Genomic DNA, 144179 nt, shown 5'->3' on the forward strand with positions numbered 1-144179 from the left:
CCGGCTGGTTATGCTGTGTTTGAGGCAGCCTAGGACACTGTTTGCTCTTTTGGCTGCCAGGGCACACTGCTGACTCCTATTGAGCCTGCATAAATTTTATAAATTTATAAAATTCATAAGATTTGCTTCATTGAGTCACGAAGTTGCGTAAAACATTAAAGTCAGGAACACTACAAACAAACTTCGTTTCCTGTGCTACAGACACACAGAAGATAAAACTCAAGTTTCCCTTAATACAACAGCAAATCATAATCTGCAAAAAGCCTCCTGTAATTTCTGGATATAATTTTCAGATATAGAAATGCCTCAGATAGCATCTTAAGCCAAAAGAAAAATAAAGGAAATTATACTGAAAGCATTGGTTTATTGTGTGGTGCTTTTCAGGTTTTCCTAGCTCACAACCACCCCCAATTCAAAATAAGAGCTCATTTATCTTTCACACTTCAAGGCATTCTGTAAACACTTCCCCTAGCCGCCTGCATATCTTTACAGTTCTCCACTTTCAGAGAAGCTGTCGAAAATACTGCAGACGCCGATGATACATATTGCAAAAATTTCTAGAAGCCCATTTGCTTTTCCATCTTCTTAAATCCTCAAAATTTTTGCAGCAACTCCAAATAAAAGGCAAACCTCCCTTTTGCTCAGATGTCTGTGACAAAGCAAGCTGGTTCTTCAAGTATGAAAGGTAGCTCCAGCACTGTCCAGACTTGTCTAGAATCAAATACTACTTTGCTTACTTCACAGTACAAGCACAAATTTCTGAATATCCTTGCCTACCACACCTTTCCTGACCAGCCTGCGATAGTACTCATACACCTTTTGTAACCATGTTTTCCAGGGCTTTGGAAAAGTAAGTTTCCTCCACCAAGCGTTTGACTGGAGTGGAGTCACAGTAGTGACAAGTATGTCACTGTTCACCTTTACACAGCTTGGAGAACCCACCTCCTCTGCATTGGCAACTTTTCTCAGTAGACATCTTCCTCTTCAGACTGGAAATCACTAGTTTTGCTCTTCTGACTGGTAGCAGAGAGTGATGAGCATCTGGAGGGTGAAGCCTCTTTGTTCAGGGAGCAATCCTGTCCATGCTGTGCCACGCCGGCTGCTGGGAACACTGCTTGCGCCGCAAGGAGCGTGACCATCTAGCTCTTATAGTCCATCACTGTTCCTCCTCTTTCTCACACCATCTTCACCGCTCTGCTGACTGAAGCCACATGGTGGTCAATTAGAAGCAATATTCCCAAATAAATGGTCCACAAAGGAAACTACCTTGTTTCAGACCTGTTTCAGTCAACTGTAGTTGACTACTGCTCAGGCATCAGAAACGCTGTGCAATTTGCAAGTCCACCTGCCTTATTATAGTTTCCAGAGTTGATGCCAATGCCTTGTTTGTTGGTACTCAGCACCATACCCTGCAGTTGTCCTCAGCAGAAGAGTCTGTTGATCTGTCCTCTTGTTCCCACACCTGCAATTCCCAGTAGGTGTTTGGAAAAATGACTCACAGATTTGTAAAAGGTCAGTGAGCCGGGAATACTGTAATTTAAGCAGCGACCTGTGGTGTATAAAATAGTTAACATAGAAAACACGTTAGGCTGGAATAATGAAAAGCCTGAATGCACTGAGGTAAGTAACATTAAACTTGAATCACTACATGTCAAGTAAAGAGACAAGACTGATGTACCATTGTGTACATATTGCCTCAGCGTGAAAGCTATGCCTCTTGCTAGATTCTGACTGGTCGCATGGCCAGCATCCCAAATTAAGAACCTCTGTTGTTATTTTCCACTTCTACACTGGAAGCGGTAGTATAATGACCAGCACGAAAGACTCCATGCAACTCTGCTAGCCACGCCAAAACATATGAAGTCATTGAAATGGGAAGACCAAAGAAAGAATAAAACTCATCTACGCCAAGCCATTAAAACCTGCTATGAATTGAATGTGAGATAATTTAACCCCTTTCATATTAATTTTTAAGGAGAGGTATCTCAAAAAAGGCATTCTCATTTAGAAGACCAACACACAATATGTGATATAAAAATAATAAAACACAGAGCATTAGCATGTGAAAGAAACATGTTGCAATTATGTCAAGTACTGCTTTTTATATTTTATTAACAAGCAAGCATCCCTGGAACTGGGTCTATATGAAAAAATACTTCATTAACCAATCAGAATACAAGGGCGTTATATAAATTTATTTTATGCAACATTGATTAGTTTTGAAAATTCCCATGTTTTAATTTCACCTTTATTAAAAAAATCACTAAAAGGACACAACCCACAAAAATACAATCTGTATCTGCTCTATATTTACAGATAACTGGTCACTATTAAGGCACAGATTTAAAACTAACATTTTTATGTAGCAAGTCAAATATTTGTGCATAATATAACACTACCAATACGGTACACTGTACTGTCATATTCCCTTTGTGGAACCAAAATAAGTGAGAAATTTTTTTCTTCCAGTGTGTTTTTGTGTGTGTTTGTGTGTGAAGCCCTATTAAAAACGAATGTTGTTAATGGGAAATTCTTCACTGTGGTGTAGATGATACAAGTACTGCTCAGCAAAAGACCACATCAACTTAATACTGCAATAAAATCAGTTTCTGAGTATAGTACTGTCTAGATAGATAGTATGTACTTAAAGACTAAAAATCTAGGAGTGTAAAGGATTTTTGATGCACTTAAATTTAAGCAAAATAAGCAAGAAGGGGTTGCAGAAAATTCTGTACAAAGTGTGCTGAATATTTATTTCATTAAAAATACTTTATAAAATGAACATGACTCAATACAATTTGGTTTGCAAACACTGGTCTTGCAAATGCAAACATTTAAATGACAGCTCATCTGTAGGCACACAAGTAGTCCGTGTGAATGAAACTATTTACATGCTTAGAAGTAAGGACAAGTGTAAATAGTTTTAGAATTAGAAGTTGTGGCTTCCACGAGGGTTTCCATGAGGTTGCTCTTGCCCGTGTAACACAAATACCTCAGATACGTGGATACTGACTTTTGGCATTTGAGCGCAGTAGCTTTGATGTGAACAACTGCGTGCGTACAAGATGCAGTTTTGGCCGTTCAGATCTCTAGTACAATTTCAGAACCAGAGGAGGCTAACTGCTACTTCATCGACAGGGGAAGTCACCCAGCTATACACCATTAAGTAGATATGGCTGACATGAGAACTGAGCAGTTATTTTTTGCTAACCGCAACGAGACTTTACATTATTGCTTGATCATCTATGCCCTCAAGTAACAGTTTTTTAAATTCCCTTTGTGTGTGCAAATTTCTCTATACATAATTTTGTATTCTCACCTTAAAAGAATTATCCACGGAAAGTGTCAAAACTATTTCTCACCCATCTTTGCATAAAAACCAACTACTGTAAATGTTATTCTAATGCCTTCTGTTAAGAGCACTTGACAGTGGTTTATGTCCATCTCAAAAGGCTTGTACACTGAAGATAAATAATACATTACAGTAGAGGTAATTCACAATATTTCTTAGGGGAATGCTTCTCAACAAATTAATGCTTGGAAACTTCATATTGCATTGCAGAAAGAGGCACTTTATGAATTCCTTCATTGTATCAGAACCCTTCATTAACCCATAACAAGACATCTGTAAAGACAGAGGAATAACACAGCCAAATTATTTGGACTTTCACAGTATAAGAATGCAATAGTTAGCTCTAGCCACTTATAATATGGACTCTTTCTGTTGAACTTAACTTGTTTCAGAAATAGTTCATCTCCAGAGTTTTAAACACTTCTGCAGCTGACAACTACAAATCTAGATTGAACAAAACAGATGCTATTACACCTATTTTATGTAGGTCACCTAATTGCTGCATGCATAGTCGTGTAAGTAATATGCGTCATTTATTAAATGGCAACAGTGCTGTCTTGTCAAATTAGATTAGTTGTCTGCTTAATCAAACTGACAGCCCAGAGCTCTAGTTTGATGAATGCCTTTCATTCTCTACCATAAATCTGCAGTAGATCAGTTTAATCTGTTACGTATTGTAGGTGTATAGAACCTAAAAATAAAAGTCTGATATAAATAAGTGTCCTTTAGTGGCAGGGTACTAAAAATAGCCCTTTGCTTTGAGACAACCATTAAAAACAGTTCTAGCATAACAGGCAGCAGTTAAATATGATGACTGCAAAGGGTTAATATTGCAAGGTCCATTTTGGTCTTTCATTGCATCTGTTACAGTGAGTATTACTGCAAGCAGCATTAGACTGCTTATAAGAGCGTAATAGGACTGGTCCACTACCAAGTGGCTTGATTTTGGAACAATTTCTTCAGATCACTACTGGGGAGTCAGAGAGAGGGAAAAATCTGCATAAGAACCAGTTTCTAGTACCATTATAGTGAGATGTGACTTAATGCAGGAACACCTGAAAATAATTTGATTAGTGCCAATATAAAAATTGATATGGAACTGAAAGAGAGAAATAAATTTCCACAGGACAAGAAATCAGAACATGTAAAGTGCAGAAAGACCTCAATAATTATTTTAAGCAGTACCAGAAAAATCCATCTTGATAAAACCAAAATCTATGCTCTCTGGCATCCCAGCTCTTCATTCTTCCTTCATTCAACAAAGTAAAAATTCAGTGCATACATTATAGTTATAGGTAATAAAATACTAAACAAAGAACCCTATATTATTATTATTGCAAATTCTGTCAGATCTACACGAGTAAAACATAACCCACATTTGGTGTTTTGAAAGACAACAGACAATATGTGTTTTCTCTTTTTTTTGGCACAGTATTGTGCAGACAAAATGCTTTGGTCCTTGACACCCAAACTCCCAAAGTGCAGAGGGTGGTGTGCAGTGAAGGCTGTCCACAGGATTGCCATGTCCATCTTTAGAGCTGACTTTCTGAGCCACAACTTACTGCTACCAGCGACCGCTGACACTAGCAATGTCCGAATGATACTGACGCGGCAGTCTTCCACTAGCTCCACCTTCCAGGAACGAGGCACGTATGTTTGATGGGTCAAAGAGCTTTCTTCGGTTTTTATTCAGTTCTATAAAGGTGAAAAAATCCCTCTCATCAGAAATGAAGTTTAATACTCTGATCTACACCAAAAGCAAAACTTCTATTTAGGCAAACAATATTTTAGACAAAACAGTATGAACTGAAAACATCTGTGAGGTACCTGTTCAATTTAACAGTTCAACACGGTAGTAAAAAATTCATGATCTGGATGAGGGGATCGAGAGCACGCTCAGTAAGTTTGCGGATGACACCAAGTTGGGCAGGAGTGTTGATCTGCCTGAGGGTAGGAAGGCCCTGCAGAGGGATCTGGACAGGCTGGATCGATGGGCCGAGGCCAGTTGTATGAAGTTAACAAGGCCAAGTGCCAGGTCCTGCACCTTGGTCACACCAACCCCATGCAACGCTACAGGCTTGGGGAAGAGTGGCTGGAAAGTGCCCGGCAGAGAAGGAGCTGCGGGTGCTGGTCAACAGCCGGCTGGGCATGAGCCAGCAGTGCCCAGGTGGCCAAGGAGGCCACCAGCGTCCTGGATTGTATCAGCAACAGCGTGGCCAGCAGGAGCAGGGCAGGGATGGGGCCCCTGTGCTGGGCACTGGTGAGGCCACACCTTGAATATTGTGTGCAGTTTTGGGCCCCTCAGTACAAGAGGGACATTGCCCTTCTCTGGACATGCTCCAGCACCTCAAAGCTGGTGGAGGGTCTGGGGTACAAGTCTTATGAGGAGAGGTTGAAGGAACTGGGGGTGTTTAGCCTGGAGAAGAGGAGGCTGAGGCGGGACCTTATTGCTCTCTACAACTACCTGAAAGGAGGCTGTAGCGAGGTGGGTGTCAGTCTCTTCTCCCAAGTTACTAGTGATAGAATGAGAGGAAATGGTCTCAAGCTGCGTTAGGGGAGGTTTAGATTGGATATTAGGAAAAATTTCTTTACTGTCAGAGCGGTCAGGCATTGGCACAGGCTGCCCAGAGAGGTGGTGGAGTCACCATCCCTGGAGGAATTTAAAAGACGTGTAGATGTGGCCCTTCAGGGCATGATTTAGGAGATATGGTAGTGTTGGGTTGATGGTTGGACTTGATGATCTTAGACGTCTTTTCCAACCTTAATGATTCCATGATTCTAAGAGTTCCAGGTTAAGACTCAGAGGCTGCTTGGGATGCAGGCATCTATTTGGTACAATTCTTAATTGGCACTGATACAGTGTGGAGTAGATAACACTTTGCAATATTGGTTTAGATCAAGTAGACATAGCTGAAACACTGTAAAAATATTCAGTTATAGGTTGCAATCTTCCTCAAGGTACAAGCACACAGAATGTACAGCTGCGGCACAACCATGCAATGTAAACTGAGATGACAGAAAAGCTTATTAGCAACCTGATAATTTCTCAGTGCACAATTCTTTATTTTAACCACCACACAGAAGCAATATTTTAATAAGGACTTTTAGAAAAAAACAGATGGTCACCTCTCATTCAAACATGCACACTATGCTCGTATTAGCAAATGCTCATCCAAAATGGTTTTCCTTTCCCCACTTTTCTATTCTTGTAAGCAAACTCCATGATAGATACAAATCACTGAAATATTACACAGATTTTCATGACTGCTTTTGAACTAAGTACATTGCATTTTAACCCTCTTTTTAAATTAATAGAGAGCATTCACTAATAGCATCTGCAGGAGAGATGCAACTGGGAGATAAATGATCTGGTGTTACAATGAAGCATCTGAAGAAAACTATTCCTCTGATAGATTCATTGGCTAGACAATGTAATACAAAATCTCATGCTATTTATTACATTCGGAAAAAATCTAGTTTGGCATTATATACGACAACACATGGTAAGAAATTATACTTGGCCTTCATCTTTCTGCACGTAGGGTACAAAACAACCTTTTAATTAAATGTGGGTCGGAAAAATTCCAAATAAGAGTTATATGTTTCTTTTCAAACTTGTACAGTTTGCCGAAAAAACTGGCTTTGGGAAAAAAACCAAACCAGAGCAAACCCCAAACAAAAAACTAAACCAAAACCAAAGTCCCCGCAAAACCAGGCAGTTTTTCCCAGTAGGATGATTGCTCTGCTAATCAGTGAAGTGGAGGACAAGGAGGATAACTGGCCTGAAAGTGCCGGTTCTGACAGGTATGTAATGTCGTTCAAAGTCTGTAATCCCAGAGTTTCTAGGACCCACAGTTTTGGGGCATAAAACAAAGTTCTCAATTTGCTGTGAAACAAACCTTCAACCAAGCTCCAATTTTACAAGAGGACACAGGACTATGCAACTGAAATCTTATTTGGTAATGTGAAAGCTCTATAAAGCCTGTTGTTAAGTACCTTCTGATGAGAGGCAAGCCAATACAACCTCTGTGAACTAGATTTTTACTTTTCAGTCTTTCCAAGATCCTTTGTCAACTATAAACACACGACTCAAGCAAGCAGAATACGAACAGTACTTTAAAAATCGACAAATGATAACCTGTGTTATTTACCTGAGATTGCAAGCAGCATTTTTCTTCTGGCACCAAAAGTGGTAATTCCTAACTCCTTCAAATCTTGATCAGTAAGAGTAAGGAATGTCTGCAGATCAATCTAGAGTAAAAAGAAATAGGAAAATTAGGCAAAACAAGCCTCTCCCCAGAAGTATTAGCAACAAATGTGGTTCAGAAGAGCTTCACAGTTTTTGTTTCCTTACTGCATTTTACGGTTACTCTGCCAACCTATTCTTTGCATGTAAACAGCAATCATTACTTTCCAATGGCTTCTTCACACAGTTGCTCAACTTGCTACTCTGCATTTCTGACAGAAAAACTAAAAAGTGAGCAGTTTTAGGAAAATCACACAAGATCTATCTTATTTATTTGTGAGATATTGAGTATTTACCAGAATTGCTACAAGGTACTTGGGAATAGCCAGGTATATATGTCTGTAGATATGGTAGGGGCTTCTGTCTATAGTAGGTTAGCAGAGGACGATTGCCCAACTGCTGGTGACACATCTGAGTTAAACCACTGAGTATTTCACAGCATTCCAAAGTGTGTGCAACAATGTATGCCTGTGGGTTTTTTGCTGCCAATACAATTTGCAGAAACGTAATGGAAAATTCTTTAGTTTTCACTCTGGCCAATTCTGCTTGGTTCATCTCACACCTAATCAGTGACTCGAGGTAAGAAAAACCAGAACAAAAACCCACCTGTCAAACAAAAGTCATCCTTAGTGTTAGAAACCAACACAGCCATCTCCCCTTTTTAGAAGAATGACTAATATAATAGGAAAGGATTAATGACTGGATAACATGGGTATTATGGAACATGCAGGGGAGTACAGAGGAGAAACCTGAGGAAGTGTACACAGAATTGAGGCACAGCTGGATTTATTCGTTCAGATTGAGGATTGACCTTGCCACTTCCACACTGGTTGCAAACAAAGCCGTGCTGGTGTCTACCCCACGCCAGTGCTTTGTGATCCAAAAAGAGCTCATTAGCTCAGGTGCAGCCAGTTCCTAAGCACTTTTGTGCAGTACTGCCCAGGAATAAAATCCCCCCACTGAACTTAAGCAGCATGATTAGAGAGAGACAAGAAATGCTGGCCAGAAACATGAGATCCAGCTGCCCCGGGGCTGAGACAGTGGCAATACATTTCAGCAGACTCAGGACAATTCTGTGAGTGCCTGTACATGAGTGACTTAGTGCATGGGAGAAGGTACAAATTTGCCTCACGTCTATCCTTGGAATAGTGTAGTATGCACTTCAGCGTGCCCCTGGTGTGCACAGTTTTTTCTCATGGACACAAATCTGAAGCTAAATATTGGCACACCAGAGCAACCCGTGCGACCTGAATGGAAGGTCCTCTTGGAATTTGTTCTTCATCAACACGTGCACAGTTCTCTTAATGCCATGGCAATCTGTGCAAAAAAAACCCCACTTTCTGTGGTCTAGTAGGAGAAAACATGCAAGTGCAAATCTGAGACCATCAGCTGGTGCAGACCTCACTGTTGATAAGGATACATATAATATATAGGCCCAGAACACAAGAAGATCCAAATTTAACTGTGGTCCTTGACACAACCCACACGGACATCCGTTTTGCTCCCTAGTACCCCCAATTCCAGCAGTGTGACTCACAGAACTTCCCTCATACAACTACAGCCCTTCCAGGACAAGCTCCGGGGCTCTACGTCTAAGCCTAGCAGCTGGGCTCACTGTACCATCGTGACACAGTTAAATCTGTCACCAGAATAAGCTATCTGGCAGATAACCAAGTTGACTCTACTTATATAGTATCCCGTGGATATGAAATACTACCATGTGAACTAAACTGAGATTAGTTGGTGTGGAGGTGGAAAGCTCAAAGATGACTGACCATATCCCCCTGCTGGGAGTAGATCAAAGGAAGCCAACTGGCACACAGGAGAAGAGGCGTGGGACAAATGTATGTGACCCCAGCATCTGCCGAGATGTTACTACTGAATGCAGACTGGATTTCTATAACCTATATATGAAGTTGACTGAAAGCTATTAAATTCTAGTTTGCATCCTAGTTTACAAGTGGGATCGAAGGTCTAAAATTCCTTGAATGGAAAAAGCCCCAAACGAAAAAAAATAACCTAGTTTAATTATTTGTTAAGTATAAATCAAACATGCAAGACAAAATACTAGTCGTGCCCAGGCTGGAAATTGCAAGGTGTATGATACAGGTCTGAAAGAACAGCTCATGAAAATCCTGTCACATAATGAGAGTTCTTAGTGGCTTTGGTCAAGACACAGAACAACTACTGCTGGAAAACATGCTACAAACACAAAGGTGTCTTTCAAAGGAATACGAACCTCTTGCTGTTGGAATACATCTGTGTATTTGCCCAAACCAAGTTTGCTGAACAGCTCGGGCAGATCCGATCCCTTGAACAAACTGTTCAGGTTACAGCCATTGCTTCCTGTCAGCGAGGAAATGCAGTCCATGTAATTACTGCTACTGAGATAGTGTTCGGCTGAAAGGGAAGAAGTGCATTTTTCAGTCACATCACAGAAGTGTACAATTTTCTGTCATATCATTGTATTAAATTAGATAATTAAATTAACAAACTATTTAAATCTTTATTCAGAAAAAAAAGCCTCTCAGTGGTCTAAGACAATGAACAGCATAAAGCAAGTTTTTTGTTAATTAAGTTCGAGTGTTTGCTTTCTATAGAAAGAATAAAGTCACATTATGTGACCTGTCACATAGATACAGGTCAGGAACTTGTACAAGGGGAAGACCTGCAAGACCCTGTTGTTGTTCTTCCTCTAAAGCCCCCTCCTTTCTCCAGTGGATATTTTGGAAGACACGGTTGCGCACAAATGTGACCAGCCGTTTTTGGTCTGGGTGGGGAGAGCGCCATGCTGGAGCAATTCCTGGTAAAGGAACTACCTGGGTAGCCACAAGATTTGTCTCTTCTTTCAGTACAATACAGAGAAAAATATAAAGGCAATAGGTTTATAAGAGACCAAAACTGGAAATACACTCCCCGTACATTTTTGAATTACTAAAAGGTATATCTTTAAAAGAAGTGTCCAGGCTAAGAAAAAAGCCAAGAGAACTGATTTAGCAGTGCAGTCCCTTTCCTCTGTGTGTGCGTACTGATAGTATGTAATCATTTAGTTCATAATTATGTTTCCTCATGCTGTGTCAGAAAAGGATAGCTCCCAGGGAGTGCATCAGGCTTTTCTGTATATGAGGCCATTGTGAGTGCTCCCTCCCTTGGTACAGACAGAGGAAATAACAACAGTGAAGGCACAGACAGCTTACAGGACATAAAGGATAATTTTACTCACCTGGGAAAGTAAGATTGCCCCAGAGACTTATGCTACGCCTCTACTACAGAATGCCAACGGGATGTGAAAACGAGTGTTTTTCACAACTGGCTATGCTACATTTCTTATTTTCTGGGCACAGACTAGTTAGAAGCATTAGGGATTGGATTTACAGAATTTGGAGAACTTCTCTCAACCTCAGCTCCGTTTTGGAAAAGAGTTTTAAAACACAGTAAACCATTCAATGTTGAAAATGTGAACATTAAGTTTGACACATGAAGCAACAGCTAAGCTGATTTTTTTTTAGACTTTAACAAGTGGTGCCTCAATTTCTTCAATATCAGAGTAAGATAACTCTAAAAACTCCCAAACAGAAATTCACGATCGTACATTCAGGGCAGATGATGCAAGGTCACATATTGAAAATTGACTCTTAAGAAATACTTCTCACTAGTGCAGTCAGGAAGCATTATCTTAAAAACAAAGAAGAAATGCATCACTACTATGCAATTGTATCAACGATGACTTACATTTTAGTACTCTGGCACCTATACATTAAGGTAAACACATCTGTCCAGCAAACGAATTTTTCATCCCTCCTCCACACACTTCTTCCTCTGGGAAATCTACAGCTGCTATAGAACAGCGTTTGCCCCACCGCCAGTGTACTCATGTTTCTAATTTTCTTTGAATACATATGTAAATACATTTTAAATCCGTGTTTATTTTGATTAATCTAGAGCTTCCATTTTTGTCCAACTAACTTGGAAACAACAATAGCGTGATTTCAAAGACAAATTTTACATCGCTTTTGCTCTGTGAGTACTTCGAATATGGTGTGCAGCCATTCACAACTGAACTAGCATGCTTTTAAAAATCATAAATAATTACAACTACACCAACCACAAACATTTTCTCTAACTGAAGCTATCTTTTCTTAGAATGTCCAACTTTTATCTGTGTACTTTGCAATTAATCTGGGATTGAGGTTTTATTCGCCTTTATAAGAAATATGCAACAAAAAAAATTAAGAACAGCCACAGTAGTTATTTCCCCATAATGCAGTTAGTTAGTATGGACCAGTATTCTCTACCTCCATTTTTTACTCTTTCAGAAAGGCATATATTAAGTTACTAAAAATAAAAGAAATTAAATTTCGAAGAGTTCAATGGAAGTAAAATTTTAATTTGTAAGTTGCAAACATTGTTTAAAAAGTAATTACAAAATTTACAGCCTGTATCTAGAGAAACCAGTGCTAGGTCATACCAAACATAAGGAGAGTCTTATTTTAATCACCATAAAGAGAATCATGCTTTAAATTTCAAGATCAGCACAGATTATGACTTCTCAAACAGCAAGCAAATAGCTCAATAAAGACCTGGCTGCCGTTGGTGCATAGACAACAGACTAGAACGACAGCAGTCTAGAAATAAGCTTTTACATAAGCTTTTTCAGTACACCTTGAAAAGCCCCTTCCAAGACAGCAAAGAGCTTTCAGCAAGACCGTCTTGCATTTTAAAAATTTCCTTAAGAGTTTTCCTTTTGGACCATTATTTACATATCATGTTACACAATCTTGCATATGCTTTCACTTTTCAATTTGTAAAATAAGCTTACTTTACAGGTGGCAGTAATTTAAATCCCTAGTGATGTCAGGAAACATTAAAATAAATATTCATAGATATCAATATAATTTTTTAAAATCAGATCTTAAGAAGTTATTAACCTGATTTATTTTGTTTCCGTTTGGGGCTGCCAATTGAGGACACAAATTCATTATGAGCTGTGGGTCCAAGCCCATTACGGTCTCTCCAGTTATCAGATTCACTGCCACTCCCCAGGTGCTCCCGACTGTTGGACCGTGAGAGAGACATCGATGAACCCTGCAAATAAAAAAAAAAAGAAAACTTGGGCAGAAACCAGAAGTTTCACTGTGACGTATATGTTTTCTCTGAAGCAGCTCAATTAAAAAAAAAGCAGCCTTTAGTGCTTGCAAACATTCTTCTGGCAGTTGATCAATAGTCAAATAATTGCAAACCGGACACAAAAACACATTGCAGTTTACAGATTTTCAGCAAAAGTTATTTAAAGACCATGCTTCAAAATGAATTGCTAAGTATTTCCAAGTTTGTTTCCAAAATGTTCCATGGTATCAAATTCCCACACATTCTAGACAAAACAGTCTACCGACTATATCCCTTCACAGGGAAGGGAACGTAACAGAACATCTGTCTGAAGATAAGTGGATCAAGTACGCAATACTTGACAACAATACAGTATAAAACAATTCTGCAACGGTATGTTAATTTGCAGAGTTTTTTAAAAACAGATTTTCACATTCCTGTAAAGTGCTAATTATCAACTTCCATCACTGTGGGGCAGAACGTTCCAGAATAAGGCAACAGTATTCCCTGAAAACAGCAGTTAACTATGGAATTGGATGGGGATGTACCCCCAAAAAAGATGAACATTATTGATACCAAACACTTACATGAACTAAAAATTGTGGAATCAAATGAATAGTTTAATTCTATACAGGTACATCAAATTCCAATTGAAGAGCATAACCTAGGGGGCAGCAATCTTTACTATTCAGGAAAATTGATACTACTGAAAAAGAGAGGCAAAAGCTCCTTATCATTGGCGAAATTAGGAAGATGAGCTATGGTTAGTGTAACTCAATAAATGAAGGAAAGTGGGAACTGACTTTAAGTCTTACAGAAAAGCAAGAAGAGACAGGGCCTCTACATTATGTTAGAACATAGTGCTGACTAAGAGTTGTGAGGTAAAAAAGACGTCATCCAATGTTTCTGGAAAACTGAAGGCACAGTAAAATGTCACAGTGAAGACGAAATACGTTTAGTGAGCTTATTTTACAAATTAACTTCCCAGACATTAGACTAATACCACTACTACGTCTGTTCAAAGACCTCAGCATATAACTAACGTGCATGCGTATGGAGGGTACTGCCTCTAATACCAATGATGTTGAAGACTGCTAAATAGAAGAAGGATACAAGGAATCCAAGTTTTATAGCTCCTCCACATGTTTCCACAATAGCTTATATGAAACAATGGAAACAGGAGTCCTAACACACTTTCACTTCACTGGAAAGAGCCAAGCCTGTGGCGTGCACGTGGGCAGTCTCTGAGTGACTAAGATACAGTGTGCTTGGTTAGAATGACATGCTCGCTTAGACTTTTAGCAGCGCATCATGGTTTGGGGGGAAACCCCAGCTCAACCAGTATAGAAAAGCATGTAAAAAAAAGATTCACAGATTTTGGTTGTAGCTTTTTCTTTCGCCCTAGTTACTACTGCAAGATCATTGCATCTATCCAAACCTATTAAAGGTAGTTGAATGACAAAAAGTTCACATCAAGTTGGGAACACCAAGGCACATTTTTATCATGGCTAAATATTTCTTTTGTATTAAAAGATAGGTATATATCCTAGAGAAAAGCTGTATGAAGTCCCAGTCCTGAAGAAACATACCATTTACATCTTACATAAGTAGAACAGAAATAAAGAAGGTGTCTCTGTGGAAGTTGGGAAGGATTACAGCAGGGAAACACACTAAAACAACTTCAGAATGCCTTTGAAAAGAAAGGAACATAAATTCCCTGCAAGATTCCCATGGTGGGACTCCAAAGAGACTTGCTGGACCCTGTGGCTGCCTCCTCCCAAGGAAATCTCTGGGCCCAGTGAATAATGCAAATAGAGCAAGCTTTTCAAGTTCTACGGCTTCATCAACAGAAGGTAAGAGGAGCTGCAGCCATTTCTTGTTCTAACACTCTGCTTCACCATGCAGCAGTTCACATCTTAGAGTTTATCTGTTATATAGACATGTGTTACAAAATTTCTACCACTGGTCTACAACTGTTGAGACATTTGGTCCCATAAGTTGTTTTAAGCTTCTTTAAAGAAATATATTTTCAGGAGCAGACTTCTATAAAGCTAGAGTATAATTTATAAAGCGGATATAATTTTGTGTGTTGGGCTGAATACATTCCAGATGCCTTAATATTTACATAAGAAACATTTTTCACAATAACAAAATATTTAGAACTCTAAGAAAGCTAAACTCTTATGTGCAAGACTTCTTTTTACAAAAGTTAGACATTTCTCAAGAGAAACAATTGCATCGTTCACTAGAAAGTGTCCACTAAAGTAAAGGTTGTGTTTTTTAATACCTCATACGTAGTTGTCATAGATGGCTTGTACGATACATGATTCGCTCTTCTTAGTTCCTTAATAGTTTCTGCAGGCATAGATTTAGAGAACCCCAAACCACTCCACGTATTTGTTGGAGTTCTCACTTCTGTTACAACTGGCTTCTTTAACATAGCTGAAAAAATACAGAGAGAAATTAGTCCATCTCAACCTTAGTAAAAGGTACCGAGAGGATAACCCTGAAGCCATGTACCCTAATAGACTTCAACCCACCTGCTACACAGCTTGAATCCTACCCTGCCTTAAGGCAAATTACTCTGTCAGAAGATTGCAACCCTATGGGTTTTAACTAGGAAGCCCAAAGAGTCATATCTGTTTCAGAAAGGTTTCTGATTTTCTTTTTGTTTGGGGATATTTGGGTTGCTTTTAAACAGGGCCAAAAACATGGTTAAGTCCCTTATCAATTTTGTAACTTAATTTATCCCTAAAGTAAGGAGCAACTTTGCCAATGACAAACATCTTAAAGTTTAATTTGCATCCCAACAAAACCAAGTATTACAGCTGTGAGGTCTCTGAAAACAACATGGATCATTTGCATATGGATATACTCACACAGAATATCCCATCTGCAAGTTGTTTATATTGTATTTTACACTATGTTGGTATTAAGAAATTTTTGGAACATGAAAACTAATATACAAATGTTTCACTATAAGCTTTACATTTGATTAAAAATCCAATTACAAAACTAAAGCTTCAGACAACTCTTTCAGCTGTATACTAAAAAGCTTTTCAGAAGTCACTGTTTATCCACATACCTTTGGTCGCTAGTAGCTTCTTCTGTTCATAGTCAAAGGCCTAAAAATTAAACATATGCGGAAGATAGTTTAATTGCCATTCTAACTAAATGTCATTCCAGTACTCAGCTCTGTCAAATCAAAGGTTTTGAAAGTGGCCAGTGAATACACCTAGAGGAAACCTGAAGTGCAGCACAATAATTTGACAAGTAGTCCAGTTCGAGCATTGTTTGCTTAAAGCATTCATTCAAACATACATAAAGATTTTAAGTAACACTCTGATATCCATTTGAGTGAGGTTGCAGCAGTATTTACAAACTGTTTAGGCAGAATTTAAAATTCTGTTTAAAATAAGACATTTTTCAAGCATTGTTCCTCTTCCTTAATCAACTGTTCTTAGCATTTAAAACATTCCTCAACAGTACCAAAATGATACATATTATCTTAGACAGCAAATCTAGGCACCACAGTTACTTTTAATAACCTTCAGGTTGAGTTATTCTCCATTCACTCATCTGAAAGGAAGAGAACCTAAGTTTTGAGAGACCTAAAAAAACCCAACAACTTGTATTTGCACTACCTATGACCATGCAAGATTGAAGTTTAAATAACCCTGCTTAAATAAGTTACACTTCTTTGAGTTACAGATTAGCAAATCTAAACATACACATAGAACTGCAAAAATGCAGTATTTAGCTGGAAGCGTTAAATTCGCAACTTGAAATAACTAGAGCTTTGATAAGGGAAAGGGTTGCAAAATACTAACATGAATCTCGTTCCACTGCTCCATGCAGTGTAGTTATGCACACACTGGTAGATCCATACTGAAAACTGCTCTGTTACTACGGCTTGACAGTCGAAGGGAGCTTGGCAATAACATGGAAGCAGTTTATAGTAGAGTAGTCGGCTATAGTTAACCAAGTAGGAACAGTACAAGAAAAAAAGGAGTATATGCACAGATCCATATTTGTAAAGCAAAACCAGTGTAGTTACACTCCAGTAGATCCCCCAATATATAAACCTGAAGCTATAGAAAAAAATTGCGTTGACACTGCTTATGAAAACTTGTGAAGTGTCTCATCTATATAATTCCCTTTTCTGAAAGCAATGATATAAGTTGGGTTTTGTTTTTGTTTTTTTTTTTTTTGTTTTTTTTTTTTTTTACACTCAATACACACAAATGATGCTTGTGTAGACTAATATAGCCATAAAATTTATTCGTTACTTAAATTTTTCTTATTCAACAGAGGCATAAGGGATTTGTTTGTCTTCAAGACTTTTAGTTGACAACCCACTCTTCAGTTGAAAGAGTTAAGGACTTCGCTGGGACATGCTTTTACTGAAATGGTAGTGGCAGGACAGCCTGCTGCTCAACAGTCACCTTCGCATTCTGAGCTAATTTCACTTTGCAGCGATCAAGTTTTGCACTAGATTTGGGTTTATTCAGGGAAACATACCTGCATATTTACGTACGATGGCTGCGGAGCTAGACGTGCTCTTTCAGAGTTCTGCTGGGCGGCTGCTGCTCGCTCTGCTGCCCGTTCACTTCCAGGAGCCTTTTTATCAGCCATGGGACTTTCAGAAGCACTTAACTCTGCATCTGAGAGCAGCCTCTCTGCAGTACTGCGGGAGCAAAGTCAGTATTAACTCCAGTCGTCTTTTTCACAAGCAATGAATATTCAATGCAATTGTGGTAACAGCTTTATCCTGAGAAGTTTGGCAGTAAAATTCAAGAAACACCAGTACACGAACATCTCCCTGCTCTTAGCAATATTTCTGAAATCTTATAGTTCCTTTACCTGTTTCTGTCAATGAAATAAAGCATCTTTTGCTGCTTCCTATATTACCAAATATGAGGCATAGTTTACATGTTCAGATCCGAACAGTCTGGTATCTGGAATTATCACATGCCATCCCTACAGTGTCACTTCATATCCTTCAGCCTTGCTCAGGCCAGCAGCTCAGCAGTTCTAACAGATTGACAGTAATAGGATAAAGAGAGAGGCATAACAGGGACTAAGTTCACATGGGTCCTACTTGCTTTTAAAGATTCAGTAATTGCAGTCCTACATGCCAAAGCGCCTCTTAATGTAATCTTTTCTTTTAAATATCAGCCACATTTTATGCCTACTCTAGAAGAGAATAAACTCCTACTTCAAAGCAAAGTGACCTTGATTCAGATGCTGTAGATTACCCAGAAAAATGCCCTAAGGACCCTGTGAGCACTACATGCTCAACAGAAAGAGCAAGAAATACAAACAACTGAGTGACACACAACTGAGTCTGGTTAGCAGGAATCCTTGGATTTCTGAACTATGAGAGCAGAATTAATGAAGTACATATTATAGCTTTAACAGTGTAAACACAATCAGGTAAGAGAATATGCATCTCAAGGGTGATGATGAACAGTTCCCAAAAGGAATAATTAAAACACTAAAGTACATCAGACCAAACATTGCATTAAGCACAAAATTTGTGTTGCCAAGACACATTATGACTCAAAAAAGGCCTTTCCTACTCCTGGCTCATTAAAAAAAAAAGAACCAAACAACAACAACAAAAAAATCATTGAGACAAGTGTTTGAGAACATGGTTGAGAATATAGTTTTTCTAAGAAGAAAACAGCCTCAAGTACACACAAAAGGTAAAAGGCTGTCGATTAGGAATTGTTCTCAAAGCAATCAACAAAAAAGGAAAGTGCAAAAATGTATCCTTTAGAAATAGGTAATCAAAGTTACTCTGAAAAAATCTCCACCCTTCTGAGGGAAAGGTGTTGATTTTTTTCAAACCAAAAGAAAAATACTTAGGAAGTGCAAAATGCATTCCAAGTTCGCAGTTACCAAACTGGGAGGTATTAGTGCCCAACGTGATTAAAAATTAAGCCCAATTAAATCAGCTCTTTGAGTATCTTATGACTCAACCACCCCTCCTACCTATAAAACCATGTGAAGTATGTTTGCATGGCAAAAGTTCCATTAATCTGCATTTGCAAGTTTAACTTACTGTAAATGAGAGTTTTTGGTGCCTTGCAGTAATTCAACTGTTTGTCTCTTAGAACAGGCCTGTTTGGAAGAGCTCATCATCTGCTTCAGATCACTGGTATTTGCTGAATGGGATGGGCTTCTTGGCATGCCCACTTCTACAAAAGCATCATTGCAACCTGCAAGACCAAAGAGAACAGTTGAACAAAAACCCTCTTGTGTTCTGGTGAACTTACTGAAGGAATGACAACTATAGAACAAAATCTGCTCTTCCTCCCTACAGATTTATTCTAGTCTTCAGGGATAACAACTTGGTCAAGGTTAGTGGTCAGAAAAGTAAGTTCAAATGCACAAAGATGTTAGCTTCTACATACATAGACTCATTAAATATGTTCTTCTTTAAAAAGTTTAAGTAATATTAGCTAATATTAAATTCATAAAATTGTTTTTATATCCAGTTTTAACAAACCTTGCCAGATGCTCAGACAACTTTTGCTGCAATAAAAGTTCCCCACTTAATGTTCAAACAGACTGTGTTTTCACAAATATTTGTCACTTAATTTGAATAAAAGATCCATTGCCCAAGTAGGCATTTCAAATGACCACAACCCTTAACAAAAGGGCATCTCCTTGTTGATCAGGGAAACAAGGACTTTACATATATTTCCTCAAGTTTGAGGTGGAACTTCCCTCCCTCCAAGAATGACGGGAACAGTTCATTGGTTCCTTTAACACCCCAAGGGCAGCATAACTGAAATGTTGTTGTAAAACATGCAAATAAATTTTGTTTGCCAGGGTCATCTAGGTTTGACCTCCACATAGTTTACTGCAATTACTTTCTCAAAGGTGTTAATTACTTTTTTTCATTAAAAAGCAAAAATACAACATATTTTAAAGCAGCAGAGACTGTTTTAAGCAATGAAGTTAAGGTGCTGTAAAGCATACTAAAATTTTCCTATGTTATTTCCCTCTGCTCTTTGGGCTTGTAACATTTTATTTATTCCCTTTTATGTTGACTTAAGGTGTTTCTATCAACAGTACAGCTCAGATACTGCAACTCCTATTTACTTTGACAACAAATCTGGGAGATCCAGCAGTATTTTCCTTCAACACGTCTACAAAACCAATGGACAGGCAGTATGTTTACATTTTGGTTTCACGAAACTTAACATAGACTGGACAAACACTAGCAGACAAAAGAATGAAATATTAAAAATTTACCTTCTGCACTATTTGACTTGGCAGCTACTTGTTCTGAGGCACCATGAGTACTTGTTTGCCTTACCGGATCACTGTGGTTCGTGCTCAACACACTTTCTCCTAGCGATGTGGCAGACAGTGAAGCATACTTGATATTTGAGGTCTGAAATGATTGTCAAAAATCACTAAAGTGATTGTTACGCTTAAGGAAATATCGAAAGAATTTCCCTTTACTATCTATGCAAGGGAACATGAAATTCATTCCTGATATGGAAAATTCAAGCGTATTGTTCTCCATTTTCAATCTTTAAGTCATATTTTGAAAACAACACTGTTCTATTTCTAAACTTAGTAGCTTTAAGCATGTACTAGTGTAGCTAGTTTTCTCTTTCAGCTCTTCTTAGTAGAGGTTTATTACAAACAGATCTGGTTCGGCAGAGGTATCAACACTTACCTTTACATGACCATTTAAAGAAGGTGAGCCTTTTTTACTCTCTGACTGCATGCCGTTCACGTGGACTTCAACAGGAGTCAAGCCTGGTGGTGGAGACGGAGTGTTCTGACTGTAACTAGGTACTCCAGACAACAGAATACTCGTTAAAGTTGCTTGGGCAGTAGATGGTATCATTAGGTGTGGAATAGCAGAAAAACCTGTAAAAAAATTCAGTCACGTTCTGACAGTTTCTCTTTTAACTTTCTCAAGTACTATAGTGCTTTATATAAATCTCTGTGTGGCTTTGATAGATCACTAAAGTTTCCGTTAGAATTGCATGCCAAAGCCGTAATGTTGTATCTAATCATTACTTTGTAGGTTAATATAGATTCCTATATAAAACTGATCAAAATGTTGCATGTGACAGCGTATTATTTAATTATAACTTTCAATATGGATATTTATTAATCTGTGTTATAATAAACTTCAGAATTATTAAGGCTCTAAAGAATGAATGATTCTGGACTTTTAAATTCTCATTTTAACAGCTTACTGTTGCACAATTAGTTTAATTTACATTTAACTTCCACCAACCTGTGGCATTCGTGTTCGCAAGAGATGTTGCCCATAACGTGGGACTAGGTGTGCCTGAACTTGGACTCTGTAAGGGACTTACAGAGCTATTAAGGGCATTCAACAGAGAGTTTGGAGCAGTTGAGGTGTTGACTGACAGGGCTGTTGGACCTAAAAGGCCTGCAAAAAATTATAGAAGTGAATATTTAGCTAAGACATACGGAAACACATTTTTAACAAAAGTACCAATTAAAACCAAACAAAACTGTACTGAACTGCACCAGCAAATGTTTTACAAACAAGTTTTAACATTAAACCTGTGTTAATTCTGTGCAGAGAACACATTAAGAACAAGCTTTCTTAAACTGTGAATCATATATCCAAGAAGAATTGTAGCATCTCCTGTGTCCTTCTGCTGGACTCTGCTGGCAGAACAAAGAGCCTACACTGGCTGCTTCTCAGCCTCACCATTCCTTTGTACCCTTTCATTGCTTCTGTCAGTTTGTTTCAAAGAAGCCTCACTTGGAGAACATGGAAGCAACTGCACTTCACAACTTTACTTTCATTTCAGACAAGAACCTTTTTCCCAGAAGCTCATATGAATGAACCACTACTTCCACACTAAGAATTATTCAATTCTTTTTCACATCTAAGGTACTGACTGCAAATCATCCCCCAAATGCATTGCTTATTCCCAAAGCGTTCCCTCAGACCAGCTGGTCATCTAAGAGCATTCACAAGGCAGTTCAGCACAACCCCAGAGTGCAGGCATGACAAGAACGGTAACAAAAGCAGCATGAAACACCACAGTCAAATGGCACAAACACTTGCCCCCACGTGGCCCCCAGGAAAGCATCTGACATGAACTACGCAGCACTCCTGGGTGGCAGGTCACAAGGGAGTGCGGAGGTTACACGAGAGCTCCGAATTTCAAGAACCAGTGTCAAGATTTGTCACTAAATTCTTCTGGGACCACTTGATTTTCTATACATTTCTGATAATGGGGTATCTATAGAGCTTGAAAGTAAAATAGTAATTCTAGTCTGGACTATGCACTTCTATAAAGTTACATTAAGAGAGAAACCTTACACATTTCTGTTCTAAATTTCATATTGATAAGTAGGGGCTAAACTAGTAGCACATGCATCCCTCAATTACAGTGGGATACACCCAGAAATAAGGTGTGGTGTTAATTATGTTAACTTCCGCGGTACTGTTGACAGGCTTAAGTACCAACCTACATTCAGGCCTGAGACATCACAATATTATCAAAGCAGAAATTTCTTTTGAAAGAGATTCTTCTGAAAGTTGTAAAAGCAACATCCTACTTGACTTGCATTTCCCTCCCTTTCACTTTTAGCTGAGTGGTTTGCGAGCTTCCGGAGGATTTTTCTACAGAGGTGAGTCACACAGCTGATTACGAAAGCCTTGGCGGAAGTTTTACAACAACAAGCCCTTGAAAGGGCAGATGCTTTTGGAATTCTCTAATGCTTTAACACAATTTCTTATGCAAAACACAATTCTGGTCCTTTTTTTCTAGTACAAGTGAATTAAGTTTCAAACAAATATATATCTATAAAAAAATTAAGATATACATAGAATAGAATGCATACCAAGCCCAGTGAGTCCCAGTCCTGCTGAGGACAAGATATCCAAACCAGGACAAGACAGACCAACAGGGCACGAGACAGCAGAGGGATTCGATGCTATGGTAACTCCACTACTTTCAAGTCCTAAGAGACATTTCCGTGCCTCATACATATTTAAGGCATTTCGTTCAACACTTTTTACAATCACAGACTGTAGGAAAAGAAAACAAAACACAACAAAAAAGGAAAACCAATGAGTAACACAACTATGTAACATAGATCCGTAACACACAACTCTTAATACTCCCTCATGGCTATCGGTAACACAGCAGTGTGAGACAGCATGAGATAATGTCCATCAGCAACTACTCCAATTCAGTGGCCTTGATGGTAAGTTTAGGGATTTTGTATGCTCTTAAAGAGTATGATAAAGTCCTTTCTGCCTAAGAAAAGCTATTATTATTGTACCTTGGTGCTATTTGGTGTATCAAATCTTAAGTGTTCCAAGATCTAGAGAAGTGAACCAATAATGAAAAAATCTTATCTTCTCTTTTATCAGAGGTCTAAACATCAAAGTGGACAAAAAAGTTGCTCATAATAAATTCAGCTATTAAATTCTCAGCTGTTTGAGAATGAAGTAACACGTGCCTGGAAAATTAAATTACAAAACCCATTATTTGTTTCTTGTACATTCTCTACAAGATGTTTCTTTGTACTGATTTTATATATCCCTACCCAGAGAAGCTTGCATATTGACACAACGGGATGGTCATTTAATATTTTGTAATTATTGTCTGTTATGGCATTCCATACAGCAGTGCAGATCACTGAAAGTCTCTTATCTATACTTGTCCGAATATTTTACAATTAATATCTCCCATTAGAGGTATTTTATAATTGTTTCTTGTGGTTCTTTTCAACATCTTGTGTAGAACACAGTCTGACTTTTCTCATAGTCACATTATTTAGGGTTTTTTGAGTTTTTTTTTTTTATTAATTCTGATTGCTAAAGAACACTGCAGTTCTGTGGGGGAGCTGCAATTTAAGACTAATTTCTTCAAAAACAAGAGCAGTTTAGTCAGATACAACTTATCTCCTCATAGTTTTTCTTTTATCAGTGTCTTCCATGCAAATACTATTCTCTGTATTGTCAAATACTTAATGAAAAATTCAAATTACCATAAAGGAGAGCTTTTGTAACCTTGAAATTGGTATTTCAAACACAAAATATATGCGCCTTTTGTAAGTTTATGATCCATTAAGTTAGGGAGGAGGAGCAGACATGGCAACTCATCAGCTCTGAAAAGTTGTCCTGAAAGCCTAAAAAGAATATATTAGCTTTTCACCAACCTTGCTTGGTTGCTTTGGCTTCGGCTTAATGCTTATGAAGACATCTAACTGCTCCATTAGCTGTGTTATAAACTGTGGTTCTACGTCAATTTCTTCCTTCATATCAAACATGAGCACAAGAGGAAGGCAACCCTGATAAGACACAAAAATTCATTAAACTTATAACCTACCCTTTTCCCATGAAAATTTTAGCAATAAACTGAAGTATCGAGATTGTAACACATGTACGTCGTGATACGGTTAGTTCAGAAAAAATAGCAGGGATGAAATTAAGTAAACCCATTTCCTTTGTATGCAAGAATACAGGTGTATATTTCTACCCTGGGATTCTGAACAAGCAGTTTGGTGGAATAAGGGCAAAACAATTTGTTGAATATTTGGCATTCCAATCAGCACATATGCACCCAGCGTTAGCTATTTATACAGACCCAGAAGTGTCCAGAGGATTCAAATTCAGAAACCACTATGTACCTATTAAATCAGAACAAAACATAGTCAGGAACTGACTGTAGGACTCTCACGTACCCAGATGGTTCACTTTAAACTATGTTTGAGATAAGGAAACACATTTCTGAAAAAAATTCTCTGTAAGTCACCATTGTCTAAGTCTTGACTTTTATCTTCCTCTTCCCCTGTCCTAGATCAGGTAGGTAAGTATTCTCCAGTGATATGGATGACATCTCTGAAACACCTGAAAAACTAAAGCTTTACGTAAAAAAAAAAAGCACCCATAAATAGAAGCCCAGACCGCTAAAATAACACAGGATATCTAGAAATTATTCAATTGCTACTTACAAAATAATAAAAATAGAGGGTAGAAAGTGAAAAGCAAATCCTATTCTTTGTGAACGTAGATTCACAATAAAGTAAACATAGTATCTTGCATATCAGGAAAAAAGCCACGCTTAATGAAAAGCGGCAAATGGGTATACTTATTCTTCAGACCACTAGTTGAATTTCATTTTATATTTAAGTAGCACTTCTCAACAGTACTACTTATAGCTGCACAGTACTTCCCAAACTTCAAGTAATTTAAGTTAAGGAAAACTAAAGCAAGGCATCTTAACTATTTTGACTTGAGGAAGACTGACAAACACCGCTTAACTCCACAAAAGGAACTTGTCTGAAAAGAACAATTATGAATGAAGTCTATCTGAAAACATTAAAATCAATAATCAAGGATTTTAAGGTAACGAACTCCTAAGAGCATTTCATACTTGATTGTTCCAAATGTTTTTGTAAAAAAGTTAGAGAGTAATATCAGAAGGGCTCCCCGAAAGCCTGCTGAATGAACATGCAGCTAAAGGTTAACAGGAAAACCGGAAACTCCAAAGTTGAAATGTCAGGTTTTCTAAGCATATTGAAAGGCTCTTTTTTTACACTACTGTTTTGTTATTGTATGTTTAGAGCGCATGCGTGATGATGGTAAGGAAGGAACAGGACCCAATAATGTTCTTTGACAGGGAGTGAGTGAACAAAACTCAAGTTGTCAATGTCTTCTGCAATTAAATACAGTACAGTCCTCATTACTATATGCAAAACTAAGAAAAAGTGTCAGTATTTTTCAGTGATGATCAAAACAGATGAAACCACAGGGTTGGAATGAGGGGAAGACATAGAACAGTAACATTGTAAAACAAGACTCCAAACCCCTCTGGCTTAGATAAACGTTTAATTCTAAGTCACTAGGTATTCTCTCTTCCTTTTACAATTTGCCCTCATCACTACTACGAGTATTTTCTTAACCACCATGTTGAATATATTCCTGCAAGCAATATGCTGATTAGAAACTGAGACTTGCAATGCTTGTCAGAGATAAGGGACATTCACAATTTGTATGCCACACAATTCATAGCCTTCTCAATGAAATTAGTTAATATTTGATATTTAAGTTTCCATTTAGACATACTGCTAAGCAATTTTTAAAGATCGCACCAATACATTACATACGTCCTACTGTAAGGCATCTGTGGACTGCATTGCATTTTCTGTTGATATTGTAAACTCTGCCTCAAATTTAGTCTCTTACAAGAATTACAGATCACAACAGTTCAGTAGTTCAGAAAAATATTATGGTATTTCTTTTCTTGGTATTGATGTTCAGATGCTTCTAGATAGTTATTCCTAGGAGCTCTAGAGAGATCAAGTCACTATTTTTAAAATCACCTCTCCAATTCCACAGGCACTTGTGCTGCCTAGCTGTGAAACAACATCAGCTGTTATTCTGACTGAATCAGAGGAACTGGCAGGAGGCAATAACAACAGTGACCATGGCGAAGAGGCCATCATGCACTCACACCTTGCAGGAAATCGCTCCACAGCACAGAAACATCATTCCACTGAACAATGCCCAAGAAAACAAGTCAAGTGAAATTTACTTCAGAAGAAGCTGAGAACACCTGCAGCTATTTATCTGTTCATAGGTATCGGCATGGCTGGCATACTTAAATGTTTTTTTCTGAAGCTGAAAACACTGGTTTTATTAGGTTAGGAAGCAGAGATAAGTTTTATCTGGTTAGTTACTTCCCTCAACTTTCCATATTTTTATTGTTTAAAAATATATATTCCTTCTTACCAAAATTTGCTTTTAAAACCTGTTTTACCTACAAAACGGGAAACAACAATTCCAGGATTTATAACGCCTGTGAGTTGAAACAGACCAAGTCTCCTGTTCAGTACAGTCCTTAAAGGGCGATACAGCAGATGTGATTTGGGATACTAAATTGTACTGATGTTTGGAATTATTAAATCAAACATCATTATTTTAAAAAATTACCCTTGCATTAATCTAAGTTTTGAGAGTAAAGGTGTACTTTGATGTTTGTATGATGGCTTGTTTGCATTTCCTTCTAATTCATGAACCTCCAGAAAAGTACTACTTAAACCTCAGGGAAACACATAAAATAAGGCTCTCTCTTAGTATTTACAGACAACAGTAGCCTAAAATGTAATAATCACAAATATAATGTATAAACAAAAAGGCACCATGTTTATGTTTTCCACTACACAGCACGGCACAGTGCAGCGTAAGAGATGTTGACTTCTGGAAATTAATGGTATAATGGTTTATCCTGATACCAGCTTTGAATTGGGATTTGGATCCAATCCTGCCATGTGTTGTTCGTAAATATCCACATATATATCCACGTACAAACATTATTTTGTATACCCTAAAGGCTCCTGTGAAGGTTAAAGACCAATAGAAGCTGTAAAAATAATAATAATATTCATCACCAGAGCTATATTTATAAAAGGCTTTATAGTACTGAGGTTATGGTACTAGAAAGAATGTAAGACTGCAGAATGAGTAAGTACTTCAAGGAAACTGGGGAGCCATAGGAAAACTTGCTGACATAGGAACTGTGAAATTCCTGCCACTTCCTCCCAAAAGAGACCTACTTACCTGAAAAACATGGAAAAGGCAGGTTGGCAAAACAAAACAAACAACCCACCACCCAACAACAACAAAACCCTCCAAAAGCCTGACTTCTACGCAGAAGCATATTGTTATCATATATTTAAACTGCTTATGTTGCATTTACATTGCCAAGGTCATTTTTCAAATCATGATACCAGAGATTAGAAATGTTTTAGAACACACACACTCACAAAACACTGACAGAATGGGAGCACCCAGCTGAATGAGCTTTTCGCAATGTGAGTAGTAATCCTTCCTCTCTAAGGCTAATTTACATTTGACCAACAAATACATGCAGAATGAGCATATATTCTATAATCTGGCATTCTTTTTTCCAAGCAAGTTTCACTGACAGTATTTACCATGAGATATTGCCTGGCAAGACAGACAGACTCAATTGTGCCCTGGAGGTAGACAGTGGATTTCTTCTGTGGGTTACTAGGGTCAGGGAAGTGGATCTGTGCACCAGTCCTCTGCATTATATGTTTGATGTTACTGCCATTTCGACCCATCATAAAGAGATGATGCTGCGCTGCAATGTCTAGTTGAGTGCTCACAGGGATTGCAGAGGCCAGGCTCCCAGCTAGGTGTTCTAAAAGCATCGCTGTTCCTTCCTGCAACGGGAACGCAACAAACCAGTGAAACAGTGCTCACAGGCATACAAAACGATGTTTCCTTACTTGTCATGCATTCCACATTCAAGACAAAGAAAATTGTTTTGCTTAAAAAAACCAATTGATGTTAAAAGGTAATAGATAGACTATATTCTACCTACTATTCCCATTTTATGATCAAATGCAGTGTTTAATTGCCATTGTAAATGGCAGTAAGACTATGTCAAAGGGTTTTGTCCCTACAGACCTTCGGTGCCCATGTATAGCAATTAAGAAAATTGACAGAGATTTATTTGGGTAGGTATACCTGCAAAATCTGTCCTTCAGTTTTTGCCTAAGATGTTCTTACTGGCTTGAGACACACCCGTCTGTGACCATATCACTATGTGTCACTGCCAGTTGCTAACAAGGAAGCTTTTTTAATTTTATTAAGATAAATAGGCTCGCAGCAGTTCTTTTACTTGACTGTCAGATTCACATCTCCCAGTTCTGGTTTTGCAAGACCAGTTTTACTGACTGTTAGGGCAACTTTCAAGGTTATATGTTTGAGTGCATGTTGAGAGATCAAAGCACAAAGAAATCATGTGGGTGGTTTTTTGTGGTTGGGTTTTTTGGTTGTTGTTTTTGTTTGTGTGGGGTTTTTTTGTGTTTGTGTTTTGGTTTTTTTGTTTTTGGTTTTTTTTGGGGGGGGAGGCGGAAGAGGCGGTTTGTTGGGTTTTTTAATTAAAAGATAGGTAAGATTAGCACATACTCCAGAATTGCTGGAAACCCGAACAGGTGTGCAAGAGGTGAAAAACATTAAAAGCTTAGCACAAACAATGCTAAATCCTAAACTTAAAACTATTTTCTACATGTTTTCACACCTCACCATACAAGTTTAAAAAAAACCCCAAACCCTCAGGCTTCGAAAGTGATTATACAGTAACAACATGTACTGATAAGGCAGGAAAACATTAATGTAGTTCTTAAGTGTCTAAATTACTATATTTATGACATGCAGAAACCTACTTAAGATGACACATTACCTTCACAGCACTAGTGTTATTTTGTGACCCTCTGACAATGACTGTAGCACCATACATTCGAGAGCGTTGTTTAAAGGAAACCGAAATATTATACGTCTGGGATATATGCTGAATTGTGGGAGAATTAGGATCTGGGATTGGTTGGAGAATTCCAGCAATAGGCAATTCAAACATGAGTACCAATGGAAGCAGCTCCTACAACAATAAAGAGTAAATATTGAAAACCAAAACTGTACTCACTAAAACTACAACAATTTCATTGCTGAATCATGTGTTGGTCAGTGGTGATTAAAGTGACATAATACATCACCTGCCCAGCGTTCACTGATAAAAATATTGTCATAACCTGAGTTGGAAAAAGGCACTGATTTTTCCAGGGACACAGGAGTGTTTTGTTTTGTGTGGGATGGCCTCCACAGGCCATCTGTGGAGGGTAAGTTATCACGCAATTTTAGACACACTGTAGGATGCTTCACATCTTGCTTATACTGTAGACTCCGTGTTCAAGATCCACCTTGGGCTTGTTAAAAATTCAGCCAGAATGTGAATCACTTTTTATAATACCCTTTGCATTTTCCTCATATGGATATTCACATTGTTCCTATATTTCTGCTGTCGTAAGACAGAGCCAGACAACCCTAGGGTTCTCAAAACCATAGTTTTTTTCCCTTTCAGGTGTTTTCAAGGGAACACTACACCAAAATAGACTATTACCCGAATTCTAACTCTTGCAGACTCCACTCCAGCTGGCTGTCCGGCAATAGACACCTGGAAGAACAATATACAAAACATAGCATCACATTTTCAAATGAGGCATTGAAAAAGTTATTCATACTTGTGCCTCAAAAAAAAAAATCACTTATTTCACACCTGGTGACATCTTAAGTGTTCTCTAAACAGTATCTGAAAACTAAAACCTGTTAAAAAAACAATCTATGGATATTATAGCATCTTAGGTTACATAGGCTTAAGCGACTAGAGAAATGATACAACAAACAATACAGCTGTTTGGATCAAATAATGGAATGACTACTGTACACATGTTCTCAACGCTAAGATTCAGCAACAGTAGGTCTTGAACATTTTGGAATTACTGTATTGTGCATCCTAGTGACTGCTGAGCAAAAGAGGGAATTCTAAATACAGTGATGAAAAACTTGAAAGTAAACGTTCCAGTAATATTAGCACTACAAAAGATGTACAATTCAGGTTCAATGACCTATTCCAATAAAGCTGAACTCTTACAGTAGGACGTTCATTTTTGCTAGATATCCACCAAGTTTATTTTTCAACTAAGTTATACCATAAACCAAAAGCACCGAGAAATTAATCTGTGTGCTAAATAAGTGAGGTGTTGAACAGGAAAAATTTACAAAAGCAGTGTTTTTCATACCGCTTCTCTACCATTCACACGAAGTTGTTGACTTTTGTATGCTCAAAATAATTTTAGTTTAAAAAAATTGAAATTATTCATGAGCCATCACTAATTGTTTCCATCTGTTCCTAAAGATTTTCTCACTTAAGAAGTTCCATGCTTTCCACAGAGTGTAAATACCAAAAATTTATTTCCCTGAACATGAACTCATCCATCCCCAAAAAACCCAAACTGATGAAAGAAGTTTAGAAATGTTTTATAGTCTCAGGAATTACAGTATAAATGGATTGAAATATTAAACAATACTTACTTGGTTGCTTTTCTCTGCTTGATTATTCCTATTTGAGTCTGGAAAATGGATATGGCATCCTGTCTCCTCCATCACCTTTTTAATATTATTGCCACCTTTACCTATCACATGAGAATGTTCTGTATGTGAAACATCCATCTTCAAGGTTACCCGATTGCTCTGGAAATCAAGCACCCATGATTAGATCAGTTCACAGCAGAACCTGAGTATTTGCGAGTAACATAACCTCAAGAATGACATTCAAAATTGTAGTTCCAAAGTATTTTTGCAGAGGCTTAACTTCTACTTGAGTAAGAGGCTTTTAATGTGGGTCATAGTCAGACCCTGAGCCATTCGCATTTTCTTTCCAATGAGGAAATAACATGGAAATAAATACCCCAAAGGTACATCTTCAAAAATGTCTAAGGCTTTTAAAACATGCCCAAGCTTTTATCAACTGTGACTTAAATGTCCTTTTACAAGCCATTCTAATTTATTTTAATTTTGTGTTCTTTCAATTGCAGTCATGCATCCGTCTGACCCAAAAGGGTCGTATGATGAAGACTTCGGCAAATCAGAAAACCATGGGACCTATTTTTTTCCTCCTTTAACAAACATACCAAGTTTTTCTGGTACATCAGTTTTTAAAATATACCAACAGTGCCTACAGCTGTTCTTATAAGCTATATTGTTAACAGTCCATAATAATGTTGTTAACAGTTGTTTAAAAACCTGCACCTATCACTGGAGCGTTCCTTTTGGCATCAAAAAGCTGGCGTATAACTATGCAGACACCATATACTGTGCCCCAAAAGACTTGCTATTGGATGAAAAGACAATCTGATGAACACACAAGACCCCTGGCCAAAATCTAGATGTTTTAGAAATTCTGGTCCTAATGTTTCAGAGTATAAGAATGCAGTAAGGGTTAAAAATAGAACTGCATAAGCAGTCCTAAAATTGAATTTCAAACTAAAAGAGAATGTTAGGTTTGCTGAAGAGGCCGTATAGCATACCGTTTGCAGTTAAGCTGTATTTCAGATTTTAAAATAAAAAACAACCCAATGAACAAGCTACGTATGCTTTTACATACATAGTTTGGAAATATTATTTCTAAATAGGAAATACTATTTCTATGTAGTTCAGATCTGGAAAAAGTGCTTTAAGCAAGTATTTTCTTGTTGCATGTTTAAATGTGTATACACCAAATACCAGCCTCCAGGAGGTATGTATTGGATGCTTTGCTTTGGAGCATCTATAAATACCTTCTGTTTAAATAAAGTCATTTAGAGAGATCAATGTCACCACAAAATTAGGGGTTAAGGTGTCATTCTAAATAAGTTGTTTCTTACTTTTGTGTCCAAGACAGACATGATTTTCTCTTTTGCTTCTTTAACATTTTCCTTTTTTCCAGAAACTTTAATATGGGGATCTATAAAAGAAATAAAGACTTTAAGAAAAATATAGTGAAATACCTATTACAAAAATATTTCCTCACTGCTTAAATAAATTTGAATCCATTCTTTATAGTTCTGCAACAAACTGTACCACCAACCTTTGTGATTCAGCTAAAAACCAAATGTGTCACCTCGTCCCTTCAACCCCACAGTTAGGATTACCAGAAGAGTTTATTGAACATCATAAGCATCTTAAAATACATAGAAATCAAACGCTGACCATACATCACAGTGTTAAAAACATCGTCAGCAGTACAATTACATGGCTACACCGTCATTTCTTCTCAAACGGATCTTAAGAGGACATCTAGAAGTTTTTCTGACAGCCTTCCTCAAGCATAACACAATGTCAAAAAAAAACTCACTAAACTCAAACCCACCCTCATCATCACTCTTAATTAGTCTCTAGAAGTTTCCTTTGCAGTTTTAACCTATCAATAAAGGTGCCTTCACCAGAAGTTTTCTGATTGAAGTTATCAAATTTAAATGACAATTAATCAAATCTTTGAAGTATACAAATGAAGACTTGCTACTAAGCCATATACCCAGGAGGAACACCAGCTGATGGCAGTTTTTGCCCAGTGAGATTCTACAACACTCTTGAGTTGACATTATAATTTTCAGACCATTTTTGTTAAACAGCAGAAGGTGTTGTGCTGAGCTCTCAGGTACAGTTCTGCATCCTGGAAAACGCACCTGGTCACAAAGTACAGAACTGACTTTGGAACTGAATTAAGTACCAATTACTCAAGAAAGTGTGAAAATTACACATTAGATAGTTTAGCAGCACCATCTGGTGTCCAGAAGCATAAAGTGCCACAATGCAAAATTACTGTCAAAACATTAAATATAGGTTCAATTAAAACAAAAAATCCCCAACTACCACCCAAATTTCTAAGTATTACTAACAAGGATATAATTTTGCAGGTGATGCCTATTTCTCTTTCCCCAGTTCTTGAATCCTCTGCCTTTTTGCAGCATTAACAGTGCTGCTTTTCCTCTGATGGGATGAACTATTCTTGAAAAAAATTGTAAACCCTCTCTGGCTAATGAATTTATCTAATTTATTACGCTAGACAGAGACATACAGCTTAGGGTACATAAAAGTAAATATATTCTCAAGGGCAGAAGACAACATAGCCACGACACATCTGCCTTTCCCATCATCTCAGTGATGGAAATCACTTCAGTATTAAAGAAATGCCAAATAATACGACTTCAGACTGTAAACCTGTTGTATTCAATTGAAAATTGAAACTGCTTAAGCCATGCCTGGATACTCATTTCATTCCAAGAATAAAAAAACGTCTAGTCTTTACCACTGGGAAGTTCTGAGCACATTCAGCTGGGGATACAGAAATGCTGAAGGAACACAGGATTCACTGCCAAGTTTCATGAAAGTCAAGAAAAATGCAGCATTGACTTCTGAGAAACGGATATATTTCATTTTTAAAAATGGAAAAATCATAGTCGCAAAAACACGGTATGTGCATAGATTTACAGAAGCTCCAAAAATCTGCTGCTTCAGCCTTTTCACAATGAAGCGAAGTGGGGAAAAAACACCCCAAAACCAAAAAACAAAACCCAACAAAATAGTCTTAAGGGCAATTTTTCTTTTCTTTTTTAAGTTGACAGTGAGCCATGTGGTTCTAATGTGTTTAAGCTGTGAATGATATTTGAAGTGGATGTCGCAGGCAGAAATTCCCAGAAGCAGATTCTAGCACACCCTGTAGGCTCCAAGTGCTCTTCAGAGGCAACCAGGAAAAACACAAAAGCAGAGCACCACCACTTTGGGGTTGATTTTTACATATTTGTAAACATATTTTAATTCACATTTGGTCACAAGTAAAAACAAAACCTGAAATAAACCTGGCATCCTGTTAGTACCAAAGAAGATTACTACCATCTGTTTTGCTATGGGTGAAAACACATTTTAGAATACCTATTTTTCCCATTTATCACCTTTAGTTGGACTCCTCTTTTTTGCTGATACTGACAGCTTCTGCAAAAAATCCCTTATTTCTACATTTATCTTTTCTTTGTTCTTTTTAGAGAAAAGCTCAATTACTCACTTCAGAAACAAAAGCATAGAAGAATCCACAACGCAAAAAAAAATTCCACTGACACCAGTGACAATTCTAAAATATGCTACGAAATCTTTCAAAATTGGTCTTAAGTACCCTCTCCTTACTTGACTTCTTCTCAATGACACAGTGGTTGGTAATGAATATGAAGCAACTTGTTTTTAAGTTAACTGAATTCTTCCTGAGACTCACTCAACTCTTCCCTTCAAGGCAAGAGAGTTTAGATATGACATCCACATCAAAATCGAGCATGAGAAGAGTTACTTGCAACAAATAGAGTTTGAACTCTGAACTGGCTTTGCAGGAGTGGAAAGTATATTGAAATTATGAACACTTTGCAGTTAAAAAAAATCAACAGGTACCCAAATAATACTGAATCAACCAACAACAAGACCACTTCAGGAATTGCTTAAAAATTCAGAGGCATAATGAGATCATATAATCTGACCTTCTGTGTATTACAGACTCTTAAATTTCTTAAATACACCTCTATGGAATCAATTAGCTTGTTTGCTTTGCAGTTCCTCTGGAAAAATGTGGAAAAGTGGAAAATTGTCTGCTTTAATGGTCATCAGTTTCAGCCTCCACCATTTGTGACATGGTTTGCACTTAGGCTCACTGGTTCTTGAACTACCCCTGCCCCTAAGATTAAAGGACCCTTAAGGTTCAGCAGTGTTTTCCAGTATATGCTAAGCAAATCACCTACCAGCATACCGACTCTTTCTGAGCCCAACCCAAATACTCTAATTTGACAAATCAATAAAAAATGTGCTTGAGAGCTGCCTGGTCTTTTTTCTGGCTCAATTATTTGTTTTAAAAGTAAAGGAATTTGTTTCTGTTTTTAAACACTATAGCACAGGAGATAATCAAAAGACTAGGTTCTCCCAAACTTCTTGAAGCCCAGTGCAGATCAGGATGCATTTGACTTCAAACTGCCTGCTAAAGAGAAAACCTATCACTAATGGACTCAGGATTTACCTTCAGTTTTAGCTTTCTGGTCAATCTGATCTATTTTGTGGAAAAGATTGAAACTGGATAGTATCTGAAAATTGTTTTCATGATTTCTGTCTGAGTAGGAATGAAAGGTCTTTGTGCATCAATACAAGTAAGTAATTAAAACAGTTGACTTAAGCTTTCAAAATGTTTTCTAAAGCTATTGCCACCAATAAGGAGCCAAATACATTAAAAAGGGTTCCAGATCATTTGTTTCTTCTTGGGACCACAATCTCAGAGTGTTCAGTAATTGTGGATGACAAATTATGTCTATTTACATTAGAGTAGGCTGAACATAAAACTTTTCCCTGCCGCTTATTTTCCAGGTGCAACTATTTATTCTATGGATTTACAGGTTTTGTGGTGGGTTTTTTTTTTTAATTTAGAAATAAATGTACTACCTTGCCTTAGTACTACAGCAAAAGTATTTCTTGGATAAAGCTCTAGTTTTAATTCTTGAAATACCTCCAGGGTGCAACTGTAGCAATGCATTCTCAACAAAGTCCAAACCAAGATAATTAGCACTCTTAAAAATCTGAAGAGGACCGTCAGGCATAAAGGTATAGCAGGTGTAATGCATGTATAGTACTGTCAGTACTGTACCGTCAGTACAAATAAGCATAAAAGCACCCTCCAGGCAGTATCTAGACTGACCCAACTGACCACAACACCTGCACAGTCTTAAGTGGAACAAGACCACCCACTGAACAAGACCAACAGACTGCCACAGGGATGCCTCTTGGTGAGACAAGGGCCATAACAATGCCGTTTTTGTCCAGACAACAACTGGATCAGATCAGCAAGACATTATGCCATTCCTTAGGCCTGAGGAACACTAGTTTTGGTATCTGTTTTTACTGGAAAAATCCATTCCCCTACTTTTATTTTTCTTTTTAAGCTTTTGAACTCCACTGGAAGTACACTTTAAATAAAACCAGAGTTAAAGCGAAGACCAGATGCCTACCATGAATGAAGTAGTGAGACACCAAAGCTTTACAAATTATCTGCAAACACAGAACAACAGCCTCAGAAGTCTGTGCTAAAAGTATGTAAGGCGGCTCTAACGCTCTAAATACAAGTCTAGCATCAGAGACTGGAAGAGTTTGACTCATAAGAAACAACATGACTAGTGTCTTACAAAATATAAAAAAAGTAACTGTAATCTATCTTTTAATCTATTTTCCCTAAGAATGGAAAAGATAAATTTAATTTTAACAGATCCCCCCCGCCTTCTCAAGGACGGGGGACTATGTACACTAAATAGAAAGCTAAAGTTACACAACAGAAAATGCTGGAAATTTTCTCAGCCTTCATTTTGCCAGACTCCTGCCTTTAAGTGGCCTTTTATTGCTCCTATCCTCAAATTCCTCACTCCGCACTTTGGCAGAGTTTCCACCTCCTCGGTCTTTGTCCACAGCTATACCAGCAAGCCTCCAGCTTTTTTGCTACTATTGTGTGCAGCATTTCAGTAAACAAAATAAAATTCCTCTAAGCAAAAATACATCTGTGCCAGTGCAAATGCATCTACACTAACTTTTGCCAGGCAAGAAGTATTTCAACTAATTAAGACATATAACTGTGTAGGTCTCTCCCACAAATCAGACATTACATTTAATGTCTGGACAAGCTCTTCAGACCACAGCTATGCATCTAGCTTGTTTACAGGATGAACAGACTTTACTTAAGTTACAGAAATGCCACTATCCTAAAAATAGCTAGACAACTAGGCAACACCAGGGCAGATGACAGTCATTCTTAATAAGTGGTTGATTAAGATCTGAATAACCCATGAGTATTACAGAACTTGAGCCATTCAAAGAAAAACAAAGACAATAGAGACCTAGCAATTTTAAGGACAAGCTATGAAAATTTCTGCCCCAAAATTACTAGCAAAAACACACTACGCAATATGAGAAGTTACAATAAAGTCAAACGAACACATGTAAGCTGGTATGTTAGACTGAAGGAGCAAGTACATTATTCACCCTACAACAAGATGAAACATAGGTCTATAAAACAAGTGAATTCATCAAAAAGGTCAAGTAGGACTTCCAAATTAACATGGAAAACCGGATAACTGAATTGTAACAGTTTATTTAATGATGTTAAATGAATTAGGAAACACTGTGTATACTGTGTACACTTATTTGAGTGGATATTCACTGACCAAACGAGATGGATGCCAAAATAGACTTGAAATAGGCTCCATCTATTCCCATGGAGAAGAAACATTAAGGCTAAAAGCATGCAGCAAAGGCTCATGATGAAGGGCATACGCAAAGGAACACAATAGAACAAGAAAGGAAATTTGTCACTAGGGCACTTCTTGCTGCTGGCTTATCAGTTTAAAAGAATTCTCACCTTCTCTCCAATGCACCTCAGTGCACTTAGTTCACCTCCCAGCATCTAAACTGCAGAAGACAAAGCTACTCATGTATTAAGGCAGAATGCAGCGGGCCATTTCCTACTGCAGACTCACCACGTATCCTCAGACATATCACTCAACAACATAGGGTTTTTTGGTTTGAGTTTGGGAATTATTTTTTTTTGGTAGTTTAAATTAGACTGCAGCATCATCATCTCTGAATGAGATTTCAACTAGCTAACTTGGGCATGATCAAAAGCCTACCCAAAGCATCAAAATTCAACATGGGCTGCAAGCAATTAGTGTCCTCAGAGTAGACACATCCTGAGGCTCTGGGTGTTCTAGGGGATCTGGTTGTTGTGGACAAACAGCTGATTACAAAACATCCTTGGGAAGGGCTAGAGCCACTGCCTATATGTGCACACACATTTGAAAGACTTTCTTCCCCCTTACTGGCAACTAACTCCAAACCATCTTCAGAAGATTTTCAGTTGTACTCAGAGCATGTTGCACTGCTTCTGCCACATCTCCAGGGAAGGCAGTTTACACACAACCCTTCACTCTCTTTCTAGTTTGGTTGCTGTTATGTAGTCACCTGAGGAGCATTAAATATCAGAGCATTGCTTTTCAGTCCTGTGCTGTAACAACTGTGTGATGGTGAAGCCCTCAGGAGGGAAGCCTCCTCACTTCTCTCCACCATTTATAAAAACACATGTATATACACGAACTACACACACAGACGCACATATACGTAGATATTCACGAAGCAAAGACTGGGTAAAACAGCAACTTTACACACAAACCCAAAGAAATGCTGCGCAACATCTGATAGAGCACAGAAAAGAATCTTGTTTCTCAGATTGCATGGTGTAGTTCAAAAGAAAACTTTAAAACCTCTAACAGGCTACATTAAATGGCTACTTAAAAGTGAAATAACTCTTTGATGTAGCCTCACAAAATGAAGAAATAAAATGAGGTACACTTCTACATCAAAACACAGCTGAATCCCACATTTGTGTCTGTTAGCAGCCTTTAAACATCCCAGCAGAACACCAAAAATTCATGTTCAGAATGCCCAGAATTAAGTGAAAATTAGCCAGAAACATCAGATAAGCTTTAGAAAATAGATTACCTGTACAATTTATTATTTTTGGAGAAATAAACTACTGGATTTCGGACCCAGTGACAGAGGAAATGAAGTTGAAAAGACTTCTCTTAAAGTATAAGCAAAGAGGTAAGACAAGGAAGAGGTAACAGAACATATGGCAATTTAAACACAAAAGTGACTGGATTTGAAGGGAGAAGGGGAAGGCCAAGGTGGAGAAGATAACCTGAAAAGAAGAAATGAGAATTAATTAATTGTGATCACCCAGAGACTCCACTTCAGTTACACAATTTTAGTTTCACACCACCATAACTAGCTTAAAATTCCTTATTTTACTTCTTCTAAAAAGGTCATTAGAGACATTTTATAAATGCATTCAGACACTAAAAGGCACATGCTATGCTGCAACTCTGCTACTTCTTGGGCAGTTCTTCAGCCTTAGCAGCCACCCAAAGCAAGGCAATCTCAGCAGGACACAGTCTGTTATGTCTTATTTTTTCAGCATGGAACCAATGAATTCACAGTTCATTACTTCAATACCTGTTGCCATTGTATCTCAAAGCACAAACACAGAATCCCAATGCCTGGGAAAGAAAATAAGAAAAAAAAAAAGAAGAAAAAAAGCTATAGTATTAAGATCAACTTAATAGACGACTTAACCCACAGCATTCCTACCAAAGCCACCACTATTATATATCTTCACTGCACACAGGCTCATATTCAAGGTTACAATTTTGATGCATAAGCCTCAAGATAATTTCAGTTTCTTACACACACATTTGAAAAAAGTCATTGTGGTTGTTTTGCTAAATAAAAAGCATCACAACATCCAACTCCTGAGCCTAAATGCATGCCTCAAGCTCAACCTTCTTTGCAAAATCTCGCACATCCAAACCCAACTACGCTTACTTGGCATCTTCACACGTCCTGATTACTGCTGTGCCTTTTAATGCCTTGTTGCTCTAACTCACTGCGTTCCACTGCGTGAGCTGATTTTTATACAGCCATTGGAAAGTATTAATTCTGTGGCTGGAACAGGAGGATGCAGCTAGTTGTCAGAGAGTACTCCACTAAATACACCTGAGTGAATAGGACAAACAGATCTGTCCTCTGGAGAATCAGTATGAGTCTCCATACATACATGATGATGAGATGTCATCAGATAGATGGAAACAGCTGGCTCTTGACAGGACATCAGACACCTGGTGACTAAAGCCAAAGACAGCTAACCATAATACTTTGTTACTATTACAAATACTCTGTTAGTTTCTCTGCTTTAGTATCACACTTCTAGAGTGAAATGGATTCTCCCTCTAAAAGTTCACTTACCTGCATTATTACATTTTTAGAGGTTCTTATTTCAACTGTATTTCTGATGAATACGGTGAATAGGTTTTTTGTTTTGTTTGGGTTTTGGGGGGGGTTTGGGTTTTTTAAAGAAAATAAAAAGACCAATAAAGAAACATCTGTACAATCTCCCTGAGAGTTAACCAAGTAGCAACAGCTACATGAAGTACATGAAAATGATTCTTATTTCGTGTCACAGCAAAGCACAGTCAGATCATGCATTAAAAGTGTATTTGCCTTTCAAAGAGTACCTCTAAGCTTCCCACCCCAACCGAAACATAAGGGGTAAAAACGCAGAACATCAAGCACTTCATCAGCTGCTAAGTAAAGATCTCGAGTGCAATGAACATAGTGCAAAGACGCAACACCCCACAGAGGGGCAGAGCACTCCAGTGAGGGGACCCCTGTCAGAAAACAGCCTCTGCACGAGCAGGTTCCAAGGAGCTAATACTGGAGAAAGAGCGAAAAAGCCTTCCAAAAACAGGAGGTTTGAGAAACAGCCTGGTGCCTGCTGAGGTGAGAAGCCCAACAGCAGGAATAGTTACAACTGTGGAATATGAATGGTTATGTATGACCAGTTGGCAGGTGGTAGAGAGATGCTTGCGGCCACTGCGTTGTCAACAGTAAGATCTGAGTAAATATTGCAAACTCAAAGCATAAAAAGCCTCAAGAGATGGTTTTACTCTTTCTATTATAGTGAACCATCGTTAAAGACCAAGTTTAGAGCTCTAACAAACTTTGTTACTCACCCTGAGCACACATTATTTACAGTACTTTAAGGAAAAGTAACACCTGTGTATTCTGAAAAGTCATTGGCTTATCGCTCATAAGCCCTAGTGCATGAGGTATCCGTGGCAGCTACCTGTGTGCTGCTGGTACGCCAAGCATGCAGACAGACACAGGCACAATGAGGACCGACAGCAGCACAATACAGCTGTTTTCCTACAGCACCGACAACCCAGTGAAAGTCTAACAGTCCACAGTCTAATACTGATTTAATGGCTTAGTAGTCTCTTACAAAAGGGAACTCAATTGCAAGCAGAACATGCTCACTGCCTGTTTTGTCTTTTCATCTACCAGATCCAAATAACATTGCTTTCAATAGATAGATACTATGGAAGAAAAGCCTCCTTAACTCTTTTTGAAGTATGAAGGCGGCAGTTATATTCTTTTTGATATAGGAAGTTAGATCATTGTCACCTACATTACATTTCTACATCTTCGGTTTGAAACGTGAAGTATTAGATATCCATACATATTTTGAAGTTACGGTAATATTAAGTGCATGAAGTTTGACTCAAAATTGCTATGATTGTTATCAACTACTTCCTGCCACTCACTGGACAAAAAAGTCTTTCTTAAATTTCTTAAAAGCACAAGGTGCATTCTTTTTTTCTTTACAGCCAGCATGGCAATGTAATAGCTTTTTCCATGCGTCACTGCTGTGCAGGCTGTGCTCTCCAGGAAGAAAAAAGCAAAGAGGGGAAGTAGTGTTTCCATCTTCTAAATCCATTTGTGATGCATCTAATCAAGAAAAAATAAAAGTAATTTCCACTAGATGACTAATGACTGTTGAAAACTTCAGGATGCTTTTATATAAGCAATTTTTGATGTGAATACTGGGTTACACATTTTAATCATAATAATCTACCACGTCTTGGCTTTTAGCACAGTAATATTTGTATGGCACTGTAACAGTTGTATATCTTACATTAAAAGGTTGTTCTTATTAACAAATATTAGATTATTTTCTCCAGAATGACAGGCAGTTTTTGCAGCTGATATGCAAAGTGAACCTTCATCTCCTGAAGATCACTGACCTATACAAAAGCTTCTGCTTTTCCTTTCTGGGAAGGGTTCATAGCAAGTAAACAACACACTACCCACACATTGTTCCTCTGTTAGAGTAATTGCTTTGTGATATGCTTGAAGAACACCTGAAAGATGCGAAGTGTTGCCTTTTGAATCAGGAAATCATCCCTGAGCTGTTCTCATCTGAATTCTCTCTGTATCTCTTCTGTCCATCTGCCCGTCTCCAGTATTAGACCAATAGTGAAACTCACCTCTAGAGAATTAATTCCCCGTTGAGCATCTGTGTGATGCAAATTTCAGTCCTTCTGGTAAACTGCTTTTTGTGTGCCCCAAAAATGAGTTTAAATAGAAAGATGGGGATGACAGAGTGGAAGACTGTCAGTCTCTAGTTTACATGTAAGTGCAGGATGGAACACATTGCAAGGTATCTGCTAATGACTAGGAGGTCTTAAAAATCCCAAACCAATATGTCAGCTAATTCCAGTTCTAGCTGAAAGATTGTGACAAATTTGTATTCCCAAGTAATCTAATTACAGTGATAAGAGTTTATATTACTACATTCCAGGGCCTAAAATGTCAGTTTTTATTACAGTTACTGCCAAACACTCTCACTGGATGTCAAGCCCCTTGATAATTCCCTTCGTATTACAACTGTGTTTGTATTCTGGCTCTCCCTTATCTGCCTAAGTATAAGCAAACTGCTGTTTTTTCCAGCAAGTACAGCAAGCCCTAATCAAAAATAGAGAAGCCCAAAACTTGGTTCCTACTCTTCTTACAGGAACAAACACAATTCAAATCATTCTGCTGTACATGTACTTAAAAGTACATACCCACCTGCTGGCTCCTTCGCTACTTAAAATTTATTTCCTTAAATCATTAACAAATGTGGCCAAAAACGTATTGTATCTTTCTCTGAGCTGATACCAATTCACGGTTTTACATTTTTGCATAGAAGCAGCATCTGTTGCTGTAGGCACACACAGAGCAAGCGCTGAAGACTTGACAAACTAACCGCAAACAAGATAAAAGGCTCCAGCAAATGTGACTTCCTTTAAAAGCTTTCTCACTTGTCACCTACAAAGCACGCAAAGGGGGAGAATTAATTGATCTGGCTGGTTTCTGAAATGGTAGCTATCTGGAGGCTCATTTAAATAACTCCAGTAAATGAAGCATTTGCTGCCAGCTGCTGGCACAGGGGATGCTGTGGATTTGTGCATGTCTAAGCTCAGATCGAAGAGAATCAACATGAACTCCCGCAGCCAAGTTTTGAACGGCTTGGGACAGTCTTCTGTTCATTTATTGCAAAACAGGGAGGAGCAATCTATGCTTGGGTCAGCTCCTCCAGAAACAAAAGAAAAACGAACTTGTGATCTAATCACAACGGCTCTAATTTTTCAAGTACACAATTATAGGGTTTGGGGAATTTTGCTTCAGAATATGAGAAACGCTATGCACTGACAGTTTCTCATTTCCAGAGAAAGTTAATAAAAAGCAGATGTGGCTCGTAATACAGCGACTGCAATACATGCTGTAATTAATCTGGCATTCCAAACAATAAACACAATGTCAGCAAGGGACTTGCTTTAAATCTTTAAGTCAATTATGTATTGATTGCCTTAACACATTACTGAAAATATTAATAATTTACAAAGTTGTGTTAATATAAGCAACAGTTAAAAACTGCAACAGATAGTCTGTAGGTTAATAAGGAAGCTTAGTGGTGAGTACCTAAGGTGAATACTTGGAGAACTATTAAATCCACAAAGTTTTTTCCCTCGATACATTCACAGGCCAAGCACCATAAACATGGGAGACCGCTGAACTTTTCCAGCCTTACATCTCAGCCTGAGGAAAGCAGCCACTCACAAAGGAGAGAATACATATTTTGTGTGCGTGCATGTATTTCAGGCTGCAAAATACGCAAAGATTGTCAATCTTAGCAAATCGTAGAAAAACTAGACTAGAAGATAGTGAGGTATAGGAAATCTGGGTCTTCAGGTAGAGAATATGTCCACTTAGAAAAAGGGTGGCAGTGGTTTCATCTGAGATGCTGAGAAACTCAGAAGTTACTGTTTCAAGTTCTATATTCACAGTTTAAAGTAAAAAAAACTTCCAGTGTTCATTTTCCACTAATTGTTTCTCTATAGCAAAAAAAGTTGCAGCCACTTTCTAGTATCTCATACAAATCCATCATGTCCCATCAGTTTAAACTAGGAAAATGCAGAGCAACAGCTGTGGACGAACAACCTAAGACAGCTGAGAGTTGTTGCCACAGTTTATGTGTCTATTTGTGGGAGAAGATGATTTTTCCTTCAAGTGTAGGGAAGTCCAAGTCCAATTCTAGCTCACTAGTAAAAACACAGTAAAAATTGATGCTTCAGTTAATAATAAATTTATGCAATATTCAAAAAGTTGCCTTCAGCTGATGCTACTCTGCTTAATTTTGGTTGAAACCTGTCAAAGAATTTTTGCAAATACTTGTTTCTGTTTACTGTTACTACAAGGTATAAGAGTCACTCCAAAATTCACCTGCAAACACAAGACCTACAAAACAATGAAACTGCTTGATGGAAACTCAAAAATATAACCCAGCATGCCCCATACACTACTCCATGCCAGTTTAATCCCTGAACGTCAGGGCATAGGATTACATCACTAATTTCATTAGCAGCTATGGTCTTACATAGCTCACTGTCTGGATAAACTTTAGCCTGCCAAAGCAAAAAAGAAAATAGAAAAAAAAGGAAAAAAAAAAGCTATATGATTAGGGTAACTAAGCCAGTGGCAACTGAAGAAGATCAGCAAGCGAGGGGGAAAAAAAATCCATTTTTATATCAAGTAGAGATTTGCGACATTTTCAGAACAAAGCTTCAGTGGCACAAATGCAAACCCCTTATTCCCCAAAAGTCCCAATTTACTCATCCAACCCTCTGGATTCCCACCTTCCTTTGGAGAGGCACAGGAGCTTTAAAAAGCGAACTCTCCATCCCCTCACAGCGATTTCATAGCCTGCCCTTTCAGCTCAGCGCCAGTCTGACACCTGCTTGTCCTACCCCTTCCTTCCCCTCTGCTTCAGCAGGCGGTGAAGCATGGACATGCAGAGCTGTCCTGTGGCTCTTTATAACCACTTACTGACCTACTCTAAACATTTGCTCGGTACCTGACCAGCTTTTCTCCACCTAATAAGGCAGCGAAAGGCCAGGGGAGGCACAGCTGAGCCACTGCACATAACAGCCCTGGTTCCAAACCGCAACAAATCTGGGTCCCCTGCCATCCGCTAGCAAAACCAGCTGGGACAGCAAAATATTCACCACTTGGCTTTAAATACCTAGGCTCTGCAAATGGCTGAATACTGGTTGTGAAACAGTACAACTACACGTGGTTGGGGCTGGGACAGCAGAAGTGACAGGAATTTTAAAGAAGGCACAATATTCTGCCGAGTCTCACCCACGAGGAATGCCCCCCACCCCAGACCAGCCCCGACTCTCAGCCCAGCTCTGTGCTCACAGCTTTTTGCTGCCAGCAGGCGAGGGCAGAACAGCAAAGGACACTGCTTGCAAGCACAGATTCAGGAACCTAAATTTAGGTACTCAAATATAGGTTACCAGACATTCATTTTCAGCTGCTGCTGAAGTCAGGAATGACTGTGGTTCAAGTTTTATTTACTAAAATGACGAAAGAGGACGAATCAGAAAAATATCCCTGTCTGTTGTTGCACACAGGGGAAGAAGTAGTTAATTGCCAGGGGTCTCTCCTTGACAATTTGTTCCTTTGTGCTGATGTGCTATTTATGCTGCTAAGTAGTATTTTTAATATAATGAGTCAGTGATTAAAAGCATAATCCATATTGTCATAAGCTCATAGACTTCGTTACCTCTTTTGTCCTGCGTTTTACTAATAGTTCATGCCACAAATGGCCTTCTCTATAGTGTTTTTCATTTTATTTTTCTTCTAACCCCCTCACTCTGCAACGAAACCCATCTTTACTTACAGAATCCAGAAGTCTGCTCCCCTCCCTAGCACACCGCTGTGCACTGTCATGGCTGTCCTACATGGATTCCTTGCAGCGTCCTTCAGTAAGCATCTAAACTGGGATCAGTTCTTTTAAAAAAAAGTCTCAAATGAAGGACTGAACTATCACAGGTGGTCAATTAAGCCACCTTTGTGGCAGGATCTAGTATACTAGAGCACTGCTGATAGTTATTTAATCTGTCCTGAAAAATCTCCCCAAAGCCTATGCAGGTTATTACAATAGTTAGCTATCCTTGGCCTGCTAAAATCTGAGGGAAATCTCTATCCTAGAAATGTTTGCTTTTAATCCTAAGTAGACACTGATAATAATCACTTTTCTTATTCTGATATAGCCTTCACTGTTTTTTTAATTATATGTAATATTACCTTTTTATAAACTCCTGCCAATTCTTGTTTTCAAAGCAGATCCTTTGCTTTCCCTCCGATTTTCTCCAAATCGTACGAACTGTGAAGACTGGCACTGGGAACTGGTATGATTTCACAGGTGAAACTAAGTTGCACAAGATAAGTATTTCTTTTGTTCAGAAACAGCAAGCCTGAATACACTTACCAGTTCTCTTTATTCTGGGATACAGCATCACACTCCAGTGCCTGTCTAATCTGGGGTACACAGTGGCATTTAAACCCCCTTCCTCACTACTGTGCACCTGACCTTTCTTCTTCAAGCAGCCTGTGGTGATCTACCCATTACTGAGTTGTTACTAATTTTGCATCGTTTCTCCAATTTGTTTCAAGTGTAAATTGTGTTCTGTCAACTTGATGTCAGTTGCAAGTTTTATAAATACATACTATCCCATCAATTAACAGTCAATGAAAACACTGCCCAGCGTAGGACAGTGCCTCAGAATATCTAACAGAAGGGAAGATGCTATATTTCAATCCTTTTAAGGATGGGAAGTCACCAGACCTCCTTAAGTTGCACGAAAACTTCCTGCAAGCAGAAAACAAAACAAACACCGCACCCAAACAGTCAAGTTTGGTGGTTTTCTCCCCTCTCAGAAAGGATACGATCATTCTGAAAGTTTGGATTTCTTTCAGCTGACTAAACGTATATCTATAAGCAAGTCAACTGATGTTTGTAATTCTCTACACAACAGCACTCACAGGAAGAAAAACTAAAAAGTGAGCTTAACTTCTCCCGGCACTCCACTACAATAGAAACAGGAGATGAGAAATATACACAGGAATGTATATTGCACATGTATGGCTTAGCATTTTTACTGCTAAAAATCTTGGTGGGAACTGTTTGGCATCGCAATATTTTGAGCAACTTCCACAAAACAGCCTGCATCTTCTTGAAGCCCAATATTGTCTCAGCTTACTTTCTTGGATATTATTCTCCTCCAGTGTTGCGAAACCAAGCAGTTTACATTATTGACATTGCACTGGACACCAGTCTAATAAGCTGGATGACAGTTGCACTCAAGTTTAATCCTTTTTATTGCCTTCTTGTTTTACTTGCACACATTCTAATTCTGTTTTGTGATTTTTAGCAGAAAGTGCCAATATCCTCAACTCCCATGGACTAGAAATTAATGTTTTGCATTCCCAGTATTTTAAATCGTACACATGTTTCGAAGCGAGGCAAGACATCTGTTAAATGTTTAACAAATTGAAATTGCAGTCATCTAAATTGCGTCTTTATGGAAGTAGCACAAAGACATTAGAGATGAGAGTAGTGACATGTTAGATATTTAATCACTGGTCTAGGACAACAATTAACATCTGCATCAATACGGTGGTGTTTACCAGCTTTTCTGTGGGATATTCATCAAGTAGAAACTTTAGAATTGTGTCTGATCTCATCTCCAAGATTAGGAGATGTATTGGAAGTCCGTGCCAGACACCTACAAACGCTGGGCTGTAATCCTCCTGTCCACGTCCTGGTATATACATTCTCACCCAGTCCTTCCCCCACATCTTCCTCCTTCCACCTCCCATCTGTTTTCCCATTATCTCTATACCATCTTCATTTACTCTTTATTACTGTGCTCTTTCAAAAGCGTGGTTTCTTTAGACTTGACTCCCACTCTAACCTCATGTTTCCTGACATTCACTTGCTGAATCACATCTACCTCTTCCCAACTGCCTTCAGTCTCTTCATCAGTCTCATTTCCTCTCCATGCCTCTCACTTCCCCCATTCCACTTCATTCCCAACTTTGTCCTTTTCCACAGCATTCCTCCCATTAACAAGAGATGATTTGCCTTTCCCTTTCACAGGAGTTAATACAGTGAGTACATGTTGCCAGCAGTCCTCGGTGACTATAGCCTTGGTTGATCAACATTGCCAGATGGTATCAGTCTCACTAGGTAAACTACACCGATTCAGCATCTTCAATTGCTGCCACACAGCCAAAACTACAGGCTACCAGAGTTCTTGACTAGCATTTACCATAAAATAACAATTATTTTGTAACTGCTAGAAGTCTGGAAAAAAAAAAGTCACTATTTATGCCCTGGATTTTGTTTTCTTTAGATCTGACTTGCTTTACAGGAAACGTTAGTCTTGCCAAATAATCAAGGAATAAAATGACTAGCACAGTTTACACAGAGTTAAGTTTGTACAGATGAAAAGCTTAAAATTCTGAAAACCATATTACAGTTATTTTTCAGATATTCCCTCCTACTGCTATTCCAGAAAAGTTATATGATTCCAATTATAGTTTCCAGAGGAAGTAATTAAAGAGACTTTCTATCAATGATGGTTTTGTATGTTTTCACTTGGTCTTTGGCACACATTCAGTCTATATTTAGAATGCACAGTATAAAGAATGATTGAAACCAAAGCATTTCAGAAAAAAAAAATCAGAATTTCATTTATAATAAGAAGAGTTGTGCAGGGACAGGATGATACTCACTTACATTGTAATTCTAGACAGTTTACAGGAGTTTCACAGATTTGAAGAGAGCAATGCAGTAGCCAGCCCTACCTGCAAGTGCTACAATCAGCAGGAAAGCCAGGAGCATCAGGTGAGGGATTGGCTTTCTTAAAGGAAGATTGGTCTTTGGATGGCAGTTACAAAAACACAGTATTTAGAAACTGGAAGGAATATAAAAATTTTTTTTCAGCTACAGAATATCACACACTAGGGATTATTCCTTCAGAGTATAGAAGTGTAGTGCTCTCCCCACTAATACTGATGGGCATACAATTTTTCCTTTTTGGTTTTTAAAAAACTGACAAGATCCTTAAGTGGATTTCTGCTAAGCATGCTAGTTTCTCCGTGCTTTTGAAAGATTTTTTTGGGTCCTGCCCTCCTCCACTCAAGCCATCTTTGTCCCAAATCAAAACAAAAACTTCAATCACATTTACTAACCTAACACATCATTACCATTCACTGACCAATGCTTAATGCATACCTGATGTGTTCAAATTAGCATCTTCAACTAGGCTGCCGTAAGTTTTTCATATTAGTGTTGTCAAACGTTAGCATACAATAATGCATTTAGATTGGCATAAAGAACCTATCAACATCCCTTGAAACCTTCCGAACTGTTAAGATTTAAACACATGGAAGCAGGAGGAAGTTATATTTAAGGGAAGATAAAGCATAACAATTCCCCTTCCTCAGCGCTCTTCCAACCAAACCCAGGAAAAAGTACATGCTGAAAAACCAAACGACAAAACCATGCTATGGGCTTCAACTGACATTTGACACCAAGAGTTTATCTTCTCTTACGAAAAATTGTAGAGAGTATGAATAATGCCTTCTCATAAGGAAAAAAAAACCCACCCTATTAATGAGCGGTAATAGTTAACAAGCAGACACCATATAAAATTACAAGCCAATGACTGCAGCCTCCCCAAGAGCTGCATTCTAAAGCCTGACAGGGGTCAGAATAACAGATTGATAGGAATTACCTGATCAGCAGTCTCTATTCTGATGATTGTCACTGATGATGCAGGCTATTAATGCATTTTTGCAGTAATGTTTCTTTTGAAAATGGCTGTTTGATTTAGATCAGAGCAAGATCAAGTCAGATAAACAGATTTTAAGCATTTTAGAGGACAATAGTTACGACCCAGAATAATTAGAGAAAGGCACAGAATAATTGAGCAAGTAGTTCTGTATCTTATAAAAATCGTCCAAAATGAAGGTATTCTGCATTTCAGACTATGTAACTGTTCAGTTTTTTTCACTAAGTCGCATGATTTTAAGAAAGAGACATAAGATGCCCAATTGATCGAGTTAACCCATTTTTACCTATGGAGAAATGCAAAATAGCATTAGTTTTGCTGTAGACAGATAAAGCACAAAAATAAGTTTAACACCATCTTAAGGAACAGAAAAAACTTGCAATTTCCCAGATCATGTACCACATCGGACGGAAGTTTTACTTTATTAAGCAACTGCAGATATAAGACTATCTTCCCCCCTTCAGATCTTGTTAGCACTTCCATGAAACATTACAGAGCAGCCTTTATCTCCTGACACAACTACCTTCAATATGCAGAAACACGCTGTTGTGAAATTCATGTGCTTCTAAGATATGAGCATAATTTTTAACGAAATCCACTTATATACACAGTTATCAGCTGTACAATTGCATAACAGGATAAATCTTTTTTCTTTCAAAGAAAAGCTGCAAAGGAATTCTGCTCCACACAGGGAGCAGACACAGAATGCCCAAACCAATGGGTCTGTCGTCATGGGCACCAACAAGGAAAAATAACACCTAAATGCCAAGATATTTAAGAAAACCTTTTCTGAACTGGTAAAAAGTCAGGCCTACAACTTCATACCTCGGAAACAAAAACTAAATAGCTTTAAGAAAAATTCTGCTGACAAAAGAGCACAGGCTTCAATAAACCAGTGGCCCTGAATGCCCTCTCCGTCAGTGGGTTTGACACCAGGGCATGCCAGGCCGGAGGGCTGAGCTGCCTAGCAGGTAGCTATGGAAGCAGAGGGGAAGACCTTAAGCATGCAGTAAGGCAGGAGAGATAAGACCACAGTTACACTGTTTAGCAGCTGTGAAAACAGCTCTGTTTCCCCCGATTTAATTTCTAGCAAAAGGAGTTAGTAGTCTTCCCTTCCAGAGCAACTTGGAAAATGCACAACTGAGTGCAGCTTTATCATTTCTGGCAACATACAGAATAAAGTTGTCCTAGGGGTATGGCAATCAAAAACTACGGTGCCTACTACTATTACATGAAGTAGTCTCCAACTGATGTACTAGGATCCCGCTTCCACTTGCAGATGGGAAAAACATGGGATAACTTCAAAAGCTCATCTTACAGCACCGTTTTGGTGACCTACATGTAACCAAGCGGAGAGCTCCTCTCCTGAGGGAGCAGGTGTCTGCAGCACAGAGCCACCAAATCATCACCTGTACCCACCTTACCTGACCCGTTATTGTCAGGGGACTGTTTCCCATGCCCTGTAAAGGTGGTGATCCACATGAACAAGGGAAGGCACCCAACAGCACTGCAGGAGCTTAAAACCATCCTTGCATCAGCAGTGGGGACAGAGCTGCTGGCAGAGCTCCAGCGGGTAGAGTATGGTATTCTTCTTCTAAACAGCAGCATGATGCTGGGCAATTGGAACCTGTTTTTCCATTCACCTGCACTGAAATCAACGCTCACACAACAGAAATTGAAACTTGATCATGGACCAATACAAAAGTCACCTTTGTTTTTAAGCACCTAAGCACTTCAGAGGCTTTACATCCCTAGTTAAAGATGATAGAACAGGCCATGGTTGTTCAGAAGCGGCCATCACTCCATGCATTTTCAGTTCCTATCAAGAGTTATGGTACAGCCTTGCAGGAGATTTGGCACAACTTTCAAAAGCATCTTAGCGCATTAGAAGCTAAAGTTTGTCAGAAAGCTCCATATGCAGGTGTCCCAGGGCCTGATTAATCCCTCCCCCATGCTCGTTTTTTTTTAGCTGAAGCTTAAGGCTCTAAGCCAATTGAGCAGCTATTCATAGCACTGTATTTAAGGTAGGAATATCAGTTTATTATATCCCACGTTCACCCTCTTCTGCTCTGCTTTGGGTTGGGTTTTTTTTTTTTTTTTTTGAGAACAGCAGAAGCTACAATTATTGTAACTAGAAACAGCACACACAGATTAAAGTAGGTCAAGAACAAAAGTGACCAAAACTATGAAAAATTACTGTTACAGTACTTGTTTCATTAACAAGTCTGAAGTATTTGGTGGTCCTGTGACACCATGTGACCTTCTCAGGTGGGGCTGGCTTAGCATTTAAGGCTGACATGCGAAATAAAACTCCACACATTATTGCATATACAGAAACATGAACTATGAACTCCTTTTACAGTAATTTACAGTAAAGAGTATTTTTATTAAGCTTAAAGACTGATAAATTAGCTACACAGATATGTACTGGCAAGCACACAAGCAACTCCAGCACATTAAGCTCTGTTTCCTATTATTCACCACATGATTTTTATGCAGTTTCAGAGGTTATATATGGTTACGTACGAAGAGATTGTAATTTTAGAATTGAATGAAATTATAGGAGGACTTTTATAATTTCTGCACATGAAGACTTTTAACACAATTTACGTGGGCATATTCCTTAAAAAAGTAGCAGGATTCACTTTTTTATTAGAAGAATTAAGATCAAATCAAGTGTAATTAAGAAATTTAGCCTTTGTAAAAGTATGTTTTCAATGCAGCTTAAAACATCTCTGCAATATACATCCTTTAATTTCTTTTTTGGGAAAAAAGAACACCAACAAAACCACCATGCACTGATGTGGTAGCTCAAGTTTATATACAGATGTAGATTCCCCTTCCTTCTGCCCTATGATTTAAGTTTCAATTTGCTAAGTGGAGTGTATATAATAAATACTAATTGATTTGAAACATTTCTATATTCAGGTTGCAGCCATAAACTGTCTAAATCTATATAAAGAAGTCTGAGAATATTCTTAACCATATTCACAGAAGAGAGTTGTTTTTTTTCCTCCATTATACATATAAATATATGCACACCTTCACATATACCTTTAGCTTTCCAGATTATACTGATCTTTTCCATGAAGCATTCAGTAATTCAAATACAAAAAAGCTGATATTATACTCCCTCACTACATTGTACAAACAGCCAAGAGGTTCATACACAACCAGGCTGATTGACTTGAGTTTAACAGAATATCAAAACAGGTTAGATATTTTTATCTGGTCATTTTTTTGAAACACCAGTTTTATATATATAGATGAATTTTAAAAAAAAAAATAAATCAAGCAATTCCTTCTTACCATTCACTTCCAGGAACACCTCTAGAAGTGGTCTTACAATATTGTACAGAACGTAACCATCACAGAAAGCAACGCTGAGAGACAGAGTTCATTATAAGAGAACTCTCGCTGTTTAAATCTCACCCTGTATTGGAGTATGGATTGTGAGGAGATTGTGCGGTTTGTTTGCTCTTTTGGTGGTTGGGTTTTGGTTTCTTGGGGTAGTTTTTTTTAAATCCAAAAAAGCCAAACAACAAGAAACTACCTCCACACCCACAATCGAAGTGAGAAAGTAAAGATCTCTGAACTCAACAGGGGTAATTAATAGATGCTGTGTTGCCAACAACTGCAGTTTTTCCACAATAAAGCTAGTTCCAAATTACTTTAACAAAATTAAGAACAAGATTAAAAGCATGCATAATATATATACATTGTGAAAAAGGAAAAAAGAAACTAATCTCTCTTCAGCCGAGAATAATCAAGTCATTTAAGAAAAACACAGAATTAAAAAGCTGAGTTATGGCTGCAACTATATCCAGGAGGGATAACCTGTACCTGGAAAGCCTGAGAAAAGGAAAACACTGAAGAGTGCAAAAATAAAGCAATCCTAACATTCACTGTCTATATGCACATACACACACGTATACAGCACAGCATTATATATTTAAACTGCAAGGTCTTCAGCCTTGTAGATGCCAAACTGCTGGAGACAGAGTCTACGGTTTTCAACTTAAAGTGTTATGTAAGACAAAGTAGTAAATAGCCTAAACTATTACGTATTTTTTAGTTACTTTTACACTTGTTTGACTCCGCCAATTTCTTTGGGAAAATTTCAGCCTATATAACTGCACTTTGCAAACATGCCAGCCTCTGAAGTACAGCAAGCCACCTGATATTTAGAAAAATACTAAGTATGTAACTTAAAGCTTAGTAGCGTACGCTGAAATCCTTTTAGTATTCCAGCAATAATTGAAAGCAGAGAAATCTATTGATTTCTCTAAACTTGCATTTATTACAAAATAGCATCAATGCAATGAGACAGAACCTCCTGAAGGGAGGGTCCAAGACCACTTTGTGCCACACAGACACTTTTCACTGTACCCAAATTTTCTCAACTATTGCCCCATTAGGTTCATCACTTCGCTTGGGGGTGTTTTGGTTTCGTGTGCTTTCTGGGGTTCTGCTTTTTGGTTGGGTATTTTTTTTTGGGGGGGGGGGGGGGGGGGGGGGGGGGGGGGGGGGGGCGGGGTGGGGAGAGGAAGAATCCAGAGACCTCCAGGCACACTACAAAACATTATGATTGTGTTTAAAGCTCACAACTCCTACACAATGCTGCATAGGGTTATTAACTCCTCCATTTCATAATAAAACACAATGAACATGACCATTAACAATGGTTTCAACATGACCATCAACAACGTGTTACTGGCATCCATTAATGTATTAGAACAAACAATTTGAGGTGTTACCCATAGTTTTTTTTTGCCATGCGTTTCACTATAATTTCTGCTTGGGAAAGGCAGTGCCTTTGTGCAAGTGTGAAATTCAGCTCAATTCCAATACTGAAAGCAATATTGCTTAACAGCCAGGGGTGCATTTATGTTTTAAGAAATGATGTAATCTCTCCATGGAACGTGTGTAAATTATGAAGTGTCTGCACATGGGACACTGAAAACTGGCAAGGACAATGCTGAACCACTCTTACGTTAACCACTTCTCCACAGATTACATTTGACCATAAGAGATTTCACATCAAAAAGCAGCTTTCACTCTTTTTAAAGATTTTGTTGACAAACTAAATTGAGAAAGTTAAGTATTTCTAAAACAAAATCACATTGGAGATCGATCCAGAAAAACCTATGCCAAAGAGGTAAATAGCCCAGCATTGTATTGGCACACATTCACAAGGCTGTACAGCCTGACACCACATCATCTCTTTTCTCCCTCTCAAAAGGTAAACTGCAGCTTTTATTACAATATTGGGAAACAAATGAAAGTTGACTTAAAGGTCTGACGCAGACAGACAGACTACATTTTAGCTTACTCTTCATATCTAAGGCAGTAGCTTGCATGCAAGTTTGGCCCCAAGTTCACCATGTAGTGACAGGCCTGTTTTAACAAAAAGTGTCTAGCTTTTATCATAATGCCTTCTGGAACACGCAAAGCTCTTCCCTTGTGTCTAAACAACGTTGAAATAAATGGGAGTAATATTTGCTAATTTGAAGTCTCAGTACAGTTATTTGCCTTACAGTATTACAGTTGCTAACTTTATTTGCATATTTTCTCAGCAGCTTAAGATGCAAAGGAAGAAATAGTGGACTCTGCTTACAGGAAAGCCTGCAAAAGGCAAAGTTTAAGGAAAAAAAAAAAAATGTGAAACTAAATTGTCAGGCAACAAATGCCAGCAGTGCTCACTGCTAGTTATTGCTGCCTTCCTTCTAATGTCTTCAGTGCCACTATGTTCCCTCCCCTCCTGCCATTCTCCTTAGATATGAATTTGACATGTTATGTACTTGACTTGCCTTTGATATGCTAATGAAAAACAACATGTAGTAAGTGTTTTGATAATAAAAATTAGTTAAAATTTTAAGAGTTACTGAAGCTTGATTTTTGAAAGAGAAGATGAAAGAATAAGTGAAAAGAAAAATCAGGTGAGAAAAATACACAAACAGAACATGGACCACATTTTTTTTCTTAATCAACTTAAAATGCATCAGTAATAAGAGGGGGGAAACAGGAAAACACAAACAAAAACCAAAGAAAAACCAAACAAACCCCAAAACCAGAAACAGCAAATGGAAGAACAGGTGAAATGAAATAAGATCAGCTCAAGAAAGAAAGAAGAGAAATGAGTGGGTAACTTCAACAGATCACACAGATAAAGACGAGCTGGAGATTGTAACCTGGAGAGAGCGGAAGAGGAGTGAAAATATGGGAAGAACAGGAAGAAAGAAAAAAGAGCAACTGAAGTTCATTAAAAGCAGCCCTTTTAAAAAGTGAATGGTGAAAGAGACCCCAGAGTTATCCCGCTCCGTAAACTCAATTTACTTTGCATTTCCCCTTACCACATTTTTTTAACCTCCCAAAAGTTTTGCTGCTCCAACTGTCCGAACGAATTCCTGCCTAGAGCCACTAAGTTTCCAGGAGCTGAAGTTATTCTTATGCAGGTTGTTACCCAAATGCTATTTCAAGGCTGTCTATGTTCTGAGCACAAGCATATCCCCACAACTCGTTTATGGCTGTTGAAATACAAAGGCACACACCTGTAGAGAGGGGGCAGGAATTAAAAAAAGGAAATAAAGAGTAAGGAATATGGGCAAGCTCTAAACTCACATATACCCAGTTCCTAAAGAGCACCTTAAATTGCCATCAACAAGCACTGCTGCTGAACCACACGGTGTTCACCTGCTCAGTGCATTAAGCATTACAGATTCAATATGGTGAAGAACCATATTGAACAGAACCATATGGTGAAGCAGATGGAGGATACAATTTGGGTTAAACCAGCTAGCAAATGCACAAAAATCCCCGGCCCCCTCCAATAGTAAAAATGATCCATTGTTAGTTTTAAGCCAGCGGGGTCCCTTATGTGACAACTCAAGCACCAGCGACAGCACAGCAGAAAGGGCTGGACAACAAAAGCAGGAGAGCAGGACAGGTCAGTATTTTGGGAAGGGAGAAGGGGGAAAAAAAATACTAGCTTACACCTGCTTTTAAAGTGTTTGTGGAATTATAGTATCTGACCATTTAGGATTTGGCAGTCTATTCTGAACTTTTATACCGCTGAATAAATCTTTAGAAGACAATTAATTGCATTCCTAAGAAACAGTAACCATAACAGAGTGGAAAAGTATGTTGAGAGCAAAAAGGAAATGGATAGAAAAGTTACCATCTCTCAGTTTGATCTTTAATTCATTGGGCCACAGAAGATCTGAAACGTCCAGAACACGAGGTTTTGGTATGCCTGAACTCCTCAGCACCCACGCAAAGCTTGGGTGTGACTTGGCAGTGATAGGTTAGTGGCTGGACTCAATGATCTTAAGGGTCTGAAGGGCCTTTTCCAACCCTAACAATTCTGTGATTCTATGAAAGCAGAGCAGACCGTGCCAGTGCTGATTGTTTCATTACTGCTGGACAAGAATCAGTCATTAGAGAAGTGATTTAAATTGTTTCCCTTCCCTGTCTGAAGCCTTAATGTTATGGTATCTCTTTGTCAACCTGAACAAATGACTTGCGTAAAGACACTACTGGAAGATTTATATCTGTTTGTGTGTTTTCCAAATAAGCACGTCAAAATTTTTAACCCTCATCACTACAGCAAGTCTGCAGCATTTGGTGCTCATTAAAGCCAGGAAATTCCTGTTTCAGTCTTCACGAAACTGTTGAGAGTTGACAATTGATTTTTGAATTCTAAGTCTTTGGCAAGAGCTATTTTAGCAATTTCATCGTAAACAAGAAACTTTACTCAGCAAATTGTTTAAATTCTGCATGATACTAAATCCAGGTGTTTGCATTTTGCAACTAAACAAGTTTTCAGAAAACATTTATCAAGTTTGAGTTAATGAATCACCATTATGATACTCAACATACAGTATTTTTCAATCACCAATTTGAAAGCTGTAATCAGCATAGCACGGAACACACCAATTTAGGAACTTGCAGGTCATCTACTCTTAGCACTTCAGCTTCACCACAGTAATTTTTTTCCATAAGATCAGAAAAATATTCAGGGTCTCATAAGATGAAGTTCAGTAACTTCATCTTAAAACCTTGCTAAACCTTAATGCACACTTTGCATATTTCAATACTTGTGTTTTAATTAGACAGAAAATATGCACTCTGTCCTTATTGATTTAGTATTAACACCCTCAAATTAAAAACTCACAAGAGCAGTGAGGAGAACACTACATTAAGCCCTAAAGGTCTCACGATAGACTGACAGCCAGAGATGTCTTCCTAGTGATCGTTCTACAGGCTACAACATACATCCACAGAATGTGATGCTGCGGAAACTGCAGACATTATACTGGAACATCACGTGAAAAATTTGGTATCACTTGGTTACGACAGTGTACAGCGTATGGCTGGGGTTAGAGGCTCTCCATCGAGGACTGATTCTCCCTCACTGAATGATTACATAGCAGGCACTCAGCTCCCAGCTAAGGAAACGGGGAGAGCGCATGTTTTGAGTTCAAGTCCCCAGAGAGCCGGCCAGTTATTTGTTGCAGACTCTCCTCTCAATCACAAAATGTCATTAAGTGAAGCTAGAGTATGTTAAACACTTAGAATATTTTCCCTATATAAACAGCTGCTGTAGCTGCAAATGGAAAGTTACAGAATTGCAAACAATTGATACCAAGTATAAACAGAATATATAAACTATACTCTATTTCACAAGAAATAGGAACCTCTAGGTTAAGGGGTTCTTCGTACACATTGTAATTTACTATTTTAGGTGTATATATACAAACAACTTCCAGAGGAAAGCTAGCCAGAGAGTAAAAGTCAACTCTAGAGCCACCCTGCAGTCCACAGACATCTGAAACAGGTTTTGGGGTTTTTTGGGGGTTTTTGTGGTTTTTTTTTTTTTTTTTTAAATTTGAACAGTGTAGCATACTGCTAAAATGACTCCTTTGCAACCCATCACTATCTAAAGTTTCTTTTGGCATAAGGACTTTCCAGGATAATCATTCCCACTGCAGATGCACTCAGTATGCTCAGCTGTATTGTGCGTTCTCTCCCCTCAATTTTTAGTTTTACTATCAGCCTATAACTTTATTTCCCCCGGTATTTGAATTCATTCCATATACTGATAGAGCTTCACCACAAATTAACGTTATCTTCTCTCTGAGATCACTAATAGAGAGGTTAAATTAATCTACAAGTAAAGCTGCACCTCTAAGTGCTAATCCAGAATCCCAGCCAGCCACCTCTTACCCCTCTTTTCACACCCTTTCATCCAAGCTTTTCATCTTCAGAACCAGGCTTATTTAACTTTGAGAGAAAACAAGAGCAGGTAGCGCTTCATTTTTTCTTTTCTCTCCTCCAAAGAAAAACAAACTGTCCTGCCAGTTTCTTGAGGAGCTTTAGCTGTGTATCAGTTCATTGCACCTCAGGCAGAAAGTACGCAGAACCCAGGGAGAGCACAGGTTTGCAGAGGCCTTGTCACTCTTGCATTACTATAAACACTAGTTCCACTTATGAATATATACATACACGTGACAACTGCATTTTTTCCAGTCTGAATTCCTTTCCCATTTTTTCCCTCTCTAGTGAGATTCTTTTTCCATGCAAGTAGGGGAAAAAAATTAAACCAACTTGTACTTCCATACCATGCGGGAAAGTACCTCAGAGACTGGATCTCGCTTTACACCATAGAAGTGTCACCAATCCTGCATCTTGCTAAAAAGATGCTTTTTCTTCCCATGAGACCTTCTTCATTTACAAACGTTAGCCCACATCTCCACTTATACATCCTAAATATAGTGTACAGGGAAATTATCTGAACTCCACATTTCTTGATTTTTAATATGTATCAGCCTGAACAGAAATACATGCAATGTTAAAAATCACTCTCAATTTCATTTCTCCTGCAGAAGAGGAATTAAGTATTGTTTGCATTTAGTCACAGCTACGATCCTTTAAGAACAGAAGCAGAAGGCTTATTTCAAAAAAGAGGTGTTCCAGATCATATACTTGGTTCACATTAATAGGGTGTACTTCCAAAAGCAGCATAATTTAAAAAACACATAACCTAAGTGGAGCTGTTTCTTAGGAATGGCCAGCGTTTCTTACAGAAACCAAAAAAGCATGCAGGCTGTCTCCGTCAGAACAAATTGTCCCCCTAACTGGGCTTGACCAACATACATCTTTGTGCTCCATAAAAAAAAAACAAAAAACGCCACAGAACACCCACTAATCTACAGTGTTACTAGAAAGACCAACTGGCTTTTGCTGCTGTAAAACCAAGAAACTGCTCAGATTGGATGTAGAACTATACAGAAGCACACCCGCTAAACACAGGGAGTACAGTAGTACTGATAATGAAGAACTTGCAGCAGTGCAAGCTACTTAACATGGGTTTGTACATCAAATACCTATATAAAACTGAGACAACTTCAACAAGAAATTCTTATAAAAGAGTGGACTGAAATGAAAATATTTCAGGTGTCCAGTATTGATATGGTGACTCTAAAGACAGAATTGTTTATTCTGAGGTTTTATTACTCTAACACCTAACTCCACCCCATGAAAGAACAAAATACCTTTTTTTGATTTTGCTCCAATCTTCAACTTTGATGGCCAAGCAATCTGTGTATTTGTTTCTTCCATAATCTGTTAAAAAGAAAGCATTTATGAAAAATTAAGTTTTTATTTTTTCCTCCTACAAAGTCAAAGTTCATTTTTGGAAGAGATGATGTTTACCATTTTTAAATCTGTTAACTGTTATTATTTATAATTAGAACAACTCATTAACTACTTCTCCAGGTTTTTTGAGAATAATTTTTGTCTAGTGACAGGTGAAGCTGAGTTCTGATAACCCAAAAGAAAACCAAAGAGAAAAGCAAGCTGCTCAATAGTTCCCATGAAATTCAAGTGACCACAACTAGCTACAGCGTGCTCTAGGTCCATCTGAGAGGAAAGGTGAGAGCTTTATAGTTCAATGAAAATACTTCTGTAGTTATCTTAAGCTGGCTTCTAAGCAAAGCCTATCAAAACTAAATCGAGTCCTTCTGAATCTCCATAAGTCAAGATACATTGGTTCACCTTCACAAGTTCAGGGTTTTTATTTTGTCTCTCCTTTACCTGAAAGCAACTTTTCATCACAAGGCTATCCAGATTTCAAAATGCACACACTTGCACTTACACTTCGAAATCCATGTAGTCATTTGGCTCCATGTAGCCTCTCATTCTGTTGCTGCCTTTGTTTTAGTAAGTCCACTAGCCAAAGGAATATTATACTGAATTTCAATACCAGCACAGTTACGGACCATCACTAACATTTAATAGTAATACAGGAATAGAGACTGAATAACAACAAAGACTTTATATATTAATTGAAATTCAGTTCTAAGAGATGCTGGGCGTGTCTACTGAGACTACAGAACTACTTTTGTGTCGAGTTCTCATCAGTAAGTATGATGAGATCATACCTCTCACCACACTTGAGACATGAGAGTATCAGATCATGAGTAAGAGCAGAGACCTCATCATTATGAGGACCTGAAGAAACTAGAAATATTTCCCCATATTAGTTCTTAACAAGATGGTTGTAGGATGCCAAGAAGATGCATCCAAATGGTTGTAAGAATGCCAAGAAAATACATCTATTGAATAAATATCACCCTAGGCTGCATCAGACAAGGCTTTTTTTTTTTTAATGGAGATGTTGGTTATAGAAAGCCCTGATGAATTTTCACCTGGAAAAAGCTGTCCAGTTCTGCTCACAGATGGACAAGATTTTGTACAGCAACAAGCAAAAGGGTCCTCACTCCTCTGAAAATTTCAGTAGTTTATTATCAAAGAGATTAGCAGTGATCAGCTTGCTCAGCTGAGTAACAGTAATTAGAAGAGGTCCTAGAATCACAGAACAAGTTTGTAAGAAAGGGACCTCTGGAAGTCATTTAGTAAGTTCAACCTCACGCTCAGAGCGGGGCCAACTGCAAAGTTAGGCCGGGTCCCTGTCAGGGCCCTGCCCATCAAGCTCTCAATACCGCCAAAGGAGGAGATTCCACTCTGCACACTTATTCCAGTGTGTGGCCGCTTTTACTGAGAAATTGTTTTCTCCTATTTTTCCTTTGCTCAACCTTTGGCCATTGTTAGCTCTATGGTTTTAGCAGGAGCCTGACTCAGTATACCTTCTAACCACCCATATGGCAGCTGAAGATTTTTATTAGATCCCTCTTTTACCTCACCCCTTCTGTGCTGAACAAACCCTGCTCTCAGCCCCTCTTTGCACATCAACTGCTACAGGCCCTCGATCAGGCTGGTGATTGTCCACTGGAGTCACTCCCACTTGTCAGCATCTTTCTCGGGCTGAGAGGGATGTAACCGGACAAAGTACTCCATCTGCAGCCTTACAGTATAACTGAGCAGACAGGCATAACCACTTCCCTCAATCTGCTGGGTCATACTATTTTAGTTAGTGAGCCTATGTAACAACACTTTTGCTAAAAAGGGGTGTAATAGGAATTAAGGAGGTTATTTAATACATATAATGGTAACAAGTAAACACACGCTCACTGTAAGCTTAGGCTGTACGCTAGAAAAAACCCTGTCACAAGAACTGAAAGAATACGTGATTGCTCTAAGTAGGAAAGAGGTCGGAAAGAAAAAGGAGAAATGGCAACTCTCAGGGTCTGGTTCCTCCTTATAAAGAATATTTGTCCAATTTCCACAGAAGGACTAAAAAAAATTGTGTTCTTCTGATTGCTGATACAAATGAGAACACACTAAAAGCAGACACTATCCAAAGTCAATTCACCAAAACTGGTGGGGTGGTGGGAGAATTAAGCAAAGAAGTACATTTTGATACTTCCAGTCATCTGCAACGAGTATAAATAATAAAAAAATTCAGACTCCAAGATAATTGACAAAGCCACTTCCGAGAAGAGAATGAATGCGTTAAGAAAATGGCTACAGTATCAATGCATTTTCCAAATCATATACTTTAGAACCAAGGCAGACTTAGCTAACAACTCTTAATTTGGATCTTCTACATCCAAATCCTAGGACACCACAACAACTTCCAGATTAGTACACCATGTGGGAAAAAATGAAAGTGTCAGCCAGACTTCATTATACTATATTCTTGGTTTCAGCAACTATTGGATAATAAGTTACAGCTGAAATAAGACATTTCTAGGAGGGTGAAATTCTATCAGCAACATACACATACTTTTCACAATTTTCCAAGCCAGATGTGAAAAAAAGCTATTTCAAAGAACTCACTTGTGTCTGACAGAGGGCTTTGGGCCAGGGTTGTTCTTAATTGTGCAACAGGAGATAAAATACACAGAAAATAGGAAAGCATCAGCTAGAAGGAGAAGGGAGATGCTAAAACAAAGAATGGTGTGGGACTGAGTTAAAGAAGATCTAGCATAAAAGGAACCACAAGAGAGGAGACAGAAGCTGAGTGAATGAATGTTGTTGAAGAAAAGTGTTACATCCCATCAGTCCTTCACCCTCTCAATAATGTTTGGAGACTCTTGTCTTAAATTAAATCCTCCCCATTTCTCATGCTAAGCCAAAACAAAATGAAAGCCCACCACTTCAGATGCACACATTCTGGGGAGATAGGAGAAAGATGCACCTTCACAGGAAAAGAATTCTGACTGCCAGCCACCGAGATTTGGCCACCTAATATCTTTAAGCTCTTTGCAGAATGCAATGCTAAAAATTACCACTTCAGACTGAAAGCACAACCCGGTTTGGTCACTACAAAGACAAAAGTTTATCTCTCATCTTAGGTAGTTAGGCAAAAGAAAAAAGTAATCCTGGATGCATTAAAACTAAGTGCATTTACTCAGGTATAAAAGCTCTCAGAATATGTGCTGGCTTTCAACTCCAAGCAGTAAACTATCATGAATTCCAAGGTGATTATTGCAATAATCTTCTCCACAATTTTGAAAACCACGCATTATATAGGAAAAAATAAAGTAGTTTTTGCTGCAGCACTTATTTTTTCACCAGTGAAAATTATCTACCTTGCCTGTAAAATAATCTGAGATTTTTAACTGCCTAAAGAGGTATGGAATGGAAAGTAACTTCTGGTTTTGGTTTTCAGAAATCAGGGCTTTCATAAGAATGCTTAAGTAGAGATCACACTATATTGCATTGCTTGCTTTACCTATTTATTTTATTATTTATGTGTTGTATTGCTGGTGGTATTTTTTGCTGTGGGTTGTTTGGGTTTTTTTTGGTAACAGCAGGAGCATCAAAGCTCTAGAAAACAAGAAACTAAGTTTTTACCATAGCTATTAAACTTAAGGTAAACATGATGTTGAAAACTGTGCACCAGTAAAACTCTGGTTAGCGTAGACCACCGCTGCATCAACCTTTGGTTCTGTTTTACCATTCTAACCCAGGCCGTTTTAAGTGCCAGGATATTTTTTTTTTCCTGAAAAAAGTTTGGAATCATTCCATAAAACCCTCGACTGCATGTTGCTATGGAATAGTTTTATTTGAAAACTCAGTGTTATGCCATATACTCTGAAGATAGCAGTGCTGCTCTCCGAGAAAACAGAAAAAAACCGAACTCACTTCACAAGTGATGTAGATACATACATGTATTAATTGCATAAATGCTTTAGTTACAAGACATTTAGAGGAACTTCAGCCTAGGGATGAGTGAATCAGTTCATGACCATCTAGACTGCAGAACAGCACCTTTGCTTAGGCATCCCTTCCTTTCACATGGAAGTGATTAGTTTATACGAATCAGTTCTCTTCTCACCTTGGAGGATCAACTGACCAGAAGAAGGAGCAGGCACATTTCGCAGCACAATCTAATCATATAGTAAATCTCACGCTGCTGCTTCTCAAAATGCAGGATACCCTAAGAAACAATTTATCTACATCTTCCCTTCCTCTTCTTTCCCCAAGAGGTGTGAACTGTGGTGTTTACATAGCCAAAATATGTGAGCTATTCTCAGTGGAGAGCATAAAGATGACAAGATACTGGAAAATGCCAATAAAACAAATAAGACTGGGCCCTGACCCTGAACAAAATGTCTCTAGTTGCAAATCATTGGGCCTTCATAAAAAAACACACCAAACAAAAAACCCCAAACCCAAACCCCTCCCCCCCCCCAAAAAAAAAAAACCCAAACACAAAAAACCCCAAACAAAAAAATATCCCCCCAAACCTCTAGCTGTAAGGCAGCTGGAGGAAAAGCTTTTGGCTTCCTTGTATTCCAGCTTGAAAAATGTATAGTTTAAGCACTTTGGGGAGTTTTTACATTAAGACAATAACAAGTTATTTTTCCTTAAGTTTGATTTTTGTTTAGCTGATTTTGGATAGAAACTGGAATGTCCTGAATGCAAAAAAAACAACCAAAACTCCTCAAAAGCCCACAAGCATTTCAGCATTCAAAGGAAGCATTTTACAGGCAGTAGGTGAAAAACAACAACCTATCAAAAAAGCCTTTCTTCCTTTAAAACACATGCATTATGAAGAATACTACTGGCATTTAGCTAGTGTTGTTACAAAGTTATCTATTTCTGATCTTCCCACCGTAGGGATTTCATGTGTCTTGGCCACTTCAGCCTCAGTTATTATTCACCGTGAAGGGGAAAAATGAGTAAGAGAGGAACCTGCATCTGCCAGTGGGTTTCTCCAGTTGGTTTTCTCAACTTGAGCTCAATGAGCTCATTCCAACTGAAATGACAAAAGTAACTCTCAAAACTGCAAGTGTAACTGCCAAAAAAAGCCAGTTTGTTATTTCATCAATAGAAAAACCACCATCTTCAGTGTGAGGAATTAGGTTCCTCAGTTTAACCTTACTTAATACAACAGAATACCACTTTAACATGTAGAGTACTTAGACAATCAATAAGCAGAGATGTTAAAAACCTTGTGAATACATTGAAATTTTATTTTTAGAACAGACGCATGTTATCTTAATCTACGTTTAAGAATTTTTTTAGAAATACAATACTAGGTTTTGTAGATACTGTGATTTTTTAATGTTATTAAAAGCCCTAGAAAGCAAAGAAATTGTATGCCCACTAGTGTTTCTATTTATCTGTCCATGTCATGTTTTGGAACAGCTGAGTTTTTGTGGTCAAAGAGCTTGCCTAGGTGTTCCTCCGTGCAGGTTCAATACGCACAGGAACAGCTAGGTTTAGATCAACAACATCAATGCACTAGACATTTAAACATCTGAAGTACTGCAACAGTACCTTATCTTCAACTACCAAACAACGCAAATCCTCAGAGAGCACCCAACTGCTTTGCTGCTTGGAATATTTCAGAAACTACGTTCCGTTTCCTGCAAGCAGGCTGCAAGTCATGTCCAAGCACCTGGTGACAAACACTCAAAGCTCGACATCCTGCAAGAAGTGTTTTAACTTAAAAACACCCCACAACACTCCAATAAAATCCAGAATACATTGTAAGCAAGGACCTAAAATTTCAGTAAGTGGAGATAATGCAAGCAACTAGCCTCCATTTTAATTTGGCACCAAAAATTAAGTTTCGGAAATCCTTTCCCTAATAAGGGGAACTGCCTCTAGTATTCAAGGCTGGAGGCAAAGTTACTTCTTACAAGAGTTGACTGTAAAAATGGCAGGAGCTGACTGGTTGGGTAAATTATACAAAAGGAAATTGGGCTGAATAATTACAGGTGATCATACCTATGAAAATAAAAATCACTATTGTCTCTGAGGCAGAATAATACACTGAGGTGGATGAGAAGCAGGGGAAGGAATGAAGCAGTGATTCTTCTAACTTAATTACCCCTTCCAAAAGCAATCCAGTTCCCTCCGGGATAATGGGGGCAGGTCTTTCTCTTTCAGCAGGTTAAGTGACAAAGCAAAAAAGGACACTATAGGGAAAGAAATTATATGTTTCCAGATCTTTGTTTTTTACTCAGAAACAGCCTCTGTGTGCAGACAGAAAAATTACCGAAGTGTACAATCAAGACAGGGCCCAAATTATATTCTGAATGATCTTTAGAGTCACTCTTCATGTCATTCTCAATCCTGCATTTGCACATCTTGCAGAGATCATTTCTTTGTATCAAATCATCTTCCAGCAAGAGAAAAATGTATGATCAAGTAAGATACAATTTTTCCAAGCAGCATCAAGTTTAAAACTGAAAAAACTTTGATGGAATGCTAGTGTAACTAGTCAAGGGAAAAAACAAATGGGGAAAGAGGGGGTAACTACTGTGAATTAGAGAAAGAACAAAATTCCATTGAAATACAAGACAAATTATAGATGGCTGAGCTGCATCAGTAGCCCTCCCCACCCCCAAAAAAAAAGAATTGCAAGGATCAAGTTCAAACAAATACTGGGGAGGGACTGGAAATGCAGGCTAGGTTCTGTTAATTTATATTCCAAGCACACCAAGGAGCAGCAAGTATAAGGGCACCTCTAGATAATTACTACTGGCAACATGACCATCTGGAACTCCAGAGCCAATTGCATCCTCAAGTTTGAGATGGCTCCTAATCTCCACTTCAACAAAGTATCAATAAACATCCCTTTCTCCACTGACATCAGGTAAGAGCTATAGAGCACTTGGAGCCAGAAGCAACCCCCAACACATATTACTAAGAAACAAGTGCTTCCCAGTGTAAATGTGTACAGTTAAAAATTGCTGCAGAGGAGCAAATCCCATGTGTGAGGGTAGGGCAATGACAAGGAAGGACAGAAGATTAGAAAATTTTTTTACATAAAGGTCATGATAACAGAAATTCTGTAAGCAGGTGTTTAGTAATCTTGCTTTGAATCTCCATAAGGTTAAAGGAAACACAGCAATTTTTTTATAAATTACCAGAGATTGGTAAATTTATGGAGGGTAACTTATACCCAAGAATTCTTTGTACACAGCTGCTGAAGGAAAGGTGACCGATTCCTTTGTTACACCACTGTATCCATCCCCATTCAATGGGACTGTTTTGAGACCCATTTTTCTCCAATTCCCAATAAAATTTGTTCCATCAATTTCACAGATGACCAAGGTAAGAGTTACTGTGCAAGACAGCAGAGAAAAAGGAGGAAATCCAGGAATACCAATAGTAAAATACAACTAGTACCATGGTAATGGCCTTTCAAAACTTGACAAATATGTTTCTCCACAGACATGGAGTATTAATGGGAAGATAGTTTTACTGTCATGAAAAAATAACACTTTTCACAGATCCAAAACAGTCAAGCAAATGCTGTTGAGAGTGCAGAAGGTAAGCCAAGCATTATATTGATATTCTACTAAGCTCTGCAGGTAGGAAGATTCCTGCCATCACACCCACCCCAACTTCTCCCAGCACAACTGATTCCTGAACACTACCGCGTATCTTTTTGCTCTTCTACAGGTACAGTTTAGTTGCTTACTTATTTGCAGGGAGCACACTGTTTAAAGGACAAAAATGGAAAATACTTAAGCAGTGAGATTTAGTCAGATTTAGTCACAACGATTGAATGCCCTTAAGATGAAATAACTGAAAGCTTAAGTATGGTTTTGAATGATAAAGTGAGCTTTAAAAACAAAGGCTGTAACAAGTCAGATTTCTTTTTTTTAAGCATCAAAACCACTCCAAAGCCAGGTTTCTTACAAAAAGGAGACCAAAACATGATGGAACTTTACTAACTGTCATCCACCATCTAATCAGATTTTTAAGCATTTGTTTTTCAAAATGCTACGTAAAATATTCTTCAGGATACAAAATTAATGTGGCAGTTAACTGAAAATACTATGAGAGATAGAATGGTCTGATCATGTTTATCTTATCACGAGATAAGCATCGTCCTCATTCTGTGCCTATTAATTCTCCCTTACACCAAGAACAATATTAAGTGGTGAAATCTGTTAATATAGAACTGACATGTAGACTGTCTTAATCTCGGAAACATCTGTAAGATGGCCTGTTAGACACAAATGCTCATTTTAAGATATAGGTCCTTACCTGCCATCATTTATAAATGCACAGAAGCTGCGTTTGACACCAACATTTTCTGCTAAAATGTTGAGTTTTCATAAATTAAGCGCTCCAACTGCTTCAACTCAACAAAAAAAAGCCACAAAAAGTGAACAGGCAACTCAGCAAGTACATCTAAATATAATTTAACATGAAAAGCATAAGCTTGCATTCTGAATTTGGCTTTAAGAACTGTAATGAAAACTGGGGCTCTGCACAGAATTATTTAAAAGTCTGAAGTTCCAGTTAATCAGCAATTTTATTTTTCACTTGGACAACAAAAACATCTAAGATGACACAGACTAAACTCAACATAAACACAGTCACACTTTTGATGCAAAATCTGCTTATAATTAACAAGGCAAGAGCACCAGGGCAAAGCGATTACAGGAGTTAGGTACCCGGGTAATTTACTAACTCTCACAAAAAAAGCCAAAATTCAGTATTGCAGATTTCACTCATTAAAAATTTTTAGTTTAAAAATTTAAATATTTAATGTGAGCATTTCGTTTTAAAAAATGAAACTATTACTTGTACAATCTAATTCAGTATTAACCAAATGGTAAAATATGACAATATTAAGATATTAGACCTCAGGATACCTAGTAAAAACAAACACACACTAATTATGTCAGTCTCTGGATATTCTGTTTCAGTCAAAGTGTTCTTCTTGCATCTTCTGCTTTCAGAGAAGGTACGTTAAAGTTCAAGTAGTGTGGCTCCCTCAGGATGTACGCATTTAGAGTGCTTTAAACAAGCTTACTCATAGGTTTTTGGAAATACAAAATATCATTTGCATAAAAATTAAAAAATATTTCTGTATAAACAGGAGAAGACCTGAGCTGAAGAGTCACAATAGACAAGTAAAATTCTACATGGGCTGATACTTATTTCTTCTTCTAGTGGCGAAGTGGTGAAGCAGCAGTATCTGAGAGGATGACTAATCCCTGAGCATGAGCTTTGGCAGCAAGAACAGAGCAATGGGCGTAGCTGGAACCAGGAGGAGTATTATACTTAACGATTTGTTGGTGTTTTTTGGTTGGGGCGGGGAAGAGAATGCAAGGGTAGAACAAGGACAGGCAGGAAGAACAAGACAGGAAAAAAAATTGTATAAAGTTACTCAGGAACAGACAGTGTGAATTCAGCCTCTAAAACTGGCGAGGCCAGAGCAAGCGCTTGGGATGCCAGAGCCAGAACACATCAGTGGTACACCATCAAGGAATACTGGGTTTGGTGAGGAAATACAGGGCATGTAGCAAGTTAGAAGAGAGGAGATGACAAAACTTAGCCTAAAGCTTGGTGCAAATATGTAGCTCTTTTTCAAGTCTGGCCTACACTTAGTGTATAACAATAGATTCCTATCCCAAGCCCTGATTTTTTTTCCCCCCTACCATGGGCTACATATGAAATTCAAAACTAGAATTCACTATTTATATTACAACTACTACTCTAAAAAGAAGGCAGTACAGCGTGTCTGACTCCACAGCATTAATGCTACCTTTCTGCAGGTAAGGGAGAGGGGCTATTTCTGAGCAGATGCACCCAAGGCACCCACATGTTCTAGACTAAAACACCACGTAGGGTTTGCAGTTTGTGCTCCTGCATGGCAGAAAACCCATCTCCCGTGCAGAGCAGCAGCATAGCCAGTATTAAAACTATAAACCTTACAGAACATTTGACTAAATTTGTTCTTAATTTAGATTGCTGAGACTAATATTTAAAACCACACAACGAAATGATGCATAAGGAGGACAAGGGGATTGAGCCCCAGTTGTCTAAGTTTCTGTACAGAAAGGAGCTGTATGAAAAACGTGCCTCCCCAAGTGCAAGGACACGAGTGCATGTGTTTTTGTAGGGTTAGGGTACCTGATTTTCCAATTTTGTACTCCAACTATCAGAAATCCCAAACACATTTTTAGAAGTATCTCTATGTGACTACTTGGCTAGTCCTTCTCTAACTTCACCTGACTTTAAAAAGAGTAATATTTAAATTACTTCAGAGACTATCACACAGGATAACCTTTATGGTTATGGTTCAGTATCACCATATACAGTTTCTTCATGCTTCCACTGCAAGTCATTTGTTTCAATACTGCAGGAATTTCACCTTCACATACTGATTTGTCCATCTTTGTTAAACTGATTTCTATTTTACGATATCTTTATTAAATGCCAGAATAACTATAAAAGAAATTTAAGTTTGTCTGAGTTTTCCAGCTAATCTAGATTCATGTATAAAAAGGCAACAGAAGGAAAACATGCCTGTTTCCCATTCGCATACTTCTAACACAGCTTCATGTCAAACTAAGCTAAGTACTAACATGCTTTCCCTCCAACTTCTCATGACCAATAATTTTGTGGTCTGCATGTACAGACTGAGACTTCCACAAAGAAGCAAGCACACTGTTTGTTGTCAAGGACTACATCCCATCCCAGATTAACTCTAAACAAATTTAGAATCTCCACTAAGTACTCATAGCTATTCCTATAGAACTTTATTAAGAATTAAAACAAGCATGTGCAGGAGGAAGAGTTACTGAAGCTGAAGTTAGAGGACAAGATTAACATCACAGGCAATTTATTCATAGTTTAGATCAATGGGTATCAACTGATAACACTTCAAAAGAAAACTAATTAAGAGTTTACATGTAAAGTCAATAAAGGCATCAGAGTAAACAACATCAGCTTTACAACACAAACTTTCAGGCTATAAATAAAAGCTCTAAATCAGTAAAAAGATAACTGGGGAAAGCTACCTGTGTGGATATGGCTTTGGAATTTATATTGTTTCCTTTTCCATTCAAGCATTTTTAGCTTAGAAGGGAAGAAAACACATGCATGCACAAACACACACACACTGCATGTTTTTTTAACCTTCACTTTGCCCGAAATGAACAGAGAAAGGTCATTCTTAAAGCAAGGGTCTTGTTTAAGCAAGTATTGCAGTATTGTGACTGCATCCAAAAACTGCACTAAGTAAACCTTCTGCAACCATAACATTTACAGAACTATATACTTAATTTACCAATACAGCAAATAAAGTTAAATGAGAAGAAAACTTGATCAAATGCGTTTACCTATGGAGAAATATTAAAGTCCTCCTTTTACTTGAATGTTTGGTTCACCGTCAATGGAAATATTAATCAAAGGCCACAGGTAATTCAGTGATTTATTTAAAATAGAAATATAGTCAAAAATGTAAATGGATTATCTAAGCATGCACAAAACCTATAAATGTATCTGTGTACACAGCATTAATGAATTCTACATAAGTAACAGAATAAAGGGGAAATTTGTCTAAAAAGAAATATTACTTAACAACGAAGGCCCCACAGCACATCAGAAACACCAATATGCAGCCAACTCTTCTCTCCAAAAGCAGAAGCGTCAAGTCTCCTCCCCACAAATCAGCAGCCCAGTGTATATCGTTAATTTGTATCTTTCTCATACTCACTTCCTCTTTCTTAATTTTGAGGGAAAGAGTACAAGCATTTCTGTGGACCAAAATCCCTCCTCTATTTTAAGAGAGGTTTTATCTTTTAGAGTGAAAAGGATTAAGGATCAACTGAGACCGTGGTGAAAAATTGCTCCTCCTCTGTTGCTTTACAACGCAAGAGGACTTGCACAAAATGTTATGTATAGCAATAAGGTGACATAAAATGAGAGTTCATCATCAACTAAAACTCTGATTCACTTGGAACTCAGACCGAGCTCCAAGCAGTGACAGAGAGAGGCACTCAGTATAATACTTCAGGATCAAAATCCCCAATGTTTCTGGCCAAGGGAATTATTCACAAGCAACTCAGCAAGGACAGTTGCTGTTTGAAGACTTCTACCTGCAGTGGACACTTGAAGGATTAGGCCCAAAGAGCATTTTCATATTACAGATAAACTCTTGAGATGGTCCCTGTTATACCAGAAGCAACACAGAAGAAACTATAGATGAAATTAATAAAAAAATAAAACCCCTTGTAGTTACTCCATTCCTTTGACAGAACGATTGCTATAGCAGAGGCATGATGAATGCAGTTTTCCACCAGAACAAAGACTTCCCACCACTTAGCTCTGAACTAAGCAAAAAGTTAAGTAAGCATTCTTGGTTTACCTTTTTAGAGAAACCAATCCAACCTAAACAGTCTCCTTTCCATTGGGTGTGGTTTTGCCAAAACGGAGACAAACCTCTCAATCCCAAGATTTCCTGCGAACCTTGACTGCCACTGACATTCTTTCAACTCTAATCCATACCACCCTCTCTGAGCAGTCGCCTCCTCTTCCTGGGAAGCTAAATGAGAGGAAGCTCAATGTAAATTAGAATCGCATGCCAGTGTTCCCATCACAGCCTAGCACAGCCGGGAGTTTCAAGCACATTCTGGAAACGTATGGCCTTAATATATCCTTGTCACATGCCATGAGCCAAACTCTACATCAAGGGGTTATTTTAATGCTAATGCAGATACCGATTTCTACCCAGAAAAAAAGCAGAAGGTGTGGAACCAATTTCTGCAGTTCAAAACTGCTCCTGTGGTTGAAGTAGAGACAAAACCTGTGATAATGTATAAATAACCACGAACTCACTATGTCTCACTAAGTGGGAGAAACTGATAGCTGAGTGGTTGCCATCAGAAGTGGGGGTATGGCCTTAGGGAAACTGTAATTACAAATAGGCAGTTCAAAAGAAGTCATGGATGAAGACGTATGGAAAGCCCTTCAGAAATTTCTGCTGAACACGGATAATCAGCCTGATAAATCTTAGTCTCAGGTCAATGATTAATAATTTTTATGCCTGAAAACACCCTAAGCCATTCAGACTTGAAGCTCTACCTACACATTTCGTGTTCAGAGGTTAAAAAGGAAGACCAACCAAATTTTAAGCCTGACCTACTGCAGACAGAAATAAGTTTAAATTTATTTCTATCAGTATATACTATCTATACTTAAAAAGCATTCGTGTATACATAAACTCCGTATCAATACACCCACACAACAGAATTTTGCAGAAGTTACAAGGTTTGTTTGTTGGGTTGACCTGGGGCACTTTTCAGAGATACAAGTGAAAATACAGGATGTTGCAAAACAAGCTCTTTTACTGTCTTAGATAATCAAAGAGGGCTTGAGGCAGCTTCCTTGCTGCCTTTGCTGCCAGAGCCTCCTAAACAAATCAAAGGTAATGTACATTCATTAATAACTACTGCATGCAGAAGAGGAATTTAGCAGAAAGGTGATTAAAGATTCAGTTGGACATACCTATTTTTCACATCTTCAAATAATCACAACTGGGGGGGGAAGGGGTGGGGGTGGTGGTTCTTTCAAAAGAGTCTTTTACTGCTACTGTTTCCAGTATCTATACTGGAAAAGCAATTTGTTTTAAAGGATGGTATAACCAAATATTAGTTCCAAAATGGCCTCACTGTCTTTTAAGGTGCTACTCATTTAACAAAATAAGAAGCTACAGATCAAAGAAGTTACATGTAAGGACAGGAAAGAAAACAGAAAAAGAAAACCCTAGTCTTCCTTTACACTCCTAAGCTCCTAATAATTAACATAAGAGATTTTTGGTTGACACATGTAACATTTGCCCATTTCCATATTCACACTTCCAAGCATGATTACATCCTCTTCAGGAAAGAGCAGAGTCTGCAGTCAAGAGAAGCATGAGCATTTAAACACACATTTTGCCTAAATCCAGTGATACCTTAAAAATGCCTAAGTATCTGCAATTGTGCAAATAAGTATATTCCTACAACCACCATTTCTCTTTGACAAAGAAACCCCAAACCCACAAAACCTAAATAATCTCAAACATTCAGAAACAATGAAACCCACAAGTTCCAGCTGGCTGGCAGCGTATTGTGCTTTCCACAAGACCAAATTCTGTAGACAAACTCTTGAAAGCCAGGAAGGGAAGAGCTGAGGAGCCCCTTCAGGAATACCAAATACACTGAATTATGCTGAAATAGCAGCTTATACCTGACCTAGAGTCAAGCACTTGGGCAGAGCACCACATATGCATCATTTCCAGTCACTACCTTCCCCAGATGCAGTCCCACATTAGCCCAAAACTCCACCCAACTTCTACTAAACCCACAACCTTCACCTATCACCCACCATACTGCTGACAGTCCCATGATAAGGCTAGAGGTACTCTCCTGCCCTGAGAAATTTCAGAATGAAAAAATCATCAGGACTAAGATTTCCAAGTGTTTAAGGAAAAAAAAAAAAAAAGACTTGATGAGGCAAGAACTAAAAGCAAACAGAAATGATGCATTAAATTCCCCTCTGTCCACACGGCCGACCCTCATCTGGTTTGGATTATGAACTCTTCAGGGCAGAGACCCACCACCTTCTTACATTTTATATAAGAGTGCCATGCATATCTATAGTGCTACATAAATTATATATGTTCCTTGGAACAATGTCCTGGCTTTGTCTACCAAGGGTCTTGCTTGCCTATGAGGCGTGAACCAGATGTTATGGAACTCAGTGGAAAAATTCCACCATCGACTGAAAATGGGCTTTGGATCAAGAACAAGTAATAACTTCATATCATGTATTAGTCTCACAGAATAAATTAGGACAATAATATTTAGACCAAGGTCCACAAGGATCTTTTACATAACTAGTATGTAACACAACAGCAAACCAATCCATGTTTGAGATTACCTGTCACTGAACTGCAGATCCGAGAGCTCTAGAGAGAAAACGATCACATTATTTACTTATTTCTTGCTAAATTATTAGCAGCTCCCAGTGGTTTTGAAAAATCCACATTGAAAAAATCTTATTTTAAAAAACTTATGTTAGGTTTTCTCCCCTTTGAAGCAGTACTAAAACTTGGAAATATTGGAAGAAAGTATGCTGAAGTCTTCAGATTTTTTAAAGTGACACTACCAAAAAAACCTTCTATCTACTTTTCACTTTAATTCAGGAGCAGAGGAAGGGGCACTTCACTTGATCTTCTCCACCGTGACAGGGCAGAAATATTAGCTTATTTTGCCCCTTGCAGCCAAGAGCTGGGGCTTGTTCTGTGGCTCCACCAGCAAGTGCAGAACATACACTTGTTTAGCTAAAATGCTCAGTCAAGTAATGCATTTTGACATGTGAATTGTAATTATTAAACTTAAGTTAAAAGTTGATAGGACAAGTTCACATCCACGGAGCATCTGCTTGATTGTAAAAAAAACCAAGGAAGTAATTGTGCTTGGTCACATGTCTGAATATCTATAAGACTACTTAGCACCAAAACCTTGTATTAACTTTCTTTAAAACCATGACAGATTGATTAGAGCATACTACCCGTAGCTTAACAATCCAGGCTGAGCCCCTGACTTAGAGCCCAGCTCAGATAGCATAGGAGCAAATTCTGTTCCTCCTGGGGGCAAGCTAATAAAGAACTGAGTAGTGTCCCCCATTGATCAGCCACCAAGCAAGACCCAGCAGCCACTTACAGAACCATCTGCAAGAAGTCAGTATTGTCTCACTCCCTCCAGTAGTGGCCTCCTCTCTCCTCCCTCTTCGTCTAAGTGTCCTGACACACAGAATCACCCTCTTGAATCTTCACCTTATTACTTCTGCCATTTCAGCACTCATGAAAACTTCTTTCCCTTCACACACCCCTTTCACACAACAATAACTGCAGCACATTGAGGGTAGTTTGTCAGAAAATACTATATACTACCACTATTTATGCAAATTACACCCTCAGTTCTTGATGCGCCACTTAAATTATGCATTTCCCCTCCCCGTTCCACTCAAAAGCCTACCGAAAACACCCTGAAGAAAGTATCATTTTCAAAGCTATATAAACACATTTACTATAGCTTCCAGTTCATACTAAGTTTCCAAAAGTATCTTGCTGCCCTAGGTTGCAATGTGTTTCTAATGCTACAAATCACTTCTTCACTACACAACCTGAAACACATGAAAAGGGTCTTCATTTTACCTCCAGAAACTCTGCCATATTTATTTCACATGAGAAAGGAAAAAGCTTAACCCTGATTAAAGGAAATTGCACAGACAGAGACTGAGTAAGCTATGAGCCACTGTCCAAAGACTTTTTTTTAACAAAAGAAAACTCGCAAAGAAGATAGTTTCCATCTGTTTTTGTTAGCTGTAGTATTGTATGTATGCACTTAAACTGCAGCAATCTGGACTATAGAGTTGATGAGAGCCTAAGAAAAATGCCAGCCAAAGTGAAGCAGCTTTAGCCTATCACAGCATCCACACTGTACCTATATAATAATCAATGCCAAAATAGCCACTATATCTATTATCAGTATGGGTAAGCAGTGTACTCTTATTCGCATACTTGATGTTCTAGCACATTTCAATTTCCTATTTAATCCAAAACACTATTTTTTGCTATCACACCAATAACTACATCATATCTATCGTATTGTAAGGTATATCGTATCTACAGTAAGTAATCAAGTGTCCAAATACACATGTCAAATATATAAACCACTCAATCCCACACAGAGGAAATATTTTGTCTACAGCTTCAAGAACTATAGGCAGATTTCTGCAAGTGTGAGAAAACACCTTTGTTGTAAAATGAATCACATGTAGAATGGAGTATACGCTACTATGGCGTGTTGGTTTTGGCTGGGGTAGAGTAAGTTTTTTTCACAGTAGCTAGTACGGAGCTGTGTTTTGGATTTGTGCTGGAAACAGTGTTGAAAACACAGGGATGTTTCCATTACTGCTGAGCTTCAGAAGAGTCAAGGCTTTTCCTGCTTCTCACCCCACCAGCGAGGGGCTGGGGGAGCACAGGGAGCTGGGAGGGGAAACTACTGGGACAGCTGACCCCAACTGACCCCAGGGATGTTAACCATATGGTGTCATGCTCAGCACGTAAAGCTGGGGGAAGGAAGGAAGGAAGGTGGGGGGAGTTTGGAGTGATGGTGTCTGTCATCCCAAGTAACCATTACACATGATGGAGCCCTGCTTTCCTGGAGGTAGCTGAGCACCTGCCTGCCCATGGGAAGGAGTGAGTGAATTCCTTGTTGTGCTTTGCTTGCACACGTGGCTTTTGCTTTCCTTATTAGACTCTATATCTCAGCCCACGAGTTTTCTCACTTTTACTCTTCCAATTCTCTCCCCCATCCCTCTGCGGGGAGGAGTGAGCAAGCAGCTGAGCAGGGCTGGGTTGCCAGCTGGGGTTAAACCACAACACATGGCTTAGCTTTGCTGCAGCAAGTAAAAGCGCCCCATGCATTTTGATAAAATCCTAAGACAGAATTATTGACACACTCTCCTCTGTGGACACTAATATTAGATAGTTAAGCACAAGCACCACAATCAGAAAAGTAACTCTTATTGGGAGTCTTCAGATTATGTTGCTCTTGACTGACATAAATCAAGATTTTGGCAGTTACATACTCCTCCCCACCAGCCTTCATCAAAGCATTTGACAATGCTTGAAAATTTGAAGTATTCTTTCACATCTAGAAAGAGACTTTTTAGAAGTACCACTTTTAAATATGAAGAAAACATGGAAAATATGGCAAACTACTTATTTAATGGACAGTCAGTCAAAAAGGAGTCTCAAGGCATTTCAGTATACAGCATGGATGTTCGCACTGTCTTTTCTTAGTACAGAAAGAAAAAACAGCTCATAGTTTTCATTAGCATACAGATCTTCATTAACATAACTCAAATATTTTACACACTACTCTTGAAAAAAACATGTTGCTTTGCAAAATTAATTTTAAAGTCATTACTCTTGACCATGTTTGTCTTTGTAGTTTAGTTGCTGCAGGACTATTTTTCCAGCCCTTCCGTGCCTCTGTCTAACCACAAACTTTATTGAATCACTCTGTGGATTGTGCATTTGTTTCTTAAAAGGCCTTTGCATTTCTCAACCAAATATTTGTGCTTTCAATGATATCACAATAAGTTTCATGTCAGTTTTTCACTAACAGGATGTAGCATTTATCCATAGACATAAAAACCTTCAGATCACCTCACAACATCTTTTGGATGAACCCCTGCTATTAAGCAAAATAATCTTTCATAGTGCATATTTTCACTTACAGAATAACTAAGTTGCTGTCCATGAATGGCAGTAGCGCACACGAAATAATGTATTTCTCATCACATCCCATGCACAGCTGATGGCTAGTAAACACATTGACAACAACATTTTTAAAAGATTTTACTTACACAGTGGAAACTGCACATTGAGTTTAATTAGTTGATCTCATGATTGAACAATGGGCATAATTTTTCTTCTAGTCAATTTATGTTTTAGAATTAAAATATCTTTCTTACCTTCTGAAAAAAGTCTTCCCCACTTTTCCCTTTGCCTTCTGCAGCAGCTGTAAAACAAAAGTGGGATGTGGTTACTGAATACACAGGAAAACATTTACAGGTTTACATATAGAAATAATGAATACATGCCATAAACCTGGGTTATAATTTAATACATATATTTATACATATTTATATAGAATACATATTTATATAATTTCTTATGCAATAAATATTTGTCAACAACTGATTAATACTCAGAACAACCTTTTGCAAGTCACTTGCTAGGGATGGAGTCCAAGATGTTTGTATCTGTATACTAGAGGTATAGTAACTGATACATATTTTAGTTACAAAGTGAATATGATCATGCAAGTCTAATGATTTATTGACACTGCATACTTTGCCATGTAATCCTACCAATAGGAGGATCAAAAGAAAGCTAGGAGGGCACAAGATTTTCTGCATCAAGATTAAAAAGTAGAATCAAAACAAGAGTAAGCATTATAAACAGAATCATGTTAAAACTATTTTTTCCTCTATTCTGCTATTGTTTATATTGAAGTGGAATATACAGCTACTGCTCCATGGTTTATTGAGCCTGAAAAAAGTGCTACAAAAAATCTAAACACTTATTAGTGCTGTTAAACATTCCTTTCTGAATTGCTTGTTATTCATTGAAATTATAACATGTTCTTTCCACCAGCCAATGTTTGAGCTATGACATTCAGAGCAGCTGAAAAACAAGAGGCAAGCCTAGATACTTCCACTACAAGTGGTGCCATTATACAAACCAGAGGCATGAGCACATCTGAACATGTGAGAATGATATTCAAGAAAGATACTGGAAGCTAGAAGTGGCACTGAACGTGGCTACTGGTAGGACTTGGCAACTGTGGGCAAGGAGGCACTTGTTAAGCAGGGGAAAACTATGAAATCCTGCCCCTCTTAGCCTAGGAAATTGAAGTCTGAAAGGTGAAAATCTTGACTTTATGAAGAGAAACACCATCAGACCAATCTCCCCGAAGTAGGATTGGTGTGAAGAAGGGACAGAGATGCCACCCTCCTTGCATCCACCACAGATGTCTTGGAGTGCCAACTGACCCAGTGCCAGGGCTAAGCATGGGCTGGGGGGGGCCAGGACCTCAGCTTCAGAGAGGATGAGCTGGGAAAATAGTATCGCCAGAGGAACACGTGCCAGCACACTGAAGTGCTCCCTGTACTCCAGGGCTGTCCTAGTCAAACTGCGACATTTGTATTTACAGAAAAGGAAACGCTGACAGAAGGAAGAATGAATAATAACTAAATACATGTAGGCTGTAAACAAAGTATAAAAACTTCAGAGTACTTTTCAGAAACAGTGCGGACACCACCACAAGGGCAGAACAAAACATCATTGTAGAACACGGCTTAGCAGCTTACAAGAAGCCATCATATAATTCTGTGATTTCAAGAGCAAGACCTGGATTATCTCCCACATGTATTTAAACCTACTATTGTATATTTAGCTAATGTAAGTGATTGCGCTTACAATGCTACAACTGCATATAGCTTATGTTGTCGCTTATCTGTGTTGCAACCTGAGACCTAGCAACCAATTCACAACACCATAGGTCCAGCTAGTGATGAGGAGGATAACTTCCTTTTCCCTGGAATGGACTTTCCCATTTCCCCCAAAAAGGAACCCCGAGTGCAAAATTTCCTGAATGGTACTGGAGCGCTCCAACTCATTGTCATGGTGACTTTTCTGTATTTCTCATGTACAAAACAAACCTCTAGCTCACCCCATCGCCCTGGCTTCAAAACTCTTTTTAAGGTACTTGGTTCTCCCCACTCTTCTGAGTACACAAGCAATCCCAAACTCTTAAGATTAATTCAGCTAACACAACTTAAGAACAAATGCAACCAACCAGATACTGGCTAGAGACAAATTTTTCTACCCCAGAAGAAGTAATGCGACTACATTTGAAATAGGCTTCTCAAAATATCAATAACAAATACCATGGAGAAAGCGTACACTATGAAGTTTTATCTAGTACAGTTCAGAAGTTCACGTTATTTGACTGAAGTGTAGTCAGAGCAGAGGCAGTGAGTGAAGCCTGTCAAGCAGTCACCTTGCTGCAGAGCAATTCCAGACTCCACAATTCCAAAAGTCTGAGAAGAAAACAAAGCCCTCCTCGCCCTCAAAACCTACAAGAGCCTCTAAGAGTAGATTAACTGGTGCAAGTCTCATCAGAATAAGGTTTTCTAGAAGTAGAGGAAATAATTGGGGAAGAGCTTAGTTTCAGTTTTACAAGCTGCAGACACTCGCAGAAAAACACAACTTTCTTGTGACAGCAGCCACTTCGTAGATGAATGTTGTTTTACAAGTTTTCCATTAACTCAGGAATAGCTATGAAACACTTTTGGGAAATGAGTACCACCACACTATTTCAAGCGAAAGACGGGACCAACATGCTTTTAATCAGAGGGTACAGGAGATAAATTCGAGATGAGAACATGACAGATGTGAGGCTGAAGTTGCAGTTTTGAGAACAGACAGATATTGTTCCAGCTGCAAATACACGGTTTCTAAACTGAATACAAACAAGAGATGGCTTAGATAATAACAATGATGCTCTGCAGGACATTTAAACAGAATGCTGACAAAGCGAATTCCAAGCTTTTTATTGTAGGTTGATTTTTAAGCTGAATCATTCCGATGACCTGATCTACAGCTTGGCCCCACCAACAGCTATAGGGCACAACAGATGGACTCCAAGCACAGATGAAGTAAGGAAAAGGGAATCAGAACATCCTAAGCTGGGTTCACAGAAAAAACAAACCTGTGTAGAGAAAAGTGAAGTTGGGGCAAATGGCACTTTAGAAACCTCTTTAGTTAATCATCAGTGGCTTTTGTTGTTACACCATACTACAAAGACATGGTCTTTCACTATAGCTTTTCAGCACAGAAGGTATATTTTATGATAACCCATCTGCCAGGTCTCACGATATCTATAAAACGGCAGGGAAGACTGCATGGTGCTTTTTTGGAAAAGACACTGAAGTTTAAGGTCTCTATACCTTAAAGCAGCTCTTCACTTGAATAAAACCACACTGTAGTTTATTAGTATTTTGTCACTTCATGTCCATGATGCAGCACTATTTAACCCATGAAAAGGTGTGCTTCTGAATTTTTCATATTAAATAGTTCTCGTATATTACAGTGATCTAGTCATTACCATCTCCATTACACACTGAGTTAAAAAAATGAAAAGGTGCTCAGAATTGCTACTTCGGGTACCGAGTTACACTTAGGATGGGATCTTTCACTATGAAAGAAAAAAATGCCTACAAATTTGAAGATAAACTATGAGAAGCAGTATATTGTTTCCTTTTTGGCTAGCTAGTCTCCAGCTATTTCCTCTTTTTGCCCTCCCTCTTAATAAAACTCTTTCTGCCATTTATATTAGTTTACTCTTATTTTATTTAGCTTCCTAATATTTGCTTTTTTAGGAAATTACAGTTAAGAACAATTAAATTTCATCAATAATTTGATTTTTGGGATGCTACCCACTGCCACATAAATTTTAATCTATGTTTACCTGTGAACCAAGTACCTGCATTTAAGAAAATTTAAAACATGTATGCAAAACATTCACTATTCACATGAATTTATCTTGAGCCTTTCTTCTTCTCCAAAGAAGGCAAAGCCAGTTTGAGCACTTCTGAAAACAGTAAGAGTAGCCAAACACAAGGAGAAATTTATCCATTTCTTTCATAATTGAAAGACTAAACAAATTTTGTTCAAACAACAAGACAAAATCAGCATCTTTTGCAGGGAAATGAGCAACAGAAGCACTCCAGAGTCATGAAATTTATGCACAAGTCATTAAAAGTGGCAACCATTTATAGTGCTCACTACAGTGAGCTGCAATTTAGTAAGAGTTGATGTTTACCTCGAATCAGATAATTCTTGCTTTTATGTCAGTTTAATTTGTGTTTAAGAAAAAAGTCTGCTAGGTCATTGCATCCTAAGCTCAAGTTCTTTCTAAACAATTCTTGAGAGTATTAACACCCACTCTCAAAATAAACCTCATCTCTGAAATATCATATTGAGAATCTCTCAAAATTTACATCTGACAGATGTACCCTGGCAGATTTTAGTAATCTTACTAATATTAATTGAAATTTTAATGTGAAACTAAACTTTCTTCAAAAAGCAGTAACTTTCCAAGTTCTCAGGCACTCAAGAGGGCATGCCTTTTGCAGGAGGCCGAGGGGGCTGGCTGTGCTGTACCTGTGCTGCACGGGAGGCACAATGTAGCCCATCTGGTCAGTAAATTTGAAACAACCTTTCAGATTTTAATAGACAGTTTTGGATTTTCTGGCTTTACAAGCAGAATTAATGACTTCAAAACACCATACCAGTAACAAACAACATTAAAAAGTGACAGTAATGCATACATTTATTAAGTTACCATCGTTAATCCTGGTTTAGGAAATATTATGTCAACAAATGCAGTTCAGTTATTGAATGGCTTGTTAAACTGCTCTTCAAACAGAGATTAACAAAAACACTTTTAGAGCTTTCTTCCTACAGATGAGCCCCACTACCCTCAGCTGCCGTGAGTATGTTTTGAAAAGACAAGTTCAAGTAGTTACTTGTGGAAGACAGACTTTTGCTTTACAAGGGGCTTTCAGCCCCAAAAGAAAAAAAAAAATCTTTGCTTGTCACTTCCACATTGTGCTGTTCTCCTCTGTTTGATGGCATCCCTTTCTGTGCAGCTACAGCAGGGACGTGGTCTAGCTTTATACTTGGTAGAAAAGTCTCATTTACTAGAATAGGCCCCCCGGTCTTAGCTGGGAAGGTCAGAAGGAAGGCGATCTTTGGGGCTCACTTAGCTGGCAGCTCTGGCATACGCCAGCTTCAAGAGCAGTAGCAAAGTTATCCATTCTTAAGTCTTCTCCAGAACCCCAGGCTCGTCCGCCAGCAGGGCCAGGCACCACAAACATGACCCAAGCAGGAGAAGAGCAGTTAACTGTCTAGCAGTGCATTCTACAGCAAAAGTGCTACCAAGTCAATAAAAGTACTCCTTGAAATCAACTAAATATGTACAATGACAACCGCTTACTGGTGTCTCTAATGAGACATAGGAAAGCATCACTGCTTTGACAAGATTTCCAGACAAGCTCTAGAAGGCCATGCCTGGTCACCCACCTTAGGAGACCACTCCACACTTCTTTGGCTTTGAGAGAAGCCACAGACCAGATGGTAATTAATACAGTGTACTGACTTCTGACTGACAAATTGATTCATATCTGCCAACCTCTGCCACTCAGGAAATACTGTTTTCTTATAAACAGTATTTCTTTTATAGTATTGAATAGTCATTTAACTGACCTTCACAAAAACTAGGATTATTTTCACACAAAATGGTAACATTGGTTTCAGAAATGCAGACGAAAGGCTATGTAAATGTGCATAATAAGCATTTTATATTTTAATCTGTACTCTGTTTATTATAATTTCTTCCATACCATGAAGTATTTTATATTAGGTTTTTGCTTTTCAAGATATATTGGATTGCTGAGGTTCCATCCAATACAAATATAAAACAGTTGAAACAGGTGTTAACTATTACGGTACCCACGAAGTACACCGCTTGTCTACTTAATCACTAAATCATAAAAAAGCCCAATTGTAATTTCTTCTAAGTTCACATGGAAAAATGAATTTGAACTTTTACTTCAAATGTTATTTTAATAGTAAAAAAAAGTTACAATACAGGCCATATTTTACAGGAACCGAACCCAAGATAAACAAGATTTAATCAGTGTAAATGAATTGTTTTAAATTTGTGTTGATCTCACACACCAACTTTGTGCCTCATTTTCTAAACTCTTTAAGTTATTGAAAACACAATGTAATATATGTTAGCGAATTTGCCTTTACATTGATTAGTATCAAACCTTCTATCTGCATTGAAAGATTACATTTATTAGAACATAAAAGCATGTTCTGCTCCTCAGGTTTCAGCTATGATGAAACAAAATTATTCCCTTGTTGAAAACACTAACAGGCAAGATAACTAGATATTATTTCAATTTTAGCAAGAGAAATCAACGTAACAGGATTTCAAGAAACTCTAGAATAATACCTGAAGGTAAGTAATCAGTTATCCTTTACCTTTCCTATCCACTAAATGAGAAATTCATAACACTTCTGTTGAGATTGTCCTCATGTTAATGAAGTATGATATTTTCCTGAAACTGCCATAGAAACATGCTAGCTACATAGCCATGTTGGTTTTTATTTATTATTATACTTAAAATTAAATGGACATTTATTCATATTGAAAGCCTGAACTATTTCTCAGAAGTTACCAAGCTGGTTATCATACACAAAACACCCAACCAAAAACTTGTTTCACTGAACCAGAAACCACCTGACAAAAAGATTATGTTTTTCTGTGCACAAAGTCAGTAACCCATACATGCTCTGAAAGCTTGCTTATATCAAGCCAAGATAAAGAATTCCACTCCAATGGCCACAGAGTTAAGCCAAATTGCTGAAAATGTGCCTTTAGGAACAAAAAGATAGAGGACGCATTGTTACGGGGGAGAAAAAAAAAAATCTGACCTTAAATTGAATTTGTTCAAATCCAAACAAAACAATTTTCCGTTTTTCTTGTAATTACAAAGCTAGTCTCACTTCCAGTTTTCAGCTGAGAAACTAAGACATTAGATAGAAACTCAGCTAAAATGAAAGTGTCTGGCAAGAAATGTAACAAGGCCTAAACAAGCAAGAAATCTGCATAACAATCAATCGAGTACTATTTTTCAATTGGCTTTTCAATAACGTTATAAGAAATAATAAAGTGAGAGGAACATGTAATCAATTTCATGAAGTAACCATCATCAATCTCAGTATTTTAGTGGCTTCATAAATATGACCAAGAAAGAGTCAATGAATGAAAGTCAGGCATTTAAATTTTCTTAAATTAATATTTAAAGCAACCGTTAGGTTTTGACGATGCTCACCACAGACAGGTCAGAGTAAAGCCAAAGTCGACTGCAGATATCAGAAAGTGGGGGTGGGTGAAGACAAACCCCAAAATACTCAAGAAGTTACTGGCATACTTAATCAAGAAAAGTTCCAAAAACATACCTGTCCATATACCATGTGACTAATTTGTCATGTTTGGACCTACGTGATATGTGAAATATTACAAAAATTACCCAATATCTACATATCCTTTGTCAAAAGGCCTCTTGGACTAAAGGTGAAAATAAGAGTGTCACCTTTTATTAAGTTAGAGGAAGAAAAAATTAAAACAATGCAGACAAAAATATATCCATGATACAAACTGAAAATGTTTATATGGGAGCATTCTTCCTCTGGTAGAGCAGCCAACGAAGAATTGGACTAATTTCAGCATGCTCAGTAAATTACAATAAATAGGCTGTTAAATATCTGGACATTTTTGGGTGGATTCCACTGTATCTCCTTCTGTTAGAAGGAACTTGATACACAAGCTACTAAGCTGTCCATAAAGAGGCCAGATGTGCTATAACTCCTGACTGACATAACTAATTCCGGGAAAGAAGTAGACTGAATACAGGACACTTTTACCCTGCTGTTGAAATACAGCATCTATGAGTCCCCTGGAAACCCAGCGTCTATGTCCTCTTTCTGGACTACTTGCTAGCTGGATAAGGCTTCTTGAATCAAGACCTATGTCACCTGAATGTGCATATAAAACAAAGACAGGTAAGATGTTCATATTCTTCATTCTCCCCTTAAGCCCACATTTACTCTCAGATACAGAATCATGAGGACTATATAGGCATATTCACTTAGTAAATATTTTCTTTCAATATAATTTCCCCCTGCATACTGTATTAAAATTAAGATTTTGGCAACTAGCTAAAACCATCCTACAACCAAAATTCATAGTTTCATCCATCCATCATTTGTGATGAATAGAGAACAGTGCAGACAAAAAGGGAAAGCTTAAAATTAACTATGCTTACTTCCACTACCTCTGCATACGTTGCCAAAAAAGAATGCAAGAAAAACCCCAAACATATACACTCTAAAGACCAAAAAGACATTGATTTTGAACAAATATTCCTAGAGATTTGCTTCTAGTTACCATAAGGACTCCATGGATTTGGTGACTAATAGCATCGGGGAGGGGGGAAGAATCGAGTTACACTGAAGGCTACTTGCCTTGTCAATTTTTCCCCCTACATCAGTATTTTTAGTGTTGCATAATTATAAGTTTATCCAGAACCAATAGCCTAATACATAACAACTGTAAATTTTAGATCTACAACAGATTTTTCTAATTTTGCAAAACAAATTTATCTCTAGGGAAAAAGCTGTCTGCCAAATCTCTGCATAGAGAAAGTCTGTTTATTTATTTATTTTTATGGCCAAGTCACAGCTTGAAAGCAGGCTGTGAAGCGGGGGTTACTTTGGAAGCCCCCTCTTCCTTGTTAGAAATCTCTCCTTTGAAAGGTGTACATGGGTCTAGCTCATTTGCACAACCACAGAACATTTCCTTATGTGACATGGAGCACAGTCAAGCGCATGGCACAAGATTTCAGATTTTAATGAAGATAATGAAGTGAATGCATAGCTTCCTGCCAGCTACTCTTAAGAACAAAGCCAGGAAAACTGACTAGCTGTCACCACCGTATAACCTGATTAAAACTACTCTATTAGCTGCCTCAGATTGACACTTGTTCACTATTAAAGCCCCAAACACCCTGTCATCTCTATTACTTTGCTTCTCTTCCCTTGCATATGGAAATCCCAGTAAGAAAACTTTCCCCTTCACAGCTTGATTAGGATTACCATGGTAGAACTGCAACCATAGATCCGGAGGAGGCCAAAAAGCAGAAGTGATTACTGGTAGTCTATCCCAACACTGCACAAGTCTATTACTCCACTCTGTGCTTTAGCATCCTGGGTGAGGTATTCCTGACAGTCTCTTACATCACCCTTCAGATGCAAAGACTTTTGCCGTTTCCTAGAGTAGATATGCCAGCTGATGTTTCTAGATTAAGTTTACAGCTTGCTCTTCCTTCATCCAAACTTTTACCAACTTCTTTAGTTTGATGCTAGCATTTCTAGAGCCTGTTCTCACCTTTCTATTTCTCACCACCAAAATCTAGGGTGAAACCAAAGCCTCTCTTCCTCTAGGATACTCAGTTGCTCAATGATAACCAGATAAACCAAAGAGTAAAAAGTCTCTTTTGAAGTCACTATATATCCTATACTTTTAATCAAAACACCCTTCTGAATTCTTGATTTCAGTGACTGACAGTTACATCAATGACCCTCTTCCTCAAAGCAGCAGTGGGCTTGTTGGAAATCCTTAGCTAATAAAAACTCAAGTTTTTTTGGTTTGGTTTTTTTTAGACTTATGATTTTCCTTCAAGCATAAGGAGCCTGAAGCTCATGCAAAGATTCTCTTTAAAGTTTGTAAGCACTTTAATTGTATTGTAAAAAGTTGGAATTATAGAAGAATATGCATGCAGAAAGTGCAGCCAGCTGCCACGGCATCAGAAAGATGAGAATTCAAAGGCAGAAGGAGTTCAGGACAGGGGACCCCAACTAGAGGGCTGCTGGTCATAAAAGATACTGGATATTTTTCTGAAACAAGAACAGTTGGAGCATTACTGTAAGCATTCATAAATTTAAAAACTTAAAATTTTAATTATTTCTTGTGTTATCACCAGGACTTAAACACTGTTAAAGTTCCAGATATCTTATACAAAGTTAGAGAACATATTTGATGTGGGCAAACTGAGGTTTTTACTTTATGAAGAGGTTTCAAGAACAGACCAAACTTTCGATAATTTTCACCAAGAGATTCCCAGATAACTATAATCAGATTTTTTAATGATAAGCAACATTTTTCTTCCATTTTAATCAATGATTAAGACAGCTTTTTGGTGTCTATTGTAGTAGCTGAGTTTAACAACCCATTTGTAGCTTCTCTTAGAATTTCTGTATGTGCTACCGATAATCACTTCAAAAAAATGGAATTATCAAAAACTGTCACTTAAAATGCAACAGTTTTATTAGATCCGTGGCTATTAGCGTGAGTGAAACCTGATTAAAACTTTAAGTACATGGATGCACTGTAGCTCACTCCAGTTTTGACAAAAACATTGAGAATACATTGGGTACAGTACTGAACAGGGAAGAGAATGATTCATTCTAACATTCATAAAACATTTTTGCTACCTAAATATATAAGAATAAGCATCTGTGACTTCAGTCTTCCTACACTCATTGGCCCAGCTGCCCTCCAGAAAGATGCCAAGTGGAGTCACATCAAGAAATGTCACCTCCACTGAGATGTGGAAATATGTGCCATTTTAGCTTTTATTTTATTTGAGGAGTTAATTATCTCCCTTCCTTAAAAGGGCATTTGTGCATTTCAGTTTTTCAGTAAATTTGGGAATTTTTGTCAAAATGATAGGCTGGCCAGAAACAATTTTCACATTGTATTAATTTGTTCCAAACCCTTTGTAGGCACACAACTGACAGAAGCAGTGAGTGGCCAGCCACGAAGTCAGCAAGAGCGCTCTCCCACATTCAGCACAGTCTAGATAACATCAATTCCCTTGACCCATGATCCAAAGAGAGGTAGTTTTGGAGGGGACAGCTGGAGAAGGTCTGATCTGGTAGCTGTAGGAAAAATCTCACTAATATCCCATAGGATCCACTACTGTTATAAAATACTTCATCACAACAATGAAAAGCTATTCATGCCAGCAAACGACTTGTCCATTATTATATGCTTAGTCCCTGACACAAGGGAAGAGATCCAAACAGCCCAGTAGGGTTAAGCCATTACAGCCACGCTCTCACCTTGCCTACCTCAGACAGCTCCCTTGTTACTAGCATGTGAGCTGACATGCACTTAACTCAGGCTGAATTTGGGGACTTGTTCACCTAGGAAGGTATTTACTGAGAGAAAGAAATGGAAGACAAGGACCCATCTTTTATGCTCTACCATTTTTCCTCTTCCCTGCAGCCTAGCCACAATAAACACTCCAAAAGGAACAGGACAGCTGATTGAGCTACCCCTCTGCTGTCACTCATCTGGCAATGAGGCAAAACATCCATGTAAGAGTAAAGAGAAGTAAGAAGTGTAAAGCTTGGCATTTTTCTAAGAAGCTCTGCAGCAGAGGTGTCTTCTTGAGTCACTGGATGCTCCAAGGGCTCAAAAAAAGTGATCAAGTGCCTCAGGAGGCAGAACCTCTCCTGCTGCCAGTGCCCAGCAGATCTAACTCTGTCCCCAAAGCCAACAGGTGGAAGGAAAAATCATATCAGAAGTGCCCCAGGGGCTGACAGAGGATAGCTGCAAATTACAAAAGCTCTGCTCTCAGCAGATTGATGGTTTGGGAAAGTCTATTTGTTTAGTGTTCAACTTTCTCTCGAGGCACCACCACTTTTCTCTTTGGGTACGCATACAGATACTGTATGATTCATTACATGGGAGGGAAGAATGTAGCAAGGCTGTAAAAAAATTAGAAACAAACCCCCTACAGATTTGGATAAAAATGTACACAGTATTTTTCTGATGGCCCTGCTTGTTATGAGTCATTCACAGATGTGGAGTTACAGGAGAGAAGCCAAGATTAAGTCAAAGACAAAGCTTTATACAGGAAACCAGTTTAAGTCTGTTGCAATGCAGGTTACATACTGAGCTACAAGGAAAAAAAGCCTTTTCTAACAGTAAGATGACACTGTGTGTATCTGGAACCATTATGCTGAGCTTCTGCAAATACATATGGACAAAGACAAAAAACTTTATTGTAATTAAGAGGTCTCTTCCTTTTCTAAAAACCAACCTAACCCACACTCCCCAGTGTCCTGGATGCAATTGGAATATTTGGAGAACAAAACACAAACAGTTCCCTTTTTCTGTCCAAAACCCATTTTCTTTTAACTTCTGTCTCTACTGGAAGAAAAACCCAGCAGCCACAGTTTCTAAAGGATACATGTTATGAATCCTTTTCTAGGCATCTGAGCTCCTGTTTCTGCACATCTACACAGCTGCTAACACCTCATATGAAAAAGACCGCTCACAAATCCACACACTCAGGCTGCCTGGCATCATTTTTTCCCTTAACCTGAGCATTCTTAATGTCTGGCTTTTTCTATTTTGTGTTGATCAGTTTGAAAACAGATGGATCATCTCAGATGTAAATTCTCTCCCAGATACCATTCACAGATCCTTTTATTCTGTCTGCTTCACACCCCCAGTCTCCTTATAAAGTATTTAGTACTCAGGTCGAGCATTCAGTACCTATTGTACTACATGTAATTGGCATCATGAAAATAAGTTCTATTAATTATCAAATATAGGTACATATTACAAGCCTATGAAATTTCATTTCATACAGAAGCATAAAATGCCTTCATCTATACTTCAAGCATTAATCAAATCCAATTCGGGATTATTTTTAGTATATTCTAATTCTAGGATGTAAGGCATGTGACTATAAAGGAATTCTGGAAGAGGGCTGTTAAATTTAGAGTAACTGATTGGCAGTTCAGGTTAAGACTGTGAGTCACTCTTCTAGACTAAATTTATAATGTGTTACCCTACTGACACCTCTGCTGAAGCAGTGACCATTTGATATCAACTTTTGCTTGGAGTGTTTGGTAAATCAGATCCTTTTTTATCTTTTACTCCTTCTGAATGAAAAAAACAGAAGTCTAAGTTTACATGCAGAAAAACGTAAACCTACTTCAATACTTCATGAAAAGCATAACTGGACTATAAACTAGTATAAAGTAGTACAGGACAGAAAATTTTAAAAGCCAAGAAGAAAAGCGTAAGTTATTAACAGATTTAAATAAGTACACGCACAAGCACTGGGCAAGGCATTAAAGTATTTAGTTAATTGAAAAATGGAGAAAATACAAAACCTAGTACTTAAACACAGAAGGTAAAAATCACATTTTAATATGTAACCCAACTTACAGCAATGCATTCTCTGTCTCAATTCATGTTGTTTTAAAAGACACTTAAAACTGTTTTAAAAGCTGTTTTAAAAGACAGCTTTAAAAAGACCGAAAAGAAATGTCCCAGTTTGGCTTTTCCTTAGATATCCCCATAATCTAGATAACATTTGAATAAAATAAGTTCATCTATTTCACTCAAGAATAAATACAATAGTTCTGTGCATTGCAAAATATAGAGCAAATAACATCACTGTGGAAGCTGTAAAGAAGACAGAGCGGGATGGATCTCCCCCGCAGACGGGGACAGAGGGAATGAGAAGCTTACTCCATACATCAGATTTAGAGCTATGTATCACCACAAAGCGTGCACTAATTTTTCACCCATTTTCCCATATATTAGCTAGGCAAGGAACCCAAATTATGTATCATTACAAAATCATGGCAACAGAAGTTATTTTGCCAAACTAAAGTTTACTCACGACATCAAGATATTTCTGCTTCTAAGAAGCTACAGAAATGAAGTAATTGTTTAGGTAAGAAGATCAAAGCACAACAGAAGTCTAGACCCTTCTAGTAAAGGTGAAGAAGTTCTATTTTCACAGCTGGTTTTGTATCCGCATTTTCAGCATCTACATGATTTTTTTTCCTTATGAACAGTTCCCGTATTAAAAAACAACTGCTGTATACAGCTGCCAAAGCACTGATTACATTTATGCATATGCATATAAATAAAAACATACAAACATACACAGAGTGAAGAAAGGAAGTCATGCTGACTAATTTGGATTTCTAGATACACTTTACAGTAAGATAAAGGCCTGCATTGGTTTACATTGCAGTGGTGAAATTTAGCCAGGAGCTTAGCATCCATACCGGCTCAAATCATGCAGTGTTAGAAGATGTGGACTGCATTAGTTGCTAAGCGTAATTTATTAGCTTTTACTTTTCTGCTAAACCCTCCACAACACTAAAGAGGACAGCTACCTTAAGACAAGCAAAAGCATTCCAATTTTAGAGAGAAAAAATTCAAACAATGACATTAGTTTTATGTCCCAAGTTAAATTACTCCATTTGGGAAACCCTACCTGCTTCTCCACTGAGGCAACACTCTGGATATAAACAGTACTGGCTGAGACATAGCACACATGTATTCAGAAAACAATGCTCTAAACCGGCACCAGGAGAAAGCCTTCTTCTGGACAAAGATGCAGCTCCATAAGAAATTCTGTACTTACACTGGTGGAGTATCTTTTTATTACCAACATGTTTTTCCTGGGTAAATCATCTTCTATAAAAAGTTTGCAGAGTGGTAGCAAATCCTTGCGAACTTCAGTAGAACAATAATTACATTCTTTCACCAACTATTTCTAGACAATTTTTCATCAATCACTACAGAAAAACTCCAACATTTTTTTCTCTACGATTAATGAAGAGCTGAAGGACAGAAGGATTAATCTTTTTCACTGGGGGGAAAACCTAACTAGTTGTACACTGCAGTCGGTTTACTAAATACTATTTCGGAAAACCTCAGTATTCTTGTCAAGCTGACTGTAAGGGTGGCATATAAAAGCAGAATTTCAAGTTACACAAGCAAGCAGTAAAGCAACATATTCATTACCATTTCATTGAGAACTGCTCAGTTTAAAGCCTTACGGTCCTAGGTGCTATAAATCAAGCTTCTCCAGATTGCCTTGGAACCAAGTACCTCCCAAGAACACACAACAGTTCAAGTATTATGAAGCTGAGCTCGTGCTGTGTATTACAGAGAGTCGAAGAGACCTTAAGACACTCACCCAAAGGTTAAAACAAACCCCAAACAAAATCTTATTTGGCAGAACGTAAATGACATTCAAATAGCTCAATGCTATTGAGACTTGTCCCTCAGAAAGACCCCGAAGCTCTTTCTGAAGTTACAGACATGCTGGAAGCACACATCACTAAGACTATGTATGATGTCGGAAAACTGATGAGCAGTCTTAATTGCCCCATTCACCTTAAAGCACTGATCTAGGGTGTGAACCATCTTCACATGGGGACTCCTCCCAGATTTAGGCTGATCTCAGGAAGACAAAAATTAGTCAGGGATGCAAGTTTCGGAGTACTTGGAAAAAAAATGAGCATGCTATAGCAATAAATATTATCACCAACTTCATAGCTCAACCATCAAGCCCCACATGTATTTTTGGGCCATGCTTTCATACACACAAAACATACTCAAGTCAATTTTTCTTACTTTCCAAATGATGTATTCTGGTTACATGGGAGATGTGTAGAAATACAAAGCTCACCCCACCCCAACCCTCTTAACAGACAGTCTTTAGAAAGAAATCTATTAAACATAAGATTCCTTGTGCTTTCCACCCTCTAGAGGCAAGGTCCTGCCATAAGGTAGCTGAAATGCTCCCACGAGATTGCAAAGTCCTGGCAATACCTTTGAACTGCTAAACTTGCAAGATGTGAAAAATCTTAATTTGCACTTCTCAGTATACAGGAAGCAATACTGCAGAGTACTGAAACCTCTAATAGGTTTGAGCAGTCAAACTTATTATCGCAAAACTGCTATGGGTATCAGACTAATTCTAAATAAACATCACTTATGACTATGCGTAGCAAGATTTGAAAGCCAGCCTTTGTGGACCGGTGAACCTTTTATTCAAACTTTATTAAACTGAGCAAGACATTTAAAAAACAGTCAGGAAGTGGAGAGTTGTTTTGAAGTTACATTGCCTACACAAACAGGCCCAAAACATGTTACTCAAATCATAAAACTTCTCTCTTTTTCCATGCAAGCAATTAATTGCCTACAGTGTACAATCTCAGAGACTAGTATCTAGCCCCCTGCTAGCTAATTTGTGTTTTTATGGACGCAAATCTATTGCTAAAACTGTTGTTTACAAGAAATATATAAGCCCGAGAAATTCTACAAAACTCCATTTACATAAGCCCGTGATACAGCACAGGAAATGCTTAAGCTAAATTAATGACCACAAATAAACAAGAAAGCATTGTTTTGTGGTTAGACAACTGCAATTGAGTTGCACAACTCATTTTTCTAGTAACCTTGAGCATTTCTGAAATTAAAGTTCCTCTTTTCCACTTTCAAGACTCAAGAAAGTCCTGCTTAAAAGAGCTGATACAATACCAAAACCCTTTAACTTCATGCAAAATAAACTGGAAAGAAACTTGTAAACTTACAGGATATAAAATGTCAAGTGTGGCTAAGTGAAAAATCATAACAAAGAATGTGCGATTTCTGCCAAAAACTAGAAAAACAAACGATAAAGAGTAAGGAACTTACTTGGCCTACTTATGCCTCCAGTTCCTGTGTGGGAGCTTTAGCTCAAGAAATACTGTATTTTTGCAAACAAAACCAGCGTTAAGTAGCAAGACGTTAGTGCAGCTGATTTAATGCAACGCTGTTTTCAGGAGTAATTTTTTACCATTTCTTCTCAGTATTATTTAACTCAGATCCTTTCAGTAAAAGTTCACAGGAATGTTTTTTCTTCTGTGTTATGTCAAGTATCAACTCCTTTTCCAGTGTTTACACAGTAATAAAGTAACTTGTACACAGGAGAAATGAAGTTAATCAAAACCTAATCTGTAACAGAAAGTTTTAATACATCATAATGCACATTTATAAATGACCTTGAACACGATTTAGCATTTCAACTTGCCATTTTCAAGTGTCTGTTGATCAGCAAAAGGCACATCTCACTATTAATGATGAAATGACAGTAAGCATCATAGCAAGCATTTAGCACATCCCAACATGACATTTACCAGCGTAAACAGTGCCCTTAAAGTCTATGTTTACATTTTCTTTTGTATGCATATTCTGTACTAAAGCAAAAAGCTTACAGAGACTCAAGTACCGTGGTGTCTCTTTACTCAGGCGGCACACCACCCTACCCCTCTAAAAAAATACCCACAGACAGCCTACAATACACTGCATAATAATGGATAAGGCTTACAGCTCTTTTGAATTAGCAGATTTTAAGTAATGTGGTAACAAGTATAAAAATCATAATTCTTTATCACTAAACGCAGAATGACCTTACCATCTATCAGTATAAAGCACTACGGCCTAAACGTTGTGTAACATCTCTCAACACATACTTGCAAAATGTTCTAGTTTTTATAAATATTGCCCATGTGTTTCATGGCTGCATAAAGCTTTTGCCAAAACTTTGTCGCTTTAAGTGACGTGGAAATCTCACTAATTTGCAAGGGAAGTGAACTAATGAGAAAAACCAAGTCTACTTTAAAACCTTGTTATTTGCCCTGTTGCCTGCCAATTTCTGTTCTTTGGAGTAGTCATAATTAACTGAAGTAATTAATGCACCTATCTAGATCTAACTGTTAAAGCTGAGCTGACATAGCACAAAAGCCTTACTTTTTATTTTTGTAAAATATATATTTTATAATCAAGGAGCATAATGTCACTCCAAGGACTTGATAGTGAATAGAACCAAAACCACGGCCAGCTGTTGGACAAAAAATATTAACAAAGTGTTATCCAAGAACACGTAAAGATTAGATTGCTATGGCAGCAGATATAGACTGTTAACTACAGGAAAGCATGCTTTTATTTAACAGGTACATAAGTATTGGTAAAGTTGTTTTAAAATAGGGCAAGAAATACCTAGCCTAAAACATCAACTTATATATCAATTACATCTGACAAAAGGAAACATATTATCCAAAAGTCTTTTAAAAAGAAGCACAGCAAACATCTATAAACGGGGAACACTAAAAGAGATTGTTCTTGAGAGTAATTCTAGCTAGGAAAGATAGACGTATGTAATATGAGAAAAAGGAGTCCTTTATTTATGGAGCCACGCTTGCTCCTAAGTACAGAACCACATTTGATTTATACAATGTAAAACATAAGCAAGCATATACGTAGCAATTATTTTCCATTCAATTATACAGATATTTGTAAAATAAAGAGCATTTCATATCTGTAGTTAAGACGTGGGAGAACAAGAACAGTGTATGAATGCATAATTTCTAATTCAATAACAGTTTTGCTTCAAACAGTCATGGGTCTTTGAACTGCAAACCTTGCTAAAGAAATACAGTCCACCTGAGAGCAGGGTAAAGTAGCTCAAAGTCAGCATTCCCAGACATAAGTATGTACCAGGGTCAGGCTTCTATGAAGGAGACAAGTTGTCAATAAAAAAAAATTGCTATATGCTTGTTTGCAATAGCTATCAGTAGTACCTTCAGCCAAAAAGGAATGATACCAGCATTTTACTTTCAACAGAATTAACAACAAGCCAAACCTCAAGTTCTCAGTTTTGCTGGAAATACAATGGCATCTTTGCCACCTGACAGCCGAGGGGATCCCAGTTTTGTACTTCTGTGAAAACCAACAGCTGCCACCACCAGCGCCCTGAAGTACTGAATGGCCAATACTCATGTGCTCGTATTTGGCTACCATCTCCCCTAAACACCAGTTAGTAGTTGATTTTAAAAAGGCAACAATGCCTTGCTCTGGTTCCTAATAAGATCCAATTAATAAACACTGAAAAAAAATTGCTTTAGGTTTTTGTTCTCCAAAGTCTGTGTTAAGAGAGCAATACAAGAAAATTATAAACAATGAATAGCAGGAATATAAAACCCCATTAAAAAGCATACATCTTACCTAAAAGGTAAACACATTAACTCAGTCCCACTTTCTTCCTGATTACTATTTTAAGTCACAAATTTTTTCAACAGAAAATTGCAATGCATACAGGCAAGAATCACAATCACAGAAAAATCCAGAATTTTCAAAGTCCTCCATTACTTCCTCTAGGCTTTATCAAGCCCTCACAAAAGTCGTCTTTCACATATTGGGTGAGATTTACACTTGTGGGAATTTTTGCAAGTTACCTTTACCCTCTAATGCTTCTTCCTCTTATAATTTAAGAAAAAACCTTCACTGACCACCCTCTTAAATTATGTGTTCTTCTCAGCATATTGAGCCCTTCACCCCTATTTCAGCCTTATTATTCACACAGAGTGACTCAGAACACAAAGTCAGGTCAGTGTTCTCACAGATTTGCAAGAACTATGCAAAGCCTAGAGTAACACTGAATAATGCCACAAAGTCATCCAGGAGGAAAAAAAAGCAGGGGGTGTACCACCAGCTGAAAAGGGGAAGTTTAAGGATATCTATCTTAATAAAAACTGTAGGGTTTGCAATTTTAGGTTTGGTTGTTTTCTATTTTGGGGGGGTTTTGTTGTTTTTTTCCTAGCAAAGGAGAGGATAGATCATTGAGCCCTTGCATCAGAAAATGCCTACTACTAAGGAACAGAAAAATGAAAAAAGCAATTACAGTCTTTGCACCATCCAAAGCAAGGACACAGAAAGCTCTATGGCAAAAAATAAATTGTCCACAAAAGATTCCTAACATTCCTCTTTCATTACAATAATACAGACTTCAAGATGTTCCACAACGTGAACTATAGCTTCGTGCAGTGCAAGCCAGCTAACAGAAAACGTACATTCTTTGTACAGTTAAAATGGATTAGCTTTAAAACTAAGCAGGAAGGGAAAATTGAGGATTTGCTGCTCTAGTTCCTCTGTTGAATGTTTGGAAAGTTCAAGTTTCGTGAGTCTTTAAGCAGAGTAAACAGTATCTCAAGGCTGCAGAAGACTGCACTTGAAGAGGAAGAAGGTTAATAATACTGAAAGTTGTACTAGTAAAGCATTTTTGCATATGTATCATAGTGGAAACTTCCACTTCCAGACGTGAGGTATTTGCATAAGAACTAGCTCTTGAAATCTTAAAGGAGCCCTCATTCAGTAATCTCAAATCACAAAAGCATTGAGAATGGCTAAGGATAAGTCACCACAGGGAGAACTCTAGCAGAGCTGAGATCTGCTCCGCTGCTATCACACTGCAGATGCAATGACACCAGAGAAAACGAACATTTAAATTCAGAAAAATCCTCCCTAAAATGGAAGCGTCCACTTAGAATAAGAAGTTTACAACTGTATTATGCCTGCTCCAGAAAAATGGCAAACACAGCCCAACCCACCCATGCTAAGTATCAGGCAAATCCACCTACTATTGCCTTTTTTTAACTGGGTCTTCCTAAAGCTGCAATTAATCTGTACAAATTTTACCCAGTTTCTCAGTTAGCAGAGCCTCCAAGTGATTTTATATCAAGTCTATTTTCACAGTTGGAAAAAAAAAAAACCTGAAGTCCACATACTCATAGAAATGCAAACCCAAGGTTCAGAATACCATTTCCTAACACTGAAATCCAGGCGTTCTAACACCAAAATTATAAACAAGACACACATTTCATTTGGCCACATTCTGAAGGCAGTACTTATCATCAGTACTACTTATTCTTGAGCTCAAAATATCACAAAAATGTAACTATCAGCTGTATGCAATAGCACAAGCACGACACATCAGATGCGGCTCCAACTTCACACTTCATACAGTTCCATTATCTGAGAACAATAATTTCTTCTACTGCCTGTTCTTGAGATAAGCGTGACAGTACTGTGTTTTCTACTGTGCAAACAATTACTTTATCACTTAATTTATGCTTTTAAGCTTCTTCCTTCATGCTGTTTTTACCAGTACTACTTCAACTATTTCAGCTGTCCCTTTAAACCAGATTTTGGCTATAGTTTGCTTCTTTTGGCACATTACTAAAAACAATGAGGCAGTGCATATAATTAAAATGAATTAAGTTGTATGGAGACCAGTAGAACATTCTGCAAGGACAAGCATGTAAGTTTATAAGTTATTCTTTTTTCCACAGACACAACAAAGCTCCCAGAGCTGTGCTGACAGAGGAAATAACATTGCAGTGCCCAGAATAAAAGTCAAAAAAGCTCATGAGATTCTGGAAGTCTCTGCAAATCCCAATTGCGCTTAATAACAGAAAAAAAATCTAAAATTAACAGAGGTGAAAATTTGGATTGTCCACTCCATTTCTAGAGTTCATAAGCAATTATTATAAAGACTGACAAAAAAAGCAACATTCCCTGTTTGCATTTTTTTTCTTTTATTTTTATTTTGGTTGAATTCAGGTTTCCTGTTACAGCTCAACTGGCTTTAACCATAAAATACTTTTCAGCTCTGTAAGTTGCTACCCTGAAATCATGAGACAGCTTGGCTACTATGAACCCACAACCTTGGCAAAACCAATTTGCTGAAACTGATACAAGTCTTTTCTGTAACTTGCTGAAAAATAATCACCAAATTTAAGGTGTCAGAAGAAACATTTTGTTTTAGAAAAAGAGCATCAGGGAGCTAGCTCAAGCACCAATCCCTAATGTATTCAGTGTGGATGCTCAATCAGCTGCCAACCTCTACTTTGCAGTAATTAAATAGTTCCTGCCAGAAAGTCACAAAACAGTCTGTATTTGAGCAACAGAAGCTGGTAACATTCTAGTTTGGACCTCCGGTCCATCTGGGGCAGTAACTACTGTTTACAGAAAAAAGTACTGGAGTCATTGGAGCACATTAAATAACCTGATTAAAAGTTAAGTAACTTGCCCAACAAGGTGTCTTCCTCTTAAACAGGCCTCTTCATCTCTTCTTCTGTCCTCAGAAAATGTTGGAATACTATCCCTTTAAATTCAATAAAGTTGAACTCATGAACTACTTGAAAAGATAAATTGCCTCTGCATTTCTGAACCTGAACTAAAGAGATACAGCCCAAGAGCAGAATGTTTGAGAAGACTACATCACTTGGGAATTACAAAAGACCGCAATGAAAGATTTTTTTTTCTATCCGGGAATTAGAAGATACTATACTGCTTTAACTTTTGCTGATGCTGAACTCCTTTGCAGGATATAAAATTGCGTAGACATTGTTAAGAATGCATTCCTATTCCTTTGATTATTAAAGTTATGTAAGAAGGATAAATTACAACATAATGCTAAATGCTAAGGAGTTTAAAGAGTTTCAGAAGAAGCAGCTCTGTCTAAGTTTGCCATTACCATCACACTACCAGGTGATTTACCTTAGAAATAGGTATATTTCCTAAATTATTTTAAAATAATTTGCAAGATATTAAGACGATCAGTAAAGCAGCACAATACCAATACCTTTAGAAAGGGAACACTCAGCTTTACTGAAAGCTATAATCTTAATATCTCTAGCATTATCTAGAAGTTACAAAGTTTATTTTATGGCTGTTGCTTTTCTCTTTAGAATAGAACGACACCAACGATGACCAACACACAACCAGCAGGTCTATGTCATGGTCCTCCAGTTGAAATGTTTAATATGGAGGTCAATACTGAGGCATCTGAACCTGCTTTGCTGCTGCAAATAGGAAATGCACTAGTCCCAACTGTCTTACCGCTGCCTCCATCCCAGTAAAGCAGATCTGATCAACTAACTGGAGTTGCTCTCTTCTGACGTACGCTCTAGGTCTCCCTACTCAACACGCCACATGGAGAGAAGGCAAGCCTGGGTAGGTAAGTAAGAAAGTATTTTCACCAAAGACTACACTAAAATATGCCTCTGGAAGGGCTGGTTAGGAGAGGAGGAAATAAAGTTGGATGTTCATCAAGCCCCTATGAGTTCCCAGCTCCCTGAGCGTGCCCTTAGCCTGCTCTCGCTCGCACAAAGCAGTGACAGCCCCAAGTCTGTGTACCAGCTGCAAAGATGCCGAATGTGCTCCAGTTGATCTCAACTCATCACACTGCTGGAAGAAGGCAGAACAGACCTGGCAAGTGGTTTCTCCTCCTCTCCTCTCATAAAACAGAATGAACAGAAAGAGTGGAAGAGAAGTTGAACGGGAGTGCCAAGAGCAGCTCCTCAAGATGACTGCATCCCTGGGAGGAAGAAGTCAAGCACGGATATGTGAAGAGCTTCTAGAAAAACTCAAATGGAAGAAGGTTTACAGTATGTGGAAAAAGGGACTGGCCACTTGGGAGGAACATAGGAATGTTGTCAGAGTACGCAGAGATGCAACGAGGAAGGCCAAGGCCCACTTGGAACTAAATCTGGCAAGGGATGTCAAGGATAACAAAAAGGGCTTCTTCAAGTACATCAGTAGTAGAAGACTGTGGAAACTGTGGGCCCGCTGCTGAACAAAGTGGGTGCTGCGATGATGCAGGAAGGCAGAGTTGCTGAATGCCACCTTTGCTTCACTCTTTACTGCTAAGGCTGGCCCTCAGGCATCTCAGCCCCCAGAGGCAAGAGAGAAAATCTGGAGAAAGGAAGACTTCCCCCTTGGTTGAGGAGGATCGGGTTAGAGCACAACAAGGCAAACCAGATCCTCACAAATCCTCAGGCCCCAATGGGATGCACCCATGAGTGCTGAGGGAGCTGGTGGATGCTGTTGCTAAGCCACTCTCCATCATCTTTGAAAGGTCATAGAAGGCAGGAGAGGTGCCCGAGAGATGGAGGGTAGTCAATGGTCACTCTGATCCTGAAAAAGGACAAGGAGGACGACCCTGGAAACTATAGGCCAGTCAGCCTCACCTCCATCCCCAGAAAGGGGGTGGAACAGTTCATTCAGGAGGTCATCTCCAGGCATGTAGAGGAAAAGAAGGGTATCAAAGTAGTCAACATAGATTCACCATGGGGAGATCATGCTTGACCAACCTGATAGCTTTCTGTGATGGCATGACTGGTTCAGTAGATGAAGGGGGAGCAGTAGGTGTTGTTTATGTCAACTTCAGCAAGATTTTTGACTCTGTCTCCTATAACATCATCATAAGCTGAGGAAGTGTGGGTTAGATGAGCGGACCATGAGGTGGATTGAGAACTGGCTGAACAACAGAGCTCAGAAGTTGGCAATCAACTGGATAGTCTGGTTGGAGACCTGTAACTAGCAGTGTTCCCAAGGGGTCTGTACCAGGACCGTCCTGTTCAACATAACATCAGTGACCTGGACAAAGGGACAGAGTGTACACACAGCAAGTTTGCTGGTAAAACTGGGAGGAGCAGCTGATGCACCAGGAGGGTGCGCTGCCATCCAATGAGACCTGGACAGGCTGGAGAGCTGGGCTGAGGGGAACTTCGTGCCATTCAACAACAGCAAGTGCAAGGTCCCGCACCTGGGGAGGAACAGCCCCCTGCACCAGCACAGGCTGGGGGCTGAGCTACTGGAAAGCGGCTCTGCTGAGAAGGGCCTGGGAACGCTGGGGGGCAGTGAGGTGACCCTGAGCCAGCACCGGGCCCTTGGGGCCAAAGGTATCCTGGGCTGCGTTATAAGGCGTGTGACCAGCAGGACGAGGGAGGTTATCCTCCCCCTCTACTCTGCCCTAGCGAGGCCACATCTGGAGTGCTGCGTCCAGTTCTGGGCTCCCCAGGTCAAGGACAGGGAACTGCTGGAAAGAGTCCAGCAGAGAGCTACAAAGATCATCAGGGGACTGGAGCATCTCCCTTATGAGGAAAGGCTGAGAGACCTGGGCTTGTTTAGCCTGGAGAAGAGAATACTGAGGGGGGTCTTATCAATGCTTATAAATACCTAAAGGGTGGGTGTCAGGACAATGGGACTAGGCTCTTTTCAGTGGTGCCCAACGCCAGGCCAAGGGGCAACGGGCACAAGTTGGAACACGGGAAGTTCCACCTGAACATGAGGACAAACCCCTTCCCTGTGCGGGTGCCAGAGCAGGGGCACAGGCTGTCCAGGGAGGCTGTGGGGTCCCTTCCCTGGAGACATTCACACCCCACCTGGACACGGTCCTGTGCCCCCTGCTCTGGGTGTGCCTGCTCAAGCAGGGGTTGGACAAGATGATCTCCAGGTCCCTTCCAACCCCCGCCATTCTGTGAGTCTGTGATTACTCTCCAAAAGGCATTTCTGGCTGCCATGTGACGTACAGGGAGATCTTTCCTGTGCATGTTCTAAGTTACTGGACTTTTATAATCCTCTTAGTCACGTCTCTGTTCGCCTCTCAGGTCCCAAGATTTCCTACTTTAAAAGTATTTCCTATCTGTCTGAAAAACTTGGCCTCTACACTCTTCTACTAGAACTCTGGTCTGGCTAACCTGCACAGGCAGCTATGCAAGTCTTTCCTTTAACTCAGCGACCCGTTTCTCCCACTCCTTACTTGGTCCAGCAGCACGTTCTTGCTAGACCCAAGCCATTACTCCGCTTGGAGGGTGAACACTCCTTAAACTTGTGCAATGTAAAAACAAGGTAGCAGGGAAGAGATACACCAAAAGCATCCTAAGTCAGCAGGGAGCTTCAGCAGCAAGCTGACAGGATGCAACCCTTTACACAAATTAAACCAGCCTCGAATTCTGCTGGCTTGAATGCCAGAGTGAAAGAGAGTGTCAACACCAGCTCTGCAGCAATACAGGAGACCCACCCAATTAAAAGGTTATTGTAAATATATATCTGATATCCCATAAGGAAGAAAGCATATGTTTAATATTTTACTTTTTAGTTGGTTTGAATTATTTTCTCAGCTCAGAACACAATGCTCAGGTCTGTACATAAATACAGGAAATATACCTCTAACTGGATATATAGCAATTTTAAAAAACTGAATTGAGATATAATATATCTGTAATCAAAAGTTTGCATTTGTCAGGTGGTAAGTCACCTAAAACTACACTTAACATCCAACAAAATGCTCTTCCAACATTCACTTCTCCCAAACATTTACAAGAACACAGAGTACAAAGTTTTGTAAACATTTAAATATAAACAAAACTTTACCATAAGCCTACCCTACTTTTTCATAGCTTAAATGATTCTTCATGTTTCAAAGACTGGAATGACTTTTTTTATTCTGCCAAATCCCTGAACAATCTAAAGATGCCACTGAAGGCCACTTAAAGTAAAAAACCTGACTGCTGCTAAGCAACCCAGAAAACATCCTTACATGTTCAATTGTTTAGTGCATTAAAAAATTTCACACATATTCTGGCCTCTAATGACTGTAATGTCTTCCACACAGGGAGAAAAGAAAACTCTGCAGAATATGTTCGTCTTTCAAGAAGGAATTGCTTATAAAGGACTAAAGATTTGATTGAATTTATTCACTATTTTTGCACATGGAATAGATCAGAAACAGATTCTCTCTTATCTGCTATTTTACACACACTCCAGAAGTAAATTTACTCAGGAAAAAACAGCACTTATTTGTTTTACTAGGGGAAAAACCTGTACCAAGATTCTTTTCCACCATATAGAACAATTTTTTAAAAAAATGTATTCCAAATCCAGACTCTGTAAGTCAGTGTTATTTTAACCACTCTAACTGCATATAAACAAAGGCCATTTAACATAATTTAGTATTTCACCATTCTACAGCACTCCTCACCCATGGATGCACTTACGTATTCAGAAAAAGTGAGACCAAGTCTTATATTCTTTGAAGTACATCATGATGAAATGAAGTATTTCAATGTCACACTAAGGACAACATGCATATGTATCCATCATTTGAATTACACACAAATACATGCATATATTTAAAGAACAAATATGTAAATTACACACACAGATACAATTTTAAATGCAGATTTTTCTTCCTCAAGTGATTAACCTTACATTGTGCTACAAAAGCCATGACGAATGAGATGTTCTGCACCGGAACTACCTTACAACATAGCTTCTGGTTTAATTACACTGCAAACAGTTCAGTGAATCCCAGTTTATATTCTCTCAAGCAATTCAACTATCTTACCATAAAGGTCATGGGGAGTATCTTGAGAAGACATCAATCTGCTAAAGCTTTCAATAACATAAAAATGCTTCACTGCATCACTTAATTGACCTAATATTTATTTTGGGCTTACAGATTTCATTTTTTACATTTCTCAAGATGCTTAGTCTTAAGTAATGAATCTCATATATTCAACTGCTATAAATTTATTGCAGGCACAGTCTGTACAGAACAGAGCCAATAAAAATAGATAGAATCCAAGCCCTTCATTCACACAAAGTTATTGGCAATAGGGAAAAAGGCTAATTTAAAGGTTAGTTTAAACCACTAATTCAGAGTGGCAATACAGATTCCTAAAACCAGACTTTGCTTAAAATGGAAAAAGGTATCATCACCTGTACGCAGAACTGGAAAATTTTATAAACAAAAAAGGAAGTGGTGAAAATATATTTCAAAGTCTGGAATATCTGGTAACCTCACCATGAAACTTTAGAATATCAATACATTCGGAAATTTTAAAACTTTACATAGCAAGATACTAAAAGCACAGGTAGATCATACAGAGATTGTGTATGCATATACTACATTAAGAACAAAGTCACATGTGTCTATAATATACGTTCAAAAGGACTGAAATGGCACTTCTTAAACTAGGAAAAATCACCACTATTACCAGTTTCTACCCCCGATTATTTATTAACATTGTTTCTTTCAGGACAGATTTCCTTGGCTTAATGCCAATTCTCAGACATGTTACACTGCAAACTGTTTAGCTGAGCTTCATTATGAAAATGTTGCAAGTTTCCCTCACAAGGAAATATATCATAATTCCTTTCCAAGAGTGAAGTTTAAGCAGATTAAGCCTGTGATATGACCTGCTCCACAAGCAGCAGAAAGGCATTTTAGCTTTTTTCCGCTAGGCATCTCATGGGCAGCGAATCTAGCTTTTACAGATACTTTGAACCAAGTAAATAACAAATAACAAAGCCCAATCCTTTTTTTATATCCATATTCAAATTATATACTTATTTCACTTGAATGATCTGGAATGAGGTTTCGTTTTTTCCTTGGCACCCATTTTTATTTATAATTTTTGCCTTCAAAAGCTCTAATATTCTAGCATCTAGAGCAAAAACATCCTGTGGCATTGCAACTCTTACAAATAGAAGTTATCTTCACAAGTTAAAACGCTTTAGATAAGGACTGAAAGACCTAAAAAAATGACCACCCTATAGCTTCTTAAATAAAGTGTTGGGCAGACCCACAAGAAAAAGAAACCAGAAAAACCTTTCTGTAGGACGGGGAGAAGTACCTATAAAAGCCACAGTATTTCAAAGATATTCTTTAGCATCTACATACTGCAAGCCTCACAAATAACCATATAAGCACAAGGATTTCTGCTTATTTTTCCTCCAAAACAGTTCTTACAGACCTGATTTATATCAGAGTTTTAGCGGAAAATGGAACCAAGATTCCGCAAAGCCTCCCAGGCCTGGCCTGCACAGAAGTTTAGCAAATGCAAAATGGACGGCTCATGCTTCACTTGCATCCACACATATTCCCAACAGGCAAAAAGCCAAAAGAGAAAGGGGAGTCACTATTTTCTTAGATTAATGTTTGAGACAAAGTTTCTCCATACAAGTTTATCAAGTTTTCTAGATAAGGAGTATTTTTCATGAGGTTTATTGCAACCCTTGCACACCAAGCAAGTACTGGAATTGCATGGAAAACAGGGAATTGGGAGGCCACACTGCAGCTAGCACCACACTGACCAGCTTCCTACCTCTGGGAATAGGCTCAGTCAAATCAGACTGGGGAAAGAAAAGCAATTTAATCAAGGTCTCAAGGCAAATCAATGGAGGATATTGCTCCTAGTCCAGTAACATTTCTATCAGATTGCATATGTACCTCTAAAATGTTTTAGCTGTTATGCCATTTCAACTACATACACACATATCACTTATCACATGGTAACTACATCTTCAAAACATCTTTAGCTGATCACAGATTGCGTGTGTACTGGCAAGCTGCCTCCCAAGTCACCCGAGTGAGCTCCAATAGCCCTTAGCCTCTAATCAAATGGGTCAAAACCCGATCTTTAAAATTCTAGGGGATATCAACCTGGGCAGCTTGGGAAAAGAAAAACAACAAACCCTAAGCATTAAAAACAGTAGCTTTATTCCACTGCATTTATAGAACTGCTCATCTCAAGATGCCAAATTCAAAAGACACAGCTACTAGCAGCTGGCCATTTGGGAGGCACTCAGAATGACTGGAAATCTCGTGCCTTTTAAATGCAACATCTATTATTGTCTTTCTCATCACAAGTGAAACATTTTTTCAAAACCCTTCACCTTTGAAAGAAACGAAGCCTGAAGAACAAGCTGTCTCCTCTTTGTTCTCACTCACATGTGCAAGGAAGAGACTTCTAGGAAGGGTGCATTGTGCAACAACTTTTGCTGTTGTTTACACAACAGAACCCAAGCGATCGAGATAACATGACCTGGCTCCAATCTAAGCTGCATTAGGAAGTCCAGTTCTCACAACTTGCTAGCATGCCATCAGTAAGAACGTAAAGCTCAGTAGGACGTAGCATAAGCCATAGCACAGAGCCCATGAACCACACCACTTGAACCAGCCAGACCACCCCAGCCCACAGCCATCTCCCGCTGCTTGGCCACTGAACCTCCAGTTAGTTTATCCAGTTCCTGCAAGTGAACCCCGATGCCTCAGTTTAAGCTAAAGCAGCTAAGAAGCACACAGAAGCTAACTAGAGGTAGTTATATCCTTGTGTGATGACAATTTAAAAAGCTGTTTGAAGGCAGCAAAGCAGCAGTGCACAATGCATTGCCACATGAGACCTGTGTCCCAACTCACCCAGTAAGGCTGCAGGTCCTCTTCCTGCCAGGGACCCTCTGGTCATGCTCCCAGGGGCTGGAGCACCCCTGGCAAGACTGCAACCTGCAGCCAAATACACTCATGCACCACCTCTTGCGTGGACAGGAGCAGGCTAAAAGAAGGTGCCTACTGAGACCTGAGGCCCTGACGGCAGCCGCCTGTCCTGGCCACAACCTTCCTGGGGGCTGTGGGGACTTGGGCGCCAGCACCCACCCCAGGCATGGGCTGCAGCAGAGCCTGTGATAGCTGGACCCTGCCCTTGCACACAACAGACCTAAGGTACATACTCAACTACCGTGTACACACACACTGCTGCCAGCCACGCAGACGGGTCACCACATGTCATCTCACGTACCGAGCCCGCGACTGCATCGTTCACGTTGGTGCAAGCAAATGGGACATGAAGTGTGGTGGGCACTGTCACTCATTCTCAGTTCCACTTATTTGAAGCCCTGGCTACATCCTTAACACAGACTATCCAAAACATTTCCTTATTTTTCTGTCAATATATAAATATTTAAGGAAATAAGATAGGATACAGCCTTGGCACAAGAGATGACACAAGGGTCAAACTAAAACTAAGTCGCTATAAGGAGGAAGAGGTCAGCTACCCCAATGTTTTGATCTTCACTGTTCATCATGAAACAGTTCTAAGGCAGAGGCCAGTGGTCAGCAAGTGGCCTGTGAAACAGCATCATACACATCTTTTTTTTTTGGAAATGCTATGAAATGGTAAACACTGACTTGCAAGATGATAATTAGGCCATATTTAAGGAGCCACCATAAATTATAAAGTAGTGTCCAAATAACAGCAGTAGCCTCCACAAGCAAATAGAACAAGAATAAAAACTTTTAAAGTATTCGTAATTTTCTACCTGTTCAAGAGAACCACAGCTTAAAAATGCAAAGGCAACCTAAATAACTTTTGACTGCTCCATCAGTATTTCAAGTGTCACTCATATGACACTAAAAAGCATCAATAATCATACATAAGAAATTTGAAGTTTAAAAGAATCTAAATCCTACCAGCACTTTTAAAGATGGGACGTACAGACCAATTTCTCCCAGCAGATGCTTTTTGCTGCCCTGGGGAGGGCAAATTGCCCCCTACACTCAGTCACAATTTTCATCAACCCTGGAGTACAGTCCAGGCTGCACAGTGCTGTTTTTAATACTTGTATCTGATCAAACCTTTACCTAAAAATGTTTATTTATAGCCTTATTCAACACATAACATTAATGAACATTATAGTCCAATATTAGATTTACTATTTCAACTCAACAACTGAAAACGTAAAATTAATGTTAAGCTTGGTAGTTAAGAATCCTTTGGTTCCTTTGCTCACCAAGAGAGACAAGCGATCTCACTTCAGCACTGAACACTGCAAACTCATAAGTCTCCAGATTTTGTGGATTCTTCCCATTTCAGAAAAAGGAGGAAAGTCATAAAATGAAGTTTTGCCTCTTGTCCTGTCATTCAGCACCACTGAAAAGGATCTGGCTCCACCTACTTATATCCCCTGACACACATACACAAAATTAATAAGGTTTTACCTGTGCCATCTCTTCTCCAGATAAAACGTAAACAGTCCTAGATGTTTCAGCCTCTCCTCTTATGTCAGATGCTCCAGTCCCTCAATAGCTTTGTGGCCCTTTGCTGGACTCATTCCAATATGCCCATGTCTCTTTTGTACTGGGGAACCCAGGTCTGGACACAGCACTCCTGGTGTGTCTCACCAGGGCTGAGTAGTGAGCAAGGATCACCACACTCAGCCTGATGGCAACACTCTCTCATGCAGCCCAGAATGCTGTTGGGCTTCTTTGTCACAACACCACTGCAGGCTTACTCATGATCAGATTGAGCATCAGGACCCCCAGGTCCTTTTCTGGGACACTGCTTTCCAGCCTGTCAGGCTCAAACCTGTGATTGTATATGGGGTAATTCGTCTCCTGAAGGCACAGAACTTCATGACGTTCCTGTTAGCCCATTTTTCCAGCCTGTCAAGGTCCCTCTGAATGGCTGCCCTCCATCTTCAAATCCTTGACCAGTTTTTCCTTGCTTGCAAGTACAAAGTCCAGCAGAGCACCTCCTGTTGTCACCACCTTTATCACCGATGTTTGGAAGTTGTCATGAATGCACTCCAGAAGCCTCCTGCATTGCTTGTGCCCTGCTATGCTGTTCCTCCAGCAGGCAGCAGGGTGATTAAAGTCCTCCATGGAGAGCAAGGCATGCAAACATGAGGCTTCTTCCAGTTGTTTGAAGAACTCACCTGCTGCTTCTTCCTAATCATGTGGTCTGTAGCAGACACCCATAACACCACCCAGATTGCTCTACCCAAAAATCTTGAACCATGCACTCTCAGCTGGCTTATCTGCCCCAAGGCAGAGCTCCATGCAACCCCACTGCTCTCTTACATAAAAGGGCAACACTTCCTCCTCAGCATTGCACCCTGTCCATCCTAAAGAGCCTATATCCAGTCATTGAAGGACTCCAGTCCAAAGAGGTATTCCACCACATGTCCCCAACCTCAGTGAGATCATAGCCCTGCGACTGCCTGCAGACCTCCAGTTCCACCTGTCTGAGACCGAGGCTGCCTGCATTAGCATCAGGCACATCAGGGAGGCACCCACTTACATGGATTTCCCAGAAGATTTACAAGAGCTTCTCTGTAACTGTCCTGCAGGCACATGCCTATTACATGCCTTCCTGATTTCCCTGCCCTGGCTTCTGTTACACTGGACCTACGCAGCCAGAATAATGACTAGGACAGACCAGTGTTGCTACGTGCCCATCAACCTCTCTTCATGAAATGTGGTTTGCAGCAGAAAAATTAAACATAGTTATGCTACTAGGCAAGTGACTTACCCATTCAGACAGCTCACATTATCTCTGTTCTGTATTTGCTTTCAACCCCTTATCCATCACACCCACCTTTTCCTGCATTAGACATCAGGAGTTTCCTCCACCAATATCCAAAAACTACACTTTCACATATAAATGAGAGAACCTGTTGAATATCCAGATTTCTTGGACAATTAGCTAGAGATATAACATCAGAACGGATACAGCCCTGTGTTTTATATTAAGGTTACAGTTATTCCAATAGCTCCACACACAGAGTGACCTGGCAGAGGGTTGCTATCACTCATGAGTGCTCCCTCTCAACATCAATGAGTCTTTGATAGGAAACAACTTTTGAAAGTTATGTATTCCTGTATTCCTGTCGCAGTAAAGAGGAGATCACTACAGACACCTGTACAAAAATCAGCTGTAGAAGTCACCTAAACATGAAGAGTTACACTGCCCCATGCAACACAGTCATACTGATCTGAACCAGAAACAAGAAAGCCTTGTCATAAACAAAAATAGATAATGAAAAAAGTTGCAGGTATGTTCAAGGGATGTTTTTAGTTGCTTAGATCAGAATTTTTTAAAAAGCCACCACTGATTAACAAGTAGCATCTTAAAGAAGGAACCCTTAAATCAAGTACTCATTCCTTCAGCTACAAAAAGTATGCACAATTAATAAGATACCTGAACTCCGACTCACACGTATTCATATTAGTTTTTATGCTCAAAGTTCATGAAAGTCATTACCGAGTCTTCACAGTAAGGGATATTACTGTAAAAAATAAATTAAACAAGCTATTAGTTCTTCAGAGAGGTCTGAAATTAAAGAAAACTAGCATGTTTCATTGTTTGACAGGCATAAAGCCAAGAGCCTGAAATAAGTACTCAAAATAGGACATATTTTCCAATGGAGGTAAAGATTACAATATAACCAACAGGAATGTGCAAGCCAGCAATACTTAACTTAGCAGTTCATGCCAAACCATGATAGTCCGTTGTACTACTTAAAAAACACTGAAACTTGAGAAAGTGGTATTATTACAATTGTTAACAATGGAATGCAAGAACATTTTTAAACTACAAGTCACAAATTCATTTCATATATTTATTTTTGTAGAAATAGACTATTCAGCACTTTAGGGATTTGAAAACCTGACAAAGAACTTGAATTTTTTTTTTTTCTGCTACATGCAAGTTAAACACCAAATGTAAATGCTATTAGAAAGGTTCCAGTTCCCCCTGCAACTATGTCCTTGTCCGGGTTATGCTGATACATTGCAAGCAACAACCACCAAAACACCCACCAACAGAAATCTCAGTTTAGTAGAAAAACAGTTTCTTCCTCTAAGAAAAAACCCTGTGTTTAGGGCCTGCTAATAATAAAGCGTTTGAGAAGGTATTTCAGTAAGAATCTAGTCAAAGAAAAGACTTCACCTCTCAAAGCTCCAACAGGGACACGGGGGAACTTTAAACAGGAATATAAATCAACAGCACTAAGTATTTTTAACTTCAGTTGCAAGCAAGGTACACTAATTATTTGAAGGATCACAGTACATTTAGTTTTATTATATAGATTTCTGCCACAATCACACACACAAAAAGATCCAGAAGAGAAGTAGTAATTCCTGCTTAGCCATTTAAACAAAAACCCAACATAAATTCAGCATGGAGCTTGCCATCCCCACACAGAAACCATCAGGCAGGACCATTCCATTTAAGTTATGATTGCCTATTAAGCAGCTAACTCGCTCAAAGTCTATTCATTCATGCGCATTCAGGGTCCAGCCTCTAGCAAAACTATTGTTTTTAGCAAAGCCTCAGAGGCCCAGGTTTCCTAAGACATCTCCATCTTCTTTAGTACATTCAAATACAAGTGTTGTTCTTCCCCCTGCCACGCCCCCCAAACTTTGCTTGTCACACTTACCAATTTATCATTCTCTGTAGTTGAAACCAACTAGCAGAGAAGTCTACAAAAAGCATTAAAAGTACCTTCCCACATAGTTATGCATTAAGTAGGGAAAATATACTTGTTTAAATACAGCAAGTTTCACCTGATGGATCAGCAAACAAAAGAAATGGATCATCATCCAAGCATGAGAACTAGGCATTGTGTAAGTACAGTCTTTGAATGGAGCAACAGCCTCAAGGGTGACCTTTAGGCAAAGGAATTGACAATTGATTTTCAGTAAATTTACAGTAAATAAGTTCCACCTAGATTAAATTGTGCAAAAAAGGTACCTAAGTATTTATGTCACTTCCCTCTAAGAGAAGTAGGGCTTCTTTTGGTGGAAGATTACTAAAAGAGCACCAAAACTGAGGGAGCAGGACCAGGGAGCACTCACCCAACTCTGTGAAGGCAGGAGGGAGAGCTACGCAAAGGTACTCAAAGGAGCTGCTCGTACTGACTGTTCATACTAAATTTGAGTTACAGTACTTTCATCCTTACTGCCTGAAAAATAATAAATGATCCTTTATTATTTTTAGAAATCAAGTCTGTTATGTAAATTAAGATTGACATGATTCCTACAATTCTGACCTTAACATATGAAAGCACTAATTAACAGTTAACATATGAAGGCACTAATGACACTCAGTACTAAATCAGCACAGGGCAATGCTATTTTCCAAGATTCCCACTCAGTATCAACACCACCTGCTTTGTATAATGAGCTCAAGACCAAATAGAGTGCTGGTGGTGCTGAGTACTATTCAGAGTTTCCTGATCATGTAGGTCCGTGCTTTTTTTCCCATGTGTTTATCAACAGTCAAGTAAATGCTGAATTATGTCATGAGGGAAAAAACAAAACAAAAACCCCACACACCACCCATAAAGTTTCAGATACCATAATTAACATTACCCCAAAGAGTACTCAGACTGAAGGATGATGCATAAAAGAACCAAAACAGAGGAAAAAAAACCAGAATCCTAACAGGCAGTTATTTTTCAAAGAAAGAGCCACATATAATACAGCACGCACACCACTGCTAGAGTTCGGCTCTTATTAAAAACCAGCATGGATTTGGTTTTCTACCCAAGCATTGTTGTTTGATAACGCATTATAAAGTCACCAAGTATTTAAGCATGTGCCGTATATATACCCTATCAAAAAAACCATGTCTGTTAAAGAACACAATACAGAGAAAGGATTATTTCAAATGCAAGACTGGCATAATACTTCGTAGCAAAGAATAAGTCACACATCCAGGAGAAAAAGGTACTGCTTTTTTTATTTGGTTGTTTTGGGTATTTATGTTCACAGCCAACTTTCTGTTGATTGCTGTGACATTAGCTGTTCAAAAACCTGTCCAAAAAGTATAATTTAAGTTTAGTGTTTTGCATTTTCGTAATAATAAACAGTCAGCTGCTATGGTAACAGGCACTCAAAAATGCACTAAGTAAATCATTCTACAGTATTAAGTCACCTGAGCATTCACCAGAATTTAGGGCAGAGCAGCGGTAATTAATAGGACTACTATGAAATATCATCTTCTGTTGCTGCCGAAAAAAACAGCTGATCCATTTTACTCAAATTTGCTTCCTGGGGAAGAAAAAAGTTTATTCTAAAGAGATCTATTCACCATTAAACTCTGATGAAGACATGTGGCATAAGATAGCTTATACTCCGCTGTGAAGAGTGAGGTTTGTTTATGGAACATTATTTCTGGCATCTATGAGCAAGTAATAGAAGTCACACAGAGTAGTTGGACACAACAAGAAAAAAAAATATTCTTATATTCAAGGCTTTTACCACAGCCTTTGCATTTTCTGCTCTTCCAATCAAGGAAAGCGAAGCTTAGAGAAGCTCCCTCTACTTCCCATTTAACATATTTATCTCAAGGCTATTCAGAACCAAACTTCTAAATACCAAAAATACTAACACAATTACTTCAAAGTAGAAAAAAAAAAACCAACTACCAGAAGGACACTCAAATAATCAAGATTTTCCGACACCTCAATTCAGAGCTGGTTTCTGCTCCAGACCCAACTGGTAGCACACCAGCCACATCAACTTTTTTCAGAGAGCTATCCTGTGTCTTGCTACAGCACTTACTGCTGTTATGGACTCTATATCTGACAGGAAGGCACCCCGCTCCCCCCATGAGCTATACATTCTGCTGTGCCCAGCTGAGTCTCCCTGAAGATGAAGATAACCATGGTAGAACACATACAAAATTCAGCAACGCAATCACAGAATGTAACAGAGGCACAAAGCTGAACACTGAGCTTCTTTGTGTTCTTTCTACTCTCAATTGTTTTATTTACTTTTCATCATTAGTACAGCACACAACAGATGTTGACTAGCAAAAAAATAAGCAATCCCCAAGCAAGAATGAGAACATTTCCTGACAGGTTTCTTCAACAGATGCTGTTTCAAACTTGGCTTTAAAGACAACTGAACGAAAGATGAAGTATTCTCACTTTCCCATATTATAAGAAAGCTATGGTAAACACTAGAAGAAATATTAAGGTTTTAAATCACTTAAAAAGTAACTTTCACAAGTGTAAATGTGCTCTCTAGCAGCTGGAAAAAGCCAAAGAAGAGCCTTTAAGCATCTAATGAGCAAGAAGCTGTACTTACACCAGCTCAAATTAAAAAATAAAAAAGGAAAAAGTTTGGATAACTTTTGGAAGTCAGAAATCTGGTCATCACCACTTAGACCACACAGATGTTTCCCTTCCACAATGCCATTTTTTAAGAACTTCCAGTGAAGGATCTGGTATTAGAAACCACAGGAAACATGACCCTATGAATTGTCTAACAGAAGTCAGTTTCTGGAGGTGGCACACTGCTTCTCCACCCTTCTTTTCCTACTAGGGGGAGTCAAAGTTTCCACTCCCAAAAGATGGCCACAGAAAAGGGGCAGGGGCTGTTGGGGGGGGAAGAGTTTAAAAAATAAAATCAGCTTTTGCTTGCCATAGCAGTATAACTGAGTCTGAATTTGTGGGTAGAAGTTACAGATCTGGCTTCACGATGCTCTTTGTGACACCCTGGCAGAGCCACTCAGCGCTTGATGTATTCTCATACAAGAAAAGGATAAATAAAACCTATCTTGCAGGAATTCAAGAGATGAAATAAAAACTTGAAGTACAGGGAGGAAACGGAATTAAAGTAATAATGTGTAACAAACAGTTCTTAGCTTTCTGACAAAAAGCTATTACATTTGCCTCGTGTCCTAATAAGCAGTTTTTCATTAGCAATAAGTCAGAAAGTTTAGGTTTTCGCACTAAACCAGTTATTACCGGGTCCAACGCATGCTTTTCTTCACAAAAAAGGGTAACTATCTGATGCAAAAACTCCTCAAACCGTTACCTGAAGCATGCGTATTCCAGACTGGACATACAGCAACCTCTCATCAAAAAGCAGGCAGCATTCTGTTCGTGCTTACTCACTGTACTCTATCAAGCACACACTTTTTACTATTCTTATGAGGACAAGAAAAAAATTATAAAAAGTAACAAACAAAAAAAAATCTCATCTTTTCACACTGGCTACCGCTGGATGATACAACCTACCCAGCACTTGGATTCTGCTTTGGAGGTCTGTTTACCCTTGCATGCTTACTACCTTGGGTAGTAAAAGGAAGGACTGTGTGTGGGATGAGATAATGGAAATTTATTTTGCTACTAAAGGAAAATATTAAGGCAACCTTCAATCTTCTTACGGCTCTTTCTAACTTTTGACCCTTTTTCCTACCACTTCATACACAGAAATACTTTTTCTTTTCAATACCCACGTGTTCTTGGTTTTAAGACACTTTTGATGAGCACATCTTTATAAATAGCTGTTGCTGATTACGAGACTTCTGTTTCTCTGAATTCCTTCCTCTTTACTGCATTACATAATGAGATTTTTCTACTAGCACTAAAGTATTAACTCATTAAAGATTAACTCACCCCCAGGAGAGAGAATCTCAATTTCAAAAATTCCAATCATTGTAGTCACCAAGTCAAACTGGAACTCTTCAGTGGCCAACCCAACTCACCGGCTCCTGTTCCCCTGCTAGCTCCTGCAGCCCCCCATCGCTGGCGGAGGCAGGTGCTCTCACAGGGGACGGTCGGGGAGCCTGCACCTATGGTTGCCAGCATGCGAACGAAACACCTTCCACATGCCATGCCACATGAGTAATAGTGAAATATTTGTCAGGGGATTATTTGTTTTGAAAACGTAGGTAAACACTTGAGTTACCACCTGAAATGTAACACTAAATGTTTATAAAACAGTGGTTCCAGAGGAAAGAGGGAGCTTCTCAAAACCATGGTCATCATTCCCTGTTGATCGAAACACTCCTCGTTTGACAGCGTTAAGACTCACGGCCGTTCTCCTGGGCTCTTCAGAGTGGGGAACACCCCAGGGGAACCACCCCGCTCAGCAACATCCTCAGCTGGCTCACACCTATTTACCTGCTCTGCAGCAACAGAACCTGCAATCGCTACTCTAACACTATTTTGTCAAAAACTGCACGTGTAACTTCCGCTGAGAGATAATCCGGAGCATACCGGGACAAAATATGTAGTCTGAAGGGAATAAAAACTTTAAGAGGAGCCGGGCCGACGAGCGCCCGGGCAGCGCTGCCGCTCGCCCCGCACGCCCGGCCGCGGAGGCTCCCCGCCCGGCGGCCTCGGCCGTTCCTCGAAAGCCGAGAGCCTCAACCACCCTGCCAGAGCGGGGATATTATGGTTTTTAAAGAGGAAATTCTAAGGGAAGCTACAGCCTCCCAGCGCGCCAGCTGCGGGACAAGCCCCGGCGGGGCTGGGCGCCCACGGCGTCTGGCGACCCGGGGGCGTCCCCATCACCCGGGGCCGGCGAGGCCGGGTGCGGGAACACAACGCTCGGCTCCGGGGGGGAGACGCGGAGCCCCTCGTCCCGAGCGGCCGCGGAGGCCATGACGGCGCCCGGGACCGGCCGGCGGGGCTCCCGCCGCCCTAGGGCCGCCTCCAGCGCCCGGCCTGCCAGCGGCCGCCCCTCCGCGGCGCCGGAGGGCTGACAGGAGTGTCCCCGGCCCGGCCGGGCCCGCCGTGCCCCTGCCTCCCCCTTCCCGCCCGAGCCGGGGACGTGGCCCCCTCCGTCCCCTCCCGGGCCGCCACCGCCCCGCGCCCCCCGGGTCACCGCCTCCCCTCCCGTCCTCACCTTGGAGCATGGCCTCCAGTTTCTTCCTGTCCACCCGGAATCGCTCCTCGCCCCACTCGGGGCTGTGCAGGGGCCGCGGCGGGCCGGCCGAGTCCTCCTCGGAGCCGGGCACGGGGGAGTCTGTGCTGCGCTCGCTGTTGGAACCCGGGTCGGAGAGCGGCGGCTGCTGCAGGTACCCGCTCAGCGGGTCGCACTGAGCCGCCATGGCGCTGCCGGGCGGACCCCGCCGCCGCTCCGAGCCCCACTCGGCCGCCTCCCCGCGGGACGCTATCTGCCCCCACAGCCGCCCCCCCGGCTCATCCCAGCAGCCGCCGCCTGCCAGAGTCCCGGCGCCGCCGCCTGCGCCCGCCCCTGCCTCCGGCTCCCCGCCGAGTGTGCGCGTCCCCGGGACGGCGGCGGCGGCGTCCGCGGCTCGGCGGCGCCCCCAGCCCGCCCGCAGCCCACACAGCATCTCCGCCTCCATTGGGCCACCGCCGGCCCGCCGGGGAGGGGCCGGGGATATCCCCGGCCGCCGGCCCGGGAGGAGGGGGCAGCGGCGCGGCGCGGCGGGAGGAGAGAGGGCGGGGAGGTGCCGCCCCCTCCCCGGCACCGGCACCGCCTCCGCCTCCGCCTCCGCCGCGGGGTCCCTGTCAGCGGGGCGCCGGGGCCGCCGCCCTGCCCGCCCCGGGGGGCGCCGCCCGCTCGCGGCCGGCGCCGCAGTGAGGTGAGGGGTGCCCGGGCCGGGGGGCACCGGGCCGCCTGCGGCCGCCTCAGCCCTCCCACCGCCACCGCCTGAGGGAGGGTCGGCGGCGATCGTGCGGCGGCGGGTGAAACGCACGACGGGCGGGGTGGCGGCCCGGGAAAGCGGGCCCTAAAGAACCATAAAATAACACACACACCCCCGCCCAAAAACGGTCCCCCCGAAAGGTGCCGGTGTGTGCGGGAGAAAGGGGCAAGGCAGCGTTCCGCCGGCGTGCCCTGGAAACGCCGCTGGCTTGGCGCGGCTGGCCAGCCGCCTCACGGCGACGAGGGCCCTGGCTTCCCGCTCGGCGGGGGTTCTCTAAGGAGCCTCAGACAGGCGAAGCGCCTCGCGCTGCACCGCAAGAACCCGGGGGACGCGTCCCTCAGCCTCGAGGCGTGATGGCGTTGGATCCACGGCCAGCATCCCAGTGCTAGATCTTGCCACGGCGCAGTGCGTATCGCTTCACCAACGCTTCAAGCCCAAAAGCACGCGCTAGTGCAGGGGAAGCGTCGGCACAAGCGGTCACGCTGGCCTGGTTGCAACGGTGGCATTTCTGTGCTCCTGCAGCCCGACACGCTGCCCGGGAGGCCGATCCCTGCCCAAAGCCAGGCTGCCCAAACCACGTAGGCAAGAGAGAGTCATGCACGGCACCTCGTTTCAGCTCATTTCTCCTGAATCTGGGAAATCGTTTCTGACAAAGAAGTTATGCTGCACATGACGCATTTCTACAAAAGCTTTCTGTTTCAATGAATTGCTGTTTTCTGGTGAAAAAGCAGCCTGCTAGAAGATGCTCTGGCAGCGCCATGTCTGGAGTCCCACGAGGTATCCCACCCTGAGGGCATCACGCCTCACCTGCAGTACTGCAGGCACCTGCTGTCTGTCCTCTCCTGTACCGCAGCATCCGCTTTATCCTTATTTATGAGGGCCAAACCAGGTAGCTGTACGCACGCTGGAAAGCAATACAAAAATTAAGGCTGACTTAGGTGATGGTTACTCACCTTGTAGTTAACATCAGCTTGAAGGACCGTGTTAAAATCCGTCAGGAGCTGCACTGATACTCCAGGTAGACGGGAACTGCGCTGTGCCCAATTGCAACATGCAGTCATTTTTACAGAGGTTCAGATTTTGGCTTACAGGGTCTTTACGTATTTCCCACTTGGCGCCATGACCGTGTGAATTCTGCAACACCCGTGGTTTCATTTCTACTGAACGTTATATGCACGGAGGGAGGCACTCTTAGTGGAAACATCTACTATTCGATTGTAGCGTTAATTCTCTTGGTGGTCTCACAGCCTGTGTGGATGTTAGCCAGTGCCTTGCAGGCAACATACTGCGCACAAGATCCTCTGATACGTCTCATGACCATGGGAAATAAAACAGCTAATGTCAAAACCAACAGAACAAAATATGAATATAGGTCATGAAAACAGCGCAATCTCCATTTCCTTCAATAGTTTGCTTGTAGCATGATAATACTTTAGGAGTGAGGGACAGTCTGAAATCTTTTTCTTCCCATTTCAGAAGTTTAAAGTTATCAATGGCCTTTTTACATTGTCCATATCAAAACAAGCTGAAATTCAGCAAAGTTTGCCCCCTCACCCCAGACCAGCACCAGCCAGCGTTGTCTGTCCTCTCGATGCCCCGACCAGCGAGTTACACAATCCAAGTGTTCAGAATTTATGAGTGATGACAGCGCCAGTTACAGTCCACAGCAGCTACAGGTGCTTAGCACCTTTGAGCAAAACAATTATTTGGGTATTTTCCACTCATAAACTAGTGAGATTTACAGTCAGAGATTCTCGGTGTAGGAGGTCCCTTTCCATGCGTTTTGTCAGTTCCTGCAATATAGCCACAGAGCCTTCTTTCTCATCAGTTGGCTACAGTTGAACTGAGCAGTATTTTTTTTTCAGCAGCCATGTAAACAATGTAATAAATCAAAGGTCTCTTAAAAAATAATGTTGCGCACAGTTTAGTTTTTATTCGTTGACAATAACCCTTTCATTGTGTGGTTTTAGACCAAAAATAAGAAGTAAACTCTTTGATTTCCTACTTAAATCCATATAAATGGTCAAAAAAAGAAACCGTTTCAGCGATTAGGAGTTATTATTAGTAGTATATATTCGGTAGAGCATCGCTTCTGCTGCATAAATGTCATTTTATTTCTCCAGTACACTGCAGTGGGAGAATAAAATGCCTGTTACCCAGAAAACTTGAACTAAGTAGAAAACCACATTTTTAATGGCTAAAATAACACTAAATGTGGATACAACTGGGGAAAATGGGTGGAAGCTGGCAGATAGAAGATCAAATGGCTAGAAAGAACATCAGCTGAAGTTGACTTTGGCATATACAATTTATGTTGGCCATTTTTCTGTGGCCAGTAGCTTGATCAAAGAAAAGAATAACAGGATCTTTCTCATTTTGGCATATCGTGTCTATTTTGCTACATTCTCTCCCTCTTTTTTCATCCTGGTCTCTTTTCCTCACCTCACACACACACAATATCTGCAAATCTCAGAAAAAGCGTAACTGAACAGAGAAGTATTTTATTCTCACACTCAGCCTATAATGCGAAGTCTATTGTATAATATTCATTGGGGTGGAATACATCCTATGAATTTAAAGGAGATTCATGAATCAGTTGATCTAATGTAATAAGTCGCGTCTCTTTGGGACTGCATAGAAGCCCCAGATTTAGGGTGGTATAGGATCCCTCCTGTGAAGAATGCGGGTCTGCCCTTGGGCCTGTGGACGAGAACTGACAGTCACCACGTGGAGAGCACCATTAGACGGCTTCGGGTCTGCCTTAGGGCTGCTGCCAAAGCACGAAGCTGATGTCTGGCTATGTCTGCACTCTGTGAGCACAAGATGTAGAGGTTGCCTGTAAAAGGAAGAGTGATGCGATATAACTTATCATTCATACAGCACAGTCTGTATTCCAGATCTTGCATTTATTTATTATTCTCAAATGTATTTACTTCACAAAACCATTATGAAGCAAAGTGCTGTTATATGTATTTTCCTGACGTGGGAGCCATGTGCAAAAAGACCAGCTCAGAAAGCTATGAAGTGAGGGTGGGGAAGGAGGAGGAGGCATACAGAGTCTTTAAAAGTGATCTGTGGCATCTAGACATGGTTTTCTAGGGAGAAAGCTAAATTTGGTTTTAGTTGTTTAGGAGAGGTTTATTACTGGTGAAAATTAATGCTGAGGGTGTTTTGAAAGGCATTATTTATTGCATTCATTTATTTTGCAGAAAAGCCCATGGTGTTTTGACTTCCATGATGTTGTGCCATATTCCCCAAGTAGGCCCCATTAACTCCAGTTTTGCGGAATAATATAACATGGCCTGCTATGTACTAAAGTACTGTGCACTTAAGGCATACCAGCAAATAAATTAAAGGTCCTCCACAGCTGTTATAAAAACTTTTCCACCCCTAGAAATTCCCAGGATAGATTCTTTTTCCGTCCATAAGAGCAGAGAAATTCTGAAACATCTTCTTAGTTATACTGAAGCATGGGACCATAAAAACAGATTGAAAGAGATCTCAGAAAGGTCACCTAGGTCATGTCCTAACTATGCCGAGTTCATTCCTGACAGATATTTGTTTATCCACTCCTTTACAATTTCTAATTATGAGGTCTCCATGACCTCTCCAGGAAATTCCTGTGCTTCACTTACCATCAAGAAGTATTTTTTTCCCTTAATAAGTAACTTGAATTATTCTTGCTGCAACTTAAAGCCATTAGTTCTTGTCCTGTCCACCACGGACATGGTAAATGGATTATTTCTTCTTTGTACCAACCTTCCATGCTTGTGAAGACTTCTATCAAGCTTTGATCAGTCTTTAAGTGTCGTTTTTGTTTAGCTAGTCACTCCTAAGTGTTTCAGTCCGTTCTCAGAGGTCAGGTTTCTTGTTGCTCTCCAACAAACTCTTTCCGCAGTAGTCTACATCCTTCTTGAAATACAAAGCACAAAACTGGAGAGAGTACACCAGCTGAGGCCTTACCCGCGCTGAACAGAACTTCATGATCTTATCAGGTGTCTCACAAACTGCACTCCGGCTTATTCATCTCTGTGTCATGCTTATCCTGCCTCCGCGGCATGATCTTACTGGCATGTATTGATGTACTATAATCCCTGGGTCCTCTTCTGAAAAACTACTGTCTAACTAATTGTTCCTCACTGTGTATTTGTGGTGTTGATTACTCTTGCTCAGCATGGTCTTCTGGTCTTGTCCCTATTGAATTTCATCCTGTTTTTCTTAAAGACTGTTTTCCTGATTTTTTAACATCTATTTGCACTAATGCTGTATTTCTGCAGTTTTCTTTTTTATGCCTCTAAGAAGCATACTTTCAGTTTCCTCATCAGGATCATCAATGAAACACAGAACAGATATGGGCCCAGAATAGAATATCACAGTCCTATTTGATACATCCTTCCATTTTGACCGTGAAGCAATCAACAATCCGGTGTGGAGATGTTTATTCACCCATTTTTATGTCATCGACTGGCAATTTTTGCTATAGTCTATGGGAATGTTACAGGAAAGAGTGTTTACGCTCTGCTCTATTCCTGAAGTATGGCCTGAAGTAGTAGTCCATGAGTCTGATAAGATCTATTCTTGTCAGATCTACACTGGCTGTGTATAGACCTTCTTGTTAAGTTACCTGTTCCAATTTGTGTGATACTTTTTCCCCCAGAATATTTCTGGGTGGAGAAGTTAAACTGACTAGGTTAAAATTTCTTGGTTCCTTTCCTGCCTTTTTTAAAGACGGTTACTATATTTGGCCTTTTCCAGTTTTCTTGTACCTCACCCATCACCAAAGAATTTTAGAGCAAGCCATTCATGGTTGTGAGAATGAGCAGTGGTATAAATACAGCCTGGGTGAACCTGACAGCAAACCAAAGGATCTAAAAAAGTCTAGGCTTAAAAGTCTGACTGATCTCACACGAGGTGTTAACATTTGGTAACGTTCAGTGTGCTGTATAACCTTCTATATACCCTGTTATTTATTACAGCCATGCAATGTTAAACATCTTAATCTCTGGATGACTTTTCAACAGACAGACTTTGAGAGCCTTTTCTTTGCTGAAACGTTAGGAGAATTAGAAACAAATGTACGAGACTCAGAAATCCAGGAATTTTCACTCTTGGAAATTGCAGTGGCAATTTCTGGCAAGTGTGCAACCTGCCTCTTTTGGCTCTCGGAAGCAAAGTAATAAATTCATATTCTAAATCTGATTAGAAATCAGCCATAAAGACAGACTTAAATATTACCAATTAGAAGAATTATATTGGTATTGCCTAATTTGTAAGGAGAGTGGTTAATAAATAATATTGAGATATATTGAGAAACACTAGAGATGGCACTATAAAGAACCAAAAGGACGGAGAACATGAACACTGTAGTGGGAATCAACGTGTCATGTCAGGTAATACCCCTCAGAGCTGTCAAAGGAACTGCATTATTTATCTTTAAATTAGATGAAGTTGTTTTGTAATGTTTTCAGTAAATGAGAATCTAAGTACTAAATCCTGGATTTTATAACCCTATTATTTTCTTCCTTAAGAGGAAGAAAGAGTATCTGTCTCTCTGTTCTTTCGAAGCCACTAGAAAAAAGTCCTCCGGGATTAAGGAAAATTATTCCTGTTCTGAAACTCTCCTCTTGCCACTGTACTCTTCACAGGTGATTTTTAGGTATTTCACATTCCTTTTACTTCACTCAAATAGGCTTAAAGTGGCAGGCAGGAAAGAGTGTCTTTATTAAAAGAGGGAGAGGGTATCTAAAATAATTTCTGATATAACTTTACCACTGAGGGGAGTTAATCCTTCACTCAAAGTCAAATAATTACATTATTTTAAAAAAATAATAATTAAAATTACATATTAAAATAAAAGTAATTAAAATAAATTAAACAGTTTTCCTCTATTTCTAAATTAATAGAAATAAAATTATAGATATGTTAAAGTGTTTTCTGGAGTCAGGTTCCAAATGGATCAACCTTATCTATTAATAGTATTCTGATAATTTTTGTTTTGCTATTATTTGTACGTATAGTGTAAATTCTTAGCATCCTGCATAGCTAAAATGCTGCATTTAACGATGACATGTTGTTAAAATCTATTCTTCCATTTGCATCAGCAAATAAGATTTATTAAATTATTATAATAATCCCTCAGTGAAGAAAAAGTCTCCTCTGCACTGCGTACGCACCCTTGGTCACTCAAGGCTTTCATGTCGTATGAAATGGCTGGTGTGATTCATGCGCTTCCACTTCAGTAGTAAAGGCTAATAACTAAGATCAGCCTGTGGTTATCTACCAGAAATTGAACAGAGAAATGTGATTTGATGACTTTTTTTGTTTTCTCATACAAGTCTAATCCTCGATTTCACTGCTATAGTATTGCTTACACTCTGTGGGTCACTAACCTGTAAAAGAACACCTAGATAGGTGTTAAAACCTGCTTGCTCTTGTTCCACACAACTACTCCCGTCAGCCCTCAGCAGCCCCACCCTTGCGCTGCCAGGCCTCCGAGGGCACTAACAGGCTTTCATTTCCCTGACCAGCCTCACCTGGGGCCCCACCTACACTCTCTACCCATGGGCCCAGAAGCTCCATTTAAGCTTGACTCCTAGGCTATGGTTCTGGTTTGAGCTGCACTAAGCTCAGTCTCTTGCCTCTGTCTGTCTTGGTTAAGCATTGGGTCTGTGCTGCAGGTAGGTGCCTTTCTGTGCTGTCTCTTACTGTTCCTGCATGGACTTCCGGGATGGGTCTTGGTGATTCGTCACTAATTTTTGTCTGAGACTCTTGATAGGACTTGTTATCAGTGCCTTGTTCTTCCCGGTCTGTTGAGATAGTGTGGAATGGCATTGGGTTGGTGGGGATCTGTTGTCCTATGCTCCTGGCTCATCCTGCCTTGTGGAGTAACCCTGCCCTTACCGTTCCCTAGTAGGAACTTCCCCTGTGTTGTAGAGATGCTCCTTATCAGCTGGTTGTACTTGATTTCTGAAAAGGAACCCAACTCCCGAGTGATGAAGCATTAATACTGCAGATTTACACTGTCTAATTGTGACTGAAACTTTAGAGGTGATGCTAGTGGAGCTATACTGAGTTTCAGATCAGCTTTTCAGTAATGTGGTGATATGGACATGTCATCAGAAGAAAGAGAACCTCATGAACTGCAGTCTGAACTCCAGGCAACTCTTTCTCCAATACCCTTCACTCTGTGTAATCACTTATTCCTCTATTATCAAATGTTAAATTATTGGAAATTCTGAAACAGTATTTCCAAATAACACTGATGTCCAGTTTTTGCAGGTATAAGTAGTTGAACAAAATATAGGAAATGAGAAGTCCTATCAAAATTTAAGAAATAAGGATTTTTATTTTCCTTTCCCTTTGGAAATTGAAGAATTTGTTTGATTTTTTTTTTTAACTGAAAATAGTTTGTTGACTTGGGCCAACCTGATATTTCACTGGATCATGAAACTCCAGGGGAAAAAAAAAACCAAACTACTCTTGACAAGATCTACCCTTAGTTTTTATTCAGTTCTATTCCCCTCCTAATACTCTTAGTAGCGTTGATGTCTTTGGTTTTGCATGATTCCTGAAGCACTCTTTGTTCTGTTTTTGAAGACAAAATAAACATATGACCTCTAGTAAAGAAAGGGAAACAAAAGGTCCATGAACTTCAATACAGAACTGGCTGTGAGAGCAAAAAACTTCTTGTCCTCATGAAAAGACAGGCAGGGAGACTGCCTTATCGTAAGCACAAGGATGCTGATAGCTGAAATAATCTCTCTCTTGCATGTTTTTTTCTGCACTGCACTACAGAAACTTAGTTTTTCTATAGTAATTCAGAACAGGCAGAATTTTTAGGAGATGATGTTCCTCGATACCTTCTATTTCCCATTTGTATGGCTATTACCTTAAATTCAGCACAAGACCTCTCTGAATGTTAAATATAGCTATGTGTAAAGCAGTAGCCTAGCTGTACAAGTTGCATGGTATGGATGCATGAGAACGCATCTTTCAGGTCTCATACTTTATTATAATGCTGTGCAATTTGATCATTTCAATATCTAATTTAGGAGTGAGAGAGGGGTAGATTTTCTTCCCTTTTGGGGTGTTGGGCCTACCAAGGGCAAGGAGCTATTTAGCGATTAAATGTTTAGTAACACTAGCTTATTTTAATGCACACGGGCCATGACTGGGAGGAGAGTAGCCTTAGATTTTCCATTGTGTTTCTGTCTGAGGCAAATGCAGCCATGGTCTAAATGGGGGGTGGGGGGGGGGGGAGGAGGAGGAGCAGCACTCTGGCTTTGCAGCTACAGCTGGCTCCTGTGATACTAGAACTGTGCATCATTCCTGTTGGTGCTAGGGGGAAGGTTACTAGAGGCCAGAGTACCATTTTGTCAGTATGTTGGCCTTATACTGAGGTAGTTTCAGTAGTCATCCTTTTTTCTCTTCCTTACCTGTGTAACACTTTGGGGAAGCAGACAGACACTTACTGTGGGATGCTATTTGGTGTCTTATGCTTTTATGGAGTCTTTTGAAGTTTGCTGTCAATAAGAACCATTTCAGTAGTGGCAAGAGTCTTGAGCCCAAGCGGTTCAAAGATCATGCACACCACCTTTACCTGGTCTCTCCTAGACTTGTCATCTTGAGCTGTATCTTTCAGGAAATGTGTGTTCTCCATCTGGATTTATTTATTAAGAATTGACTTGAATTCTGTGTGTGATCCATAGGGAAACAGATGACTAAAACAAATTGTTCGTACTCAGAAAGTCAAAAATATCATGTATTGATATTCTTGTTCTTTTTTTTTTTTGTATTTTCCTCCGCCCAAGGCTTAGGAATACAAAGAGGACTACCTGAGCCATCAAAATCCATCAAAAGTCTTTACATACTTAAGCATAAAGACTTCTTTCCATTTACTCCTTCAGTCTAAACTGAGAGATGAAAGAATAGAGTGGTGCAGCCGTGTCTCTAAACTCAAGGGAAACAGCCAGTCATCTGTGACAGCTTTATCAGAATGGTAGTAGAACATAGGGCTTGGACCCTCAACTGTAAACTTGTGTGGCTTCAAAGAAGCTCTGTTGACAGCTGAGCTTGAATGATTTACATCAGGTGAAAAATCTAATTATTTCAAGAAAGATATCTTAGATAAAACCAATGAAATAGAGAAATGGTTCTAGCACACAGTGGAATTAAAATCAGAAGTGGAAGAGGAACATTGGCAGTTCCTGCTATCCTAAAGACTGCAGCCAAACCAGCAAAGACTTAAGGAAATGACTCACAGTACTCAGAAGAAAGAAAAACATCATAGTAATGGCAAGAAAAGCTAGGTTAATGTAACCAAACTGTTGAAGCCCAGTTTACTAGCCCACAGAGGCAGAGACAGGAAGCACTGAAATGACTGAATTACATTCCTAAAACAAGTCTGTAATAGTGTTTTATCAGGTTAGTGACTGTAAATGGCCAAGAGCTTCAGTGGACATGAAGGAATACATTTTGCTCTTGGACACTTTTACACACACATGTTAGAGTAAATGAATTTGCACGTGTAAAAGTTTGATCCAGAGATCTTAGTGTAACGAATACTTCTTGGCAATACCATGAAACATGTTATTTAGTTTGCCTAAAAAATAGCTCTCAATTTGCTAATAGGCTATTTTTTAAGATGTTACTTTCAAAAAAAATCCTGTGTTTTGGTGATTTCTGCATAAACGTTTGTATTGTTCTTAAGAAAAAAGATACCTCTCAGCACAATTATTAGCAAGACTAATTATGTAGGAATGCTTGCTATCTTGCTGCATGAATGGGCTGCAAACAGTAAAGCCAAACCTTGGCTTCCACTGTAATTACCAAGATTGTATGTCGACATAGAACTTAACTGAAAAATAGTTTAAGCCATAACTTAGTATTTATTTCCGAACCTGAACAATTAATTTAACAGTATTTTTCTGAAACGATTGATGTTGCCCTCAGCACAGCCTCCAGCGTGACTGTGGCTGCAGATAGCAGAGTTGCCTGATTGATAGCCATTCCTTTTGTTTTTTTAAGAGCAGTCATCTGATGGCAGGATGGAGGTAGTGGACACAGGTTAGCACGCAAAGTCCTGAACAGATTTTATTCAGAACATTGTTACCTTAAGGGTGGTCAGATATTGCAACGGGTTGCACAGGGAGAGTGAGTTTTCCATCATTGTCCAGTCAAGTTCTGGAATCTCCAAGCTTGTGAGCAACCTGATCTGATTGGCCCTGCTTTGACATGGGACTGTGTTTGACCTTTCATCTTAATTCACTGTATGATTCTATTTTCTTCTGTGAAATATAGTGAGGGTTTTTCTGAATTTACATTTACATATGTTCTTATTCTAGAAACTTACACCAGACCACAGTTTTCTAGTTTAATTATAAGGATGTTTTGTGGGACTTTGTTAAAAGCTTATCTTACTATTATTATACACTACATCTGCTTGTTGAAGCCATGACATACTCTTGACAAATCTTGCCATTCTTCATGTCCTAATTGTTCAAAATTCACTTACTAATAATTTGCTCTAGTTTAATCTTTGTCTTCCCAGTCTCCCGCTTTTTTCTGAGTTTGGATTTGTTGCTGCCTTCTTGTATTTCCCTTATATGTAATTTTTTTTCCTGAGGACTGTGGTGCATGGCTTTTTCTTTTTTTAGATGATGGTACCTGGTGTATCACCTGCATGGAGTGACAATGGCCTTTGGGAAATACAGCACCTCTGTGGTGATAACTGGAACTGCTGCTTTTCTCTTGTTTGGCATAATGCTTTGATTCCTATAGTGGAGGATGTGGAGACAGAGTTAGCTTTGGTATGAAAGCACTCTTTATTGTCTATTGGAGGCAGCAACTAGTTTCTCCCTTGGAACTACATGTTACAGTCAGCTGGTGTCAAGTAAATAGTCATCTTTTGTAAGGTTGACCACACTAACGTTGTTTTTCTGCTGAGCAATTTTCTGGCAACAGCAGAAGCAGATCTAATTTCCAAAATGCTAAACAGGAGACTGCTGGGTTTATTGTCTTTCTGGATTAGAGTTGGTGCAGGCGAGTACACTAAAAAAAAAAAATTCTCAGAAAAGTAGTAGAATGAGGCAGTCAATTTAGATTTATTTACAATAGGAACGATGCACTTAATTTCTTTTTGTGTCCCCTGGAAATATCTTTTCCACTTGCTGCCTTCTCCTATGGTTTAGTCTTTCTGCAAAGCTGTGAACAATATTGGGATTAAAGCAAATGTGCTTTTTAAGCATTGTTTGGAGTAGTGACTGGCTAGGATTACCAGTCACAAGTTGCTATGGACCACACAGGAGGTAGAAAGTACCAGTAACTTTGCAAATATATTTTTACATGTACACGTCTGCCTATATTCTGGGTGAATGCCATAGTATTTGAGCTGGCGCAGTCACCAGAGTAGTTTCAGCGATGCAGATTCTACAGCGATCTGAGGGGCACTGAGAGGCTTGGATAGCTTCAAGGTATGTGGCTTGCTGCAGCCTGTCACAACTACCAAAGCATGTACCAAAATTTTAGTCTTTGGATGCATCTTGCACTTCTGTATGCAGTTATAACAGGAAGTTTTATATGGATGAGATGTGAAATCATTGAACAGTCTTCCTTTCCTTTTTTTGTCCTAGTATGTGTGCTTTTAAATGAGATGAATCGCTAACTTGACTTGGTTAACCCTAGGGGAAGGCCTTTTAATTATTAACTAAAGTAGTTGTGGGAGTTTTGCACGTTTTGCTCTAAAAATGTTATGCATTTTACACTAAAATGGGCTGAGTGTGTCTTATCTGACTCTGTCAGGGTATTTAAAATAAACAAATCTTTTAATAACCAGTATAAACCCACTGACTTGGACTATTGAACCAAATTAATCTTAAGAGGTGCAGCAGTAATTCCAACTAACAAGAGCAGTGCCCTTCCATACAGCCATCACGCACGGTAAAGGGCTGGTGGAGTTAGTACACCGGCTGGCGGAGCAGTATGATTTCAGAGAGTGATGTAAGAGAGCAGGGAGACGGGGGCTCTCATTTATGAGATGTAATACTGCAATACAAGGCCTTCTGCACAGATGCTGTGTCCTAAATGAAGCTCACTTCACTAATCTGTACCCTTCCTGAACTCATTTTCTGTAACAAACTCAATAGTGCTGCAGTAGCAAAGGGCACGGAGGTCTTGAGGTGAGAGCTGATGAAAGATGCGCAATTACTTAGTGAGAAATTCTGTGTTATAGAAACAGCCCAGAAATACAGTAGAACAGACGAATAATCCACTGGTGGATGTACAGTTAATGCAGTGACTTTGAACATGGATGTAGAGGAACAGACTCCCTGAATCCCCTTTGAGAGTGTATCAGTCAAGACACTCACCTGTAATTATCCCGTCCCTCAGGAGGGAGGGTGAGCAGGACTGGGATCCCTGGGTAGGCACTCTGTGGTACCACAATATCAATATTCAGGTAATGCCATAACATGGACACAACTATTCTGAAATGGCAAAAGCTGATTGCACATACATTTCTTGACATCAAGATAGCTAGATGATTCTAGGCAATATATAAGATCATAAAGGCCATCATTCACTGTGGTGCTTAAGCCTGGCTTTATGCATACAAGTAAGTTCACCAAAATCAATAGGCTTGCTTATGTGATTGAATTCATGTGTCTGCTCAAGTGTGGTGCTGGAATGGAGTCACCTACTTTAAGCTAAAGTATGTGAAACAAAGCGCTTCAGGAAGAAAGTACAATCCCCGAGAAAATTAATAGCATGAAAAGGAGGAGATAAAAATATGTATTTGGCTGTTTCTACGTGCAAGTCTGAGAGAGCCCAGGTTTGACAAGTGGAGCATATTGTGCAGTGGGGACTGGTGTTTTGGGAGGTGGAGTGTTGCTGACTTAGAAGTAGGTATTTTGATTCATGGCACAGTCTTCTGAATACGTTTTCCACATTTTAGTAGGAAAAAAGATGGATAGGGACACTTAGGAAAACCTATTGGCTACTAATATTTATTCTGGCAGTGAGGAAGTATTGCCAGATACCATTAACATTCTGATGAAAACTCATCTCTTTGCCTCATGGAGCTGATAAAACAATAGCTAATCATTGAAAAACCTCCATGTGCTCATACCAGATTAAGTTTCACAAGCAACATTCCTGCGTCTTACAAATGAGCTGCCATGGCGCTGTGATTCCTGAGCTATGAGAAAATGTTTTCTTTGGTTTACAGGTGGGTTAATATTGGAAATTCCTATGAACAGTGCCAGATATTATTTGTTCTGATAAGGAACAACAGTTTAGTTTTTATCTTGTGTTTGGGAGAAATACATCAGTCATCTACACTCAGATAGGACGGAGGTAGCAAATCTTAGAATTATCTTTAGGTCTTTTGAATCTTCCTATTGTAGCAAAAGGTAACTTTAGGCAGGTACAAAATGTGATCCCTGCCTCTTTATTTTTGTTCCTCATGACATGTTAATCAGACCAGAGTTGTGTTTTTAAAACACAACTGTTTTTTACACTAATAGCTCCGGTACTACTCTTAAAGTCAATACAATAAGTGAGGGATTAATTAAATTCTTGACTTTTAGTTGCATGAAAATGAAAACCAAGCCATTAGGAAAAGACTGCATTTCTAGCCTCTTAACTGCATGTATGAAAGGTGTTTTTATTTTAATGTTTATTCTGTTCTAAGTATTTGGGGATCATTTTCCACTAATTCTGTTTACTTTGGTTGGATCAGACCAGACTCCCTCATGATCAACTTGTTTGACTGGAAATCTTGAGGAAGATGAAGAGGTCCTCAGGCTTTGTGGGGCTTTTTTGTCTCACTTCACCAGTGGCATGATTCTATTCAGGCTTTTTCCCCAGCAAGTGGCCTGTTAGGGATGTTCCCGCAGCCTTTAGTCAGCCTGTAGTCCTGCTAGAGTAAAGACAGAGGCCTGCAGTGCAGAGAGTGAATTCTGCTCTGGCAGGGATTGCACAACTTGACCTAAGGGGACCTATGTCTGAGAAGTGGCTGCAGGGCTGTGGCTGATCCCAAGGCAAGCATCTCAGTAATTGGCTTGCCTATGGATAATTGTCACTCAGTATGTTTTGCTACCACCCATGGCTTAAACTTTAGAACAGTTGCAGTAGTTGGAAGCTAAATATAAAGGACCTAAGCAGTGGCTTTTAACATGCTGAATTCAAATATAAATGCTGCGTGAAGTGACCTGTGGACCTTTACCTTCCTTGCAAGATGAATGTGTGATTAAAACAAAAATTAACCCAGAAAAATACTTAGTGAGGAATATACTGTCATTGACCTGGAACAGTGCACTGACATAGTACAGTGGGAATAATCCTTGACAGTTTATATAAGCTCATAAGATGATGTAATAAATTTTACAGCATGAATATGAAATATTGTTTAGTTTACAAATGTGTTCCGTATGCTTTTCGCTTCGCGGTTCGATGAATTCTAGTTTGTTGTTGTGAATATATTGTTATTTTTTCCATCATGCTGTCATGTAAAATGCCTAGAGATTCTTTGGTTAAGGCATGGTATGAAAACATGTTGTGTCTACAGAGTCTGGGTCTAAATACTCCTGTGAGTAAGAGCATGGGACCAGGCTGAGTTGCTTAGTCAGATGTGTCAGTAATGTGCATAAAGTACCGGAGTTCTGACTGTTAATTGTAGCCTCATGTTTATTGAGTGCTACAAGGATGTTGTCTTAAAAAGCAATCTGCAATTAATAATTAAAAAATAATTGAAAATTATTTGGTACGTTTTTGTTGTCTTATGTAAGAAACATGTATTTTTTTCCATTCTGTGACAAATGAAAAAAATAAGCTGTTGCAGGAGTTTGCTGTAATGCTGGAAAGTAAACGTACCTCTAATAGTTTATGATGGCTTGAAATCAGTGTTGGTAGAATGCCTAAAAATTCCTGCTTCCTGTTGAAAGCACATTCAGCACACTGGGACACATTTGTCTGGATGTGATATGTAGAAGGTCTACTTCTTTTTTTTTATTTACACTAAATTCTCAGTGATTCCTGTTATTTCAAACCACATACACCCACGCAGCTATGGTTACTTGGAATCTGTCTTGACTGGAATATATCAGGAGTAATTGGGTTGGTATGCCATCTTTTGTTGATAATTGGAAACTCTTGGATCTGACACAAGAAGTTAACAAATTCCCTGTACTTAGCCATATGTTTTAGAAGTTCTTGCAACAGCAATTTTCAGGTCATTTGTCTAGCTGGAATTCGAGAAGAAACATATGGCTACTGCCTATGTCCTGCCTTACTGCTCTTGAGTATTATTTCATAAACAGAAAGGAGCTCATTAGCTGGTAAATTATTCATAGACCTAGCTGGAATTTTACCAGATATGCACAGGGACTCCTGAAAGGGTCTTTTTTAACAACCTACATTTGGAATTGTCTGGGCAGAAATATATTTCTTTTCAGTAAGACAAATAAAACACTGCAAAGATGGTCATCTCAGTTAAATCAAACTGTATGGCAATCTCATATTAAGTACCTCTCATGTGTGATTAAGAACAGGAAAAAAAAAACTTGCTAATAAAGTCCTGGATATAGCTGTAACTTGCATTCTGATGAACTGTGTAAAGCTATCACTGATAGTCAAGTAATTAAAGTGCATAGCAAAGATGAATTTTTTAATTTAGTGTCTACATCTGCTTTAAGACTATTCCAGATTACAGTTCCTGTGGTCCTTCATATTAACGTTAAAATATTCTCTGGTGCCACCTGATGGTAAAATTATTCAGTTACTTTAAGAATAAACAATGTCCACCCACCACATTTATTATTGCACTTAGGCCCATCAGGATCAGTGCTGTGGCCTGAATATACATAAAATAAAAAAAGGCTCCTGACAGAAAGTGCTTCCAGTCAAAACATTTCACTGTTAAAGGAAAGAGTACAGTAAACCCTGTACTACTTCCTTTCACTGTTTTAACTGAATGGTTTTTAAAGGGTTTGGATACAAGCCTGAACCAAACCAACCAGAACTTAAATCAAAGCTGCATTCTGAAAGTAACCCATAATTTTGTAAAAGGCCAAATGAAGAACTCAATATGCTGTTCACCCTTACTCTATTGGGAATAGAAAATTCAGATAGGATCCTAGGTTTGTGTCTAGATTTCTTTTCTGTATTCATGCCACAATGTTGCAATCTGGTGGTCCTGCGTGATTTTCAGGAAGCAGAAAGATGCCTGGGAATGCCTCTGAATGTGGGAAATACAGTAGGATGCACGGCAATAACGCCACGCGTTTTGCACCACCTTCCTAGCCTCTGGGCGTTTGAGCAGTTGTGCTGTCTGCACAGCTGGTAGCTCCGCGGTGAGCGCACTCTGCAGGGCAGGCAGCGTGCTGGAGGACCCCCCTGCAGCAGGTGAGGGTCCGTACAAGGCAAAAGAGGCTGCGAGCCACAACAGATCCAGGAACTCTACAAAGTCTGAGACACTCGGAGGAGGTCAAGTTCCTGTAGATGAATTATGGCCTGGAAAGCCAGTCTCTTTGTGTCCAAAGTAACCCTTAAGAGACATCGATCTGCTCTTTCCTGTGTGAAGGCTATAGGTAATTCTTTCTAGTTGCCCTCTCATACACTTAGGATTTGTTCTTTCCCCCATTTTTTTTTTTGTTCTATTTGCCTACCTTTAAATAAGCTTTACAGTGGGACATGAGCACACTTACAGTGTTACCATTGGGTGTCGTTGTGCCCTGCTGTGAGAATTTACATACTTTTCTTGGGGAGTCGGTGGGGAACTGTTCTATTATGGGGGGGGGAAAAAGTAACTTCCTGCTCTAGATGAAGTAAAAGTGTGTGTGAATATTTTGCTAAAGTCTGTAGAGAAAGAAACTGTAGTGGGACAATAATAGATGTAATTCTTTACCCTTATAAGAAGCTAGTGGGAGGGACAGTGTAGCCAAAGGATGTTGCAAAAGAACTACTAACATGAGTTATTTCTCAATTCTCTGGAAAAGAATGTTCAGTATGTTTTGACTGATCAATTCTGCTATCACACACTTTCTGAATACCTGGTTAAGATGGAATTAATAGAGTTGAGGCAAATAAACAGCAATACCCTAGAGACAAGGAACAGTTTCATCCAAATAGCTGAAATATTAGGTTTGCTGCCAATTTCTGAGACTCAAAAGGCTATTAAATAACGTAATTGTCAGTTACTCTAGTCAGAACTGACTGTGCTGAACACAATGTGAGCTGCAGATTTCCACTCTAATGTCCTGTTTTGAACTATAGACTTAGTTCTTTGCATGTTCTGAATCACCTTTCAGTTCCATCTGTGAGTTCTTTCTTCAAGAATAACTACCCTTGCAAACAGAAACTATTTGTATGAAAAGGAGTTCTGATATCGCTTCTAGAGAAGTTTCATTTCAAAGTGAAACCATCTGCTTTTTAGCTATGGAATAGTTGCATTTTGGGGTTAGAAATGACTTTTTTCTTTGTAGCTAATTAAATTCTATTCTGGGACCAAAACCCCCACCTTGCTGCTTCATCTCAGGTATTCTAGAAAGTTGAGCATCAGTACATGTGAATCACTTGGATATTGTAGTTGCTGTAAAAGTAGCATTTTTTCCTTTGCATGAGCATGACTAGGGAGGAAAATATTATGGGCCAAATTGTTTGCAGATGTAACTGTTGTGGTTTCATTGAGTTACAGACAGATTTTAAAAGATTTTGTCCCAATAGGAGATATGTGCAGAGCACTTCGAATGGTCTAGCCAGTTTGTGGGTTCTCAGTCTGAGCTGAGAAACTGGCACTATATGCTTGTGGAAATCTGGCTTTGAGCACTGTGCCACATTACAAAAGCAGAGGTTTTGGCCCACTTACCAAGCTAACTGCCTGAATACAAATCTACACTGGTCCTTTCTGTCTTTAAATTGGATGCTTTTCTCAACAGCAGTACCACCTCAGCTGTGCTATGGAGTACCACTCTGAGTGTTGTTGGGCTGGCTTTGACCTATGTCTCCCAGAAGAAAGTGAAAGGCAGAAGAGCTAGGCTTTGACTATTTGTTTCCAGTCCCTGTTGTGGTTTCGTGGGTTTTTTTATGTAGCTGATCTGTTAGATGTGAAATCCAGGTCTTACAGCACATTACCTTAACAGTGTGCTGTGTGTGGTTATTTTCAGAGGCCCCTAAAGGAGACTCAGAGATTGAGTATTTCCTTAGAGTCACAGTCTTGGTGCAGACAACACACTGCATGCTGAGTTCTCCTATTTGTGTGAGTCATGAGCTACAGGAATATTAGGGGCTTAGTGGGTTTATATGCTGGCACTGAATCTTGGAGACAGAAATGAATCAGTAGTGAAGTTCAATCAAGCACAGTCTTCCTTCTGCTGGGAAGAGAATGAAAAAGTGATTGGTATTGCAGTTACCAGTGTGGTGCTGGTGCCTGGAAAATGTTGCAGGGAGGGCTGGGACTGATGTATCCCACTGGCAGCCTTTATCAGGGTTTCTGCAGAGCCCTGCTGAAAATGAATGTCACTGGAGAAATCCCTGTCCAGGCAAGAAGGCTTTCTGAGTAGTAGGCAACTGAAAAAACAGGGAGCCAGATAAAAATGTGGATTGAGGCTGGACCCTTCCTTTCCTTAGAAGCCTCTATCAAACTCATATTTTACCTCATTACCTTCAGATTCTTCATGCTTTTCTTCTGTTCCCACCCTGGCCTCTGAAGGTCTCCTTTCTTCCTGGGTTCTGCTTTCAGAGCAAATTATCATGGAGGTCTGAAACAACCCTTTTCAAACTGAGCTCCCAGATCACCTTCTTAGAGCCTCTCCAGTGTCACTGATGCCAATACCTGCAAAACTCTCTGGTTCTTACCTCCTCAGTCTACTCTGCTGTCAGCCAGGGGGAGGTTATCCTTCAAGGGCTTTCATAAGTTTGAAGTAGAGGAGCAGCATTGCAGAGAACATCCCTCAGAGCAAAAGCAGTACAGGACAGGGCATAGTTTTCCAGGGATGGCTTTTAGTCTCTGTAAGCAAAACCTCAGTCTCTTGCAGAGGCCACAAGATCGATGACCAAATTCCCCAAAGAACAAACCCCTGACAAACTGGGGTCTGTTGCCCATGTCCCAGAGTATTGGTGGGACATCCAGCTCTGGTGGGAGGTAAGCTGCTGCTAAGTGTTGTCAGTGAGACAGGCAAGTACCGTTCCAGAGAACCTCCCTCGAGGCAAGGGCACTACAGGAGGAGTTACGGAGTTGTCAGGGGGGTGCCTGGGATCACAGCTTGCTGGCAGGTCATGCCTTGAACGAACACTCCCCACTTTAACCTCATGAAATCTGTGGCTGTGCTTGGCACCACTGTATTTCTTCTTTGTAAGAGCTCTGGCCCCATCAGTGATGGCAGTCTTGAAAATCTCAGAGGCCGTGGGAACACTGGTGTTACAGTCCTTTCAGCAAGTGCCTTTTTCTCTTCCTTGGCTGTCACTTTTTATGCACTTGAACTTTAAACAACACCCCTGCCCAAAGTTGGAACACTTGAAAGACTAAAAGAAAATAAAATGTAAGCTCCTTGGATTTTTCTTCTATCTGTTCTGCTTTAATAATCTTATCAGCAAGATGCTTGGCTTGTTAAATTTGCTGAAATATTTGTTCCTGATAAGCCTTATCAAGTAAGCTCTTTCTGCTTCTCATACAGCAATACACTGCCCTCTTGTGCTCGCAGGCCTGGCGGCAGCGTGGCATTTCGTGTGCTGCCTGGGATGCTCAGCCGCCTCCTGGCAGCACTGGCTGCTGGAGCGACAGCAGCTCATGCCAGCAGCTGTTGTTAGCCCAGCATCCTCTGGGCTCATCCTTGAATTATATCAAGTTTCTTTGCAAAGAAAACAATGCAGAAGTGTGACATACTTATGGTTTGCCTCTTCTAGTAAATTTAGCTGCTTTTTACAACGCTATTTCTTAATATTCCTTGACAGACTTGCCCAGGAACTATCTGGTTTGCAAGAGAATCACAGTTCACTTCTGCTTTGTTGCACTGATTTCTCAATGCAGCATGTGCAGAATAGGTAACGCTGAGCAGCCATGCATCTTATGTTCATCTTCATCCCCAAAGATACAAACATCTATTTTATTTTGCCTGGGTTTGTTATTTTGCTGAATGAGTGTTCAGCTGCCAAGTCATCCATTTTTCTCTAAATGCCAGAGAGCTTTAGTTGCTTTAGCAGCACCTGAAAGCCTTTGGCATTTTGGGGTCACTGGTTTGGACTTGCTGTCACTGCTAATATTACTTGACTTTCAAAATTGGATTTTAAGCCTTGTGCAAAGCTACGTGTGGCCAGGATGCTTAACTGCAGTGTCCATGGCTCATAAACTCCACCCACCAAAACCCAACAACTAAGAGTGATGAAGCCCAAAACGCGGGTGATGTGTACACATGAAAACACATCAGCTGTATCTGAAAGTAATTACTGAGCAGGATTTCTGTCCAGCACCTGGGGCCAAAATAGCAAGACTATTTTTAACATGTTGCTTAAGCTAGAAGCAAGTCTTCTGGGTGGGAAAGCATTAGCCAGAAAAAACATGTGAAGACATAAAGATGAAATTAAAAAAAAAAAACTTGCTTAAAGCTGTGAATGCATCCCTGAATGTATTTGTGGGCAGATAGGGAGCAATGTCTAAAAGACTACCAGATCCACATTGATGTGTATTTACATTTGTTAGGAAACTCAAAGTAACAGGGAATTAATAAGTGGGCTGTTAAATACAGGAGGAAAAAGGAATGACAAAAGAGATGATTCTCTGTCAGTTAAATATTCATTCATAAATGTCATCAGTCCCTGAACCCAGTGTCAGAAACCTCTATGCTGGTTCTAGGTAGCAGTATCTTGCAAAGTGTATAACTTGAACAGTTATTACTGTCTTATGTTTCAAAGTTTCCAGCAATAGCAGTTGCATGAATACTGGAAAGTGGTGCTGGAGAGCCCCTGCTGTACTGGTTTGTGGCTTATGGGCATAGACAATGGGAAACTTAGAAGCCCATGCTTTGTTATTGCACTGTTTCAGATACCCGCACCTCGTTTCCAGAACGCAAGTGGTGATTCGTGAGGCTGAGCCCACAGGGGAAGGGGATGTGAAATCTGTTTTCACTTATTACTTGCCCTCTCTGGTTTTGGTACCCCTGACCCCTCCTTCCCACATGGAGGGGTGGCTTAGCAATGGGAGCAATTCTGTAAAAATGCTGGGAAGAGATGCATGGCCTCAAGCTTTGATCTCAGCTGTGACAGGGCTTGAGATATGATAGCTGGAAGTGCACAAAAGCTGGGACCCAGCACTGAACACTAGGGAAAATACTTTGGCCTGATAATGAAGCTGAGGACTTATTTTAAATGATCCACAAAAGCAACACATTGCTCTTGAAAGGGTCTCCATGAAGATGTCTGCACTTCCTATGTGACTCAGATTCAGCAGGGATGGGGAGCAGATGGGAAAAGTTGATGACAGCTTAGGACAGGCTGGACTAAAGGAACTGAATTTCCCTAGAAATTCAGCAAGAAAGACTGCAGAAAACATAAAGAAAAGAAAGGAGGTAAACATGGATTAGGAAATGTTTATGGTCAGACTGCAGTAGGCAAGCACAGTCAAATGGGAAGGAGAAAAGATGGAAAGATGCCAAACAGCTCTGAAAAAGAAGAGCTTTTGCCTGTTGAAGACGGGGAGCCGCACACATGAGCAGTTGGTAGGGGTAGGAAGAGCACCAATGGTGTAATGCAGCTCCTTTGCTTTTGTGGTGGGTAAACCTCTGAAAGCTTTCTCCCAGGACAGCAGCCAGCAAAGTGACACCCAGCTTAAAAACCAGTGCATCCAAAGGCTACCTCAAAGCAGGGTATGGGCATGAGCGAGTTGAAAACAGATTTGAAGTCTGGTGCACGCAGGCAGAACCACAGTGGAAAGGTCAATGGAGAGGAATATTCCCTGCTGCTCCTGGGTCTGTATTACAGCCCATGGCTGGCTGCACACATAAGCAAAGTGGGCTGCTACCTGGAGGGCAGGCTGCTTGCTCTGCCTCTATTAGAGGCAATGGGTTTTGACAGAACAGCATGTTCTCTCTCTAGCCAAGCTCTGTCTCCTGTGCGCAGGGTCCTTTGCTGATGGAGGGACTGCTCTGTCTGGGTGGCAGCTCTTCCTGTGGGTGAGGGACTAGCATCAGCCCTCCCAGCAGCTGCAGTAGTCACTGCTCTGCTTGCCACAGCTGGGGCTGCAGGAGCAGTAAGTTGTGGCCTTCACAGCTCCCCCAGTCTCTGGCTCGGCCAGTCCCCTGTATGTGGCAATGGCCAGGGAGAGGTGGGGCGGAGAGGAGCTGGTGAAGCTGGGCGGCAGAGAATTTCTTGCCTCTTCTCAAAGTCCCCCTGAAATATCTGCTGATCTTCAGACCTGCACTTCCTTCCCTCCAGATTCTGATTAACTGTTAGTCAACTTGGTGCTATGCCAAGCCTTTGCTGTTGTACCATGTCTGACTGCTCAGCCCTTTCTGTACTCTCCTAGACTGTCCTTCTATCCCTTCCTCAGACCTCTTGGCTACAGCCCTAAGCCAAGGTTTTGCCGAGAAGTCTAAAGCCAGTTCTGTTGTGAAAGATATTCTTCAGCACAGGCATTGGTATTGGGCAAGATACCAATATATCTTCCTCTTCCAAGGGACATTTTTGGTTGGCATTTGTGTACAGAGGGCAGAAGTAAGGGTTAATTCTCTGACAGGCTGAGGGCAGTGGATTAAGAATATATTGCATGTGCAATTAAACAGTTCTTCCTCTATTATTATTATGGTTATTAGCCATTTGTATTGCATCTAAGTGAAGGTCATCCAGAATATAAATGCCTGAAATTGAGGAGGAAGGCAGAAGAAAACATTAAGAATTCCAAGTGGAGATGACCTCTGCTCTTTGAGCTCAGACTATTCTTGGCAGGAGCAAAATGAAGAGAAGGCTTGCCTTGGAAAGGCGCAGTGCACTGCCAGACCCTGCAACTAGCCAAAAGGTCCTCAGAGTGTGGGGAGGAGGTCACACAGCGCACGGCTCCTGCCGTGGCACTGGTCAATGCGGCATAGTGCCTGCAGGAACACAAAGCCTAGCCAAACCCCGATATTGCAGCTGATCCCGTAAGAAGGCCAGAACCCTTCTGCTGGGACTAATGAGTCCGCTAATGCATAGCGTGCACCGTCAGGGTGCACAACGCTATAAAGTCTCTGGAGCAGGAAACGCGCAATCCTCTGTGTGCACAGAGAGCTGACTGAGTCTACCGAGGGCCTCCAAGCATGCTTGGAAGTAATAATTATTCGGAGTAAACTACAGCTTGATGGCTCTGAATTGCAAGCAAACTTCTGAAATACACAATAATGGAACTAATCATTTATATCTTTGCATAGTGTAGTTAATTGTAGAGGAAAAATAATTACAGCATGCAAGATTTCTCTGGCAACCTCTGGGTCAGTGAATCTATTGTATCTCTTCATTCCAGACCTGCCAAGAACCTAGGTGCAAAATATTTTCTGCTCATAATTGAAAATGAGCATAAGAAGTTTTTACAAAGATGTAATTTTTTTCATACATTTTATACCATGTCTCTTGTCATCTAAGGAAAATAATCAAGGAAACAAGACAACAAAAAGTGTTTGTTAGGATTTTTACTACAAATATTTTCCCCCCATGACATTTAATAGGAAAACCACAACGAATCTTTCCTAAAGCAATGCATTCATTGATGTAGGCTGGGTTAAGGATGTAGAGAGTGAGTATATGACACTTGGGAGTCAGTCACACACTGATAGACATGGGCTTGATATCAGACACTAGATATAAAAACATCCTTTCCATGGCAAGAATCCTAACTTGCTGCGTTCCTCAATGGGCAGCAGTACAACAGTATATTTGTATACTCCCCAGAAAAGCTGGATCCAGAGCCAGTTCCTGGCCTGAATTTTGTCTGTTTCTAACCAACCACAGTTTGTCTATAGAAATGAAAGCCAACCAAACATGCAGGTAATAGGGGAAGATATGTTTCAGCCTCCTTTACTCAAGGTGTGGAGCTTTACACTAGTTCATTGCCTTTTTAATTTCTTTTTGTCTCCATCCCTGTTCAAGCAGTGGGGAAATTCAGTTTCTCAAGAGCAGCTTGACTTGTGGGATGTCTCAGTTCCTCGTTAGCTGATGGAGTTACATGAAGTGGAAGACTCCCTGGGACTTAAATTATGATGCATGCTCCTTGAGAGGCATTTCTCATCACTTCTGTACTGGATTTCAGAAGCATTTTAGGTAACCAGCCCGTTTCTTATGGGTGCCATGGTGGGTATTCTATTTCCATGTGCATGGAATTGTTTCACAGGTCTGGTTTTGATGTCTGAATGAGAGAGCTGGGGGGAACTTATACAGGTGTTTCACAGGTCTGGTTTTGATGTCTGAATGAGAGAGCTGGGGGGAACTTATACAGGAGAGAAGATGCAAAAGTAAGCATAATGATCTAGACAACTAAGCTGTTTCCTCCATAGAATCTCATGGCTTCAAACTTTTTGTGAGTCAGCAAAGTTTAAACTGCATGAGCTATGGCATGGATTGGCATAGATTTTGGTATAGTCTTCACTCACTCACTTCAAAACATTTTTTTAAAAACATTCAACATTTTTTTCTGGTCTTCACAACTTTGCTGTGATATCTGACAGGGATGCCAGATGGCCCAAAGAGATAAACATCAAACAAGTAAAGCGTCCCTGAATCCAGCCCTTTGATGGTCTCTGTGGTGACAGCTCGCTGGAGATTGATATCATAGAAATACTTGCACAGCACTTTCTCTGACTTGTGCCGAGACTCAGGTCCAGAGCACATGTCCGCACTCCGCAGTTCCATCCAGACCTGATCATCTTCAATCCTTTTCTTGTACACACAGTACTTGTTCTCCTCCTGTGTTCCTAGCCAGGCAATGGTGACTGAGTTGCAGGTCCTCAATTTACTGAAGGACTTGATTTTTAAGCTGTCTGGAAGAAGTGGGAATAAGGGCTTGTGGAAATGGGGGGACACCTGTACTTTCACAGAAGAGTTAA

The 144179-nt window shown here is 39.5% G+C and overlaps 2 protein-coding genes across 3 annotated transcripts in view; both read right to left on the bottom strand.

Moving 5' to 3' along the window:
- Positions 1-2174: 2174 nt before the first annotated feature.
- Positions 2175-118775, bottom strand: BICC1 (BicC family RNA binding protein 1). The gene is made up of 21 exons (XM_075109376.1): positions 118359-118775; positions 78930-78976; positions 60284-60353; positions 31968-32047; positions 30637-30795; positions 29666-29719; positions 28952-29146; positions 27675-27926; positions 23895-24026; positions 22569-22755; positions 20977-21135; positions 20404-20600; positions 19971-20112; positions 18772-18928; positions 17226-17391; positions 15790-15829; positions 14992-15146; positions 12527-12683; positions 9838-9998; positions 7504-7603; positions 2175-5047 (listed from the first exon to the last, which is right to left on the bottom strand). Exons 1-21 carry the CDS (start codon positions 118561-118563, stop codon positions 4917-4919), a joined length of 2946 nt encoding a protein of 981 aa, XP_074965477.1. The 5' UTR covers positions 118564-118775; the 3' UTR covers positions 2175-4916.
- Positions 118776-142762: 23987 nt separating this feature from the next.
- Positions 142763-144179, bottom strand: part of LOC142064548 (protein NDNF-like) — a 22223-nt gene continuing 20806 nt past the window's right edge. For both annotated transcript variants that reach the window (XM_075109660.1, XM_075109661.1), the window contains one exon: positions 142763-144179. This exon is cut by the window's right edge and continues 927 nt beyond it. In XM_075109660.1, coding sequence (XP_074965761.1) covers positions 143755-144179 — 425 coding nt within the window. In that variant the 3' untranslated portion in view covers positions 142763-143754.

Source organism: Phalacrocorax aristotelis, chromosome 14 (assembly GCF_949628215.1).
Source record: "Phalacrocorax aristotelis chromosome 14, bGulAri2.1, whole genome shotgun sequence".
Taxonomy (NCBI): Eukaryota; Metazoa; Chordata; class Aves; order Suliformes; family Phalacrocoracidae; genus Phalacrocorax; species Phalacrocorax aristotelis.

Bases quoted from the DNA above. Each gene is read 5' to 3' on its own strand.
- BICC1 (XM_075109376.1), bottom strand. From the start codon at position 118,563: ATGGCGGCTCAGTGCGACCCGCTGAGCGGGTACCTGCAGCAGCCGCCG. The intron at 27,927-28,951 runs GTAATGTGTCAT...TTCCCGTTGCAG, and splicing joins ATAACACTAGTGCTGTGAAG to GAAGGAACAGCGATGCTTTT. The intron at 18,929-19,970 runs GTAAATTTTTAA...TTGGTCTTGCAG, and splicing joins CAAGTCAAATAGTGCAGAAG to GTTGCAATGATGCTTTTGTA.